Source organism: Protomyctophum parallelum (genome assembly GCF_964188405.1).
Source record: "Protomyctophum parallelum genome assembly, chromosome: 20".
Taxonomy (NCBI): domain Eukaryota; kingdom Metazoa; phylum Chordata; class Actinopteri; order Myctophiformes; family Myctophidae; genus Protomyctophum; species Protomyctophum parallelum.
This window is the reverse complement of record NC_139718.1, coordinates 20,544,153-20,684,683: the sequence shown is the minus strand read 5'-3', so window position 1 is coordinate 20,684,683 and position 140,531 is coordinate 20,544,153. Positions and strand designations below refer to the sequence as shown.

At 44.4% G+C, this 140,531-nt stretch overlaps 2 protein-coding genes across 2 annotated transcripts in view; both read left to right on the top strand.

Moving 5' to 3' along the window:
- The window catches only part of pacrg (PARK2 co-regulated), a 191,487-nt gene extending 187,136 nt beyond the window's left edge, over positions 1 to 4,351 (top strand). The window contains exon 5 of the mRNA XM_083791936.1: positions 3,719 to 4,351. Within this exon, the coding sequence (XP_083648062.1) occupies positions 3,719 to 3,879 (161 nt within the window). The 3' untranslated portion in view covers positions 3,880 to 4,351. The remainder of the gene's footprint in view (positions 1 to 3,718) is intronic.
- A 14,599-nt stretch (positions 4,352 to 18,950) lies between these two features.
- On the top strand, positions 18,951 to 102,433 carry qkia (QKI, KH domain containing, RNA binding a; the record flags this gene model as incomplete). Its single annotated transcript, XM_083792636.1, is given in 8 exon segments — positions 18,951 to 19,364; positions 46,222 to 46,364; positions 62,911 to 63,027; positions 72,950 to 73,093; positions 94,974 to 95,061; positions 98,799 to 99,233; positions 102,322 to 102,416; positions 102,419 to 102,433. Coding segments are annotated over 8 exon segments (1,182 nt in total). The 5' UTR covers positions 18,951 to 19,219.
- Between the last annotated feature and the right edge of the window lie 38,098 nt (positions 102,434 to 140,531).

Here is a 140,531-nt window from a genome sequence, read left to right as displayed (position 1 = left end):
ACACACACACACACACACACACACACACACACACACACGCATGCATGCAAACATGCTTGTGCACCAGGGGGGCAGTCAGCCAGATATTTCGTGACTTTGAAATCGGGACTTCCTGAAAGTTCATATAATGGCCTGTTGTGGCGCTGGACTGGACCCAAAAAGCCCCATAGCTCCATAGAGGCCCATGTATTTGGGCCCAACTTCACCTAGACTGTATTACCTTAATAAACATGGTCATGAATACTTTCTGCTTCCAGTCACTAGTTTAAAGTCTCATTTCTAATGTCATAATATTCTTTTTGGAAAATTATGGTCCCATTTATAAAAGAAATGACCATAAAGTTGCGTATGTTCTGAGGGGCGTGGCTACCGTTACAGTCTATGATCGGGATCCCCCACCCACTCGAGTCAAAATAAAAACCAACAGAGAAGAAGGGGGGAAGTCCCGCCTCGTTGTCTGGGCCAGCCAATGGCCAGCTGGACCAGAACGGATCAAGAAAGATGGCGACTTACAGTGCATTAGACTAGAGTGCAAGGAATTTCAGGCTTCATTTTACGTTCATGTTAGACCCGGGGAACGCTTTGTCCATATTTTTTACAGTCTATGTTGTGCACACACAGCCCTTTTTCCACAATCCACCCTAATTTGCACAGTATAAGAAGGTCTAAATATTTTATTTTCTCAGGCAATGAAAAAGGTTTGGAATTGGACAGGACATATAACACACTGTGAAAGACAACATTCTGGGTGGCAAACTCCCTGAGTAGACATGATTTATCAGCGTTAAACTGTCACATTTCAGAGCAGTGCTCCTTCAGCACAGGAATGCTGGATTTGTACTTAGTTGCACGCTAGTGTCACACACCAAAAGTAGCACAACTACAAGCTCATAATGTGTCACAGCATTAATACTGCATGTAATTTTGCATACTGTGCTATTTGGTGGTAAGAAGAATAACTATGAGTTGCCTAGGCTGTTTTCTATTTTTGAGGGGCACTAGCCCCTCCTATGTCCAGTTTTGAGGGTTTGTGCAAACACAACATTGACAATGAATGGCCAGCTTTGAGTTATTTTGTAAACATAAACATTGAAGTCGAAGGTGAGGACGCAAATTGTGTTTGGCCGGAATGATATGATGTATGATGATAAGAGCGCCCCTCACTGGTGTGATTTTTATTTCACATATAGTGATATTTAGTTTTGGATTAGTATTGTCCACATTACACCTGTCTTGCTGGGCAGCATTCCTTTTCGGGTTTATGATCTGGTTGGGAGCGGATGATATCGCTACGTCATGATTTTTCTCAATAAAAGCAGCTAAGAGACCTTTTATTGTTATTCTTCCGGTTTGAGGGAAATGGAAGTTCCGGATGAATCTTCTCGCCTGATGACTACAAAACAATATTACAACATGACGTAACGATATCATCCACTCCAGACCGGTTCACACAGCAATTTTGTAACACAGACCAGGCTTTCCTCCGATGCCTGGTGATGCGAGGTTAGTCTTGCGCAGATAGGTTGGATAGGTTTTAAAGGTTTTCACCTACAATCACATGCCCTAAACAGTATGTAAATAGTATAGTCGTGCCTATTCAGTCCTCTGTAGATCTGCATAATTTTGATTCAGAAATACAAACACCACAGAAAATGAAGCAATCAGAGCTGAGGCTCATGCTGATTCTCTCCCCCGCTGTTCTCTTCTCATATAGAGAGCAGGAAAAATGAGTCCATGGCAATGAGCAGTGAGGCGGACTGGGAACTTATAGACGTGTTACCGCCTAACAGCATGCTTTATGGGACTGGCTCCCTTTGTGTTTTAATGAGGCGACTGTGGAGGGCTGCTAGGAAGAGAGAGAAGGATGGAGATTGAAGAAGAAAGGAGAGATTGTGAAAGGTAGAGAGAAAAGAGTAAAGTGAAAGAGTGAAAGCAGCGGGCCAGAGGAGGCTTTGTGTCCCCTCTCTCCAGGTCTAATTAGGAGTGCTCTCCTCTGCTCTCCTCTCCTCTCCTCTCCTCTCCTCTCCTCTCCTCTCCTCTCCTCTCCTCTCCTCTCCTCTCCTCTCCTCTCCTCTCCTCAGTGATATGAGTTTTGATCGTGTTCCACCCATAAAACAAATGTCTTGAGTCCAATGACCAGTGTTTTACTTTGCTTCAATTTATAGCTTCACCCTCATGAAATAAACCCTTGACTTCCCCCCAGCACAATTTCCTTGAACAGCATTTTGTGTAGTGTGTGTGTGTGTGTGTGTGTGTGTGTGTGTGTGTGTGTGTGTGTGTGTGCGCGTGTGCGTGTGCGTGCTTGCATGACATCTCTATGTGGGTACTAGGCATGTTTGTTATGTGCAGTGCACATGAGTATGTGTGTGAGTGTGTGCGTGTACATCTTGGCAGTGTGTGCATGCTAAGCATTCAGACCACATTCTGTTCTATATTTACCTCCCTCTGAAAAGTGTTCTGAGCCTTTAGAGCCATAGCGGGAGATTGGCAGTTGCTGTGTGCTGATAAAGTTGTGATCTGTGTGTGTGTGTGTGTGTGTGTGTGTGTGTGTGTGTGTGTGTGTGTGTGTGTGTGTGTGTGTGTGTGTGTGTGTGTGTGTGTGTGTGTGTGTGTGTGTGTGTGTGTGTGTGTGTGTGTGTGTGTGTGTGTGTGTGTGTGTGTGTGTGTGTGTGTGTGTGGGTACTTGAGGAATGCTTTCTCAATAACAAGTTCCTTTGTGGACGAGCTATGTGGTTGTGTGCTGTTCATTTCCATTTGCCATTCCACCTATTTTTGTGAACACGCACATATACTCACACATGCACGCACACACGCCAGTCCAGGCACAAATCAGCAGAGGGGCATACATTTTTCCAAAGGGGGCACTTTATCTTTTTCCAACACCCCTATATGTATAACAAATACTCACCAATAAACACAGTGATGCGTTGAAAAAGGCTACAAGCAGGCTACAATTATGCAGCAGCACCACCAACAATAAACAAATACAATCACGTTGAGCATTATAATGTCTTCTGCATATATTACCTTGTATTTCTATTAACTATTCAATACATTTGAAAATCTATATATTTTTAATAATCATAATTTAATTTCGCTCCTGTGCCCTACTAACAGTCATTAAGACATGCGAATCCTTTGACTCCTTCAAAACCTCTCTCAAGTCAAAGGGCACCTACGGACGGCTGCAATTCGAAACTGGCCCCCGTAAAATCTGAATCCACCACCCACCCCTCTTTCCCCTCACTGTATATGTTTTTTTCCTTTTTTACCTCCTTTATGATGATTTCCTGATTTTGGCTATATAGAAGTGTATATTTGTACGTCTCTAAATGTTCTGATGAATTGAAAATGGTGGACCCTATTGTAAACAAGCCTCATTAAACTTTACCTTGAGCAGTTAAATGCTGCACTGTAAATCCCCCAGTGTTCATTCAACTCATATAGTTAACCTTGTTTTAGTGCCATTTGGTCACAACTGGCCAAGATGAACAAATTAGATTTGGTGTCGCTGTCGGGTTTGTAAATCAGCTGGAAACATGAATGTATATTTTACGGCTGCATAGAGTGGTCACATATGTTGCTGATCGCTGATCATGTTGCACTGATTAGGATTCCCCACAAATTTGGTGTAATGCAAAATAGAATATGTATTATGAACAGTTGCAAATGATGTGCTTTATTTGCCTCTCTCTCTCTCTCTCTCTCTCTCTCCCAGTCAACTCTGGAGACGGCATTGACTACAGTCAGCAGAAAAGAGAGAACATCGGCGACCTCATCCAGGAGACTCTGGAGGTATTTGAGCGATATGGGGGAGAGGACGCTTTCATCAACATCAAATACATGGTGCCCACCTACGAGTCCTGCCTGCTCAACTGAGGGTGCCCATATGCTGCGTTCACACGGGCGGATACAAAGATACAGTCTACCATTCTTTGTCAATGGAAGCCAGCGACATGAAGATACAAAGATACAGTCTACGTTTGTAGCTGCTACAACAGCTACAAAGCTATACAAAAAAGTTGGGCTAGTTTCAAGTTCAGCTACAAAAATACACAGCTATATATATGCTGTATGTGTCTTTGAATCTTTTGCATCTGCCAGGGTGAACGTAATAGACTCAACCCTGGACCCTCTCTGATAGCTCTTTCACCTGCGCCCTCCAAGCCCACTTACCCTTTACATCACTACCCTGCCCCCTTCAGACCAACCCTTCTGCTCTGATATTTGCTAGCCTATCCAGCTGATCCCCTCCGTTACCCCCTCCTGTGCGACCTTTATGGCACCTATTAAATTCATAACAGCAAGTTATTAATTATTGTGCGTCTGGCTGTGTTCTGAGGAACGCCACTGTGTATATAACGAGTATGCTCCCTTTAATGTACTGTAAATGCAGGTTTCCCGGAACAAGCTCCTTACTTATTAAAGTATGCATGTTGCTGTTCACGTAACCCATTTCCATTTTCTTTTTAGAAATGCAAATGTCACTCACTGACTGACTGACTGACTGATATGGAAATTACACCATTCGTAGAGGGATGTAGTTTACGCTATAATAAATCACGCCATTGTGTGATCATTGAAAACAATGAAGACAGCAGGTAACCACCCACTGTGTTTAAGTATCTATACCGCAAGATCCCCACCTGTGTCGTCTCACCCTTGTGCACCAGTGCTGCACTTATAGTACCACGCGAGAGCATCTGTGACCTTGTACATTATTAGTCACCTATAAGAGACAGAGTGTAAAAACTACTAAAAAGTCATTTATTGCCGACATGACTCACATTTATTAGTTTCCTGATGCATCTTTGACCGTCACTGACAATTTGCATAGCTGGTGCAGAGGAGTCAGCCTGAAAATGGACGATGCCAGTGCTCAAGAATTGTACTTGGTTACTCTCCACCACAGACCATGAACCGACTTCCCAAAGTTCACCTTAAAAATATGAACGATATTAGGGAAAGTTATAAGTAACTCATCTGTCCTAACAGCCTTAATACCAGTAAGACGCCCTGAGGGCGAGAAGCACGCATCCGCCTGGGTGACAGCAGACTGCTTTGGCATGGGGGGTCAGATCAACATATGGAATGTGAGAACAGGTCAGCTCCATATATGGAGAAGTGTGGCAGCGGGGGCAATGTCTTGAGTGTACAGGCGTGTCACGAGGTGTGAGGGACTGACAGACAGAACGACGGACGGACTGACAGGTTTTGCAGGTTTTAATAGTAATCTGCGACCTACAGTCGCAAAAACATGACAAGGTGGTGAGAAACGTAACAACAGTATTTAGCATGCACTGTCTCAACACTAGGAAGGAAATAAAACATGCACTGTCTCAACACTAGGAAGGAAATAAAACATGCACTGTCTCAACACTAGGAAGGAAATAAAACATGCACTGTCTCAACACTAGGAAGGAAATAAAACAGAAATTGCAACTGGGATTGTAAATAAGAAATAAGAATAAGAAAGAAACTCACTGGATGAGTTGTGATATTTGAACCACACATCATGATAGACTGTTCCATGCTGACTGCAAGGGACCAAAGGAACAGAACTTAAAGGTCACACACCTGCATATCCCAGATAATTACCACAGTAGGCTACTTGAGAGCAATTTACTTTAATGCAGTAAGTAAGTGTAACTTGCAATTACTCAGCAAGAGCAAGAATGTTTGTTCCTGTTTAATGTTGATGTGGAGGGGTGGACGCTCAACTGAGTCCTATAATGTTGATGTGGAGGGGTGGACGCTCAACTGAGTCCTAATGTTGATGTGGATGGGTGGACACTCAACTGAGTCCTATAATGTTGATGTGGAGGGGTGGACACTCAACTGAGTCCTAATACTCAACTGAGTCCTAATGTTGATGTGGAGGGGTGGACGCTCAACTGAGTCCTAATGTTGATGTGGAGGGGTGGGACGCTCAACTGAGTCCTAATGTTGATGTGGAGGGGTGGGACACTCACTGAGTCCTAATGTTGATGTGGAGGTGACGCTCAACTGAGTCCTATAATGTTGATGTGAGGGTGGACACTGCACAGTCGATGTGAGGGTGGACACTCAACTGAGTCCTAATTGATGTGAGGGGTGACATCAACTGAGTCCTATATGTGATGTGGAGGTGGACACTCACTGAGTCCTAATGTTGATGTGGAGGGGTGGACACTCACTGAGTCCTAATGTTGATGAGGAGGGAGTGGACGCTCAACTGAGTCCTAATGTTGATGTGGAGGGGTGGACACTCAACTGAGTCCTATAATGTTGATGTGGAGGGGTGGACACTCAACTGAGTCCTAATGTTGAAGTGGAGGGGTGGTCGCTCAACTGAGTCCTAATGTTGATGTGGAGGAGTGGACACTCAACTGAGTCCTAATGTTGATGTGGAGGGAGTGGACGCTCAACTGAGTCCTAATGTTGATGTGGAGGGGTGGACACTCAACTGAGTCCTAATGTTGATTGGGGCAAGCGGTGGCCGAACGGTTTGCGGAGCGGTCTTGATACCGGAAGGTCACCAGTTCACATCCCCGGACCGGCACTGTTAAAATTACCACTGCTGAAATGCCCTTGAGCAAGGCATTGAACCCCTACCATGAAATGTTCTATGAGCAGGGTTGTGGCTGTAAACAAGTCCTTGGCTTAGTCCACTTCCCTGGGTAAACAAAGAACTTTGCTTTGCTTTATGTAGAGGTGTGGACGCTCAACTGAGTCCTCGTGAAGTTTTAGAAGGGATCTTAAAAAGCCATTTGCGTATCTATAATGCTGAGTGAAGGTACATCAAATCGTGACATTGAGCTGACCCAATGGCTGAAAATCTTTGCTGCGATTTTAGGCATCAAAGGCAACACAGATCTTAGCTTGCTTTGGAAAGATGTCTGTCTCTGAGTGCACAACGGGTCCAAATGCTGCAACAGCTGCTCCATGTGGTGCAAATGATTGGTCCACATCTGGCTCCCAATGAGTAAAATCTACAAACTTTTTATGTAGTTTTTGTATTAGTTTACTAATATATTTACTAAATAGTTACACTTTTTTTTTTTTACAGTGTTGCTCTTTAATAAAGTCTTCTCTTCACAGTGTTGTAATTAAACCACTTCAAATAAAATGTCATAAAAAGATTATAAACGTGCAATCAACTGTTCATGACTGTTTTTTTTATGAAATATTTTTGGCAAAATATAAAAAAATGTGTTTTACAAAAGTCGGCCTCCTGGTGGCGCTATAACACGCCGTTCTGGAAAATGTGGGGCAGAGGTTCATTGTTGGCATCTAGGGAGTGTGTGTGCAAAGTTTGGCATCGACCGGGTTAACGTTGCCGGAGATTAGCTGGTAACGGACGGATGCACACACGGACAGAGTGCAAAACATACTCTCATCTCTCCCCATGCCTTCGGCCTGGTGGAGACAAAAAGAAACTGCTAACAAGCAAATAGTAAACCTGTACACAGGAACTTCGAACTCTTCAAACACCAATGTTCGTATACAAACTTGACATCAGTGGCGTTTCCAGGAATTACATTTTGGGCAGGCAAGATGTGTTAATTGTCGTCTCACCATGCACAATCGTAGCACTAAAGGTTTTCAAAGAGATATACCTGCCAGACGAGTAGGATACAAAGGCTGAAAGGCATGCATTTACATTCCAATGGGTGGTTGAGGGTGATCGTTTTAGTAATAAAACACCTACAATGTATTTGCTGTAACACTCTAAACACTCTACTACAGTGGTTCTCAACCTGTGGGTCGGGACCATGTTATTTTGAGGGGGTCTCCAGTGACATTTCTTTTTTTTACAAATCTCTTCATTGATTTCTGCACAGACAATAAAAACATAATACCTAAAAGAAATATCATTACTGCAATCAAAAGTAATCAACAGACTGGTCAAACATTGGCCAAATTGTCAAATGATTTAAGAAAGAGGAACATGTGTTTGAAAATAGCCAATCTACAACCTCACAACGCCTCGAAATGCAAGGAGTTTGTAGATCTGCTATTTTCACAATATTTATCTGTGGATCAGAGTCAAACAAAATGTACTGCCTCAACTCAACTACTACAATTCCCAAGTGCTTAGCAGCTAGGGTCGGGGGGTGGGGGGGGTGGGCGGGCGGGGTCACGGCTTGTGAGAACCACTGCTCTACTACTGTGCACCGTACCACCACACCCATTCTGTTTCCAGCTGGAGATAGGCCCTGTTGGAACATGTTGTGAAAGACCCAGAGAAATGTGGATGGTTAACATTCCTCACCGAAGACACACACCTACAGTACATAATATGCACCCCCCCCCAACAAACACACACGCACAGGACATGCTATGCAAATGTACATCCATGCATTGCTGTGCACACACAGTATACTTTGTTTCTGTACAAACTGAGTAACTTGATGAGTCATCTCTATCCACTGTTCTCGGTTTGCTGTGTGGAAGAGTTGCCTCTGTGTTCTCTGTCTGCATTACAGTGGCTGACATAACAGTTAATTACAGTCTTACACAGAGCTTAAAGTCATAATGAAAACATCGACGACGCAACATAATGGCAATATTAACCAGTCTGACACGCACGCTTACGCACGCACGCGCACACACACACACACACACACACACACACACACACACACACACACACACACACACACACACACACACACACACACACACACATACACACACACACACACAAAGCCTCCGACACACTGGCGGAATGCAGTGTAATTGATTTCTGACACTCACAAGGACACTCACACTCTCTCTTATTGTAAGTCATGTCTCCAGCCAAAGCAACTTTACAAGCCTGCAGAGGAATCTATTCTCGCCCAGAAGACAGGTTCATAATGCTCATATTTCAACCTCAGCACATCTTGAAAAGAGCGCGACTGAATGGGTATTCCACACTGCTGAACCCAGCCGAGTCTTCTCTGCCTGCCCGGGTTGGCATCCTACGGTTACTGCTTGAACTATGCTGGGAAAATTGGGCATACAAGTGGCACGGAAGACGGAACACATATCTTACACAAAGACCCACTCATTTCATCTCAATAAAATTAACCTATTTAGACCTGAGGACGCATTTGTGTCACCTTAGCTTTTAACCACTTTGACCATTATTTTGAACTTTAGCTGTTGAAAAATAGCAGATCTCGATGCCGCGCTATACAAGGTTGTAGATCTGCTATTTTGAAAAATCGTGAAAATGTGTGCAAAATGCAAATCTTTGAATATATATTCTTTCACAGTGAATGTTTTAAACTAAAATATTTTCTTCTAGGGGGTCCCTGGAACAACATATTTCAAGATGGGGGCCCACCGCCAAATACAGATGGGTGTATGTGAGTCCTTGGCATGAAATAGTTTGAGCACCACTGAGTCATAGAAAGGTTTTTTTTAGAAAACTGTCATGATTTAGATTAGAAGATATTTGTAGAATCAGGTCCTCATGCCTTATGGGTTAAAGCCTGCCGCAGGAATAAGACTGGGCTGCACCAGCGTTCATTATATTGCATCTAGTTCAGTGGTGTTGCCACTCAGTGACTGGATCAAACTCTGCATAGCCCGCAGTGCTGCTGGAGTGTATCAGTGACGCCCTACTGTCCTGCTTCACCCGTCCAATTTTGTCGAGCTACAGGCTATCTCACCTTGGCAGAATCAGGAGAGGCGGACGGGCAGTAAATTACATGAACAGCGTGGACACATTTTCTCGTTGTTCTTTTTAACCGGGCTTCGTTTTGGAGTCCGTTATTTAGCAATTGAACACATCAGAGGTTGTATCAGTGGACCCCCCCCCCCCCCCGCGTCTCCTCATCACAGCCCTCCAGATTACCCAGGCACCAGTATGCCGCTTAGGGCTGCAACTATCTAAGTTTTATTTTCATAGCGATTATTCTATCGATTACATTTCCTATTATTTGATAAAATTGCCATAATAATTGTTTTCGTTTTTATAATCATCAGAGGAAAAAAATGCTTTTGTTTCCCTTGCTCTTAAAGGGCCAAGCAGCTTTGTTACGTTGCTTTGGCTCATTTAGGTCACATCACAGGACGCTAATGGGCATTAAATGCTAAATGCCGTCTGCTTTGACCCATTCAGGAACCCTCCAATCCTCATTAAGAAAGGTGACAGTCTGTTAAGGAATGGTGGCAAATATGCTGTCCTGCAGTGACATCGCAGCCATGCACACATGCACGCACACATGCGCACACACAAGCACACGCACACACACACACACACACACACACACACACACACACACACACACACACACACACAATCATTTCCATGCCTACATTGAAGTTCTCAGTGGTCATTTATACATTTGTAACTGAGACTTACGGGCCCATTTGGTTACATTTGTACACTCAGAGTTAATGCACATCTAACAATGATGCGAGTAACAGCTGCTGCTCATGCACGTAATGGAGTGAACTGTGAAATGAACAGGAAGGTAGATCGTCAGTGAGGTTATCAGAGGCATGAACGCATGACTGGACCAGACCTACTGGAAAAGTACGCTCAGCCAGACATAAGTTGAACCTCCCTCCCCCTTGTTCTCTCTCTCTCTCTCTCTCTCTCTCTCTCTCTCTCTCTCTCTCTCTCTCTCTCTCTCTTTTCTCTCTCTGTCCCTGGATATGAAAATAAAAGGGCTGGAAAAACAATGTATTCTGAGCAGAAACTGTACGGATGGTAATATTCTGACCCCTTTTCTTCGGGTGTAATGAGCAATTGATCATTTTGTCACAGTGGGCGCCCCTACAAACGCAAAGAAAAAAATAGCCTCATGTTCACTTTGTTTCCCCCAGCCATAGAGCACAGGTTATACCATCATGCTCTACTTCCCTGCAGAAGATAGCATCTGCCGCAGATGAAGCCATGTTATTATTTTATTTTTCAGTTGGTTTTTGATTCTCTTTCCCATTGTGAAAGATCTCCTTGCCGGTGTGTGCCGAAGTTGATATTGATCTGACATGTTAGTTGGCCGTTTTGCAGTGCCTCCATGGTTGTCCAGTCACTCTGTGCGGGTTCTTTCGTCTCAGCCTACAAATGTGTGCTGAGAAGATTACAGAGATTCCGGGCTTTTGCTCAAATAGCCTCGGCTCCAAATCCAAGGTAAGGAACTTGCTGAGCTGTTTGTGCTATGTCTCACTGTCGGTTTTCCTTTCTTCCGATAGATCTGTGATGGAGTGCAGGGGAATTATATCTGTGTGTACAGGCAGCAGGCATGTACTCTAATCTGCGAGGGTATTATACACACACACAATCCAAGCGGAGTGGAGAGGAAAAACTACTTCTGGAACACAAGCGAAAATTATCCCAATGCCTTTCATAGTAGCCCCTTCAGAATATGCTACTACTGGTACAACCATTATCCAGTGAGTGTCGCACATTCCTAGACACTACTGTTGTCCACCACCAGTGCAATGGCCGTACTACTAGAAGGGGTGAATTAGCTTTCCCTTATCCTTGGCCTAATCCTTACCCTCCCTTGCAATTTGACTCTTGGGGGTGACCCCTGCAGGGGACCATGGTCACTGAGTTTGTGTGTGGGGGGGTTATTATTAGCCCAGCTATAGCTCAACCTCCACGACAGCTGTGACTGCCCTGCAAGAGTGTAATAAAACCCTGGTGACAAACACATCAATGCAATTTTGCCCGACATGCACCAAAATGTACATTTGCTCTAAATTGTGCACGCAACACCATCACAATAGCAAAATGCAGTTCTATAAATGCATTCTTGGCCACATGTGTGCCCGGGTCTGGCGCCACACCGGCTGCTGGAGCAGCATGAGCTCTCAACTGAGAACGGAAGAGGACTTTTAAGCTGGCTCTATGGAGCTCAAGTTTGTCCTTGTGGGTTTCCGTCTCGCCACGGTGCAGTGGTGGCAGGCCAACAAAGGCTTTTGTCAGTTTTGTGCGGCAGTGAGCTGAGCAACAAAGGCTATAAACAAAAACGGTGGCATTCTGTCGACGGTGACGAAAAAGGAGATTGAGAAAAGTAGAGGAAGACTAAAACAGATGAAGATTATGAGGTAGAAGTAGAAGGAAGAAACTCAAATGGCAAATGCTTCCGTGGGGGGAATGAGAATGTATGTCCTGGCATGAAAGAGGCCGCACGCTGCCGCAGGCAAACTCACAGACAGACTGACGTTCCAGGATGAATCCTAGAAGGAGGGAGAAACATAACAGATGGAAAGGGTGAGCGAGCGTGCGGCTGCATTTGGATGGATGGATGGAGGGATGGATTTGATGGATGGATGGATGGATGGAGGGAGGGAGGGAGGGAGGGAGGGATGGAGGGAGGGAGGGAGGGAGGGAGGGAGGGAGCTGTTGTGTTACCTGGTGGAGCTGTCTGTTGCTGGCCAGCCAGGAGATTTAGGAGCCGTCAGCTGCAGAGAGCGGTGAAACAGGAAACAGTGAAACAGGAAAAAGAAGAACTGCAGGGAACCAAAGACCCTGCCGTCACATCCTTGGCACTTTACTGACATCACCGCACTGTTTTATCAGAACAAACAAGCTGCGAGCGTCCCAGATTGTTTGTGCCATCACCCTACTTGGAAAATCACATCACTCGTATGTGGGTCACGCTTAATATAATAAAAATTGTATGGGGTGAGGCACGTAGTAATACAGTCCTGTGTAGGAGTCGTTAAGTATTCAGGAAGTCTCTTCTGTGCTCTGGGCACCATGCGCTTTCTCTCTTCAACTCCCTCCTCTCATTTCTTCTTCACCTCACCTCTCTCCCTCCCTTCTTCTCTTCCAATCCAGTAGTCTCAAAAGGCAGATTGTTAGAAGCAGCAATGAGACAGGGGATTGTGCTGTGCAACCGAAATAAATGTCCCCCTGGGAACGATTTGTCTTGTTCAAGTCTGCCTGGCAGAGGCCACACTCAACCCGGGTACCACTGAGCATGTGCGAGACAGGACAGCACAATGGAGATTTATCTGTGTCCCTCTCCAGGTGTCTGTTTTGCAGGCTTAATTCAAGTGCAGGGGTGGAAATAATGTAAACACTTTCAAAGGAGAGCTCATATTCTGTTTTCCTTGCACAGTGCCTCTGTAAAGCACCTCTTAAATATTAATAAAGGCAGATGCCGCGACAGTCGCTGCACAGTGAAATCCTTAGTGTTAATTTAACTCTGACGATTGGTTTTCCATGCACCTTAATGTTTAGATTCTGTGGGGCTTTCTCTTATCTGCGATCGGCAGCGTGTCTTGAGTCAGTGTGTGTGTGTGTGTGTGTGTCCCCGTGTGTGTGTGTGTGTGTGTGTGTGTGTGTGAGTTTAGATCTCAGAGGAGACCACAACACAAGATCAATCCTCCCCTGAAAGGATGTGATCAATGCAGATCTCTCTCTAACTCTCTCTCGCTTTCTCTCCTCACTGTGCTCCTCTTCCTCATCTTCCTCTCCCGCAGGTCTTATCACTCACTCACACACGCACACACCTACACACACACACACACACACACACACACACACATGCACACACACACACACACACACACACACACACACACACACACACACACACACACACACACATGCACACACACACACACACACACACACACACACACACACACACACACACACACACACACACACACACACATTCAAGTGAGTAAACAAACACGTGTATCTGCACAACAAGCAGAAATGGATCCATGCTGTAGGACAGATGTATCATTGGCTGGTCTGCTCTAAGCTGTATTGACACTGGAGTGCTCTCCACAAGGGATGGTGGGAGGGGCCGCAGATGAAAGTTATTCTCACTGTTTGTCCTCAGCCTGTAACCCCATTTGTAGTCTGTTACAGGCAGAATTGTGCACGCTCGTGTATGTGTGTGTAGTGTAAACGCACAAGCATGCTTGTCTTGTGTATATATGTGTATGACTACATGCACGTCTATGTGTTCCTAGTGTGTGTGTGATTTCCTCCTGTTGATTGATGATTGGCAGGTTAGGGTTGGGGGTGGGCGGTGTTGTCCTATCAGTGCTTTTTTCTCAAGGGCTGGCTGCAGCTGTCCTCATCCCTCCATCCTTCTACAACCCCCCCTACCGTGTAACAACTAACAAACAACAGACAGACAGGTGGAGTGGCAGGATGCAGAAATTCCCTCACTAGATCACCAGACTGCTGGAGTGAAGTGTGGCGTCCAAGGTGACCTTGAACAGTGAATAGCTGTGCGGGTTCACCACTTCTACCAAAAATGGCTGATATACAAGCTCACAATGTTGCACACCTTTGTGAGCTTGTATAGATTGGCAATTGTTTTACAAAGAGATTTGTTGTAGACGGACACAATCTGTTCAAGTGCAGAGACATCTCACATCCAGTTTACTGTCTAGTCTTTGGTTAAAGCAGAGTGGATTATGGGACATCCCCGCTGACGTATAATGCTTCCACATCCACATCCAATTGAATTGTGAAATATTCACATGCCTCCCGGCACACCTGAATATTCCACCTAACCAGTAACACTCCTGCACTCATTGTATGTTTAACCATGGTTATTATTAGTTACACATACAATGAGTGCAGGCAAGCTCAGAGTGCATGCAGCATGTCTCATACACAGACTTTATTTGTTGTGCATGGCCCGGCATCGCTATCAGACAGACCCAGCACAAACGGATTCCCTGAACTGATAAAAATAGTACATTCAAAAGTGCTGTTTGCTTTGCATTGCGCATTTCTTTATGCCCCTCAGCAGGTTTTATATCCCCACGCGCTCGCACTCCAGCGGCACAACCAGCACAATGAATAACTTGCAAAACTTTGCAGGAGGCAACGGTGTTCCTGTTCTCTGCCACACCTCAGCGGTGTGAAGTCTGTCTGCGGCTGTTGCCCCGGCTTTGATTAAAGTTGGGGGGGTGACAGGGGTGACGGGAGCAGGGGCTCCAATGCTCCATCCATCATGTGATATCTGTCGCCTTCCTGCTGACTGGATTACAGGTCTAATCCACAACACCACCAAAGTAAACACACGAGGTGTGTGTGTGTGTGTGTGTGTGTGTGTGTGTGTGTGTGTGTGTGTGTGTGTGTGTGTGTTACTTTCTTCATGCAGCAATCTATCCCACGACTGAGTGATTGCATTGTTAACTGTGAATTTTCACATTAACTGGCATGTGACAAAATGTACATTATACTCTAAATCGCTGGCTACTACACATGGAATGCAGCATTCTAGTAACCATGCATATAGGGCACGCACACATGCACACAAACACATACTGTACATATACACATCCACAAACACGTTTAATCAGTCAGCACTTAAATACTACACTGACTGACAGGCTTTAGGAATGATCACTGATTAGTTTGAACAAAGTTTCTATTCCATGATCCTAGGCACACACACACGCACGCACGCATGCACACACACACACACACACACACACACACACACACACACACACACACACACACACACACACACACACACACACACACACACACACACACACACACGCACACACACACACACACACACACAAAACAAATTTATGTTGTACCTTTGATAGAAGCTGTACTGAAAAAAGATATATTATAGGTATTTCTCTGTATGTGCTAGATGTATGCTGTGGTCGCCAGAGGGACATTTATTTCTGTTGTGCTGTGCTCATACCTTCCTCAAAATGTAAATGACCCAGATTCTGCTAGCTCTTTTTCTTCCCGTATTCCCGGGCCAACACTAGTAACTCAAAAGGAAAAAAAGGAAAATCTGTTGTTGCGTTTGTTTGTAGCTATGTACAGGGTGTTTTTTATCAGAGCCTGTGGGGGATGATGGTGGGGGTGGGCTCAGTTCTCCTCTGACAGAACAACAGCTCTTATCACAGAAAGCCTAGCCTCACCACAGTCACCAGCTCAAACTTTGCTTGCTTGTAGCTGGCTACTGGCCCCTGGGGCAGTATACAGTGCTACAGGGGGCCCTACACTGAGGGCCCTATTGTTTCTGCCAGTTAACAGTGAGCTGAGAACCCTGGGTGCTCTCCAATCATACAGCTTCAGTGAGCTAACAGCCGCTCTTCAAAAGGGGCTAAACGCATGTTCATTAATTATCTGGATCCCTGTTAATTGGATTAATTGTTGAATAGAAACCCGTGTTATTAAAAATGACGAAAACACAAGGGCTGGGGGAGCAATGGAGGGATTAATATCTTTGCCGCTCACTCCCAGGCTGTCAGGAGACATACGCACAAGCTTTCTCGCGCGTGCGCACGCACGCACACACACACACACACACACACACACACACACACACACTACACACACACCAGCATGTGACCCGTCTTAGAAAAATCAGTGCTCGGCAAGGTGCAAATTGCATGCACGCTGATAGAGATAAGAAGCTAGGAATAAATGCCAGATTCTTTTTGATGCCAAAAGTCGGTGGCTTTTCCAGTCCCTTGTATTCAACGAAGGAAGATGGAAAAAAAATATATATATATATAAAGCAAACACCATGAACAATTTAGACTTGAGTTCTCAATTCCTCTGCTGATCTACCAACATAATTTATCAAAATTTAATCTTTCGTATCCTTGAGGGAACAAACTGATATTGGTGGTAGGTTTTTGTAACCACCTGTATTCAAACCTGGTGTCTTATGGGAAACCAAATATCTCCAAGGTGTGCCCCCTGGCCAAGGGAGCTTCTGGACTTCAGGCCGCACTACTCATTTATGCTGGTTTTTCACTTCATAATATGCTATTATATAGCTCTACTCTCTGTTCAGGCCTGATATCGCAAATAGTGTGCAATTGGTGATGGTGCTATTATTGACATGGAATTATATACAAAGACCTAGATTCCATATTATTCTCATTCAGGAACAAATAATCCTGACAAATAGGAACCAAAGGTTCATGGATATAAGCTGGTAGCAACATACAGGCTGGAGAGGTTACAAGTTTGAACAATTCAGTTAAGGAAATGCATATACAAGAAGGAGATAAAGGTTATTCACTATGATAATGTCAGAGCTGGATTTGACAAGTTTTGTTTAATGAACGAATTCCGGTTTCATGTAATAGTTTGATCTACTTAAATAGGTACCATACTGACTAAACATTAATTACAGGTGCTGTAAGTGATATGTTTTTTATTAAAACAAATACATTTTTAGTTAGCATTGCTTATAGAGTTTTTGGGGGCTATCCCCATTTCTCCAGCTCTAGTACATTTCAGGTGGGTCACCAATTTCATCCAATTAGGAGAGAACCCATTTATCATCTCAAAATGTAGTGTTCCAATTATACTTTACTATATTTACTATATTATATTATTATTTTTTGCTTTGATTTTTCAGCACTTCCAATTTCACTTGTTTATCCTATCATGTGTACCATGTTACTGAACAAACACACTATACCAGTGATTATTATGGGAATATAAAGCTATTTAACACTTATTTTAACAAACAATAATTTCCATTAACTAAAAATAAAATCTACATCAGCATAATAGTACTTTAATTTCCTCAAAACCAGGTGGTGCATGTTGAAGTTTAATAGCTCTTGTTTTGGAACCAAATATGCTCTGTCTACTCTTAATATTAACCACCACCTCCTCACTAAGCCAAGTGATGGTGCAGACAGCAACCCTGATTTCCATACTAATAGAGCCTATAGCCTTTGGCTGAAGGTTAGGGAAACAGCTTCCTGTCACTAGCCACAGTGCTGTGTGGGTTGTTAAGGCAACCATACCTCCATATCTGTAGTCTTGTTATATAGTCCCGAAGGCCTTGTCACCTACCGTGACCCTCCTAAATGCTGTTATCTGAACTCAAACTCAGTGCATGCACGTTTATGCCTGGGTTTAGGCTATATGCAGATTTCACTCTCTCTCTCTCTCTCTCTCTCTCTCTCTCTCTCTCTCTTTCTCGGTATGTGTGTGTAGCATATGGAGAAGCTGGATGAAAACTAGCCGGTTATCCAAGGACAGACACACTTTTATGACCGTAACGAAATAACACTGACTGACAATTGCTCAATTATTTTAAGAATATTCCAGGTTGGGTTTGTTTCATGTATTTAAATGGACCATGACACACTGGGCATATGAAATGTGTCTTAATGTTCTTTGGCCAGGCCAGGACTATAACATGGGGCCGAAGTGAAGCCAAAAGGTCAAGGTACAGCTGTTGGATATTCATGCAACAGACCAGGCGGAGACCACTTCTACAAAGACACCAGTGGACAAATTGAGGTCTGAGAAATGCGAATTAACCGGGCCCCTCTCAGCCAACAGCTGTTCAAATCAAAGCGATCCAGTCGTGGTGCACCCTAGGCTGGGTGTGTGGGACTGAAGGTGGTAATCAGTCGGTGTGAGTACGTTCCCATTGATCATGGTGTTAATCTTCAGAGGACATTAGGAAAGGTCTTCCCAAGGACAGTACAATGAGAGGGCTTCATTGATTAGGCCTATTTGCAACATTGATCAATTGGTCCAAAGACACATAAGATTTACCTTTTTAACAGGGACCTGTGTACCAATATGCATGTGATACTAAATAGACATGGTAATCAATTTCCATTTCAGCACCATCAATCAGCCTACTAGTCAGCCTATGGAAATTAACAAGAGATTGTTGAAGTCACTATAAGACCCAGGAATTTAATCTTGTTGACTGTTTGGATATTACAACTGGTTAATAAAATAATTTGTACACACGAGTGCGCGCTAGGGAATAACAATAATGTGTGGAATCCTATGTGTGATGATCTGTGATCACACCTCTATCAGTTTAGGAGGTCTACTCTACATGCATTTACGATGCATTCCTGTGCACAGCACACAATTGGCCCTAGTCTCTGTAGATCATTTAACCAGCGGTCCCTATTGGTGCTCTGTTCGATGCCTTGAAAGCCCTACTGGCCAATGGGCGTTGAGTAGGACGGAGCCGTTCAGCAGAATACTCTCTGGCGCTGGCAGTGGTAGAATCGACCGTCCCCGAGCGCACACCGTGTAGGAGAGTATACGACTCTGTGGAAGGAGATAACGGTTTCTTTTTCCCCCCTCTCCACTCTTAACTGCAAGAACAAATCAAACCATATTTTTCGGTTTAGAGGGTCGTCTAACAACAGCGATCGAAACGTGGGGGGGAACGAGGGATTTGAGCAGCAAGTTTTTTTCTTTTGCCTTTTTTTCCCCTTTTCATAAAGAGAGGATTCTGTCGGTGGTTGGCTTGTTCTCACACTCTTCGTCGCAAAGATGATGGTCGGGGAGATTGAAGTGAAGGAGCGACCGAGGCCGAGTCCCGACTATTTGATGCAATTGTTAAACGAAAAGAAGCTCATGACGAGTCTACCGAACCTCTGCGGCATCTTCACACACCTCGAGCGGCTTCTGGATGAAGGTAAACGGCCCCGTTGGAGCGTTTTGGTGGCGGTGGTTTGGGGGGAGACAGGCAGGGGAAGCGTGACCACAGCGCAGTCCGGCGCGGGTTCGATGGGCATGCCTGCTGCATTGGGGGGGACGCAGACACGCTCTAGCACGGGGCTAGATCTCTGTCTGGGCACGGCAGGCAATTGAGAACATAAGGATACCCTCAACTTAAATTAAAGCAATAACTTCGCTGCGAACGCGTGGGTTTGTATCACGAGAGAGAGACCATAACAAGGGGGCTGTGGTTTTTAACTTCTCTAGTCGAAGAGGCGTTCAGGAGGAGCCTGACTTGTTTTGTACTCTCTCTACTTTGTGGTAACGAAAAGGGTCAACTTTACACATCGCCCATTTTAACGACGATACATCCTAAACGACTAGACGCAACCGCCGCGTTCGTTTACAAACTGTATAACAAGTTTCTCGGTGAAAATAGTTGGGCAGAGTTTTCGAGTCGTGGCCTGATTGCACGGGCTTCAGTTCAGGCACACAAGCCAAGAGTTAACTTGTGTGCTAAAATACCCGATCTACAAGCTCACGAGGCGTCCCCACAGCGACGCGCTGTGAGCTTGTAGATCGGCTGTTTTTCGGGGCGCTACGTCGTCGTACGACGAAGCAAACAGGGGTCTTTTTTAGCTTTAGCTGCGTGGTAGCAGCGAGGCACGAGGAAGTAGTGGAGCCTCCGCGTTCCACCAAACCCTCATGGAACCAGACAACAATGTTATCAAACTTGTCCCCCAAATTCCTCCTGCCACCTCTCCTCTCCTCAGGATAACAGTTGATACATTGTAACCGGCACTGGCGATAGCCCTCGCTCTCCGTGTTTTTGTTTATTTAGCACAAAGATGTTCTTTTTTCACCCTCAATAGCCGTGCTGGATACCAGCAGCAGCACATCGGAATGTGGCGGCTTGTTTGGTCAGACAATGGCCAGTGAGTTGTAGTGTGTGGGGGCTGCACTGATTATTTAAACCGTCCAACTTTTGCCTGGTTTGTTTTATTTAGTTGCCTTTTTTGTGAGAACAAAACGTCCTCTTCGTGATTTGGGTAGCTACACGATTTCCCCGACCACTGTAGTATTTTCTCCCCCCTCATTTGCTGCAGTCGTGGTGTGGTGTATGTGTATTTTTGCCAGTATGCCCCACCAAACTGCATCGCCTTTGTCAGCTCCATCACAGACACAAATCACACAATTGTGTTGTCCTTGGAATATGTCTCTCCTCTCTATGTGGTTACGCATAACGGCTATGCTACCGCGACCTATTCGCCATTGACAGTATCGATAGCCTAAGCGGGTTTAGTGTACGGTTTGACTTGAGCTTTATGGAATTGAACTGGGGACACTAGAGAGCGCCACATCCCCCTGCCTGTCGTCCCCATAGCGCGTGTGTGTGTGTATTGGACGACCAGGCACCATGTCATTTTTTTATTCAAATGCAGCCATTCACGCTTTATTGTGGTATAAATGATTTCATATCGGATAGCCTTATAGGCAAAGGGCCACCATGAACTTGAGTTTCAGCTGAATATCTGAATGGGCATGCCATGTAGTAACTGTAGTTTGTACTTGCTAAACCGGTCTAGAAGGCTGTCTGCCTTCCTTGACATTTGGTAAACAAGCAACAAAAAAAAGACACCAAGCACAACGTCGATCTCGAAAACGCATCTTGTCACCTCAATGGATATACTTATTTTGGCAGTTTTTGTAGAATGAAGCACCGTTATGCACTGTTATGTAAACACATTTTTATTCTGTAATTCGAGCGCTAGTGACATTCTGTCACACATCCTTCCAACTGTAGATGAATAGCGAGGTCATTACAGCCCATATATGCAGGTGTAATAAAGAATTAAAGAGGGGAAAAAACAAGAGTTGCTTATACAATGAAAACAAAAGTAAGTCTCAGTGGAGATGGTAATTAAAAAACTAGTTAAACCTGTAAACACCCAGTGTTGAAATGCTTCATAATTAATTTGACTTTATTTCGGTGGGGGGGAATTTAGTGGGCCCCAAGTTTTTATTGAGGTGCCGTGGTAGACCGAATATTGCTCTATTGTTTTCCCTACACACAACCTTGAAACTCTTAACAATTCTCTAGTGGACTGGACAATGAGGAGGAAAGAAAATACCATGCACACTCTGTGTGCCTCTTCTCATTTATTCAAATAACTAAACCTGCATAGTCTTACAGTGTATGGCCCAACCCTGTGCGGTTCAGATATTTTGTCTGTCATTCCTAGCATTTTCGTGGATTGCCTTTGGAGTGCATGTTTCTCTGAAATGCACATACCTGTTTCTCTGAATCACACATACCTCTTGCAGACTTGTAGTTTTTCTGGACTATACATATTTTATTTGTGCCACAACCCAGGCTTCCTGTTATTCGGTTTTGTTTTTTGTTTTTCTGCAAGAAAGCATGGAACCAACTCCTACAATTCCCACAACTTCCCTCACCAGTCCCTCTGTTGTTCTCTCACCCTTTTCTCTCCCCCAACCCGAAGCCACACAACTCCTCGGTTTACTGAGGTTTCCACAGCAGCAGCCCAAACTTTACATATCCGCCAAATGTTTCATGTGTGTGCGATGTAAGTCATCCAAGCGAAGGCAGCATAGGCTTGTCTGACTGTCTGGTTCCCGTTAGCGGGTATGTTTGGTTTGCCTGCTCTCTGGATTGGGCCAGAGCTCTGGTGCGGTATTTAGTCCATCCTCCCAGTCCCCGTCCCACCCTAGTGTAAACTAACCCCACCCAGGTTAAAATGTTTAATATATATTATGGCAAAGTTTTGTTACTTGCATGACTTTAGCTTTTCAGACTCTGGAGTTGTTCTCATGTGTAGTGTTAACCGTTAACACTACATTTGTTAGTTATAACTTATAAACTTGTGTTTACTTTAAATCTTAATACAGCCTGCTGTCTTTAGATAATGGAAGTGACTCTATAAAGTACAGGGTTAAGCTACTACACATTTTATTTTGATTATTGCAGAACTTAAGTGCAGACACGGCAGTTCTCAATCAGTGTCTGTGAAGTAATCATTAATGCTATGTGGTTGAGATTTGCCAGGTAGGTTGTTGTGTAGTGTTCCAGTTAGGCAAATAGAGAGGCATGGGCATCAGGCCAACACAGTTACAACAAACATCGCATCTCTCTGTGACAGGAAGGATTTCAGACGGTGTTCTGTTTCCCCCCCCTCAAACCCATAGTATTGCAGTGTGAATCATGGCTTGTCTATGAAGTTGTTTGTTCTGTGTAGCTTTCTCTTCAGAACATAGTGTTGCTGTTGAGCAGAAACCTTGTATCTCCACAGTGACGCGTCAACTTTTTAATGTTTCTGTATTAATGCTAAAAGTAGTAGCAAATTGCAGATCTACAAGCTCAGATCAGATGTATTTGAAACAGTGAAAAGTGTTAGTCTTTCTGTGGGTTGTATAAATATTTAACAATAAAGTGTAACAAGAGCTTTTGACTAAAATAATTACTTAATTTTGATTAATTGGAAAACGGATAATTTTTTCCATTTTCTAAAAAGTAACCTTTTTGTACAAACAACAGTTTGTACTGCCTTGTTCTGCCTTCTAGTCCTGTCCTTCCACAAGTGTTAGTGTTGAAAGGGTGACAAGGAGAACAGGTGCTGCTTGGGGAAAAAAAATACAGTGGAGTAGAAATATTGTCACTTCTTGGGAGGGGGAAGATGTGATGCTGGAAAAAGAGACGGAGGGGAGGGGGGGTAACTGAAGGGCACTCCTTAGCTGTCAATGAGGTGTTGTTGCCGCGTCTCCTTGGGGAGAACATTTCAGCGTGCTGATGAAAATTGTGCGGGCGAACGCCTCTCACAAAACAGAAAAGCGTAAATGGCAGGTGCCTGTTGTCTCTCACTGTATTTTAAATGGCTAAAATATTCTTTGCTTTGTCAGACTAAAGAATATTGTGATAAAATTCAAAAATGTACATGGGTGGAAAATAAATTGTGCTTTTGCCTTGTCTTCCTTGAAAGGAACCCCCTCCCTGCACCACAATCCCCCTGACAGCTGCACAGTGCACCACCACACGTAGGTGACAAGCATTCCTCCCCACCCACCCTCAACTTTCTGCGTGCATGTTTGTGCTTATTTTTCCACTGCGAAGGAAAACTGACACCCCCTTGTGCCCCCGTGTGTAGTGGCCGCTCATAGACAACCCCGCTTCACACCGTGCGTGCACGTCTCTATATCAAGTGGAATATAGAGCCAGTCAAGGTCAGTCGGTCAGAGTTGACAGGCCCATCTCTGAAATCCCCTTATGTTGCAGTCTTCCAGAGGTGACACTCACCATGGTGTTTTTATTTTTTGTAATTTATTTTTATATATTTCACTTGCGATCCTCACTTCACATTCCAGACGACAAAAGCTGCTTCAAATTGCTATATTTTCTCTTGGCAGGAAGAGACAGCCCATATCACATCCAGTGACTCTGTAGTAGCAGAAGTACAGGCACTGTTGTAAGTTACTGGAGCAGATGAGAGTCACCTTTCTCTCTCTCTCTCCCCCACCCCACCCCCCTTTCTTTTTTTTTTTTACAGCATGTCCTCTGGCAAGTCTCTACTACACGGAACGCAATTGTCGGATTGATCGAGACCATTTGTTCCAATTCCCCCCTCCCCCATTTTCCTTACAGGCTCAATTTTAGCCTTGTTTGTGTAATGGATTTAATAGTCCATTGTTGCAGAGCGTGCTGTGTCAGTAACCAGGTTGTGTACAGTCTACGGCTCTGGTCCCTGGCCACAGCATCTCCTGGCATAGAGTTTCACATCTACCTGCTTGTTCCTGGGCTGTGATTTAATAGGATGCTCCCCTGTGAGTTGACAGTGCTCGGAGGACGGACGGACTGTCCACTATGAAGCTGCTTTTGTGTTTGTCTGTGGGGACTGGAGTACAACCGTGTTAGATTAGCGCACTGATAACTGGGAGACAAGGAGTGGTATAAGCTTACTTCCTTATCCGTTTGTCCATATCTCTGTGTTCCTGTCTTTCTTCAGGTTTCAGACTGTCTCCCTGCCCGTTTCCTCCCTGTCAGTCCTCTCTTCGTCCCACTTTTGTCCCCGGTACCCCCCACCTTCCTTAGCTGGACTTTTGATAGCCTCCGACATGCAATCAATGTGGTGGCTAACAAGATTGAATGGCAAGTAAGACAGCTCAGGGCTGTGAGGAGGGAGAGCTGATGACAGTGATCGGTAGAAGGGCTTAGTGGCCATGGTGGTTGTTGTTGTTCGTTAAGGGCTATGGTTGTTGTGCAAGCTAAAACCTGACCCCATCCTCTCAAGGCACTGCTTATAAGCTGGAATTTAATTAAATTAGCTAGTGTGTGTGTGTGTGTGTGTGTGTGTGTGTGCACGCTACTTCGCTGAGCCGCCACACCAGTCGCAGAGCTCGAGACGTGGGCTTTGTTTCTAACTCTCGTCTGTTTCTCCTTCTTTGTCTTGCTCACACTCTCTCGTCTCTGCTTCTCTTTTCACTCCTACTTACCTCTATGGTAATGAATTGGGAGGTGACGGGAGTCTGACAGGGTGAGGTGTAAGGGTTGTGGGAGGAAGAACCAGTTACAGCCTGCCTTCCCACCTACGTGGAAGGCTCTCTCTGATGTGTGTGTGAGCTCCAGTCACCCCCATCTGGTTCCCCTGGCTTAGCTCCATCCCCAGTCCCCCTTCGCCTCCTGCAGCCTGATAAAGTCATCTAACGACAGCCTCTGGCTCTTATCTCGGCCCTCAATCCCGCATGTGCTGGGGCCACCTTATCATTGCAGCCTCTGCCTTGCCCTGCTGTCGCACTCCCCTGCCTAGCTGACTATCTGGCTGGCTGACTGTCACCAAAACTAAGCGTTTTCCTCCTCCTCCCCCCCCCCCCCCCCCCTCCCGCTGCTGCTCAGTGTTCGACAGTGTAATATTTCTAGAGGCTATTTGAAAAAGTTTCCTGATATCTTTAAACGGGCCTGTACTATTTGATCAATAGTAAGCTGACCAGATGTGCAAGAGTCAAGAGGCAAGACCTACTGTGTGTTTCCTGTCAGGAAAGAGTCACAGTTCTGTTGTTAGTTAGTCTGTCTATGACACAGCTCGTGTGTGTGTGAGAGTGCATGTCTATGACACAGCTCGTGTGTGTGAGCGTGCATGCTTTTCCAGATGATGACCAGTAGCGTGACACAGAAAGGCGGGTAGAGCTTGTCGGGGGATGTTGTAACAATTATGTCTCCACTTCCCTTCTGTGCCGACTGTCAGTTTACGTATTCTTAGGGTTATTTATTTGATGTCCTGAAATTGCAAACACCACTCTTTGACGCTGGCTGAGTGGCTGCACAACCCCTCTTTTTCTGTGTGTGTGACGTGTGCGTGTGTGTGTGTGTGTGTGTGTGTGTGTGTGTGTGTGTGTGTGTGTGTGTGTGTGTCTCACACAAAAGTGCACACAGGAAGTAACACCTGCTTTCAGACAGGAATGGTCAGTGGAAGGACCCAGATAGTGGTTTTGTTTTCCATTCCAGACAGATGGGGGGAGGAGGAGGAGAAGAACATGAACAAGGGAGTGTCCAGAGAATGGAACGAGGCCTTCTCCTCACTCCCCCTGCCTCTTCTCGGCTGTTGTTTCCCACAGAGGTTGGTCTGTCTCCAGGCTTTTTTTCCTCTCCACTCATTTACATTTTGGTTGTGAACGGGCTGTCTGGCACTCTGGCTGTTTGATAATCTCTCCTCTCATTCCCCTTTACGTCATGCTCGCTGGCGTGCGTGGCGTGCAAACAAACCCACATATGTGCATTTGCTCGCGTGCTCTCATGCACGCACACACATGCACACACACAGAGGAACAAGTATTTCTCAGTTGAGACGAGTATGGGCCCCACCCTGTTGCATTCTTTGACTACTTGGAATAGCTCTACCACCCCCGTCTTTACGCACACTTCGCCCCCTTTTTCACTCACAATATGTCCTCTCTCCCTTTTGCTCTGACAATGTCTTTTTTGATGGCGTGCTTTTTTTTCTCCCCTTCTATTTACTGAGCTGCTGTTACAGATGTGGATTCTAACAATTATGCTCTGCATGAGGTGTTACACTGGCATTTGTCACCATTGCTCCCTGTTCCTTTCCCCATAGTTCAGTTTCTTCACAGAATAGGGAGGCGAAGAAAGAAAAAGCAGAGCTGAATGCTCACTCTGTCTCTCTCTCTCTCTCTCTCTCTCTCTCTCTCTCTCTCTCTCTCTCTCTCTCTCTCTCTCTCTCTCGTTGCCCGCCCTTCTTGCGTTCTCTTCTCTCGTTTCGGGAGGAATGGCAAGCAAGTTGACAGCCAGTTCAGGAATTTCACCGGGAGTGCAGTCGAAGCACTTAACCTCCAATCTGCTGTTTGTTTGTTTCCCCCCACAATCCCTCATTTTGTGTGTGTTTTAAATCAATTTGATCTGTGCTGCGTTCAGAAGCTGATGCAAGACACACCATCACCAGAAAAGATTAATGTTTAGTTGTATTGCAATTTTGACAGAGCTGTTATTATTTCACCGCCTGGCAATTTCAACTTATTTTTCACCCGGGTAAAAATATCAAGGGCAAGGTTTTAAAAATCTTATTTATTTTCTTCTGCAGTTTCGAATATCTCAGTGTTAAAGTCTGTTTTCCTTTGCAACATTTGTCAAAGGGGTTTTCATCTTAAAAAAAAAGAAACCCTCTTCTGAAATCGTGTGCACCCTCCCGACCTCTTCCCCCATTGATGCCTCAATAGATCGGTCTGCAACAACTCTCAGCGTAGGCTTCTTGCCATGGTTGTAGGGGCTGGCCGATAAATCGAGGATGAATAATTCACCTGTCCCGTAGCAGTGTACGTTGTTTCTGTTTGACTTGCCACACGAGCAGGCAGCCCCACCGTAACCTTCCCTAAGGGCCTGCAGAGGGCGAGGGGAACGAAATCCTTCCATGCATTTTTGCCATTAAATATGTAGTGAAGACTCTGACCTAAACCAGGTCAACCCATTTCCTCTTTGCCAACAAATGCTTGAACGTTATGCTCAGCCTCTTAAGTTCTACGTGACACAACAATTGCGTACCCCCCATCACCACTCATATCGGCTCTCTGCCTATCTTGGAAAACGTAGTATGTATGTAAACACAGACCTCCTGCGTGAGAGTGGTCAAAGAGAGAGGCAGCGGTTTGTTTCGTTTTTAAATGCTGGTTTACGTGGGCAGCTTAGAGTGACTGATGTCAGCTGTATTTTCTTTTTGGAGTGAGACAGAACAGGATTGAGCACATGTCAAGTGAATAACAGTGGTAAGGTTATAGAGGCAGGCAAGGCTGGAAGCAGCCATGCCCGGGGGGGGGGGGGGGGGGGGGGGTGGTGTGTGTCATTCTACACTGCAGTTGCATGAGTTCATGGCATTAGGCATTTTGAGCCCCCATCACCACCACCTAACCTCACCCCACCCCTGGTTGTTTTTCCAGTCTTGCAATTGGCCGCCCCTGTTTGTATCTGCGGATCATGTGATAGGAGCCACTTGGAGCCAAGGGGAGACGAGAGAGAGAGTACTGCTCAACTTGTTTTTCTTTTTCAGTCTGCGTGTGTGTGTGTGTGTGTGAGTTCTCTGCTCTACTTAAACTGTGATGAAACATTCACTACATTATAGCAGGGAATGTTGCAGCAAGGAGCCGTTGCATGCATGACGCCACTGCACACAGAGACTTTGTGCACCTAGTCAGTGTTGCCAGATTTTGTGAGAGGAACCAGGTATATGAAAACAAGTCTAAAATCTCACCCCCCCCCCCCGCCCAAATAAGTAACTACACTATAGAAACGACACACAAAAACCTGCAACTAACAATATTTACTATCAACCAAGGCCAAAGTTGCTTCTAATAAAGCAGACCTGGCAACACTTCACCTAGCCCTTCTGTCTGCGTGTTCTCAAATGTTCCAGTTTGCCGAACAGCCCCTTCCTCCCCCGATATCTCGGACACAGTGTGCACAGCCTAACTAGACGACTGTTGTGGCTGTCTAACCTCTTGTTATTATGTAAAACGGATTGTCTTCTCATGTGATTCATGCCCATGTGTTAGTACCCCAAAAGTGACATAACTGCTGCTTGGATGAAGCCAGAGAGAGCCATTGCGGCTGCAAAGTGTTTTATGTCATTGTTATTTGTTTTTTAGTGTTGTGCCGCTGACTGTTTACACTACAGCTTGAAAATCTGCACGTCCGTTCTTATCAGTGCACTGGACGTGACCAGATTACAGAGCAGAGACAATGGCTCAGATTGTATGATTAGGCTTTAATGACTGAGAAACAAAGGGGCCCTACAGCACCCATTTGGAGCACAGGATAGACAGACATGTATATAAAACACAGATAACTAGCAGGAAAGAATGTGGATGTATCGTGCTCTATATGAAAGGGGTTAGTGAGTGTGCTTTTGGGCCCACTCAATTGATTGGTTGTGTGCACTGAAAGGGGGGAGCGAGGGTGATAAAGAACAGGGGAAAAGAGTGGGAGAATTCCTATGTGCTGAGAATGAGGTCATCTGGTTGGCTAAGAGGAAGGTCACTGACCCCTCCCCTCCCTCCCTCCATGATTTCTGATACACAAAAGGCCTTTGTGTGGTAATGGGACAGACGTATGCACCCCGGGACATTTTTGAACCAGTTCACATTTCACAAGCTACACAGTGAAGTGCTGTGTTAATTTCTTACATTAATTTCAACATTATTAAAGTAATGTAACACAATATATATTATTTTTTTACTCTGGTCAATTTGGCATTTTCAGAGTTAAAATTATTGCTGAGGATTTTACTTTGTGTGTGTGCCTGCATGCACTTGAAATAGGATGTCCATTTTCGAGTTTGAAGTGTGGTTGCATTACGCATTCTTTGTGTCACCACTCACCAACCATGTTAACATTTTACTGCAGTTCCAGCTATGACATGGCTCAAGGCAATGCTTGTGATTCCACCCGAGGCGTTTAATTCCGTCACAAATGATCAAACGTGTTTGATAGTTATGAGTACGGTCCGATAGGCTGTGAGCAGATCGAGACGTTTAATGTTGGATCTTCAAACTCTTCACATAGATAATCTGGGCAGATAATTGGTACCGATCAGCCTCCCCGGTTGTTGACAGGGGCGCTCCATGCCCAAAATCTCTCCGATCATCCTCTCCTCTGAGCCCGGCTTTAGTTTCTCACAGCGGATGTACAGTACCAATCCTTATTTATCCATTTGTAACTCCCAAGAATGTACAGATGGAACCACATTGGTATAGTCGTTGAGTTAAATTAACACAGGCTTTTACAGTGTGGTTAAAAGCTACAGGATTTGACTGCGTGGTTAAAAGGCTATGCTTGAATTAGTGTGTGTCAGTTCAGGTAATGACCGTCGCTTAGGCAGCTGCTATGTCACTGAGGTGTCATGACAGTTGTCACCCTGATGCTTTGAAGTTCAGTCAAAGGAATTGAGCGTCCTCCACATGCCTCCATATGACCTAGTGAACAGACATGGCTCCCGTCTGCGGTGACCCTCAACGTCCTCCAGTCCAGTTGTCTCAGTAAGAGCAACTGGATGCAGTGGAATTCCAGCCCATAACACGTTCTACAAGGTGTTGTTTTTGTTGCACAGGATGAGATTACAGCTGCCTCCGTCTGTCACATATCATTTACTGTGATGTTGGAGCATGTCCAGTATGGATACACATGCTTGGCTTTCATTTCTGTTCTTTCAGGGGAATCTTCCAGTTGTAAATTTGCTTCCATATACAGTAAACGGTACTGAAGAACACAGACAGACAGTATTTTTATCCCCTTATTTTTTTATGGTGATGGAGAATTACATGTGTGACTGTGTATGTGTGTAATGCAGTGTCCTGTGGAGAAAGGCTAAAGGCTGCCAGGGGTGTGTGTGTGTGTGTGTGTGTGTGTACACACGCATGCATGAATACAGTGGGAAGGGAGACAGGGGAGACAGATGTGGGCATCAGCGAGGTGCCAAGGTGCCAGCTGTTGTGGCGCATCCAGGTGAGGAATAGTCAGTCTGGAGATGGAGTCGTCTCTGTCAAACCCTTTTTAATACGCCTCCCCTCCTTTCATTTCCTCCAGAGAATTTGTCTGACACGAGTTCAGGCTGTTTGTGACGGGAGATCTTCCTCCAGCCTTATTTTTATTGAACGTCTGACACTCTCGATGAACCAAACCCCCGGCTTTATCTCGGTTCCTCCTTTGACTCATCACCAACTACAAAATATCTCTCTCTCTCTCTCCCCCTTGTCTGTCCCTCTCTATGTCTTATGTTTTGCTCTGTCTCTTTCTTTTTCCCTCTCCCCTTCCCTCAAAACCTGACACATGTTCTCCTGGTGTGTTTGTGCTACACTGCCATCCATTTTGCAGACGAAGCAGTACAGTGCTCGTGTGAAAGATGTTCCGTCGTTGGCCCTTGTGTTTTCCAAAGGAGGAAATCGCTATCTGTTCTCCCATGGGAATGACTCATTTTTCCTGGCTTTTGTCTTTTTATTGTAATATTTATTTTGGCATCATGACTCTGCAACTCCTGCTGCCAGTGGCCACCATTCCCCCCCCACCCATGTGTATTTTAGTTCGTTCTCTCATCTCCAGCTTGCCTCAATCCATCTCTCTCTCTAGTCCTGGGGTGTCTCTTCATTTCCACCTGTGCTTTGTCTCCATCCATTTTCTCTCTATGGTTCTGTGTGTGTGTGTGTGTTGTACAGTGGCAGTAATCCAGCCTCGGGGCTACATCGCCTCTCTTTCATGTGAGGACCAGTAGTGTTGAACTTAAAGGCCTGTAACATAGCCTGTCGGTTTGCATCAGCCCAGTGACTGCGACTCTCTGCACACAGGACACTACCGAGACACTCCCTTCGCCTGTGACAGCGACCGCGCGCACACACATGTGCGTGCACACACACACACACACACACACACACACACACACACACACACACACACACACGGTAGCAGAGAGTGCATGCCTGCACATGCTGGCAGTGATTATACAGACACATACTGTAGACTCAGTAAGTCCTCACAACCCAAGTGCTTTGAGGTAGATCAGAGGTTACAGGATTAAGAAGGGTTGGGTGGCTGCCTGGTTAATCATGGTGCGAGTCGTGTGGAAACCGGACTGTCTGTCTATGCCCCCCCCTCCCCCCACCCCCAGTTTCATCACCTTTTACCACATAATAATAATAATAATAATAAACTTTATTTGTATAGCACCTTTCATACATAAATGCAGCTCAAAGTGCTTCACAGGGCAGGACACAAAAATATAATACAATAAAACACAAGTAGTTAAAATGATAGAACAATGGCAAAGAACAAAATTGAATATAAGAACATAAAATAAATAAAAACAAATAAAAACACCACATGCAGCAATCAGTCAGGGCAGGGTAGGAACGTGCATAGTAAAACTCAACTAAAAGCAAGAGTGAAGAGGTGAGTCTTGAGTTGAGATTAAAAAATGTCTACAGAGGGTGCGTGTCTGAGCTCGAATGGAAGTTTATTCCAGGCTGTTGGGCCGTAGAAGCAAAAAGCTGCCTCACCATATTTATTTGTGCACATTCTTTTAGGCACTTCAAGTAGGCCAGCATTGGAGGACCTGAGGGGGCGGTTAGGGACATATCCAGGTAGGCAGTCACGGAGGTACGGAGGTGCGAGACCATTGAGAGCTTTATAGACAAGTAAAATAATTTTAAAATCAATCCTAAAAACAACCGGAAGCCAGTGCAGTGATGCCAAAACTGGAGTATGTCGTGTCAGCCCCCCCACCCACCCCCCAAATGGTTGCTCATACCACTAGTGGATAAACAACGCTGTTCAACATGATCATGGAGACAGAGCAAAGGGTTTTACATGTCTGGAAAGCCCTGTTATGTTTTTACCATTCTCTCCTCTTTTCATTGCCTCTTTTCATTGTCTTTCCCACAAGGCGAGTAAACCATTTAGAAGTGTCTCAGGGATGCAGGGACCATTTCTGCATTGCCCTAACTGGCCAAGATTGTTTGTTTGCTTCTGTGCAGAGAGACTCAGACGTACAGTAGTTTTGACAGAAATCGTATAGATACACTTGTTCACATGCGACGCCTCTATGGATGGCTGGCCCAGAACAATACAGCTTTAAGTCCTCCTGACAGCGGCCTGCACCAAATCCATCCAGATACTTGACACCTGTTCCTTATTTAATTTGTCCATATAAGTAAGTAAGAGGTATTGTGCGTGTGTGTGTGTCTGTCTGTCTGTCTATAGACATTCCACTGGGAGATAAAATTCTGATCCCGAACAAGATCTCTGAAAGTCTGGCTGTGATGAAAAGGAGAGACGCCATAACAAGATATGAGTGCCACTGTTTGTCACGTATTCGGGGACAGAGCAATAAAAGGCTGTAACTTGTAGACAGCAGCTACAAGACCCAGCATGCCCTGTACCTCTACCTGAGAAGTAAGGACGGGAGATACCAGTTCTCTGATCTCTATCCACCGGCACGCAAAAACTCAGTGTTCATCTAGAGTTAGAAATTCTAATTTGATAAATGGACACTGAATATTTTCCTCATGCTGTGTAGACTAAGGAAATTGATTTCTAGGCTGGTAATCGGAGGCTCTAGCAGCTTGTCGGACCCTGTTTCTCTTCAGAGCCACAAACACATTAATTGCCATTAGCACGTAACTGTGGGCAATTGTCCTGTCGTACAGATTCTCTGGCCTTCGTTGGTATAAATGGCTCCTCGTTGCCATCGTGTGACCTCATTTCCTGCTAATGAGAGAGAAAGGAATGTGGTTGTTCCTCATTTTCTCTCTCTCTCCCACCCTGTGTACTCGAAACTCACACACATAAACATGCACAGGTTATAAAGAGAATACATATCCAGTAAACCTTTACTGCTTCCAGCTCTACTGCTCCAAAAACAAATCACTCACTTATATCATCGCTGTCAGCTGGAAAATGTCCAAGACAACCATTCTTTTATTATTTTAAAAATAATATATTTTAAAAATTGTGAAAATGGCTGCTATTTTAGTATTTTTGCTACTTTTGTTCAAAGTAGGACATTCATTTAACAAAAAAAATAAAATGTTGACTTGAAATATGGAGATGCAAGGTTTCTGCCCGACAGCGACGATATCATTGCTGATAACAGAGGCTGCTAACTGCTTGTCCTAATCTGTATGATAAAAACACAGCTGCTGTTTGCTAGCCGTCTTTATTTAGGTGTCTGTTTTGACAAAACTGCAATAGAAATGACAATCCCGCCATCTGCAGCCATTACAGTGGCTGCTTGTGAACGTCGTGCTTTAACATAAGGCTTCAAACAATTGTTGAAGCAATGGAAGTAGCAATTCAAAGGCGAGGGGGTAGATATTGGAGGGGGGGGGGGGGGGGAAATTACGATATCTTCTGCCTCCTATTGGCTGTGGGTGGGGTGGATGTCTCCATGGTTACATAGGTGGGACAGGAAGCCGAAGCGGTACTTATCTCTTCGTCACATTGACAGTCGGAGCCCTTCCTTCTTTCCGCCCTTGCTTCCTCTTCTGACAGCTGGACATTTCCTGCGATTGTTGTGTGACGGCGCAGAGGGAGAGTATGGAAGACAGCCTCTCTGTTTGTGTGCGTTTATGCCATGGATGTGAACCTCCAGGTTTTAATGTATGTGCCATATGTTTGTTTAACTTTATGCCATGGATGTGAACACCACACACACAGCAACATGTAAACACACAGTCGCACACAGAGACCAAAACAGTCCCACAAAAGTGTAGTCTGTCTCTGTCAGCCTCTGTGATAAACAACAAGGTCTATGAACACAAGAAGCGACCAAGCCCTTAAACATACATACATTGGCTGTTTGAAAATGGCAGAGCTATTTGGATGGGGGGTCGGCATTAAGAAACGAGCCCAAATAAGCAACTACACTTTAGAAATAAGCCCAAAAAAACGCAACCACCAATATTTACAAGGCCAAAGTCTCTTATAATATGCAGACATGGCAACACTGAAGTCTCAGTCACACCGTACTTACTTACTAGCGACAGGAAGTTAATTCTGCCCATGTCCCTGCTGGTGGTGCGCAGAGGAAAGGCTTCCCTTCTTTCCAATAGGTAAGAGGAGAAGGTTCCAGAACTGCAGTGTAAACTAAAATCGGAGGCCTCCCCAAACCATCTCTCTCACACACGCACATGCACAACCTTTCAGCTTGCATCCTGACTCTCCATCCTGTTATTCTCCTCCGTTCTTATCTCATATCCTCACATCTTGGTGTATTCACAACATGCATCCTGAGCTCCATTCTACATCGCATCCCCTACATTGTTTGGGCTTTGTGTGTGTGTGTGTGTGTGTGTGTGTGTGTGTGTGTGTGTGTGAGGGAGAGAGAGAGTGTGTGTGTGTGTGTGTGTGTGTGTGTGTGTGTGAGTAACTGTATGCCTGAAGCCATAGTGGGTAAAATGTTTCTTTGTGAGCGTCTCTACGGACACAGTGACTGTATAGTAAATGGGGTAAAGCAGAATAGCACAGCATAGCTCAGCACAGTATGGTTCAGGTCCCGCTTTTGTTTGGCTGCCTGATTCCAATGGCAGGTGAAGTCTGTGAAATGATTTCCCCCGAGATGGGAAGAAGAACCGACAATCTGTCTGCGCGCATGCATGTTTTCATGCTGCATGTGTGTCTGTGCACACCAAATAATCCACCAGTTTGGAGCAAGCCTGTCGGCAGCTCAGCATCCTTTTTCTTTCATTTTTTTTCTTTTTACTTTTTTTTTTACCCACACAGACACTAGCTTGAAATATGAGGTTCTCTCTCTCGCTCTCGCTCTCGCTCTCTCTATCTCTATCTCTATCTCTATCTCTATCTCTGTTAAATGACAATCGCTGTGCCTTCCAATTTAACGCTGCATATGCCTCTTTAGATGGCAGGAAAGCAGCAGTAAGATGGCCTATCGTTGCGTGGTGTTTTAGAGGGGTGTACTGTGGGCCTAAGTGTGCATTTGTGTGCCCACTTTATAACACACAATGGCTGTTTCAGCAGAGTGGGGCTATTATTGAGCGACTTCTAAAAGGTGAACTGAGGAAAGGGGAGCATTTTTCTTGAAGCTGTGTTTTTGGTTTTTAAATGGCTCTGTATTTGAATCTTGTTTGAATTTGTGCGAATAATAACTGTGAAAAACTGCTTCATCGAGCTGCTAAACTGCTTCTTTTAATGGATCCTATTAATAGATGTCTCAGATGTGCTGGTCTGTCCTTTTTTCTATTAGTGTCTGGATATATTTTTTTGCTCTGGCTTGCTTGTTTACCCCAGGGTGCCTCCGTGTAGCACGTGTGTGTGTGTGTGTGTGTGTGTGTGTGTGTGTGTGTTCACAAGGTTCACCCCGAGATCCTTCCTAAAGTCCCCGCACATGAAGAATAATGAACACTGACCCCCCGCGGCAACCATTAAGAGGAGGCCATTATGGCTCAGCATTGAGCCAGCACACCCTGCCAGTTTCACCTCACGCTATGGCAGACCCCACTGTGTGCGGGAAACTGGCACTCCCATGGCTCATTGAGCCGCTAGCGTGCCCCCCACTGGCGCACAGCCCCATAAAGCAGTTCCACATCATCAAATGTGATGATCCCGCTTTCTAATTTTAGGCTGAGGTCTTAATAGCTCTGCAGATACAATGTCGCAAACCCCTCACTGCTGCGCGTCGGGCAGGATCGTATAATGAGAGGAGGGGGTGTTACTGCAACTATGCAGAAACGGCAATTTATCATGTCTGTTTTTAGTTTTAGGGTACTTTGCTTTCTACTAGATGCAAATGTGGGTGATCCAATCTAGCCGTCGCTGCTGTTTTGATATTATCTATGAGAGGTGTTTCACTTTCTTAGCTTTGCTTTGGATTATGCCTAATCTAGGCATAATAATATAAATATCTAAACGGTTATTTGGTTTTCAGGGCCACTGTTGGTGCTGCAAGATTCTTGCAGCACGATTCTCACCGGGTTCTCATTTGTTCCATGGAAATAGTTGTCTTTAGTCTGTAGTTACTAGTTGCTGAACATTACTACATGTGGCTTTAAACGGACAACATCAAAGTGCATGACTTAAACCTCTCTTAATGTCTCTCTCTTGTAGCAAAAAAAATAAGAGTAACTAAAATGAATTGGACGGCCAACTAGTGCTGCACAATTCTTGTTCAAATTTAGAAATGAGATTGCATACGTGTCTGAATCTAGATCTCAATCCTTTTTCGATTATTGTGGAGCACTAGCTACTGTGGTGTTTTCGGACAGTATGAGTTCCGTGTGCGCAGTAAAATGTCCCAGGGCAATGGAACATGCCCTAACAGAGCCATCTTACGAGAGAACACAGTGCACGGCTTTGTTCCTCACCAGCCATCATTCGGCCACATTGCTCTCCCATTCCTGTTTTTTCTGTTGTTGCCTTCTCTCTCATCCCTTGCTGTTCCTTTGTTACCCTGTCCACTATTTTCGGTTTGTGTTGCCTAATCACCACACTATCATGCTATGGCAGAGAGCAGCAGCCCCATGAAGCCATGTCCAATTTAGCACGTGCACGCAGTCGCTCGATGTGACACAGAGCCTCAGAAAACGCTGCATTCTGCGCTGTTGATGAGCGGCTCATCTCGATGGCTGTCAATATCTGCACCTGCTTTGTAGTCGTGGCATTCACCTGCACAGCAGAGAGGTTGGCATGCACTGTTGATGTGCTTAATTGACTGCAGCCACTCATCATCTCCCTGCGAGTCAAAGAGGCAACACAAAAGTGGTGAAATGATTCAGAAAATGCGAAGACAGGAGATTGATGGTTTATTCAACATATTCGTACGTGGCTCCACACAGTTGATGGATGGATGGATGGGTGGATGCTGCTTTGATGCTCACTCAGGTAATCTTTGTATACCCTTTGTATACCCTATCAGCCTGTCATCAGGTCAAAATGGTTGTGTTTACGAATTACGTTCGAGCTGGTTGGGGACGGGGTGTCAATTCATTATAGATGGGAAGATGTATGGATTGATAGGCGTTCAGGTAGTCTTTGTTCGCTCCTATCAGCCTGTCATCGGTCTGAATGCAGAGGTGTTCTGAGAGGAGGAGGAGTAGTGCTATTTCCTGCTTGTTTCCTGACGTATGTTCAGTAGATTCTCTTTTTCTCTGAGGCGGTACTCTCTCCCTCCTCCCTCCTGGAGTGTTATTTCTGTGGGTTCTCTCAGGAGAGCCTCGCCTGTGAACACACACAGGCTCATTAGCTGTGTGTGTGTTTCTATGGTGTTTTTTTGTGTGTGTACAACTGTATGGACTTTTATTTGTGTCAGAGCAGAGGCCACACACATGTCAGTACAGTCTTTCAAGGTGATCTTTGCATATATTTATAGTGTGTGCGTGGGGGCAGTTTCATCGATCAGAGTGTGGAATGTGCTACACACGCACGTACACGTGGAACTCATATCCTCAGTCCCACATCAATTTGTGTGCTCTAGTGTTGGATCACTTCAAATGTGGTACTGTGTGTGTGTGTGTGTGTATATATGTATGTATATATATATACAGTGTGTATATATATATACACACACACACACACACACACACACACACACACACACACATTTCTTCTTCTTTTTTCATAGTGTGTTTGACGTGTGTGTACACCTTGTTACGGCAGTCGTTTATTGAGGCCTATCTTCTTAAAGACCTGAAGCTTTTTACCCAGACTACCTTGGGAGAATCCCACACACATGCAACGTAAATCTCTCCCCTCGGCTGGCAGTAAACTGCACCTTCATTTCTTTCTGCGACCGCTTCAGGACGCTCCGCCTGTATCGGGGCCAGCAATTAATATGCTAGGGTTGGTGAACTTGTGTGTGTGGCCTGTCACAATTTTTATTACATAATATCCTAATTATTTGCGTTTTTGAGAATGGAGTTTTTGAGTGCACACACACACACACACACACACACACTAATTTAATATGGCCTATTTTGGCCGTTCTACATTTTCTTTTTTTTATCATTGGTACCAGGCATTGTCAGTCATTTATTTGTATATTCTTATTAAACACAATTGAATCGTTAATCACAAGTATTTGTGTAATAATTAATTGTCAAGTAAAATTGTGTGTGGAATTATTAGGTTCTAAGATAAGTCGGCTGCTGAACTGACAGTAGGCCTATCGTACACTGCAGCCAGCAGGTTATTGATGATTCATTTTCTGGTGTAAAAATGTAATTTCATAATTATTTTCTTTAACGCTTATCTTTGGCCTATAATAATATGGACTGTAATGGCTTCTGTGATATTATTCTGGATTGATTGATGGGTTATATATTGTTTATATTAAATTGGGTGTAGTGATACAGTATATACATATATACAGCTTTCTTTGTTAAATAAAGCTATGTTAGGTTTATTGCTACATTGTGTTTGTTGAGTAACAGCGGTCTCCCAGCCCTTCAGTAAACAGAAAATGTAGTATTTACAGATCCAATCGGAGCGAACTCATACAGGATAAACGCGTAAAATTGGAAGTGATGAAACAGAAATCTAAATTGTGTACAAGTTCTGAAGCCACAACAGATAAAATATTTTTATTTAATATGATGGCATTTCGTTTTTTATATTTGATATATTAAAGCTATCTGCGAACAAACATTAAAGAGCAGGGTCATGTTTTTCTACAATGGCGAACAGTCCAATAAGCCTCGTCAGCTTTAGGGATGCTGGTTCAGTATGGGGAAAAGGAATTTCCCCTTAGAGACCATTGCAATATTGAAAAGGAATTCCAGTCCGGGTGTGCAACATTGACAGTAAGAGGAACGATCCCTTGTGTAGGGTGTGTTAAACAATTTTCAGAAATGAACAGTTTTGATTTTATTGCTGCTTGGTGTTTGCAGAACCAGAACATGTACCCCCATTCCGGGGAAGTCATTCGATGTGTCTGTGGATTGGAACTGCACAGCGCAGGGACATTTTAAGTCTAGTTTCTGGCACTGGATATCTGTAGTGGATGTTCAGTTGCCAAGCTTCACTTGTCCCCAAGGGTATAGAAATAACACATTTCAAGACGGAAGCACAGGCGATGTTCCTCCCCCCCCCCACCCCCATGTTCTTTTTATTTATTTTAAATAGTGCAGAAACATACAATATCATCTTTTGGAGTGCATGCTTTTTACAGCATGCTCATTAACAGCCATGTAAAATAAATGTGCATATGAACATCAAAGGACCCCGCATATAGGCGCTACTGTAGAAATCGACTGGGGTTGGTTGGGGTGGGGGAAAAAATAAGACGCAGACATAAGGAAGACAACTTTTATCCCCACCACCCCCTTGAAGAGCAAGAGAGACAGAAAAGAGGGATGGCTGTAAATTGTCGATAAGCCAGAGAAATGCATCCATTTTCATGGCTCACTCAACCCCAACGATACACACTGCACTTCCTGCCCCCTCCCTGCTTTTAAAGAAGTCTCTGCCTTTTCATATGCCTATGCTGCCAACTCCTCCCCACTGTTGAAGTGGAGTGTCGCTTTTGGATAAAGTCGTCTGTGGAATGAATAAAGGAGAGGCAGTGCATTAAAGCCCTAATCCTTTGCCCCCGCAATGGGTAGCTGGGCTTTGTGATAGCTAAAGTGCATGCCATCAAAGTGGAAAAGCTTGTACCTCGCTGGAATCTTGCCTTGCTTGCCACTGGCACATGGGGTGGGGGGTTGGGTAACGTATATGATGTGCTGCCTCCTCCCATCTGTTCCAAGTTCCAACCACACCCCTTATGTGTATATGTAGTTTTGATTGCAGACCATTGTAAATTGGACATGGCTCTTCTTTTTTGAACCATTGAACATCATGTTGGCTGGAGGTTTAATTGGTGGTGTGCTCAGTGGTAGGTATTATCGGCCTAATACCAGGCATCGCCAGGCATCTAAAGCTGCTTTGCTGTGGCAAGCTGATCACACCGCTTACTCACTGCTTACACGCACACACATGCACATTGCACAGGTCTGCATATTAAATGGCCTGGAGGACATTTTACATTGAGCTACAGGGTGAGGACAGAGCAGTTAAAGTGCCCCTATGGTGCAGGTCTATTTTAGTCTTCTAAATGGGCTACTTTCCATCCTCCTCTGGTGGGACGGGTCTAGTTGGCTGATCTCCGGTCCTAAACCTGATTACATTAGCTCCTTCCGGACCTTCATTTCACTCTCTCTTTCTCTCTGTGTCTCTCTCTCGCTGTATCTGTGTCTCTCTCTCCTCCTCTGTCATTGCGTTTCTCCTTTTTACCTTTCCTCCCCTGTCCTTGCCAAAAGTCCTAGTGCTGCAGTGTTTACAGTCATGCCCTCCAGTCCCTGCCTCCATCCATGTCCCCTGCCCTCCAGTCCCTGCCTCCATCTATGTCCCCTGCCCTCCAGTCCCTGCCTCCATCCATGTCCCCTGCCCTCCAGTCCCTGCCTCCATCCATGTCCCCTGCCCTCCAGTCCCTGCCTCCATCCATGTCCCCCGCCCTCCAGTCCCTGCCTCCATCCATGTCCCCTGCCCTCCAGTCCCTGCCTCCATCCATGTCCCCCGCCCTCCAGTCCCTGCCTCCATCCATGTCCCCCGCCCTCCAGTCCCTGCCTCCATCCATGTCCATCTATGTCCCCTGCCCTCCAGTCCTTGCTGCCTGCGGGTCCTATGCTCAGGTCTGGCTGTTCAGCCTGATCAAATCAGTGCAGGAGAAGAAGTGAACAGGGTTTGTCTGGGTATCATTAGATCATTCATTATAGTGGCATGCATATTTACTAGAGAATATATAAAACTGATTCATACGTAACTATTATCAATTTACCATATTTGCCCAGATATTTATCATAATGAGCCAATGTTCATATGTAACGACGTGCCTAAAATGGAGACGCCAGCGCAAATAAAAAGCTTTCCTATATCCCCCTGTGCTGTGTTCACACAGAGGTAGTCTGTCAAAGATCAGTCACATAAGAGTGGATACATGTATCACAATGTATTTATTTTTTCTTTCCTTATCCTCTCTCTCTCTCTCTTTTTCTTTTTTTTTTAATTATTTTTCTCTTTATTATCATTCCCTCCAGTCGAGGCCTAGTTTTCCTGCGGAGCACCCAGGGCCATTGGGGGAGGGGACAGGGGTCATGCGTATAGGTGAAAGTCTGATCTCACACCACTGGGCTGCTGCCAAGCGGGCCGGCTTGAAGCCACCGGCAGGGGGTAGGAGACACATTCATATGAGTGTGTGGGAGAGAGAGAGAGAGGAAGAGAGGGGGATTCGAGGTCAAGGGTGCACCGGGGTGAATGCTTTCATGGCTTCTACTTGTTCATGGTAAAAAGGCATTGTACAATGCCTTTATTTATTTATTTTTTGGCTGAAGGTCTGTGTTCTATTCTCGCCCTGAAAGAACATTGATATGTAAATGAAGCTGGATAGTTTCATAGTGTTTCCAGGAGTATTGCATAGAATAAGTGTGATACACTATTTGAAGTATATATGTACGGTAGTGGTTAATGATGAGGCTCGTACAGACTCGTACACGCATCCCAGGTTAACTCCTTTGGCTTCCAGCAATGTGCTCTGCTTCTTTCCATTCTTGCTGTGAAAGTGAAAGAAAGGCCTTCCACCCTCACTCAGTCGCATAGAGCGTTTACGTTTACTCATGCCGACAGCCGCCCCGCCCCGCTGTCTCTCCCATATTCTTCTCGCCTTAAACCACTCTTCTCTCCATCCTTATTCCCCTTGTTCCTCTCCCTCTCATCCCCTCCTCTTGCTGCGCACCCCGTAAACGTAGTTTCTTGCATTGAGGAGAAATCTCCCCTTTTATGGGAGCTTACACATGGCAAATGTGGGCTCCATGGACATGGACTGTGACATTTTTCTCTCCGCTGCAGATTGGAGAAGAAAAGGGCAAAGCTAGAGAGAAAGAAAATAGAAAGCGATGGTGTATGGGCATTGGAGAGGGAGGGCAATATGAAGCAAAAAGTGCTTGACACTTTTCTTTTTAAAGCACCTTTACTTTCTTGCGCTCTTTTAGTTTTTGTCCGTTTCTTTTCTATCCCTTCCATTCTGTCCTCTGGTCACTCCTCAAGGTCAAGGTTTGTTTCTCCCTGCTTGTTGTCTGGATAAAGAGAGCTGAATAGAGACACTATCGTGTGTGTGTGTGTGTGTGTGTGTGTGTGTGTGGGGGGGCGAACTTCAGTTTGCAGAGTCAGGTCCTTGGTGACACTTTAGCACTGAGCTGAGAGATGTCTGAGGGGGGAATGACAGGGGATCTGTTACAGCCCTCCCCACCCTCATATAACCTCATTACACACACACACACACACACACACACACACACACACACACAGCGAATGACAACGTTGTGCCATAATGTCCTATGTGCAGGCTAATGCCAGAGTTGAAGGACAGCTCTGCTTGCTTCAGTTCATTTCCTGCTCTTCTCTCCTCCACTCCTCTCTCCTCTGAGACGGCAGTCCTCACACTCCCTCCCTTTCATTTCAAATCACAGCATTCCTTCTTTTGTTTACTTTTTGTCCCCCCGTCTTCTTGTCGTTGCCAGGTCTAGACAAATGCCTTTGTCGGCTGCGCGAGGCAGAGGGTAATTTTCAGGTACGCTCGGGCGGTGCTTCAGAAAAGACCCGCGTGTGGAATTCCAAAATTAGAGGTTGTCAAATGTCGCACGTCTCCGCTGATGGCCCAGCACGGCCCCCTTATGTTAATGTGGCATTTCGGCAGGAGGAAATAGAATTCCAAAAGGTTGGGTTTGGGAGGGGGGGGGGGACGTGGTGCAGGGGGAAATGTTGTCGATGGTTTGCACACATGTTTCCCTTTTTCATTCTGTCGTCATGAGTGATGAATGCTCCTGGTGGAGGTGGTGGGCCGTCTCGTTAGCCAGGTACAGCCACTTGACTTTCACACCGCTGGCTGTTTAATTCCATTCTAGCCATCATCAACAATGGTCCCGTCCCCCACGCACACATGCAAGCACGGTCGCACACACACACAGTCACACACACACACACACACACACACACACACACACACACACTTCTACAGGCACGCAGTAGCTTGTTTAATAAGGCTCTCACCGTTGTTTATTGATGTAGGCTGGAAGAGGCCCCCTCTATCCAGTTAGTTGCTGAGATTAATCAACGTGGCTCACAGTTGATCACTTTTGTTAGCTTGTTTGATTTTCAGGGTTTTATGTTGCGAACACGACAAAGCCATTTAGCTTATTTAATTTTGTTCCCTTTTTTTTCTTTTCTTTTCTTGGTTGGTTCGTGTGTTGTCCAGATCAGTGGATCTACACGCTCGCAACACGGGGCAAAGCGACGTGTTGTGAGCTTGTAGATCGGCTATTTTCACTATTTAAACATTTGTTTTATCATTTATGAAATTACTTTCAATTTACAGAATTTTGTTTTTAATTCACGAAAGTTTTTCTTTTTTTGTGAATGTTTTTAGAAAATGTTTTGAAATGGTAATAATTCAAAATAAAATGTAGGAAACAACCCATAAAAAGTGGCCCGTGACCCAACCTTGGGTCCCGATCCAGTGTCTGGGAACCAGTGGTCCAGTTCACATTCCCGGCTCGTGTCTTTGCTGCTTCCCTCCTCAGACGTTGGTAAGCAGACGTGAGTAAGTGGAGGATGTGGTCTGTGTTGTCACGGTGGGGGGGTCCTCCCACTGACCTTGGGCCTCTCCCGTTTCAGGGTGGAGGAGGAGGAGGAGTGGATTGTGGTCTCTGTAGACGGAGCAGTGAGCTAATGCGTTGAGGGGTCAGAATGGGAGTTGGCTCGAGGTTGGATCTCTCCCACCTTGTTTGTACGGTCAGATGTGTCCCAAAGGTGCTGCCCCCGCCACTGACCCACACAGCTGTTAGCCAGATGTGTGTGTGTGTGTGTGTGTGTGTGTGTGCGCGCGTTTGTTCATCAGTGTCAGAGACCCCATCGATCACGCCCCTGTCAATCCCATTATCAGGGGATTGTGAGCAAACATTTCTTCACTTCCAACGGGAAATTCCCCTCGTTTTTCTAAGGCTGTGGCTTGCTTCGGTATGGCTATATATATTTTTTTTTAAAGGTAGCAACAATTAGTTTTCCTAATTGAACAATTGCCTATTTTATTTTTGGAATCCCTTTAAAACCGGGAAAGAAGGCATCTGTCATTTTAGATTTTAGCATTGGCTATTGCACATCTGCTATTTTTGAAATCCTTTGAACATTTTTGAAGGTGTGAGAAACACTGTTTAGAAGGCATTTGTAGAATCGGCCTCAGGTGGTCTTAATGGGTTTTTCAGTCTCCTCCGCCATCCACCATCTTCACTTATTTAGAGGGTCCGGGGGGGTCCAAGTCGGGTCATACTGTGAGGTCGGGCCCAATATTTCTTTGGAAGAGTATGGTTGGTTTAAAAATGGAGTCACAGGGTTTCTGCAAGGCCCTACTGGTTTACCCCACACAGCGTATTGTCCCTGCTCCAGGCGGGCCATAGTCGGTCAGTTATTTCACCGTCAACACGTCTAAATGATCCTTGCTTTACTCTGTGCATTCTTAAGGCCCTTTCAGACGGGGAGTGACGGACGCACCTGGTAATTCATTTTCAATGAGAGGCTGAGTGCGTTTATTTTGGACGCACAGAGAAGTTGAGGGGCAATCGCAAGCGTGAAATTGTCGCATGAGTGCTTGCCCCTCACGAGCATCCCTGGAGCAGACCTGTCGCTGATACCGTCATCTCGGTGACAACAGCCTGCGTCATTGGCTCCCCGTCTGAAATGAACTTTATTATTCTTCCCATTGTTTTCTTCCCTATTGCATGCCTCCTGTCTGCCGATATACAGTATCTCCTGCTCAGCTCTAGAGATATTGTGTGTGCGACTGTGCGATGTGTTGGGTTTGTTGAACGTGGGAAGTGAGTCGGTGTGACCAATGTGTGTGTCCTGTGTTTAAAGGGTGTCACGGCTGCAGCCGTCGACCCTCATCACACCGCTACACACTCACACTGTGCAGCATGAATGAGCGCTTTGTCTTGCCAACCCCGCTGGACCACATTCCTCAGCTGTGTGTGTGTGTGTGTGGGAAAGAGACGGAGTGAAAAAGAGGGTGAAATTTGGATGTGCACGACTCAGGAGGGTTTTTTTTATGACTCCAACGGAAGTCTCCATTTCCAGAGACTGTGTGTATGAGAGAGAACCAATCCCTTTAGGTCCATTAGTTTTATCTGACAGGGGGATCAGATCTGAAGGCATATACCTCAGCATGAGCGATTCTCCTGCTCCCTCTCCTGTCCTGTCCTGCCCTAGCCACTCAAACAGACTGCTATATTAGTGAAGTCACCGGGGAAAAGAGCCCAGGCGTCTGGAGGTGGCCATAACCCCATGCCATATACACTAGAGTCTACTGAGTAGACCATATACACTAGAGTCTACTGAGTAGACCATATACACTAGAGTCTACTGAGTAGGCAAACCATATACACTAGAGTCTACTGAGTAGACAAACGGCAAAAAAAGAAGAAGCTACAAGTCATGTTTATCCCACTCAGCACATTAAGCCCTTCCTGTTTTTCAAATAGTTTCAAATATCGCTCCAATAAGTCATCTTTATTGCAGTGAATAAATAAAAATTCTCAAGGAATTGCGAGGCAATTGTCAGCGTTTCCTCAATATCCACTTTTGCGAGTCGAACCCTGTTAGCTTTCGCACAAATGGCAAATTTCTGAGAGGAATTCAATTTACACGTGCGGTCATGGACATGCGCTGCGCTCGTCATTATATATGCTGTTAAGTGTTAACCTGTACTGACCTTTGGCCCTTGGGTTTTGTGTTCCAGAGATCAACAGAGTACGTAAGGACATGTACAGTGACTCAGTAAACGGCCTGCAGGACAGACACCCCCTGGAACTGCCTGATGCCCATGGACCCATCATCCACCTGCAGGAGAAACTCTTTGTGCCTGTCAAAGAATACCCCGACGTAAGCGCGCACACACACACTCACACACACACTCACACACACACACACACACACACACACACACACACACACACACACACACACACACACACACACACACACACACACACACACACACTCAAGCATGTTTGTATTACTATACTTTGGCTATGTTGTTACGCAAAACCACCGCACAACTATGTGTAAATGGGGCACGAATTCAATTCCAAGATATTGGCTCTGAAAAGTATAGTAGCACACACACGCGCCGAGTCGATGAGTCAGGTTTTGTTCTCCATAAAATCTGTATTGGAGAGGGCAATGAGTAAGGCACATTTCATAATCTGTCTGCATCGACAAATCAATAGCGATGCTCTTCAAGTATTGGGCCATGGAACCTGATCACTCCCGTAGGCTGCCGAGGCCCCCAGGCAGTGGATCATCAATGTAATGATGGCTGCTGATGGTTCAGCAAACGTGTCGGTACTGAGCTCAGACACACTCACACTTCTCCCGGGCTCCCTGTCTTTTGCGCACACTCTTCCCCTACCTACACCCTTTTACCTGCTGTGTAGACACTGTAGACTCACACTCTTCCCCTACACCCTTTTACCTGCTGTGTAGACAATGTAGACTCACACTCTTCCCCTACACCCTTTTACCTGCTGTGTAGACAATGTAGACTCACAGGTCTGTCTCAGAATGCTTTGCTCTAAACTATTACAGTCCAAAGTCTTCAGGGCGGTGCTTGTCCTTCATATTGAGTCGGTGACATTATTGGTTTCCAATGCAGCAGTTTTTTTGCGACTGTACTCCTCGATGGCATCAACCATTGCATTTAGAGAAATCCCCGGGGCCCAACAGTTAAACACTTTTTTAATCCCTATTCAAGTGGACCACATTTGGATTTTGGATAGTTCAAAACCAAAATATGAATTGGGATCACTTTGATATCCGATCTGTGATCATAGAACTATCTCAGCAAACATTGTCAATAAGATATTGACATTTTCGGGTGGAAACCTAGTATGTCCCAAACCGTGCCTTTTACATAAACATTTTTTTTTTAAATAACTGATCTACAAGTTCACTCACATTAATTGGCGTAAACGTTAAAATATGGAGATAAGAAGTTACTATTGCCGACGATGGCAACGATATACAAGTTTGATTAATCAAATCATATATCTTCCAAAATCCAAATCCGATTCACTCGGGTGGGGATTAAAAGTTTTGAACTCTTTCAAATTCAGATTCAGAGGAAAAAAGGATTTAAAAACCCCATCTCAGATACACTGGTACATGCTTTCTTTCACATTGTTCTTTACCTCAGCCTTGCTTTAAAATGACGCTCACGTTCTTTACCAGGGGAGCAGTTGATAGACGCCACCAGGGACTCATTGTTTAGAGTGTTTCCCATTTCATATGCAATCTTTCTGATGCACTCAACACAGTGCGACCTGCTGTGACTGAGCACTGAGGGCTTTAACATCATGCTCAAGGACACTCAGACATGTATTTGTGTGTTTAAAAGATGAGCTTCAGCTGTCCTTTCAGTTGCTGGGGAATCAACATTAAGTGGATATGCTCCACAGTAATTTGATAGACACTCCTAAAGCCTGGTGAACATCTCGTACAAGAACCCTTTGAAGTAGTGAAGCACGACATAACCAGACTTAAAGCCATGACCTTACAGTTATTTCTCTCTCTCTCTCTCTTTCTCTCTCTCTATCTCTCCCTCCTTGCCATAAATGTCCGCTATGTTGTTTTTCTATTGATAGACTGTTTACTCAGGCCAGTGGACTCGTAGGATGTGTACCTAGTCGATAATATACGACCGCCGCATGGCTGTATCAGCAGTCCGGTCTAAATCTGGCCTGGCCAGAGGAGAAAACCCATGACCAGCTCAGCTGTTCACCGAAGGAGAGCGGTGCAGTGAAAACTACCTCCTCAATAAATATGTTATTATAATATATATTCCTAGTGTCGAAAATAGAAAGCTGGTTGGTGGAATGGCAAAGTCTAGACTATAGAGGGACCAGACGGATGGCACTGATTAAACAGATACACACACACACACACACACACACACACACACACACACACACACACACACAGGGTTTAGAAAGCGTGGCCAGGGTAGAGCTGTCAGCCAGACTGTAGAGATGAAGAAGGATGCGACACGAGGAGATACGAGGTTGTGAGGCTTATCCGGAGGGTGATGGTGAGATGTGTGCGTGAGAGAAACGGGTACACCGTCTTTGCCTTTGGTGAGGTATTGTTTTGTGTGTCCGGCGCCTTCTCGATGTTCGCTGGTGTTTTTCGTCTGTGGTTTGTGTAAGGTTGTGCCCGGGGTCACTCGACCTCCTTCGGTCGTTCCTGTCCTCGCGCTAATCCTATAGGTGGTCAGACACACGCGCACGGTCGCTCGCGCACACTCATGCATCTGGATGTGTCACCTCTCTAGCAGCAACATTTCTCTTCCTAATCCCAGCAGCCAGCAGAGAGGAGGATAGAGGGACAGGGGGCAGGGCAGAGCCCAGCCAGGCGTGAATTGCATTTTCCCCCTGACAGGGCTGATAAAGGGCACCCAGGCCCGGCCCGGCCCCAGGCCCGGCCAGACCCCCCCCCCCCACAGACAGACACACACACACACACACACACACACACACACACACACACACACACACACACACACAGCCCACACCAATACTTGTTCTTATAACCTCCCAGCTACAACTCCGAGGCAGTAATTGCCTAGTCTACTTTAGGCTTGTATTTCTGTAAAGTTGCTTATTTCTTTGGCAAGATCTGGCAACACTGCTGCAAGGCTTCCCAGATTGTGAGACCAATATGCTATTGATGAGAGCTAGCTCATTGCAGTTTCTCTAAAGGCAGATGCCAGATTTATTCCAACTGGAGTTGCATTTTATTTATTTTTTTATTCTGTTATTTTGACATTTTAACCTTTTTAACATGGAAAAGGCCTACCTTTATCTGTCTCGAAATACAGTTTGGCTTTTCGAAGGACATTTATTCATTTTTTACAACATTGGCTGCTGACGGTATAATCTCATCTCCAGTCTGTTCAGTCCCTAACCTTAAGCAGATCCTCTGGTAAAATATGAGTTCACCATTCCTGGAAGCTCGTAAAAGAATCGGATCATATTATACTCTGTCACATGCACTGTGTAGGCTAGCTAGCATGTGTGTGTTTGTGGACCCATTAAAACCTGAGGTCGATTCTACAAATGCCGCTGTCTAAATCCTAACCGTTTTCTGACTTATGTTGCTATATCAGTGGGTCTCAAACTTCTTCATGTCAAGGACCCCCAAAATTCTATGTATTTGGCCACCGACCCCCATCTCAAAATATTTTGATCCAGGGATCCTGAGAAGCAAAGATTCGAGTTAAAATAATTATATTCAAAGATTTGCACACACAAAAAAAAGTACATTGAATGTTGCGCAACAGACGCTCCCAGCCTGTGGAGCGATGTGATTGGTTTTGATATCAAATCTCCGTCCTTTTATTAATCTCCGTGCTGAGTGCTGGGCGTTACTATATGATAGGACGGAGAACTATGTTCATGCCGCTCGGGGTGTGAAGTGTTGTGTCATCCTGGGCTGACCCCGTGCTGTTGTGCTGCTCTGTGCTGCACCGTTCTCCAACACTGTAATGTCTTTATGAGCTGCCGGGCAAGCCACTAAATTAATTAGGCTACCCCCTGGTGGCCAAGATGAGTCAGTGACGGTCTGAAAACACTCAATGCAGGCATTGCAAGCACACACCGTACACAATTTACACGCACACACCATTGTGCCAATGTACACTAATGGTATAAATCACATGGTTTCTCGCTCTATATTACGCACACAAACCGCACACACGCACGCAGAAGCACTCAGTGTGGTCATTAAGTCCGTAACAGGAAAAAAGGGAAAGGCCAAATAGCATGGTTATATTTAGCCTTGTTGATTGAAAGCAGGGGAAATCTGAAGCAGGTCTTCATGGAATTACTGTGAGATGGAGTGGCTGTGTTGGCCATTATGTCGCAGGACACAGTCATGCTTGTGTGTGTGTGTGTGTGTGTGTGTAACTCAGGGATTGTATTTGCACTGCATGCTGGTAGCATGCAGTGGGCACGTAGATCAGTGGTTTTCAACATGTTTCATATCATGGCCCATTATTTATTCGGCATTTGGGGTCCATTTGGTTACCAACTTTCCATTATTTAGCTGGGGACCACCTGGAACTCTGTCAAGGACCACTGGTTGAGAACCACTGACTGACGTAGATGATGTATTTGTATGTGGATGCTGGTAGCATGCACATACTGTTCTAGATGCCAGCTAATACATTATTTTGTCGAGTCTCGAATAAGTCGTCTCATCTCAGGATTTATCAGAAAGAGAGGAAGGGATGTATGAGATGATGAGAGAAAAGCGTCTGCATGTCCCCAACCATTAACGGCAGAGGAGACTGTAATGATCATTATTAGTGTCATGTGTCAAGTGAACATGCTGGTGGGCTGTTGTTGTGCATGCACAATGCACATGCATCATGGCTGCACGCTTATGGCTAAAGTGATCACCCACATATTTTGTCTTGGTACTGTAATCGCAGACATTAATTGTTGGTAATGTGTTTATTGGCATCCTATGCCTAAATAATGGCCTCTGTGATTTTTCTTGAAGCTGATGGATTGGCCAATGGGCATGTTCTGGTTATTAACCCCTTGTGTAACAGTTAAGAGACAAAGGCAAGGCGACCAAATTCAATCAAGATTGTCCACGATGTCTGGGAATCTGAAAGTCCCTCAGCGGTCCTAGTTTTGTGTTCTTGGCATTGTTGACGTTGCCAATGGAAATATGTCTATTCATTTTGTCCTCTCCTCACTTTGGAGCACCTGCCATTTTTGTTTTCACCTAGTAATGAATCTGTCTGTCTCTCTCTGTCTCGCTCTCTGTCTCTTCTCTCCCCCTCTCCCTCTCCCCCTCTTCTCTCCCCCTCTCCCTCTCCCCCTCTTCTCTCCCCCTCTCCCTCTCCCCCTCTTCTCTCCCCCTCTCCCTCTCAGATAATTAGATTGTCTTGGTGCCTGGCTGCAGTGCAGCATGTCAATTCCACCAAAATAACTTGTCTTGCCAGCACACTCCTGCTCTAATTCCCTTAACTGTGTCTGTACGTGTGTGCGTGTGTCTGTAAGTACGTACATACGTGTGTGTGTGTGTGGCTTCATCCTTTCCCCGTCTATGGCTGCATGCGTGTCTGAGACGAGTACTCATTCTGTGCATGGTGGGATGTGTGCAACTGTGCACGTGTCTGCATATGCACCTCTATAGTGTGTGTCTGTGCTGTGTACCCTTTTCTGCGTGCATAAACATGTGTGTGTTTGTGCATGTATGCGTGCATACAGCCATGTCACCAATGTGCAGAGCACCATGACGTGTCACCGTGGTGACTGCGTCCTGACTGACAGCAGAGTGGCGGGCCATCTGATAACTTCCATCTTCAATTAAACCCTATCTGTAGCTAGCGCTCTCTCTGTGTCACACACACACACACACACACACACACACACACACACACACACACACACACACAAATGCTCTGATAGGCTGCTAGTGTCATTGCCGTTTGACCTTCAGGTGTCGTCTGCTAAGGCATTTTGATATGTGTGTCGCCATCTATTTACAATTTAGCCATTTAGCAGATGCTCTTATCCAGAGTGAATTACAAAGTGCAAGATCAGAACAGCATGAATCCTAGTCAGCCAACAATGGGGAAAGCTGTCACGTAAATGGAGTGCAAAGAAAACAATTAAGTGTTACAAAGTAACAAGGACACCAGGTTAGCTATAGCATCTGTCTAAACGGCACACTATCTAAACAAACGTAACACATTTGGCATCGGAAGAGGAGGAAACGACACACGTCTGTATAAATAGAGTGCATAGCATATGGGTCAACAAGTTAACAACATAGGCCTCTGTCTAGCGTCTATGTAAATAAGCAACAAGTATAGGCCTACCGATGCAAGGCAATAAGGAATGCTAGGGGTTGAGCCTGTGACAGAAATGACTCGTGTATTTTGTTTGTTCTGTGCACAGTAAGGCTGGCTGATATAAATTCAAAACAATATCACGATCATTTCAAATCACCTCTTACAATGAATGAAAAATATGGTAAAAATTGCCGATCATGATTCTGTAATTCTGTGTTTTGAATGATGTTTGCATTATCATTAAATACATCTTAAAAAAAGAAAAAGCTGATCATTATGTCGTTGTTGGCTTGTAGAACAGTTATTTTTTTACTGTTTTTGTACGCCACCATTAAGTGCTTAATCTGTCAATTCATTGATCTATAATATATAAGAAGGAAAAAAAACATATAAAAAACATAAAACCTGGCCTGGGCCGTGGCTCAGCGGTCCAGGCACCTTGGCCGGTAGTCTGAGTCTGGCAGTGTGCCGCGGGTTCGACTCCCGATCCCGACGGCCTTTACTGCATGTCACTCCCCCATTTCCTGTCAGCCTACTGTCTGTCCCTCTATAAAAAATATAAAATAAAGACGAAAGCTGCAAAAAAAAGTAAAAAACCCAACATAAAACCTACTTCTCGATTATGCACAAGATTAAGTCTGTTATTGGTTTCAATATGTTTTCCAGTTAATCGCGCAGAACAAGCTCACACACCCCTTGCTGTGCTGCTGACTCTGTGAAATGGGACAGCGAGTTATAGACGTAAGGTGTTGAGCTACTGATAAACGGCTCTGACTGGCTTTGAAAGAGCCGTCGAGAAGACAAGGTCTTTTATTTTGGATACGTTTGCACAGGCCTCTCCGACGTCAGCCTCCGTTAGCATGGTTAGCAATGTCATGTTGGGCTTGCATTGTAACTTATAATAGACAGTACTTTAGCCTGTATTACCAGAAGCCAGGCAGTCTGTAGTGCTGTTGAACGTGGTAGTATTAAGTCTGCATCTCTCAATGCGTTGCAACGCGTTGTAGATCTGCTATTGTTTGCCGACCGTTTCTCCGAGAATAGGAATGCTAGGGCTCAAGTGGTTCAGTTGCCTGTTAAAACAATCTACCTCCCCCTCCTTGGTGCCCAAGCTGCTGGGTCGTCACAGGAACAGCTGTTTGATCCCAGTCAAGTCTTCATTTGCTGGTTATTAGCCTGCCCTTTGATGCCAAATGACTCCAATTGAGCATCACAAATGACTTCTCTGCACAGGGATTGGGGGGCACAGGGATTGATCACAAAAATGGCCTCATGCTCTCATTCGCTGGAGGCGGCATTTTGAAAGCTGCCGCCGCTGCTGTTGTTTATGATTCTTTAAGTGCGTGAAAACCAGTAAAAGGATGCCGGCCTGTCGGGCTTTGCTTAGTGCTTCATGTTCGTCTTTTCTCAGTCAGTCTCCATCAGCCATCATTCAGGTGACACTAATTCAAGGCAAATCGACCATTCAATGCAGTTGTTTTTCAATGGCAGCCACATAATGAGTGTTTAATATTTTTCTTTGCTGTTTGAATATCGGTGTGAGCCACTTTAATTTTCTCTCTCTCTCTCTCTCTCTCTCTCTCTCTCTCTCTGTCTCTGTCTGTCTCTCTCTCTGTGTGTCCCCATCTCTCACACATGCTGAGCAGTGTGACCTTGTAGAAGATACAAAATAGTCCTTAATTGGTTAAAAGTTCCTTGTCTGAATGTATGCACATCAATAAGAAGAGCAGTCTTTCAGCTGGCATAACAGAGGGCCATGATAGATGCCCTGACTGAGCCTGAGTGGAATAATGAAAAATAGACTAGCGGTGTCATTTCCAGTTAGCTGCGTGTGTGTTCTCGCGCGTGCACTGCACATGTGTGTGTGTGCTGGGGACAGTAATTAGGCTGGAGGCTGCTGCAGACACGCTTTTCCTGGCAGGTGGACAAGATGTGCATGCTGCAACACACACGTGTGTGTGTGTGTGTGCGCTGTGTCGACAGAGAATAATCGGGAACTAATTAAAGGGGAAAGCGAGCGAGTGGCTTGGGGAGGTAAAAAATATATAATAACAAATGTGCGACAGTGAAACGTGAGCAACTTCTTGCCGCTGCAGCGTCACTGCCATGGGAAGCGGTACAGATTTTTGGATATAAGACGTATATAAATGAAGGCCGTGGTGATGCACTGAGCAGACCCCGGTACGTTTTGCTGGTTTGCTCTTGCGTGAAAGTCATTAGGCTGGGTGTCATCACATCATCATCATCATGCCAGAGCTTGATCTCCTCCTTCACCCCCTTAACCCATTCTGACCTGAGATCTAAAAATGTCTTCTACATCCTGACAGTTTTCTGAAAACGTTTCTATGTATTATGTTTCTATGTCAGTCGTTCTTCAGACCTACAAGCTCGTAGCGTGCCACTCAGTGGCGCGCTATGAGCTTGTAGATCTGCTATTTTTCAATATCTAATTTATAACAATGTTTAAAACACAAAGGGGTTTTCGGAAAAACTCGATTGGTGGTTCTCGAACCTTTCCACGCCAACGACTACACACAGTCTCTGTCTCTTTTATCCATCCAAAGTAGCATTTCCAAACGTGCTCTCACACATACACGAGCAACATCGGTGGCTTCGAATGCTGTCATGCACTGAACGGGACATTATTTTGATTTGATTTGGCACAATATAAAAACGATACAAAATAATACGCAATATATGAAAGGGAAAGTGCCAGGAGGAGGCAAGAAGCCCAAATGTCTGATACGAGGCCTCTACCTATGTATAACACAATAAAAAATATTTAGATTTGCAAACGACAATCATTATCACGTTTAATCAGACTATTGATTGGTAGGCGAGATACTGACCTACCAGTAGGTGTTTTGTCATTTCTTCTGTGGGTTGAGGATGGCTACTGTTTTGACCAAGACGGAGGCGTGGCTTTCTGGCCAGTAGCAGTTGAAGCAAACCCTCTCGCCCAAAATACAAGTTACTATTCTGTGCCCATCGGGTCGCAACTCGGACAGCGCTGAGACTGCACGCCTCCGGTGTCGTGGTAAAAACAGTAGCCATCATCAACCCCCACAACGCCTACTGAGCTTGTCAGTATCTCACCTACTTGGACCATTCAATAGTCTGATTTAATGTGATGATGTCCCATTCAGTGCATCAGAATGGGGTGGCAACATGCACTCAGCATGCAAGTCGCATGGGTGTACACGCCAATACAATTAGTGTCACATTTAATTGTTTGCTCCGTTGTTGCAAAAATAGACTGCATGAAAAATATTCTGTATAGCTTTCCACGCAGAGCTGAGCCATCCATGCACTCATCACAGCCTCAGTATTCACTTGAGCTATTTAGTTCATCCAAGACTCATAGCCTGTGGATTTTTATATATTAACCAAAATAGGGGATCTGGCAAATCTTCTTTATGTCTGATCCATCTCTCTCCATCCCCTATCTTCCCTCTTTCTCTATCTCCCTCTCTTCTCCCTGTGGGATAAGGCTGCAGCTACGTAGTGTAGCGTGGCTAGCATAATTCTACGGTGCTCTCAGCCTTGTCAGAGGGCAGTCTCCTATTGACTTATGCTGATTAACTAACGCTCGGATGAACACTGAGGCAGAGGCTGGGTGCTATTTAACTTATCTCTCTCCCTTTTCTACGCTTGGCTTTTCTTTTTCGCATTTGCTTATTTAAGAGTTCGCGAACCTTGCTCTCCGCTCACCCCTTGCTGCCGTTTCATCCGGCATCAATCTCTGCTCTTCCATCATTTTCTCTCTCTCTCCTCGTCTCTCTCTCACTTCTGCCTTCAAGTCCATTTCCTTGCCGCCCGCAACCCCAAAATAAACCCAAACTGAATTATCAAAGGATTCTTGGATTATAGGCGCTAAATGCTGGATATGCTGAATGGAGTGCTTTGAAGTCTATAGGGCTTTGAGGCGAAAATGTCACCCGTCAGAATCAAAGTCTAAACGTCCACTCGTGCGCTCCTCAAAGGCCCTGGCATGGCATTGCCTCGCATCTCCTGGTTCGTCCGTCCTTCCCCGCAGGCCGTGGATGCAATCTTCCATAAATTAATCTCTGTTGAACCTCAACCCTCCGGCCCCTGTCCACCCCAGTCCTCTATCTCCTTGTGTCCTGCGCTGCCTCTCGATGACCTACCGGTATGTGGAAATGTATGTGCGTGTAGTGGGCGCTTGTGTGTGTGTGGGTCACACAGAGGAGGTGCACAAGATGGATTTAATTGAACGCATGAACATTTCAGCCAGCAGATGAATGAGCGATAAACGGGCAGGCAGCCAGCCCGCGGTTGGGGAGGTTGCGTGTAGTCGAGAGGGAAACATTGATTTATATATTCTGCAAGAGATCTGCGCAGTGAGGGAGGGAGGAAGGTTGGGGAGCTGACAGATATGCAAAAGAGGGATGACTGGATGCAGCGTACATCGACAGACACAGACAGGGAGAAGAAAAGGATGTGTGCTGAAGGAGCATCCTGAGACAGCCGTGAATGGCTGAGGATAGACGGCTTTTATTAGACACGTGGAGAGAGCAGGGGTTGGTGCAGACAACAAAACACCACTGTTCGTCTCTGTGCCCTTGCTCGGATCTCTCCCTTGTAATTTGGGGTGAAGTAAAAAACAAAATATTGGAGGAGGGAGAGTTATCTTTGACATGAAAAACAGTAGCGGCCTAGCGGGCCAGCCATTACTTTTGTATGAGTTGTTGCCCAATAAAACTGTTGAGGTCAGGACAGCAAAGGGGGAAGAGTGAGGGGAGTGAAGGGGGGGAGAAAAGCTAGAGGGAGAGAAAGAGAGAGATGGCGGCGCCCGATGTAGCAACAGTTTCTCGATGCATAGCACCGAATGAACTGCTGATCGTTTCCCTGAACCCTACGAGCATGTCGATTGGTATTCTCCTCGCACCTTGGCCCCTCGCTCTAAAGCCCCACACGCACGGATGCGTGATCTCATTTCCTGTCTCCTTCTCGCCATCACCACAAACCAACACCACTGTCACATGAAACGATTGTTCTGCTTCCCCCGAGCGCTGTTGCTGGAACCGCCATCGTCTCCACTCATTCACACACCAGCGGCACAAATCATAGTACACGGACACGCGCGTGCGCTCACGGCTCTTGTGTTGCGCGTGCACTCAAATGCCCCCACACACACAAACGCACACTTTCACGGCAGCCGAGTGTAGCCGAGGGTGTCTGCAAGAACTCTGTATAGTTCTGCAGTCGGCCACACAAACATGGAGATGCATACATATTTACACACACACGCGCGCGCACGCCATAACCCGCCTGTGGAGTAGCGATAACAGGGCGGGTAAACAAAGACCCTTTAATGTCAGGGTAAGCCCTCGTCCTGAAGGGGGGTGTGTGTGTGTGTGTGTGTTGCTCTGTGTGTGTTGCTCTCTTTCTCTCTGTGTGTGTGTGTGTCTGTTGCTCTGTGTGTGTTGCTCTCTCTCTCGCTCTGTGTGTTGGCTTTCAGAGCTTCGAGGAGGAATGAGATAAAAGAGAGATGGGGTGGAGAAGGGAGAGAGTCCATCCACCAAAGGTCCCAGTGTCTCTAATCTCCTAATGCTGTAAATGAGGGGAGGGAATAGGAGAAGAGAGGCTGCTGAGAGTTGCGGAGTTGGCAAAATAAATAGTTTATGCATGTATTCTGTTCACCAGATGGCGATGGCAAGGGTGCATTTGTAAATAGAACGTATACAATATTTTTTGCAGGGTTATTTATTTATGTATTTCCTCCCTCTTTTGTTATCGGGAGCTGATTTAGCCCAGAATGGCTAAATCAGAGTCTTTAATGACTAGTTGTGGGAATAGCGGCTAACGGTGAGAGTACAGCTTTTGGAATTGAATATATTCCATACATAAAGTTGTTTACTAGTAGGGATAAATGGGGCTTCATTTCCACTTCACTAGAGACTACTGCAAACATCCCCCTGAGTGGTGACCCCATCGTCTGGTTCCCCGCGGGGGTCCCTATAGGCTGCACTTTCCAGACCACAGTCGGGGAAGAAAGGGGAGTACCTGTGTGCCCACAGAGAACCATGCTCTCTTTGTAGTGGCTGCGTAGGTGGTGTTGTATTTCTGGTGAGTTGTGTAGAAGAGAAATTTAAGTGGTGTCTATGCGAGGAAAGGTGCTGTAGCCATCCTATACTTCCTGGCTAGGCTTTGTGGAGTGGAGTTACTGGTGGGTCGAAGCATCCCCTGATGACTCCAACACACGAGTTCTCCATTGTTTCCATATTCCAACAGCTTAAAATGGCAGTCGCCCTTTTCAAAGCGGCCTCTGCGAGAAGTGAGTCCAGACTTCAAACTGTAGAGCTGAAAGGCACTAAAGGCCAACCAAATATACCGTAGGTACCTGTAGAGGTCATAACAATTCTAACCTGCAGTCAATTTAGTTTGTATTTCGAGCAGACGTCTAGTTGGACCTGGGAGGTTTTAATTGGACCAGGCAGTGTGTTTTGTCTCTACCATACATGGGTGATGAACACAGACGTGCAGTAGAAATCCAGACATTTGATGTGACCGCATCTCTGAACTTTCATGCACTAAGACCAGGCAGTGGCACACGTGCACAGCATTTGTGGCTGCTTGCTTGCACGACATTTTGCCCAGACGTACTCCCTACTCGTTGCCGCACGCCTGTGTGCCCTCATCACCATTAGAAGCATGACTGAGTCCCCAACGTCAACAAGACACACACACACACACACAGACATGCGCGCACACGCGCCTATCCTATGCATACACTTGCTTGAGCACCAAGGAAAGAACACATGACAAGTTAATTATTCCAGTGTGGAAAAACCATCACGTTTTGGTTTTTTCCCCTCCCATTTTTCTTTTTATGGGTGATGACGGGACACAAGAGTCTTTCTTTGCCTCTAACCTTCCACCAGAGACTAGTGGTGGCTAACTGGTTTTGTTCATAATTACATTTCCAGTTGTTGCTGAAAGCATGAAATTCCCTCTTCTAGTGTGTGTCTCTCTCTCTCTCTCTCTCTCTCTCTCTCTCTCTCTCTCTCTCTCTCTCTCTCTCTCTTCCCTCCCCCCCCCCGCCCTGCTCCATCCCTACCCACTTCCTTCCATCAGTCCGCTGCTCACTGCCATGTCCAATCATCATCAACATATTCATGTCCAGGGAGAGACTGAGAAAGCTGGTAGAAAGAAAGGTGGTATAAGCAACATGGAGAAGGCGGATTTCTAACTAGTGAAACTTTGACTTTTTGGATCAGCACCGGCATGGATTTATTTTAATTTGTACGCCCGCAGGCCAAGCTGTCTGTAACAGGGGTTATCTCATCTGTATGGACTATGTATGTATCCCCACAGAAGTCCACCAATCACAGCTCATGCTGCTTTGTACGTGACTAAAAGGAAGAATCTGCAGTCACTCAATGTTAACAGTATTTGTAGATTACGGTAGCACAATTTGAGATTTGCACCCTATCGCCAGAAAAACAAGAAATGCACTCTTTCTAGCTGCCAACTTGCGCCTTGCACATGCTTTACTTGATTGCTGAATTCCTATAATGACCATAATGCTTTGGTGCACTTGTGGTTGGGAGACACCCCATGTGAGCTGCCATGCTGCCATTCTACCTGGCTGTCTTGTTTAAATGGCTTTTTTGTTTTGTTTTTCCCCACTCGGGAATTCCGCCATCTTCAGCTAGATCCGTTGTTACTGTGGTTTAAACTGCCAATAGATACCATGGCCGTCCCTTCGGTTGGCTGGTTGCTCCTGCCAACAGTAGCCGCAGTCATCCAGCGTGTTTATCTTGTGTATTTTTTCTTTTTTTAAATCTCTTCTGCTCTGCAATTCTTAGAATGATACCTTTTCAGTATAGTATACATTTTGCACATCAGAGTGTGTGCAAAAACTCACATTCAGCATCAACAAATATATTGTTTTAAATGTAGAGAACAAACTGAGGGCAGAGGGCGGGTAGCTAGTTGAACCACCAGGCACCCTGCCAAAGAATAACGAATCTTGCAGTTTGCTTTTTTAATTTGTGCTTTTCGGGAATCTGATAAAGACGATGACAGAATGGGAGGATGGAGACTCATTAAATGTTGATCCGTAAAGCTTGTGATATCACTTTGAATGTCCTACCGCCAAGCTCTACTCTGTGTGTGTGTGTGTGTGTGTGTGTGTGTGTGTGTGTCACAGTGCTTAGAGCTCTGTGTTGCCCCTCATCTGCAGCTGGTACTGTAATGCAGAAAGACAGCTCTCTCCTTCATTCCTTGAGGTTGTGTCTGTTTGTGTTTTTGTGTGAGTTTGTGTGTGCACACGGCCGCATGCAAGCATGTATTAAAAGGCTGCCATTGTCCATAGCTGGTCCGTGATTTCAGAGAGCGGATAGGCGACGTACCACCAAAGAATTACACAAAACGTGCATTTATTTTGGATTTGTGATGATTTAATCAAAGTGATAATCAAATTGATGCCCCTGCAAGACAGACACACACACACACACACACACACACACACACACACACACACACACCCTTGGATAGCATTTCCGTAGACTTGGATAGCATTTGATACAGACTTATCGCATGTTATGTAGACAGCACTATAATTGCATTGTATATAGTCATATCACGCCATAGTACATATCTATAGCATAGTAGTATATATGTATAGTTTTTATGTTTAGTTTCATTATATAGATATTCCACTGTTACTTTCTTAGTTTACGCATGTTTCATGTTTCAATGCTTTTATGTGATATATTCCAATGCTTTTTGTTCTTGCTTAATGTGAGTCGCTCTGGATTAAGAGCGTCTGCTAAATGCCTAAATTGTAAATTGTACACACACACACACACACACACACACACACACACACACACACACACACACACACACACACACACACACACACACACACCACCCCACTTCGGAACACTGTTGTCATCCACAGGAATTCTTGTCTTTCCATCCACAATGTGTGTGTTAGTAATACTAGCCCCAGACAGATCAGATTCAGACAGGGACCTCTGTGACAGTCGGTGACACGAGTTTTAACTCAGGTCCTCCTGTTTGTTTTATAGGAACCACGTTAGATTTGTAATGCATCTGAAATTACACGCATTTGTTCTCCAATGGCCCTTTTTTCCCCTCTCTTTTGGATTTGTTAATATATTTTATTTATTTGCAGAGGCATTGAAGTGTGTAAGCAGATGTGACTGCAGTTAAGAAGTTAGCGCTGCGGTGTCACTGTTCATTGTTATGACCAGAGAAACGGGAACGGTTGCGCCTGGGATCGCCATAGCAAAAGCCTTCCACTGTGACATTACGCTTGTGGTTACTTCAGCTTTTGGAAAATATGTGCATGACAGTATAAATATCCCATTTTCAATAACGGTAGATTTATTTTCCCCATCACGCTGTCTCTCTCTCTGAATGCCAGCGACTACACTCGTGCCACGTATAAACGTGACCGCTTTGTTTCGTCTGTCACCCCCCCCCCCCCCCTCCTCCTGAGCCCCCACCTCCCTTCTGCTCTCTCCTCCTTACCTTCTGTTTTTATTTTGGCTGAAAATGTGTTGGATTATTTCAACACAATTCCCCTTTATCCTGGCAGAAGCCTGCTTCAAGTGCTGAGGATTACGTCGGTAAATACATTTCCTTTTGGTACAAAGCCGCAAAGCCACTCACCAGTGAAGGGGGGAGGGGGAGGGGGACCTCGATAAGAAAATTGCGCCAAGCGGGGTGCCTCACCTCACTGCAACCCCCCCGCGCCTCCCTCCTAACACCCTCTCTCCGCCTTTTCTACACCTCCACCCCCCTGTTCCTTGCGCGCCTCTAATTCCCCGTAGTTTCATTTTCCATTTCCCTCGACCCTCAAGAAAGATTTCATTTTCCTGTGGCCTGGCAGGCTGCTCCCAGCGTGATGCGGTAATAAAGGATGTCTGGCTCAGCCAGGTAGGGGGTTCAGTACCACAAAGTAGAGTTGTGGCCTGTCGCTGCCTGGGCTTTGTTATTAACCAAGTTCAACCTGCCAACCATATGTTGGCCATGTCATTTATAATTTTTTTAATGTAAATGTATTTTTATTTTTATTTTTCTAGTTTGTTGTATGACAGTTGTATGACACGTATACTAGTGTATAGCCACAAAAAATCTCTAAAAACAATCAGAGTTGGACTGGCAATGAGCTGACATGCAGCCGAGCGGTCTTTAATCCTTAAATTTGAATTGTTTTATCCCAGACATAACTTCATTCACAGGCAGAGTTAATTGAAGATGATTGCGTGAACCATGAGTAACAGTTGGGTGGGGTTTGAAGTGAACCATGAGTAACAGTTGGGTGGGGGTTGATGTGAACCATGAGTGTGGTCCGATTCCAATCACTGAGGAGGACCCTGTGTGAAATAACTCTGTGCTGTACTTTGGCATAAACGTTTTAATCTTTCAATACTCTATATATTCAGTGGTACTCTGTAGACTTGACTAATCTCTTGCCTTCTTTCTCATTCTCTCTCTCTCTCTGTCTCTGTCTCTGTCTCTGTCTCTCTCTCTCTCTGTCTCTCTCTCTCTCTCGTCCTGCAGTATAACTTTGTGGGGAGGATTCTTGGTCCTCGCGGACTCACAGCCAAGCAGCTGGAAGCAGAGACTGCATGCAAAATCATGGTGAGGGGCAAGAGCTCCATGAGGGACAAAAAGAAGGTAAGCAGCACCATTAAACCATCCAAATAAAAGAAAAAAAGCTTTTAACCCCCCCCCCCCCACCCCCCCCCAGATATGCTCAATAATAGCAAATATAAGAATAGAATAGCAGAATAAGCTTCTTGTGAGCTTGTATATCTGCAATTTTTTTAACTTTAAACTTTTCAAGACGACTAGTGTGGTTTTCAATACATTTACGTTAATAATGTTAAACCAGCAACGCTTCATAGACCAGCAGACTAGCTGTGCACATCCCAGTTGACACACCCGTGGCTACAATAGCTATACTGTAGTATACCGAGTAGTACACACACACACACACACACACACACACACACACACACACACACACACACACACACACACACACAGAGAGAGAGAGTTGACGCCTGTCTGATGTCTGCATCCAGATATCTGATAGCACTGGCTGTCAAAGGCTGTACAGTGGTGTGTGTGCAGAAGGCAGACACCACCAGACAGTGCAGGCCAGGAGCTGACTCTATTCCTGGACGTTTAAGAGCTGAGCAGCTGAGGCCTTTTATGCCTGTTGGGTGCCAGAGTTTAGATAAAGGGTCTGATGGGTTTAGACCAAAGCTCAAATGGTTTGGTTACAATGGAATTTAGTTCGTCTTTTTAGGGTTATTCTTTTTACGAGGCAAATGCAGGAGAGGAACGGTTGCATTAATTGTTTTTGCACCTAATTCTAAACCTTATTTCACGTGCAGTAGCAGCTTCTCAGCAACACTTGTTTACTTACCTTTGGCACTTTAACTTTGGATTTGTGCGTTTTCCTCAGCAGTTATTGCGCTCTCCCTTTAATTTGCCAGGCACTAGTGCTGCTTTACAATTCATTTGCATAAGTCAGGAGAGAAGTGTATTTTATCTTGCACACATGGGAATCCCCCCCCCCCCCTACACACACACACACACACACACACACACACAGTTTATGGGCTGCATCAATGGTACAAAGATTCCCAGCGGAACGCTACACTCCTAGAATCTCTGTTTGCTGCTCTAGGGCCTCTTCGTATTTTCTCCTTTGTTTTGATTTTCTATTCTTGGCTTAATTCCGTTCCCACCTCTTCTACCTCAGTACCTCTTTAGTGCTTTTCATTACCATGCCTCAAGATGAAGATGTTCATTTAAGGGTCTTTTTGGAATTGGATTTTAGCAAGTGTTAGTGGTGTGTGAGTGAACACACACACACAGACACACGTGTTAGTGGTGTGTGAGTGAACACACACACACAGACACACGTGTTAGTGGTGTGTGGGTGAACACACAGACACACGTGCACGCTCATTCCACGAGAGCTCACTTTTCTCACACCTCATTTGAAAGTTGCTCTCAGCCCGTTACATTAATCTATGATTATCTCCTATAATCTTAAAGCTTAATGACCTAACGTCCAGCTAGTTTTTCGTCTGTGTGTGTGTGTCTGCGGGACCTGTCCAAAGCCCTTCACAATGACCTGACCAACATTAAAGGCTCTGCTTTCACATTAAGACGTTAATGAGAGACAGACTAGCAATGCGTCGGCCAATGTTTTGACATAATGGAGTCAAGGATTTCAAATGTTTCAAGTGTTCCATATGTGTGTCACTTCCATGGATATTCAGGTGTGAAAAGAAAAGATTTTTTTTTCTTCTAAAGGTAGCGGAGGCATAGCGTGTGTCCTTTCACACATCCCCCTCACCCCTCCTCCCCCTGCTTAGCCTCCGCGTTGAGTCTCTCATCCCTGTGGCATACTGAGCAGCAGCAGTAGCAGCTAAGCTAAGCTAAGCCTGTGTGTTTATTCAGGATCCATTAGCGGCAGCGTTTTTATGCTCTCAATAATTCAGATGGCTGCTCTCTCTTGGGCGGCGCTGCCTGACGGGTAGCTGGCCCACTGGAGCTAGAGAGGGGGAGACGGAGAGAAGAAGAAGAAGAAGAGAGATCCTGCGGTAGCTGCAGGGTGAGAGAGACTGAGAGGGGGGTGGGGGGGGGGAGGAACAATGGCAGAGTGGAGACAAACGAGGGGGGATAAAAGATGACAGGAGGGAGAGCAGCAAGCCGAGTAGATGGCAGTTCAGAGGCAGGTAGAGGGAGAAATATTTGAATGTGGCTAGTATTAATATTAATGTTTTCCCTGAGGCGCAATGGGCCAGAATGGAGGAGGGGGGCTTCTCACCTCGCGGCATGGAAGGAGCTAACATGCAGGAGCTTTTAGACGGTGAAGATTTAAGTTGAGCAGGAATTGCTATCCAGGGAGCAACTTTGGAGGAGTTGCATCCCTGCAAGTTGCTGACCCCAACAACATAATACAGTGTGTGTGTGTGTGTGTGTGTGTGTGTGTGTGTGTGTGCGTGTGCGTGTGCGTGCCTCGGGCATGAGCTTTGGGAAATTATCGGAGCAGTAGACTGAAGAGACAAAGCAGGATAATAGTCCTCTCCCTAGCCTGCACTTCATCCTCTGATCAAACGAGGTGTGTGTGTGTGCACAAATGGACTACATCAGAGAGTTTTCCTTTCCTTTATACATATTGTGTCCATACTCGGCCGATCACACAAGGATTCCATAGGGACAGTCTTTGAAAGTGCCTGTGACAACAGACACTGTGACAACACACACCGCGGCACCATGCTCCGTCTCCTTGTCTAGTTTGTTGTTCCTTCCCTCAGCCTTCAGATGCAGCCCACAGGGATGTTGTTGGTCCTTTTTGATGACTATTGTCTGCTCAACAAGAAGGAAGGAAGCTCCCCTCGGAGCCTAATTTCCTTTCAAAGTTTCATCTAACATGGCAGCTTCAGCCAGTCTGCTTTTCGCGCCTGTGCAATAACGCTAAATGGAGAACAACAGCAGGAACATGGCCAATTAAATTACGCGTGTACGAGGTATCGATCACCTCTGCGGCGAAACGGGGGGTGGGGGGTTTCCTTCCCCTCTCAAGAGCAATTCCATAATCCTGCTTTGGCGAGCACACAAATGTGATAATACAGTGAGCAGCAATGGTGGCAGTTTAAGTTTGAGCCACGGTAAGCATCCTTTACGCTTTGCACTTTTTACTGGAATTGCTTCATGCTAAACGAATTAGCTTTGATTTGTAGGTTTATGTGTTTTCGCTGATTGTCCCGTCGTATAAAACCCGAAGTTGTGGGATCAGCACTGTCGCTGGCAGAACACATTAGGCCTCCAGCTCGGGCCTGCACCTCTGCCAGCTGGTTGAGAACAGGCATGGCACAGCTTCTCTGTTTGACCACTCAAGGAGTAATGCATGGCATCGACAATCAATAGGTTGAAGTTGATTGGTCTATTGGCGCGGCCGGCCGCAAACCTACTTGTTTTGCTGTTTAGGGAGGTTTAGCTGACTTGTTTTCTCTCGCTCTGCCTCAGGGTGCTGATTGCTTGGCCGGGTGCGGTCCAGAGCTTGTTTCTGCCTTTATTAAGTGTTTACAGGGGCCTATTATGTTGATGAGAAAAGCAGAAGGATTGTCCAGCTATTTTCCTTGCAGCCAAAAATTGGCTTCCAGCGGGAGAGACGTTGATGGCTCTGGGCACGTGGAATAGATTGTAGGGGTAGAAGTTGACGTTGATGGCTCTGGACACATGGAATAGATTGTTGGGGTAGAAGGCTCTGGACACGTGGAATAGATTGTAGGGGTAGAAGGTGACAGTTAGTCGGCACTATAATTTATATCTTTCCTTCTGACGTGGCACTAAAGAGAGGCTCTTAATAGTATTGGTCTTTATAGCCACGGAGGGCAGCTGTGAGTGCATTTGTGACATTGCAATGACCTGTTCCTCAAAGGCCTCTATATATATATATATATATATTATATATATACACACACACACTTGATTTTGCAGGACAAAATTGCAACCCAAGTACTTCAAATGGCAACCCAAGTACTTCAAATGGTTGTAATTACTATCATTTGATATCTTAATTCAGTGAGTCCCTTTTCAGGCCTTGTCTGTCCTTCAGTGCCCCAATGCCTGTCTGTCAACCCCCCTGGCTTTGACCTCCTGGCATTTCAGAACCCCTCATACACACACAGACCCCTCCCTCTTTGGGAGCGGCCTTTAAAAGCCAGGTTAAAGGCAGGGTGAGGATAACGGAGGTGAGAGAGAGACTGCTGGGTTTAAATAGTAGTGTGATGGCCCTCAGACACCCCCAACGTCAGATCAAATGAGACTGCAGCTGCCTGGCTGTAGTGCCTGTGGAACCTTCCCCGGTTTGACACAGCTTTTCCAATACAACTGAGTGGGGGGTGGAGACGGAATGAAAATGACACATGTCACCGTCTATTTCTGTAACGCTGTCTTCATGTGGAGCGTACCCCCACTCTCTCCTGTGTTAGGAGCGTTGCCTTGACTCCAGGATTTATTGGGCTCCAATGGAGGGTTTGGAAGGCCTTTGGCTTGAAACAGGTGTGTCGTGTGTGTGTGTGTGCGCGCGCGCGATAATGGACAGTGGTAAAAGTCCTGTATTCAACATTTCAACAAAAGTACTCATTATGCAGAATGTTCCATTTCACAAGTTTTCAAAATTTAGAAGATACATCTACATGAGCCTATAATATTAACAATAATAATAGAAAATGGGGCTTAATGTTTTGTAATTTCAACTAGTGGAGTAAGAGTACAATATCTGCCTCTGAGATGTTGTGGAGTAAAAGTATAAAGACATTAAGTATCGAAGAAGGCAAATGCACTCAAGTCAAGTAAAAGTATCTCAAAGTCCAATACTTGAGTAAATGTACTTAATTACTTTTCCACCACTGGCAGGGGAGGGACAGCATCTCAGTGTTTTTTTTATTCATGTGGGGGATTTCCTCAGAACCTGGCAGAGGTGGGGACTTGGACTCGGGACTCGACTTGGACTCGAGTCTCGATTTTGATGACTTTAGACTTGCTTGATCAAATCAAAAATAGACTTGGACTTGCTTGGGACTTGAATGCCAAAGACTTGAGACTTGACTTGACTTGAACGCCAAGGACTTGAGACTTGACTTGACTTGAGCCCTCTTGACTTGAACATTTTCAAGTCACTTAATACCTTACAGCAGTGGTCCTCAACAGGCGGACCGCGGTCCACGACCGGACCGCGGCACACCTCTCTGCGGACCCTGGAGAAAAGGCCTGGGCCGTGGCTCAGCGGTCCAGGCACCTTGGCTGGTAATCCAGTCTGGCAGTGTGCCGCGGGTTCGACTCCCGATCCCGACAGTATAGTAGCCTATACTGTCTATCCCTCCATAAAGAATATAAAATAAAGGCGAAAGCCACAACAAAGCGAGTTGAATTCTCCGTTGTATTCGATCAATGCCGAGAAAAGCAATTAACACTCTGAATGTGTGTATTATGGGCCGGCAATGCCCGGCATGTCATGATGACAATGTTGCGCTGACTGGCTCACATTCACACATTCAGTTGAATGAAACAAATTTGGATTTGTGTGAATAATGAATATTTTGTCAAAGTGAAAGAGCTATACAAACCCGGTTTGTATATGGTAATTGGTTGTTTCTAGGTGAGGGCGCAGCAATTTCATTTGCGTGCGAGACTCGGACCATGGTTCAAAAAATATTTGTGGACCTTCAGCATTTCTAGTTGCCTTACAGCAAGCCCAAATAATATTAAAATGATTAAAAAGTGTAACGTTCTGGAGATTTTTTTAAATTGTTTTTGTCTTGTTTCTTTTTTGGCCGGTTTGCTTATTTCTCTCACGATACATGGCAACGCTGACAAACTCACAGTCCCATAGAGCACCGAAGTCCTGACGTAACTCGCTCATCCCGACGATTCCCCTGGTTCGCGGAAGTGATTTCTCTATGGAGAATAACATGGGGTGATCTTAATATCGTCTACTATAAGCGTTGTGGTCCAAAAATAAACAAGCTGTCTCGGCGTTATTGTCAGGGAGGTGTCTCTGTATCGTTTGCAACAGTCAGTCACTCATATATGATACAGTCTGCTTCTAGCGAAAATCTAACTAATTCAGTAGCAGTAACATTAGCGTTTTCTCTCAGTCAGTTGATTCTTCATATCCATATGAGTGAAGCGGCCGGGGTGACATGTTCATTTTTCAAACACAGTTGTTATATGAGGCGATCTCAAATCGCCTCAATGGGGATTTCAATGCAACTAAACAAATACATGAACCTGGGGACAGACGCCCTCTACTGAAAGTGATGTCAGACTTCGGTGCTCTATAGACGGTAACACAACAACAACGAGACAGGAGGACAGCACATAAATCGCCTTGTAATTCGTATTGGTTCCCCAACATTAAAGTATAAGTTCAATACAGGACTCATTAATTTCTGTTAATCTAAACTGGTAACCTTAATCATGTAGTAGCGTGTACTAGCGTCGCCTGTGTTCCACGTGTTGCACATAAACAAACACATACCGGCTTCACTCCATCGCTGCTGTTTTGGAACAGTGAATTAGAGCATCAGTTTAATGTTTGATTGTATTAGAGTCTTCCTTATTTTTGTGCACAGTTTAAGTTTCTTATTATTTAAGTTTATCCGATTATCTTTTGTATGTAAAATGGTTTGGTATTGGTATATAATGTAACATTCCTCTTCTACCCTGGATTTGAACACGGTTTCAGTGCAAGTAATGACATTTTACCATTGTAATAATAATAGCCTGCTTGCTCAGGGGAAACATTGAATTTGTGTCAGATCCTGTGTCTCGGTGAGACATGACCTTTGACATGATCTAAATGGCTCAATAGAAGAGCAGAGAGACAAACTACAACCACCCCATTGTACAGAGTGGTGCTTTAAACCCTGTCCTCACGGAGGAAATTGAAAATTTTGTTGGTGGACTCCAGAACCCTTAATAAATAAATGCAAATTGTGGAAAATGCTCATGATTTATGTAAATCTTTACATATCATTAATTAGTATTATGTCTTGGTGGGACTTGTTTGGGACTCGAAACAAAATGAAAGGACTTGGACTTGACTTGGGACTTGCCTGTGTTGACTTGGACTTGACTCGGGACTTGAGACTCGACTTGGACTTGCGACATAGGGACTTTGTCCCACCTCTGCTACCTGGTATCTGGTCATGGCATTGGATGTCAGGGCGTGCTCTTCAAAGAGGGTGCCAGCAGTCCCTTTATCTCGCGCTCTCGCTCTCTTTCTTCCCCCCCCACTTTCCATTCCCCCTCCCTCCTTGGTGTTTGTCATGCTGTCACATTCTCTCAGGGGGCACGCGGTGACCTTGTTCACAGGCAGTCAGCCTGATGTGAGTGCTGTATTTGCGTGCACACGGGCGTGCATGCGTTTATGCTGTACGTGCGTGTTTGCGTGCACACGGGCGTGCATGTGTTTATGCATTTTCTTCTTTCTCTCCCTGCTCCCAGTCGCATACCTTCACCACAGCCCCCGGTCCCCGGACTAATCACACACACACACACACACACACACACACACACACACACACTGGACAAGTGCTGCAGCCCTGGGTGGTGGGCTGTATGATGAAGGGTCTGTGTCTATATGTAATGTTGATTTCTGACCCATGCACCATACTTCTAGATGCAGCCCTTGTTTGAATGTGTGTCCGCGTCCCTTCCAGTTTGTGCTGAGTCACCTTCCAATCCCCATGTCCCTTAATAGGCCATAAGCAAACAGTCATGGTGAAATAATGGCCTGGCTGCTGAAACTAGCTCCCCCCAAACACGCACGCACGCATACACACACACACACACACACACACACACACACACACACACACACACACACACACACACACACGCATATACACACACACACACACACACATGTGGAAAAGGGGAAAACAAGAGGAGAATATTGAACCGTGTGTGTGTGTTGCAAAGAGCAGTGCCATGGCAACTGCTCTCTGCAGAGTAGAATGCTGGTGGGTGGCACTCTGTGTGTGTGTGTGTGTGTGTGTGTGTGTGTGTGCTTGCTTTCACGCCATTTGTTTTGACCTATTGAAAAGCGTGTCAGGTAGGGCTCCTGCCGAGCACCACAATGCACTGTGGGCAATTAAGCCACGTCTCTCTCTCTCTCTCTCTCTCTCTCTCTCTCTCCAGAGGGGGGGGGGGCATGATAGTCTGTTCTTTATTTATTATTTTTTAACTACAAATGTACCTGTCATAAATCAAATATCCGCGGCGCCCGCTGGCCAAGTGGTCCAGGTGCATGCCACATATAGAGTCCCGTTCATGACGTCCTTTGCTGCATGTCTCTCCCTCTTTCCTGTTGGTCTTCACTTGTATCTATCAATAAAGGCAGAAAAGCCAAACACAAATCTTAACTAGAACTGCACTCTGTCCAGTGCCTACTTGACCTACTAGTACTGTCAACCGCTACGAACGTTCAAATCTCTGGCTCGCAATGGTGACGTAATAAAGATGGGTTTCAGATTACATACATGTAATTGTATATGTAAGTTGTATATGTAATTTGTAAGTTGATTAGCAGTATACTGTGGTTACTTGGGTCGCTTGATGCGTATATCAGTAGCTGCGTATGTCAGTAGCTGCGTATGACGTAATGAAGATATGTACCAATGCCGGCGTATAACTGGCTCTCAATGGTGACGTGATATGTTTCAGTGTATCATGTATGTAATCTGAAACCAATACCATATCAAGCACAAATTAATCATTACGTCATACGCAGCCACGGACCTACGCATCGAAACACCAGACATTTCTTTATTTGCGCGCTCTGCTTGCGCAAGTAAAAACAAATCAAATATCCCACCTGCTTGTTGACAGTGCAATGGTCATCTCATCTGAATAAAACGTTCTAGTTGCAAGATCGAGACTGTGTGCGGGATCCACTTTTCTTTTTTCTAATCAGTGCAGGTTTCGCAGTAGAATCTGAGTACAGGCCACCTTTGCCATTAAGGTGTCCTCAACTCCTTACCTCAGGTGGGGGTTTGAGGTGGGGGTTAGCTTTCCTAACCACTCGCTTTCATAGCGCAGAGTGACACGCGATACAACCTCAAAAGCTTTTTAGAGCTCTCTCACTGTCTGCTATACGCATTTACCGTCAGCGAGGCAGCCAGGACAGACGGACAGAGGCCATCACACCCGCCGCGCTAAATGGAAGAGCATACTGTTTAAAAATAGTACTGTATATATAAAAGCGAGTGCTTTCTATATGCCTCGGTGTGTCCTCTACACTTCTCTCAAAAGAGCCAGGTGCAATAGGGCTTTTTGCCACAGCTCCTTGAGAAAGCAATAAAACTCAAAATGACTTTCTTCTCTCATCCTCCGAATTCAAATCGGGATGGATTGAAAAGGCTCTCCATTTTATGTGGTTGAAAGGCTGTCAGGGAGTGATGGTTTCATTCTTTTCTGCCTTTCAAGGGGTGCAAGTGCTACACTATAGCTCCTTCTTCCAGCTTTGGCTCTTCCCCGTTTTTCACCAAGGCAAAGGGAGAAAAAAAATATCCTATTGCCTCTTGTGTGCTATTGTCCTCACACAAACATGATGGCAGGCACTTGCCAGGTGCTCACGCGTGCAAGAAACGCACACGGACAGCACAGTGGTGCCCACCCTGAACACTATTCTTAGTAGAGGAGTTAGTAAAGGCGAACCACCCCTCCACCATCACTCTCTGATCCCGTCATCCATCCATCTTGCCTTGTGATGTTAATTGCCGTAGGGCTAGCTGTCGTCTGCATCTCTCTGAAGCAGGGGATCTATTAATGCAGCGTGTCCTTTCAAAGTTGAAGCTAAATAGCTGACTAAAGGGCCACGCCTGTCGTGTGTGTGTGTGTATGTGTGTGTGTCTGTCTGTCTGTGTCTGTGTCTGTGTCTGTGTCTGTGTCTGTGTCTGTGTCTGTGTCTGTGATATGCCATGCTACTACACTGACTCTCCAACAAACCCACACTGTCACATCCACTCACTGTGTGTCTCTCTGTCTCTCCCTCGCTCTCTAGGAGGAGCAGAACCGAGGAAAGCCAAACTGGGAACACCTAAACGAAGACCTTCATGTCCTAATCACAGTGGAAGACACACAGGGCAGAGCCGAGATCAAAATGAGGAGAGCGGTGGAGGAAGTCAAGAAACTCCTAGTGCCCGCAGTGAGTACACACACACACACACACACACACACACAGAGGCCTGATGGAGGTCATGCATTCTACGTACGTCGTTGTGGTTTCAGGGGGGCAGAGAACACAAACGACAGTCGCCAAGTTGTGATTTGGATTTGTCAGCGGTCTCTGTCGGTGTCACTGCTCCAAGCCTTCATAATGTGTGCTCAGCCAAATACCTCAGTGATGTTACTGCTTCCCCACTACGCCACAGATGGCACCGCCCTCCAACCCTACTGTTACTTTCCTGTTTACCGCCGTATATAGACCAGGTTGGGTAGTCACCCCCCACCTGCACAATGGAAACACGCAGGCCGCCTCTTCCCCCTCCATGCTGCCGGAGATGAGTGCCGGTGGCTCGAAGGCCACGCTCTGCGTCTTTCCGGTTGCCTGTGGCGACCAGGCAGGCCAAACAGCTGCAGCCTCCAGATCTGCCGTCAGGTGGCGAGGCCCGGGGATCTGCTGACCCGCGGAAATGAGGGCAGCGTGTGCCAAGAAGCGCCGGGCCGGGCCAGACCAGATCGGCTAGCAATCTGCTCCCACCGCCTGCAGTCATGTTCATTTCACCGGTAGTGAAGTCTCTGAGAACGTTATATTTTCCAACAGGGTAGTTCTGTTGAGTTACTTGGGTATGATCTAAAAACGTCAGCCGAAATGATTTCTCGCATTGCATTCAACCTGGAACAGTGTTGTTCATATTTCTTTTATTTTTTCCTCATTTTTCAACTCTGAACGCATCCCAGGTTTAGGCTTCATTGAGAAATGGGTGCATGAGAGAAGAGAAATGCCTATGCCTCTATCACTTGCATTATTGGCTCCAGCCTGGCAAGGCTTCAGTCTAGTCTCAACAGGAGACGGTGGTTCAATCCATTTCTTCTTGTTTTATGATTAGTTGTCTCTTGTTATCGCTCTCGCTCTATTTGTGTGTGTGTGTGTGTGTGTGTGTGTGTGTGTGTGTGTGACTGAATGGCTGGGGACTGGGGAAACGGTAACGCCGATCTCCAGTCTCCATGCGCACAGTGAAGACATCCGCACTTGTGTTTGAATGCATTGCATGTGCTAAACTTGAGGATGATATGCCATGTCTGAAAGCGACGGCACGTTGATGAGCGAGTCGGAGTGAGTCGGTCGCAGAAACACAAGTTGTCTCTCATCTGCATGCGTGCACACACTACCACACACAGTGAAACCTGTCAATGCAGCCCTCAGTCGGCAGTATGAGCTGAGAGCCACGGAAGTAGCTTTGCGGGTGTTTTGCGGGTTCTGGTGACTCGCTAAGCTGTGACCTCATTTCCGACCACGAGGCACAAGTTCTGCGTGTCCCCTGGCTTTAAGCTTGGTCAGCTCGCTCCATCAATTTGGGGCATTGACTCCTAAATAATGTGCTATATATCTCTCAAGGAGAAACTCTGCCTCTTTCATTTTTCAAACACGTAGTGGCCATTAACTCCTTTTTAGTTGCTAATGAAATCTTGAAGTTAAGCAGGTTCACTCCCTTAATTCAAATAAGACTTTTATGGAGTGAATTAATGACCCATTGCAGCACTTGAGAAGCCATTTTTCTTCCATGCATCTTTGTTCATTTAAACATAATGAAAATGTCTTTTCATTAAATTCCCATAGTTTTAAAGAATTTAGTAAAAAATGTATATAGAATTTGGCATATACTTACTGGCTTCTCCTGTGTATTGTATGCAAACAACACCCATCATTTTGCTATAAAATGTATGTCTGTCAGAAAAGGCCCCTTTCACTCTGGTAAAGAAAGAGAAGAGACATAAAAACTCTTGTGTTGGAATTCTGTTTTCCGTTTGTGTTAAGGACTGTCCCTTTAATGCACGTTATTAGAATTACATAGACATTGGCCTAGTTTTTGGCCTATATTATTGTAAGTGCATGCCAAGTAATTTGTCAGTGACTGGGCGGTTAATTCTGCTGAAGTCTTAACTCCACCAGTCCTCTGTTTAAGAAAGTTGTGGTACCGTTTTTCCGAATGAGCACCAAGGGCATTGTGTTCTCTTCTAGTGGTGTCTTCACCATTAAATGTGTGTTTATGTAAGCATGTGTGTGTGAGCACGTGCCTGTGTGTGTGTGTGTGTGTGTGTGTGTGTGTGTGTGTGTGTGTGTGTGTGTGTGGGTGGGCATCGGGGCTGGCTGGCAGTAATGCCCTTTATCATGCTAAAATAAATTGGATTAAGCTATGAACGTGAGCCACGGCAATCTCCAGTCTTGGAATATGCCGTACTAATGAAGGGCATCTTCTCCACGTTTGGCAGCATGAAATTGCCTTTATTGAATCGCATAGGAAACAAAATGGGGTCACGCTTTTTTTCTTTCTTCTCCAAATTATTTTTCAAGAAACCGGCTTAACTTGTCACTGAAGCGGGAACGGATACCCTGCCATAAACAATGAGTGATGATAATGCAGAGATGCTTTCTGATATTCTTATATTGCTCTGCCATTTAAAACTGCTAGTAAAAAAAATATGATTATCTTTTTAAATTAAGAAATTAATGAAATATTAATAAAATGTGTGATGTCGGAATGTGATTTTAAATGCTTTTGGTCCCTTGTGTAACTGTCATCCACTCTATTTATGAGTGTATGTACCGCACCGTATGTTGGCGCGATGAACATTGACTCGGGTGTCTTGGCCTCTTATTGGCAGCTCCCCAACCCCTATGTGGGCCTGAGATTGATTGGCAGGCTGGGAGAGGGTGCTGATGGGATGTGGCGAGGGTTCAGCAGTTCCCCTTCACCCCTGGTAGCACTCGCTTGCTCCCCAGTCCCGTGAACTCTTAAACCCTCTGTAAACCAGGAGCAGGGGAACAATCTGCGAGATGAGAGCGAGAGAGGGATGGGAGAGAGAGAGAGAGAGAGAGATGGGTGGGAGGGAGAGCTTGATTGAGCTGCTCTTTCAAGTGTGGATTTATTCCACTGATCCAGCACTTGCACACACAGTTGGCACATTCCCATCCACGCCACAACGTGTGCGCATGCATGAATGCCACGTGCACACACACAGACTGTGACCCTTCGCCCATCCCTCCCGTTGTCTCCATGGTTAATAAGACAGAGCCTGCAGCGCAAGCCCACTGCACTCCATGTGACCTCTAACCGGAATCCTGCAGAGATGTGCCCAAACACGTATGCCTGACTCTGATAGGCTGCCCAAACCCCTAGTGCACTCTGATAGGCCTGCTTCACTTCCCTTCCCTGTCCTTAGAAGGCCTGGACAAGAATAGCAATTGGCCTGAAGTTTCATCTCGGTTGACTCAGCTGTGACGTGTACTGCATGTCCGTACCGTACATCAGAATGAAGTTGAAATTATAAACGCGATCAGGCTCTCAATGGACTTTGTGTGATAATTAGATGAGGGCTTAAATCAGAATCCATCTGAATTATGTTGCGGGGCTTGTTAATAATCCTTATTCTCCATAGAATTATCTCTCCCCTCGTCAAACAAAGCTTGGCCAGGGAACAGCGAGAGATTCTGTTGCGTTTTTATGGAGATGTGGCCCAGCCAAACGACAACATTACGCACACCCGGGCGCCATGCAACCACACAGCCTCAGATCAGCACGGCCTCTCCCTGGCTTTGGATTGCACATGTGAGACACATTGAAATGCCAAACCAGAGTGTAGGATTATGGTGGCGGCACACGACACTGACAACACGTGTGAATGAACGACGACACATGGTTCACCACAGCCCGGGGAGATGCATCTGAATGCTGTCGCTAATTGAAGTGTGTTTGTGTGTGTGTGTGGAGAGAGAGGAGTTGGGGTGTGTGTCGAGAGAGAGGAGTTGGGGTGTGTGTGTCGAGAGAGGAGTTGGGGTGTGTGTGTCGAGAGAGAAGTTGGGGTGTGTGTGTCGAGAGAGGAGTTGGGGTGTGTGTGTGTGTGTGTCGAGAGAGAGGAGTTGGTGTGTGTGTCGAGAGAGAGGAGTTGGGGTGTGTGTGTCGAGAGAGGAGTTGGGGTGCGTGTGCGCACGGTGAGAGATGGGTAGGGTGGAGTTGGGGTCAGGATTTAATCCAGCTCATTAATTGGCTTTTAACATTTCTAAAAAGAAAAAAACAACAACTGACAAATAGCTTATCCTATTTAACGGGTAAATCTAACGAGCCCTTATGAGTCCATTTGGTTACATTTGTGCTCTCGTCGCAGTTGAATTTACACTAAGTATTTGAATGTGTTGCCGACAGAGGATGGCTCTTTTGGTCTGCATTAAATGGTAGCTCGGGTGTGACGGGTAGGTGACGCATAGTGGTGTGATGGCTCGGTGGGACAGCTTATTTAGATCTGTGACTGATCCTCTCTCTCTGCAGGGAAGGCTTTGGCAGATGTGACAGCACGACCCAAGGTGACACCATGCGCATGCTTGTCAGCACGTGCAAAATGTGCATCTGTGTGTAAGCACACATGTGGGTGTGGATGGATTTGTGTGTATGCACACACATCACTGTGTGTGTGTGTGTGTGTGTGTGTGTGTGTGTGTGTGTGTGTGTGTGTGTGTGTGTGTGTGTGTGTGTGTGTGTGTGTGTGTGTGTGTGTGTGTGTGTGTGTGTGTGTGTGTGTGTGTGTGTGTGTGTGTGTGTGTGTGTGTTTGTGTGTGTGTGTTTGATTGGCAGGTGTGTGTGTGTGTGTGTGTGTGTGCTCACGCTGGACGTTGTTATGGATATAATAAATCCTCATTTGTCCCCTCAGGTCACTGCTGTGCTATTTAATTGGCTTCCAGGAAAATGGCAGGAGATACAGTCGGACACAGAGACCTGCTATAGACATAAATCCTGTCCTCGAGCAACATGTAGTGTCAACTTCTTTTCTCCGTTGCAGATTAGAACACACCTTAAATGTACCTTTCATTTGAAGCCCTTTGTGTTTTAAACCATTTACTTTCTTGGCTATTGAACAAAGAGCACCTGCTGCGCTGGCTGCTGAAGGCTGGTGTGTAATAAGCAAACTGGTTGATGAGGACTTAGTTGGAAGTGACAGAATGTATGCAGGCACGGAGTTAGAGGAGCAGTAGCCTGAAAGAGACCTGTCCTTTTTTTGGCATAGGCATCTCCTGACCAGAGCCGCTGGGAGAAACTAGACGCAGCTGCAGCAGATGAGCCTAATTATTAGAGAGACAGAGAGGTGTGTGTGTGTGTGTGTGTGTTGAATAAAGCTGCTGACCATCAGTAATTGGCCAGGCGTTTCCTTTTCTTTTGAAAGGAAAATGCATGTGGTCTCCGAGGCTAGAGGAGCAGTGATGACAAAAGATTGTCTGGCGGTTTTTAATATTTCTGCCCTCATGTGCTGTACAATTCTTCTGCTTAACATTTTGCTTACAGAGACCTCATTGAAGTCGCATGCGACTTTTTATCGTAATGTTTTGTCTTAACGGTGCTGGCGCTCACTTTGAGCTACCAGCACAATAGTTACCGTAGTCTGCTGGCCTAGACATGCTGCTGCTCTGTTGCCTTCTCTCTCTGTCTTCGGTCTGTCTCTATCCAAAAACCCTGAAAACCCATCATGAGAAGGACATCAGCTCTCAGAGAAAAAGACAGGAGATTTAGAAAAGGAGCACTCTGGCCCCGCAGAACTGGGAGCATGTCTCCCTGAATTTGGCCTGTCCTTGCCAGGAACAAAGTGAGCTGAGGTAGCAGCTTGAACAGACCATCAGCCTCCAGCACTACTCTCCATGTACTGCATGGCATGGATCTTGTTCTCTCTCTCTTTTTTATCTGTTACTCGTTCTGTCTAAAGCAAGTTGGATTTTGTTTTGTTGTTGCGATTATTATATTAATTTTACATTGTTTACATGTGATGAGAATAGAAGGGCTTCGTAGTTCTATTTCAGTCATTTCATATTGGGTAGGATGTTAGCAATTTTCCTGCATCGGCATGCCAGTAGAGGTGGGTGATTATGTATTACACACCCACAGCCAGTCTGCATGGGCTACTCTGTCGGTTGCCATGTTCTGTTCAATCCCCACCTCCATCCTTGTTTTTAAGGCCAGTTCCCATTTCTCTCTCCCTCGCTCCCCCTCCTGCTGCTGCTGACCGCTGTGGTGGTAGGGCATAGATGGCGTTCATTCGGCAGACAGATGGGCCATAATGGTTGCCAGGTTTGATGATCTGTGGGGTGTTGTGTCGGCCCACGCCAGCTCACACCCAGTTTGGCAGAGTAGCAGTGCAGTCAAAAACATGCACAAACAGGAAGGAACAGACTCACAGGGACACTTATATATATTTATATACACACATGCACACACAGAGGATGCAGAACAAGGAGAACTAGGTTTAGTGTGTTTTGGTATACTCTGCAATCAATAAACACCTCGCACGCACACACACACACACACACACACACACACGCGCACCTCTCTCTCCCCATTCCTCTTTTCTCTTCCCTCCCTGTCAGCAGTGTATGACAAATGAGTACAAAACGCCATCTGGCCGCATCCATCCATGTGTGCTTCTCCAATTAATGATGTTTACTCTCTGTTAGTCCTACCTAGCGCTACCATTCTCCTCTTATTTACTCTTGATCCACTCCCTCCTCTCATCCTCCGCCAGTGCTTGGGATTCAGCCAATTCTGTAAGGACAGGAACTGGCTTTTCTTATAGAAGTCTGATTGATTCTATTAAAGTTTAATGGATATTTGTAATACTACGACTGCAGGTGTTGCCCATATGCAAGGCAGTTGGAGAACGGCACTATAGTCGAGGAGCAAGCACTGCTCTTTGGTAGAGCATAAACTCTGTGGTAGTGTGCTGCTGCCGTGTTCGCTACAGTGCAGGCATTTCACAAATGACCACTTAAATGATCAACTTTCCCAATTTAACCACTCCCAGCTTCCAGTTTAACGGGCTAAATGTTATTGTTTCCTGCAGCAGTGCTGCTGCCTTGAAGCCGATTTGATGTCAGTGGAATGCATTCGTGTGTCTTAGATGAAATCCAACAAATTGGAAATTGCGGAAGCATTCAACTAGTATCATCACCAGGTAACTCAGCCATGCAACTCGGAGGCTTCTCAGGCATTGGGTAGATGTTTGTAGTCCACCTGGTGGTCTCTGCCTGCCACGTCCCTGTCTCTCCCCCCTCTGGGCTGTTACCTTCATCAGGCTAATGAAGCGGCAGTATTGGATCATATTAACCTGCTGATCTCCCACCTCCCTGGACGCCCTAGTTAGAACGGTCCAGATCGCACTGCAGTACTCGCTCACTGTGTGTGTGTGTGTGTGTGTCTGTGTCTGCCTTACAAGCCCATCCCACCTTCACGTAGACACCCCGTCTCCCGCATGAATGTTAATCATCTTTTTAATTGGGTTCCTTGACTTTGTGACCTAAGCTTGAGTCGCCACGGCTGCATCTCTCCGCACTCCACCCCTCCCGCTCTCTATGGTGTGTTTGGGCGTGCGCGCATGTGCGAGCGTGGTCTCGTCGGCAAGAGGCTGTTCTGGTGGCGGGGGGGGGGGGGGGCTGGGGGGAGACTAACCTTTGACCCCGTCTCTCCCTTCCACTCTCCTTCATGTTCTCTACTCATGTCTTCATCGTATCACTCTCTCTCCACTTATTGGTCCAGCCCGTCTGCTCCATTACGTGCCACACCCATGTGCCCCAGACACATACTCTGCAGTTCTCTGACACAACAGTCCCGTGAGAGGAGAACCCCACCCCCTCTGATTAATGAATGAAGTGATACGAAGAATTGAAATTGACCCGTTTCCATTTTCACCTGCAGGAAACGGACGTCGCGTTTCCGACGCGTCTGCCAATAGCGATCACGGACACGCATCAGGGTGACTGGTTACACATGGAAAACCGACACACACACATTCTCCATTAAATTGGCCTGTTCCCCTCTCGGGCAGATGTGCGTGCACGCACGCACACAATCACTGTTATCCATTGTCTCCATTTTATCATTTATCTTAACCGCTGATAATTGTAGCATCTCAGCCCCCCCCGCCAATTGCATCGATGGTCATTCTAAATGGAGTGAAAGTATAGCACAAACCAAAATAACAATAATGGAGCCCCTTTCTCCTCAGACTCAGCCATCATCTGTAGCACAGTGGCAGTAGAATGCTGGGGGAAAAAACTAAACGGGCACACTGGCGTGCGCACACACACACACACACACACACACACACACACACACACACACACACACACACACACACACACACACACACACACACACACACACACACACTTCCTTTATTTGAGTCCACATTTATAAAATACATTATCAACGGCACAAATATTTTTCAGTTGCTTTTAATATCCCACACACAACATCATGTTCAGTGCTGACACACACACACACACACAAACACACACACACACACACACACACACACATACAGTGATTGACAAGGTATTGACGGCGTCCTACCGGAAAATAACATTGAGTGTTGCGCAACAGAAGCTCCCAGCCTGTGGAGCAATGCGATCGGTTTTGATATCAATAATCTCAGAACTCCGTCTTGTGCGCTCAAGGTGTTTTTTTTGTTTTTTTTTAAGATATTTTTTTGCGGCTTACGCCTTTATTGATTTTTTTTTAAGGGATAGAAAGTAGGCTGACAGGAAACGGGAGAGAGATGGGGGGATGACATGCGGTAAAGGCCGTGTCGGGTCCGGGAGTCGAACCCGCGGCACACCGCGACTGGATCACCAGTCCGGTGCCCAGACCGTTACGCTACGGCCTGGGCCGCTCAAGGTGTTTTCTGCTAGAGGGAGAGGGTGATTATTGCTTCAGTGATGATCACTTCTGTGATGTACGTTAGGACACCAGGTTGTCTTATGTTTTTATGCATGCATTGTTTACTTCCTCCTTTCTCTTCTCGCCCACCCATAAATCCCATTCTTTCTTTCTCACTCCTTAATTAGGGCTACTCTCTCAGACTGTGAATCATAAAGACAGAGGAGAAAGAAACATATATTTTCCGATGCTATGCTGCCATTTGTCATGTTCACTGTGGTGCCAGTATAAGGTTTCTACAACGCAGATGCATAATTTATAACAACAGAAGTCCCTTTGTTGTTTGTGTTTGCCGTGGCTCATTTTAATGGTATTTATCTCACTAGGCGAACGGGAACATTCGCGCCTTCCACTGGCGTTTGTTCCCTCGCGGTCTGTCAAACGTCCCATTTCTTTGCCTGATTTCTTTCTCTCGCTCTCCTTCTTCTTGTGTTTTCTCTCTCTGCTTCACTCCTGGTTTGCCTCGTTATTCTTGTGGTTGTGGGTTGTTTTCTGGCTCTCTCCTCCATTCAAATGTATACGCGGTGGACTTTGAAGGCCTTCAGCTCCTGTGGATTAGAAAACCCATCACTTGAGCTGTCTGCCGTGACCGTGGCAGTCATGCAAGACGAAAGTGTTCGTGGTGACGCTACTGACGTCTTTGTGAAAAAAATAAACCATGTCTTCATAAATCATGTTGACATGCAAAAAATAGCATTCTGTCTCTTCTTCTAAGAAAGTTTTAATGCAGCACCCTTAACATTTTTATGTTTTTAGTTGCGGAACACATAATGGCAGTACATATCTTACCATGAGCCAGGCCTCTGAGCTTTTGGTTTCGATGTCGGTTCCATTTGGTCCGAGCGTCCTTCCCCTGCCGTCACCCTCCTCCCAGTCTCCATCTGTCCATCCCTCTTTTTATCTTCCGGCTCCCGTGCTCTCCCAGGGGGCAGACAGGTGGCTCTGACCTCAAGAGGAGGTACTCCCGGTGGGAAGCAGTCTGCCCAAGGCCTGCCCTCCCTGGTCTCCCCCCTCTCGCTCCTCCTCTCACTTTCTCTCTCTCTCTCTCTCTCTCTCCATCACACACACACACACACACACACTAATCCCTTGGCCCTACCGCTGACAGCGAGGCACGCTTCCACACACTGTGTTCAAGAGAGTTCTTTGGAAAGACATTTCTGGACCCAGAGGCACCATCAAACCCCTCCTGAGGTACACATGCCAGGAGAAAACCTGGAGATGCTCTTCCCTGATGGGCATGTGGGAAAAAACAAACACATGTAAGGTCACGATCTCACCGTCTCAGCTCTCCCACCTGCTGTCTTGTGTGCCGTTTTTAAAGAAAGTGGTAGTGGTCGTGCCAACACATAATTGGCATAGTGATTTAACCTAACCCCTTGACTAACCAGGGTCCACTAGGGCTCTATACTAGGTCCGCTCCGTTTGTTCCCCCCTACACATGGTCCCGTGACATTGTGAACCCCCCGATCAACTCTCATGATGTCATTTAACCAAACCTCTGCTTTTTAATCAGCCGTGCATTTGGTTCCCTCCTCTCTATTTATAGCTAGTACGGTTGCTAATCCATCTTATTCTAACCCTTGTGCCAAGGGGCCTCGGTTCTGTTTCTTGTCCTTCCTCCCCTCATTTAGGTTTTAAACTTGGTACCCACTACCCAAGTGACATGGCCTTTTTTCTGCAATGTGTCCCGGTGTCGCCCCTCCAACCGCTTAGAAAATACCCCCACTAGTGCTGTCCTGTTAATTTAGGTGTGTGTGTGTGTGTGTGTTTTGTGTGTGTGTGTGTGTGTGTGTGTACTCTACCTGGGTCTCTACTCACCCAGGCCCCTCCACCCATTATAAAATAACCTCTATCCTAATCCACCTGGTTGTGTTGGGTTTCTCCAGGGGGGGGGGTCTCTGGGCATCCTGGCCCAGTCTGGGGTAGGCAGAGGCAGCTTTAATCTGCCCTGGTGGGGGAGGGGCCCTGCAGGCTCCTAGCCAATCTCTCTGCCTCTTTGAAGGTCCCCTTAATCCCTTTATAGTGGGGGCAAGGAAATGTAGTATTGTGTGTACTGTGCTGTGTGCATGCATGCGTGTGTGTGGGTGAAGTGGGGAGTGCACTTAGGGCGCTGCCCCACCTCCAAGTCTACTGCAAATATAGTCTTATGCACATTTTGTCTCTCTCACACACACACACACACACACACACACACACACACACACACACACACACACACACACACCCCAACGCACAAGCATCCATACGGTGCACATTATCCATCGTCCACCCACAGAAGGTTCTGGGCATCCCCAAGGGTCCAACTTTGGCCAGGGTCTGACATCTGGGAAGTGCCCTTGGGATATACACACACACACACACACACACACACACACACACACACACACACAGCTTTCATCTCTGCCACTGTGTGTCGCAGCTCTCTGGGAGGAAAATAGGATTGCGAGGAGCTCTGCATTCAGAGAGCCCAAAGGCAGCCCGTCACATTCATCTGCTGCAGGCTGTGCTGGTGATGCTTCACTCTGCCAAGTATGACTTCAGTCACTTCAAAAAGCAACTCCAACTAGTCCACTCTGCCCACTTCCTTTCTTCAGTTATTTCTTTCTTTCTTCTTTTCCTCCTCCTACGGTCTTTACACAGTGAAATCCTCAGTGTTTACTTACAAGCCAAGTTGACCCTTCCGGGTCCATTTGGTTACATTTGTACAGAGTTTGGTCTTTGTTTCGTCTTCTTTCACTCACTTGTCTTTTACACACACTCCCTATTGCAATTATCTCTCTCGCACATTGTCGATAGTTGTAAGTACAACGCAGCTCACCAGCAAAAAAAACGAAACTATTCATTTTATCAAAGGCATTCAGCTATTCTACTTTCTCTGAAGTGTTGTTATAATACCAAAAAGGCCACTTTAGCAACATTAACACCTCCCTCAACAAGCTGCCAGTATGGGCTTCTTTTTTATTTTGTCTTCAGAATGGCCTTTTCTTATCTTTTTTACTCCTGTTCACAACTTCCTAACTTTTCTCAGCCCAGTCCATGACTAATGACCGTCTGTGTATGAGTCCATCGTGGTGTCTGTGGTGGTGTCCTGACCCTAATAGACTAAGCACCGGTTTGCCAGCAGGATCACGATGAAAGCAGCGATCTGTCTCTGCCCTGTGAAGAACCGCACACAGATTGTTCCATATATAGTCTTCTGTGATCACATTTGAGCCATGAGCACAGAGAGAGTTGTAGTCGAGGCCTCCCTGACAGAATTGCAAGCCTGGCTCTTACCATAGCAGAGAGTTCAACAGCGCTTTGTGGCTGGAAGATGGGGTTGCACCCTACATCGTACAGCTTTTCACCAATATCTCATCTAAACGGCTCCCCAGACCTGGGTTAGCTGGGCTGTCAGGGCTCAGGTCTGGGGTTACATCCCAGTGGGCTCTAGGTATGAATTACAGGTCCTGGCTCGTCCGAGTTGTAGATCCACGGGTTTAAGAGAAGGCCTCCGACCATCGGCTCAGAGTTGGGATCTCTGAATCTGATGCAAATCCCACGGCAGTATTTAAAGCTCCCAAATCATCCGCGGCCAAATCCCCTCAAGATATTACCCCGCTCGATTGGATGGCATTAAAGGATCACAGCGACAGAACAATACCTCGTCTGGCGGGCCTGTTGGAGGAAGGACTAAAGGGGAGGAGGGAGAGGAAGAGGAGAGGGATGAAGAGGAGATTGATGTGGGGGCAGGGAGTGTTGTGCGGTTGAGGCAGGCGACTGTTTCATATGGGAGTTGGGGAATGAGGTTAGGATGACAGAGATAAAAGTCAGACAGCTGTCTGTCAGAGCTTACCGTGTTTGGGGCTGTTGTACACAACATCCCGTTCATCTCTCAACATCTCGTGTTCAGGTTTCAAGTTCTGTCTCCCCTGCTGTTGGTCCATAATATCATCTGTTTGTCAAAAACCAACACAGGCCAACCAGCTTTCATTATGTATCCATCTGAATCATGTCGCTAAATCTGTATATATTTTCTAGGTTATTTATACAAAGTTTAATCCCCTCCTAAAGCTGTTGCGTTAACATGGAATCCAATCCGGTTTCAGAGGATGAACAAGAATCGCTCAGAATCCCCCTGTCCTATTGTTCTAAATGTTTTTGAGTGGTGCAGCCACTCCACGGAACAGCAATGTGTCCCCATATCTGTTTAGGGTACCAACAGGTGACAAAGTGGTGCTGTTGACCTTCCCACTGTGCATAGGTGCATGATGGGAAGCTGAGTACAGTGCTGTATAGTACAGACGGGTGACAAAGTGGCGCTACACTACAACAATCAGCCTTTTACTTTGAAAGGAACAATGGGATTTCCGGGTTGATATCAGTTATATTTTATATAGAAGCCACAAAATGCAATTAACCAAACAGAATGGTAAACCAACACATCTTTTGATCATGGTTCTAAATTTCTTTTTCGGAGGGTGAGCTAGAGGGGTGGAACAAAACCGGCAAATATAAACTTTTTTCCCTTGATGTTTTCCACCCTTTGCCGCATCTTGGTGGGACATTGCCTTTGTCCATATTGTGTGTCAGTTGATATTGATGGGGCTGCCACCGAGCACCAAGGCTCCTGTCTGGCCCAATAAACGGCTGTAATAAGCCCCATAGATCCAGTGGCTGCAGTGCCAATGCCAACCATCAGTGACTTTTACAGGCTCTGACTACAGACTCCACTAGTTATGGGGTGTAACTTTGCAGAACTTTATTTAAACACATGTAGCCACATTATGGATGTCCTCGTGTCTCCCATCTGCTGCTGTAGCAGCATGACAGCATGACTCTCATGAGCTTAGCTGTGATGTAACAAGTGAAGAAGATGAAAGAGGGGAGTAGTATTGCATGGCTCTGGTATGAGCTGTGATTGACAGTAATGGGGCGGAGCAGCCGTGCTGTGTTTGTAATAATCTGACTGGAGCCAGGTTCACTTCTATGCTAATGAGCTAGCATGTCGACGGTTTAGCATGACTAATAGTGCCTGCCGCTAACTTGACACTGTCTGGGAGTGAGAAGGAGAGAGAGAGCGAGGGAGAGAGAGAGTTGAGTAAAGGGGGAAATAAAGAGGCTTTGTGGGAGTGTTGTGAAGGTTTGAGACATTCAGAGAGGAGAGTTGCAGGAGATTGCATTGTTAGTCTTCAGGGAAAAGGAAAAATACAGTTGAGGCCCGATTCTCTGGTAGATGCACTTGCAAGAGCCAAGTGAAGACGGGGTTGGCAAGGAAATAGCCTTTTGAAAGAGCAAGGGCAGATTTGAGAAGGAACAAACATCACACTTAGTCCTGCTCTTTCTCAAACACTGCTGTTTATCAGACCGAAAATCTTAAACTTTTTCATCTTGCGTCTTGCCTTGTGGTATAGCCAATTGATTCACAACCTTGCCTGTGAGAACATGGGAGTTGTTTGTTTTCAAATCGTTTGCGATTCAGTTGAGACTTCTTTTTTCTCATTTTGTTTTCTCTCAATCCTCTTTACAGGTTTGCTGTGGTGGACTTAAAATCGCTTAAACTTTCAGTTTGTCAGTTAGTCATTTAGTTGGGAGGTGTTTTATGGCTCGCTACAACTATTCATTCCTGCCTCCATCACTGCCTCCCCTCCTTCCTCCCCTCTCTTTTCTGGAAGAGTGTGGAATTGTTGATAAGTCGTCTTGGCAGAGCGGACAGAGTAATCATTTTCCTCCAGATGTTAGAGTTTGGGAGGGAACCAAAGGAGTGAGAGGGAGACGGTGGTGGGGGACTGCGGCAGCGAGAAAAGCCAGCTGCCGTACATGCCAGTCGCCTCCCCCTCGACATGAAGTCATCCACTCCTCCGCGCCTTCTCTCTGCTCTCCCTCACGTACCGCCTCTCCTCAATGCTCAAGTTCCTCCTTTCCTTTTAATCCAGTGGTTCTGTATTTGGCCATCGATCCTCTTCTGAAAATGTTTTACATTACATTTCAACCAAAAAATAAAAATATCACACCCGTGTGAAGTGAGGGGCACTGATTTGCTCAGACACATGATGTAAATTCTCCTTTCATTGTCAATGGCATTTAATGTTTTGGCACAAAAGTTAGGACAAAAAGCTGTATATAGGAGCCCCTCAAAAATTAAAAATACATAATAATCCCAATTTTTAGAAAATAGCAGATCTACAAGCCCACATTCTGCAGGGGACCCCCTGAAACTCCATCAAGGACCCCTGGGGGTCCCCAGAACACACTTTTAGAACAACTACGTACCTTATTCAGACCACTGCACTTTGCCCCCCTCCCCCTACTCTCTCCCTTTCTCCTCTTTCTCTCTCTCATTCCCCAGTTCTTTACATTTCTTGCGTCTCTGGAGACATGCAGGGCTAGAGGTGTTTACTGCTGAGGTAATTGGAGTAGTTTGGAGAGTACCTGACCCTGCCCCGACGTGTGTGTGTGTGTGTGTGTGTGTGTGTGTGTGTGTGTGTGTGTGTGTGTGTGTGTGTGTGTGTGTGTGTGTGTGTGTGTGTGTGTGTGTGTGTGTGTGTGTGTGTGTGTGTGTGTGTGTGTGTGTGTGTGTGTGTGTGTGTGTGTGTGTGTGTGTGTGTGTGTGTCATCACTGTCGGGCAGAAACCTTGTATCTCCATATTTATACTATAGCAATGTGTTGCATCGTGACAATAGCGTAAAGAAATGTTGATTACGCTATTTTCTGATGAACATGCTCAAAATATGGATAAAGTGGCAAAAAATATAACCAATGAAGTACTACCAAGAGTTGGTGACTAAATCACTACATAATCAATTGGAACACGGTTTCTTGTTTCCATTAGTAAAGTTTTGGACATATGTTTTCCATCTGACTGTGTGTGTGTGTGTGTGTGTGTGTGTGTGTGTGTGTGTGCGTGCGTGCGTGTGTGTGTGTGTGATGACTGGCAGAGAGGCTTGTGAAGAAAGTAGCCCTCCAGCCACAGTGTCAGCCCACTTGGGAACGTACAAATTGGTTTTCACCACTCTCTCTGTCTTGTATTTTCTTTCTTCTTTTCATATTTCCTCACAATTCCGCTCATCTTCCCATCTCTCTCTCGCGCGCGCCATCTCGACCAACTCAAAAGAAAATCGCAAGTGATCTATTGAACATACGCACTCTCTCCCTCCTACTCTCTTTAATTCAGCCTTTTCCCTCCCTCTGTCTGTCTCTCTCATCGTCATTCTATCTCTGCAAGCCTCAGCCTCAAAGGCGCTCTGTCTCTTCTTGCCAGATATGAACGAAGGCTCCATGACTCGTGTTGCAGACGTGAGCAAAGCGTCTCCGCCCTAATCCAGGCGCCTGTTTGTTTATCTGTGGGTGATGTAGGGGTTTTTCGGGGGTTTAGGGGGATTTAAGGGTCAGAGCGAGGGTGTGTATCTATAAACGCTGTCAGACAGCCTAACATCTGTTTTTCATCGTATGGGACACAATTGCGCTAGATTTTTTGTTTTTTCCTTCATAGCTGTTTAAGTTGTATTGATTCCATTACAGATGTTGGTGGTGGGGGGGGGGGGGGGGTGCGTGCGTTTGCGTGCACCTACGCCTGCCTGCGAAGCTATGAAACAGTTTAGTTATATCCGTACAGTGTCTGAACGAGGAGAGAGAGCAAGAAGCATGACTGCGATTTAGCATCCACAGAGTTGTCAGGTAGGCAGTGGAACACAGCTCCCTCCTCCCTCCCTCCCTGATAGCTTTTACCGCTCTGCTGATTTCACAAATAGGCCTCATTGATTGAATCTGATTCCTGTGGATAGAGCAGCATTATTGAGTGGCTTTTCACTGATAGACAGGAGAGTGTGTGTGTGTGTGTGTGTGTGTGTGTGGGGGGACAGTAAAGGAAAACTTCCTTTTCTCATCCCTGTATCTGTAACCCGGTAAGCATTTCTCCACCGGGAATCCTAGCAACTCATTGCCTCACCCTGCCTACACACAACACCCATTATTTATCCTCTGGATTCACGCATGGGCACACACGCGCACTAAGTGTACTGGCTGTGGAGGAGTAGGTTAATTGTGATGACATCTTGAGTAAAGCCATGTTAAAGTATCCAACTGCTCGTCCTTCCTCCTCTTCATAAAACATTCATAGTGTGTGCGCTACCTAGTACCTCTCTTTACTTGGTTAACCAGTCCTCGCCGGCTACGACACTTGCATGCCCCTGATTTACCACTTTAATTGATGTGACGTCAGTCGTTGCACCGTCCGCCTTGTGTTCTGTGTGACGTCACAGTCGTTGCACCGTCCGCCTTGTGTTCTGTGTGACGTCACAGTCGTTGCACCGTCCGCCTTGTGTTCTGTGTGTCTCAGCAGGTGAAGCTTGATGATGGTCTGCCTGTTCAGGACTTCCGTTTCCACTGGAGGTTGAGTTGGGTCCATTTGGGTTCCTATCCATCATTTAGCTGGGGACCCCTGCCCTGATCACACTGTCCACTGCACATTGTCTGTCCGTGTTCCACATTGTAACCAATAACACTATAGCATTTGTTGTAGCACATTAGCAGGCATATTAGCATGGTCTGTAGTATTGACAAACATTGCTCAACTAACTTTGTCAACCAAAACTGTTGGGGAGATTATTTTTTAAGAAGATGAGCATTTCGACATGCTCAGCTGTCAGCCTGTCCTTGGAGAACTTTGCTGCTGTTGCTGCCTGCCAGGGTGGGGATTGGGGAATCAAGCACTTTATTTTGGCAAGTTTTGCACTCGGCTGTTGGGTCTTTTTAATTTTATAACGTATAATACTCCCATACGGCTGACATTGCTGCTTGCTCTGCTCTGCGCTCGAGCTTGTACTGCCACTCAAGCGAGCTGCGTGCCACTGCTGCCTGCCTGCTGGCTGGCTAGCTAGCTAGCTGTCTGCTAGCATAGCCTGCTAGTAGCACTAGCAGTAACACTGATCATTGCATGTTACTGCTACATGCTGGATGGAATGAAGTACTGAAGCGGAGTCGCTGTAGTCGGATCAGATCCCGATGACGTTTTTTGGCTGATATCGTCCCCATAACCAATCGGATCGCGGCATCTCTAGTGTGTGTGTGTGTGTGTGTGTGTGTGTGTGTGTGTGCCTCTTCAATATGCCAACATATGGAGGAGACTGATGTCACACTACAAACCAGTCATAGACTGGCCTCTGAGTTCAGACAATGAGCACTGCACTAGATGACTGCACTAGACTAGTTTCAGAAATGACACATTTACTACAGTACACATTTTTGTTTACTGGTGAACGGCCAAAGAATGTTGGGATAGTCATCGTCATTCAGCACAACCCGAACACTTCCTATCCACCAAATGAAGGGACTAACGCAGGTACATGCAGCAATGGTGGAATCTGTAACTTACTGGACGGAGAAATGGTTGCACACATTCTGGTTGTAAAAGAGCAATGATCTCCCTGGCTGTGTGGGATCTGCCTAACAAACTGCGTGTACTGATGGGATGGCGCTGTATCAGCGGGAACGGAGAGAGAACACGCGCGCTGTCGCACGCACACACACATGCACGCACACACACAAGTACACGGCTCATCCTAGCTGCAGCAGCATCTGTGCTCTTCCCCTCTCGCTGCCCTCTATTTTGCCTCGTTCTGGTCTCAACAGGCGCTCTGCCACCTATGCAGAGGTGGATGGATGATGGCACGCTCTTCCCCAGCGCCCATTTAACCCCCCCACCCCTCTAGATCCATCATCATACATCACACACGTGCACACACTCTCACACACGGAAACATACACAAGAACACAGTGACACCAGGCAGCTCTCATACTCACACTCTCATCCCAGCATAATACTGCTTCTGAACAATGGACAGCTAGACCCCCCCCCACACACACCACACACACACACAGCATGGGCTTGTCAAGGACATCCCCCTCTCCTCTTCCTCCCCCACAAATCGCTTACTTCCACAACTTGAATACACTGTTCTCTATGTATTTTTAAAAGCTCTGCGTCCACATGTCGCTACTTGGCAAACCTAGTGGCAGTTATTCAGTTTCAGTCCAACATAGCCCAGCTTCTATGGACACTGTCCAGTTTGCAATTTTGCATTGACTACCTACTCCTACAGTGTCTATTCTATACTATGAAAAGCTTGATTTATATGAAAATAGCCAATCTACAGGCTCAACACATCCCAACTCATTGTGAGAACTGCTGTATTTTCTATTACTATTATCTTAATAGTGGATGCCGGGTTAGAATTTCATTAAGAATACATTGCAAGGTTATTTCACTTTCAAAACATGTTTGACAGTGAAATATCCCTTTACGTAATTGAAGGGGTTTGTGTGCACTGTGCACTTAAAAAAAGAGGAATCGATTAGCACTAAATTGGAACCTGGTACGGACATTACTATTGGCAAGCGTTAGGTATCCCACTGGAGTTCTGGACAGAGCTGCTAGATATTATGATCCATGTTAAACCACCCAATGGGTATAATAACTGCTATGGTTTCTATAGCTCTGCATACAGGATAGAAGGGCATCATTTGACATGTTGTCAGCCACCTCCCCACGATGTATAGCTAGTGGATTCATGTTTATTTTGTGAATTTTCTCCTCCCTTCAGTCATTTCTCAGATTTGGCTGACTTCCAAAGAACCACTGACACAGTTTTTGGAGAGTGCGAGACCGAGGGAGGGATGGTAGAGGGAGGGGTAGAAGAGCGATGCACTGTAGACAGACGGGAGCAGGAATAGAAACAAAATCTGTCTCTGCCCTTGATGTCAAGTCATTCATCTGCTGTATTTGTTTGTTTGTCTGTTTAGTCTTTTTGTTTTCTTTAGCATTATGTAGCTCTGTAGACCTGTGCATGGTTGTGGGTTTGATTTAACTCTGCAATGCCAACAAACATGCAATAGAGGCTTGTAACGGGTACGTTGTGGTTTTGTGTTCTAAATTATTTATACAGTATATATATATATATATATTTTGTGTGTGTCAGTGTGCACTGTGAAGTTTTTTTTTTACCTCTCCTTTGGGCTTGGGCTTACCTCTCCTTTGGGCTTGCTAGCCTTGTAGCCTTGTTAGCCAGGGACTCAGGTCATGTTTAATTAGCCTTGTGTGCTCGTCACAGCTCAGCAGGGCAAGTGGTGCTTATTGTCTCCACCAGGCCGAAGGCATGGGGAGAGAGTATGTTTGCACGTCCGTGTGTGAGTGTGTGCGTCCGTTCACATTGGCCTATTATAGCGCCACCAGGAGGCCACAACCTGCCCTGGTGGAGACCTGTGTGTGTGTGTGTGAGAGAGAGATCACTTTTGGGTTGATATTTGGAAAACCACAATGAGTAATAAATCCACTGACTGGTGCATTGACTAATAGCAGGGGCAAATGCTGTGACTTTGGACATACTGTATATGTTATATGTATATATACTGTATATGTTTGCCACTTCAATGCTTTAACACTGTCCTTAGTAGAAGAAAGGGAAGAGCGAGAGAGATTCCTCACCTTAAGTGGGAGCTGTGAAGTGCACTAACCTGACACATCTACACACATGTACGCACTTATACACACACCGGTCTACTGTGGAGCTCTAGCCTTACTCTTTATCTGACTCACTTTTCTAGTGCTCAACGGACCCCTCTCTCTTGCTGTCTCTGTCTCTCTCTCACACTCTCTCTCACACACACACACACACACGCACACACACCACAGACGGTCTATACCTTGAAGAGGAATCTCAGGGGAGGGCTTAACTCTGAACATCTTTCTTGCGTTGCCTCCTGAATAGGAAGGCACTGCTGCTGAACTGTGAATTTCTCCAACACACACACACATCAAAGTGTGCGTGCCCAACCTGTGCTGGTGGGATATTGCAATTAATTTACAAAACACTTAACATTTTATCGAGCGTTAAATGATACCGATAAACAATGACTACGTAAGTCTGAGAGGCTTATTGTCGGTATCAGCCGTTACAATGCACTAGACCTCTGAGAGATGGATTGCGGAGGTGGAGCGCAACACCTACCATCAGCTCCCAGTACTTACCCCACGACATCAAAATAGTAACTACTGTACAGTAATGTTACTTTCATTGATCCAAGGTGCAACACAAACACAATCGATTAATTGGTCATTAAAATACACATGCTCTGAAAAATGCATGTGGCCCAACCGAAGTGGTCAGAGTGGTGGACCCCTAGTGGGCCATGATACAGAAAAAGATGGGAACCACTGCTTTAGTGTACATAATGTGCATGCATGTAACTCTGCGTATGAACAAGTCTCCTAAACATTGTCTCACCTTGTAGCAAACCAAAGCCCCTGCCAAGCTCACTGTAATAACTTAGCATTTAAGTAAAAAGGCTGTGTCTGTCTGTCTGTCTGTCCATCTTTTTGTCTCTGCCCTTCAGATTGCATAGTGGCTAACACACAAGGACCTGCTTAAATTATGATGTATTACCTGGAAAATCACTGGGGCTTTAGCGTTGTCATGGTTATTGAGTGCTCGCCAGCTTCAGGGGAAATGGAGCGGGTGGGGAGAGGAAGTGAGGGGGGGGGGGGGGGGGGGGTTGTGTAGATGGATGGATGAATGGGATGTGAGTGGGAGGAGGGGTACTATCTTAATTGCTTTCTGTGAATAATTTCTGTCCCCTAATTTGGTGATAATGATGGTGGCTGCTGCTTTTGTATTTATTTATCCAAACATTAATTGACGGGACTTTCATTAGCCGGGGTGGTTATTGCACATTTGATTGCGCGCAAGGGAACAAAGGAAAATTACAGCAATTATCGTCTTGATATGGATTATGAATATGCATTCTCGCTTCTTAACGTCTGTCAGCGGTTTAGCGACAACGGAAAGCACTCTGCCATGGAGGCACTGCTTCTGCTTATCGCCATCTCTTGTTTTCGCCAGAGGCCCCAACCAACGCAACATCTCACCCCTGTGCAACTGGTGTTTGTAGAGAACAGACCAAAGGGTTTAGCCGCATCTCTGTCCCCTTTTCCACAACGCTCAACACTGATTGTCTCCAATGGGCTGTGAAGGGGGGGGGGGGTTGACTTCTTAACTGGTATGTAATTAGCATGTGGTTTGTTAATGCACATGTATCTTTACAGTTTTCTTCTTTTTTTTTTTGTCTTCCAGGCGGAGGGAGAGGATAATTTGAAGAAGATGCAGCTGATGGAGCTGGCGATTCTCAACGGGACATACAGAGACACCAACATCAAGACACGTAAGCACGCACACACTCATATTGCACACACGTATCTAAGCAGGAACGTACAAATGTAGATTACACACCACACGTCTAATCTGTTAACCTCACTGACCAAATTGAAGACGAAATGCCAAATAAGAGACATTCGATCACTAACTGTGCTAGCACAAGCTTTACTGATATTACTGCATACACACAACATCATGAAGCTATTCTCGGAAACGATACATACACACAACATCATGAAGCTATTCTCGGAAACGATACATACACACAACATCATAAAGATATTCTCGGAAACGATACATACACACAACATCATAAAGCTATTCTCGGAAACGATACATACACACAACATCATGAAGCTATTCTCGGAAACGATACATACACACAACATCATGAAGCTATTCTCGGAAACGATACATACACACAACATCATGAAGCTATTCTCGGAAACGATACATACACACAACATCATGAAGCTATTCTCGGAAACGATACATACACACAACATCATAAAGCTATTCTCGGAAACGATACATACACACAACATCATGAAGCTATTCTCGGAAACGATACATACACACAACATCATAAAGCTATTCTCGGAAACGATACATACACACAACATCATGAAGCTATTCTCGGAAACGATACATACACACAACATCATAAAGCTATTCTCGGAAACGATACATACACACAACATCATGAAGCTATTCTCGGAAACGATACATACACACAACATCATAAAGCTATTCTCGGAAACGATACATACACACAACATCATGAAGCTATTCTCGGAAACGATACATACACACAACATCATGAAGCTATTCTCGGAAACGATACATACACACAACATCATAAAGCTATTCTCGGAAACGATACATACACACAACATCATGAAGCTATTCTCGGAAACGATACATACACACAACATCATAAAGCTATTCTCGGAAACGATACATACACACAACATCATAAAGCTATTCTCGGAAACGATACATACACACAACATCATGAAGCTATTCTCGGAAACGATACATACACACAACATCATAAAGCTATTCTCGGAAACGATACATACACACAACATCATGAAGCTATTCTCGGAAACGATACATACACACAACATCATAAAGCTATTCTCGGAAACGATACATACACACAACATCATGAAGCTATTCTCGGAAACGATACATACACACAACATCATAAAGCTATTCTCGGAAACGATACATACACACAACATCATGAAGCTATTCTCGGAAACGATACATACACACAACATCATGAAGCTATTCTCGGAAACGATACATACACACAACATCATAAAGCTATTCTCGGAAACGATACATACACACAACATCATGAAGCTATTCTCGGAAACGATACATACACACAACATCATGAAGCTATTCTCGGAAACGATACATACACACAACATCATGAAGCTATTCTCGGAAACGATACATACACACAACATCATGAAGCTATTCTCGGAAACGATACATACACACAACATCATGAAGCTATTCTCGGAAACGATACATACACACAACATCATAAAGCTATTCTCTGAAACGATACATACACACAACATCATAAAGCTATTCTCGGAAACGATACATACACACAACATCATGAAGCTATTCTCGGAAACGATACATACACACAACATCATAAAGCTATTCTCGGAAACGATACATACACACAACATCATGAAGCTATTCTCTGAAACGATACATACACACAACATCATGAAGCTATTCTCGGAAACGATACATACACACAACATCATAAAGCTATTCTCGGAAACGATACATACACACAACATCATAAAGCTATTCTCGGAAACGATACATACACACAACATCATGAAGCTATTCTCGGAAACGATACATACACAACATCATGAAGCTATTCTCTGAAACGATACATACACACAACATCATGAAGCTATTCTCGGAAACGATACAAACGCTTCCTGTGTCCACTCACCCAAACAAAGAAGAACACACGCAGCACAGCCTCAATCTCGCCCTTTGCTATCTCTCTATCTCTCTCTCTTCATACGTCCCTCCATCCATCCATCCCCTTCCCCTGCCATCCAAATGCAATTGCTCTGCGTCACTCCTAAGATGGGTATACCCTCTATGCATTCAGTGCACTGCAGAATGATGAATCCCACTCGCTTGTCTCTGCATGACCGTAGCTGTACACTGTAGCTCACGCATCCACACTGCTCTGGTCTCTGGACCACGCACATATGTTGTTTCCTTGTATTGGTCCCTCTGTGTAAATGCATAGCCCATGGGACATAGCAGTGGCTGCCATTTTCTGGTTCCATCAATCCAGACCCCATTCACTTTGTGTCTGCCTTGGTCATGATTCACTAGGATCATGGATGGCTTTATTGATTCTAAGCTTAAAATAATTGCTATAAATATTTTTGGAAATCTATGGGGAAAGATGAATGGGGTCTGGAAGGACAGAACCAGAAAATGGCTGCCACTGCTATGCCCAATGCTAGGCCCATAGCCTCCGTCTTTGGTGGCTGCTTGGTGGTGTTAATGGGACCTTTGCTCTGTGTTGTTTACTTGTTTTTAATGATAATGCATTTAATTTTAGTTTTTTTAGAGATGCCATGGTTCAAGTTTATAAATATGAAATGAAGCTGCGAAACTCAATTGGCTGTCTAATTGTATAAGTATAGACCTGAGCAATTTAGGATGAATTATTTAGCCCATTACTTGACCATTGTAATTACATTGTATTATCTACTGTGTGAACCATTCGTTCTGGCAACCTTTTGGGTATGCGCATGTGTCGTAAATCATTCCTGTTGGGCAAAATAACCTTGTATGTCCACAACTATAAATTGTTATGGAAATAATAGAATTATCCTGTGTTGCAATAGATCCAATGTACAAGTATTTAGTAATATTTTTCATTGCTTAAAATGTATAAATCCCAAATACAGACGTAACCACTTTGAACCTGGTGCCTGTATTTATGGCATGTAAATTGGGAATTAATTTATGGAAGACAAATAAATGTTGAAATATGGAGATCCAAGGTTTCTGCCTGACAGCGACGAAATGCAACACCATTTGGAAATGCATTTTATTTGTGTTTCCCGAACAGAAATGGACTGCTGGCCATCGAGAGGAGTAACGTTTACTGAAATGGCTAACAACTTAAGAATGACACATCCGCATTATGACCACATATCAAATTCCAATACCCTGATGTGTGATCCCAGCTCTCCTCTTTATGGTGAATTGATCCATTTCTGTTTGTCCTCCTCCCATGTGTTGTGAAACCTGTTTGATCACATACTGCTATTACTGCAATACATTTATGTGTAGTCTTAGTTGCCATGGTGATTGGTATGCTTGAATTTTAGCCTTGCACTGGGATGATTGCAGTTGCTGCATTGTATGCTTTTTTGTGTTTTTGGGTGTAAGGGCTTTTATGTTTTTTTGTTATGTCATTTTGCAGCAGATTGTGGCTTCTGTGGGTCAACACTGTGATCATTTGCATGGATTAATTTCCCTTTTTGCTCCTCTTCCCCTGTTCTCCCTGCCACTCCTCCTCCTTCCTGCTTTTGTATTTTCCCTCTCGCTATTTTCCTCCTCACCTGTAATTATAATCAACTGCACCACCACCACACTTTGTCTTTTGTCTCTCGCTCTCTCTCTCGCCCTCTCCCTCTCCGCTGTCCTTCACTCTCTGGCTTATGGCAGCCCCCCTTGCGTTTTCTCTTGCAGCAGCGGCAGCGGCCGCCCAGGGCCAGCGCCTCATAGCGGGCCCCCCGGGCCAAGTCTTGCCTCCACAGGCACACATGCGGCCCCCGACGCCCGGCGGCGGCCCCATCATGAACATCATCCGGCCCGCGCAGATGGCAGCAATGATGCCCAATGGCACGCCCGCCCTGATGCCTCCCGGCCCCGAGGGCGGGCTCATCTACACCTCCCCCTACGACTACCCCTACGCCCTGGCACCCACCTCTCTGCTGGAGTACCCCATCGAGCACAGTGGGGTTCTAGGTAAGAGGCCCTGGGGCAGCATGGGTGCAGCAGCCGCAGGCTTTTCCCAGCCAGGACAGGAAGGCTTGTTTTACGCCGGGGCTGGGATGCTGGACGCGGCTTCCATGAGCCACAGTCAGGACTTTATGAAAGGTAAATATGTCGTGTCCACCTGAAGAGTGAAAAACACACAACAAAACAAAAAAACAGACAAACTCACAAGGGTGGAGGTGATGGTGGTGGTTGGTGGTCACGGACAAAGGCAAAGGGAGGGGGCGAAGGATATTATAATTTTTTGTTCATTCAAGGTCTTAAAACTAGGCTGTTTGTAAGCGTTTCACTTCCCCAGTTAACAGTCAACACTCTCAGGATGGTTCTGCTCTGCAAGGTTCACATCGAGAGGAAGCGCCTCAATCCGCAGCGGGCACACTGATAGGAGACACGCTCACACGCACGCATGTGTGCACGCGCACACCACTGCCTGCACTCTAACCCTTTCATGCACTGGCCTGGAGGCATATCCAGTCTGCTGCTAGATCCCCTCGGATTTCTGAAGCTTTTGAAATCATTCCTTTGTGCTGTCCTCTGCAGCCAGGCCTTGATGCCTGCAGAAAGTCCTCTCTCTCTCTCTCTCTCTCTCTCTCTTCCCCCCCCCCTCTCCTGTTGGGGATGTTCATTAAATTCCTTTTTTTTCCCCCTGCCAGCCTCTATGCCTCACTGTCTTAGTTTCACCCCTATTGAACTCTAGCCCCAGCGCTAATACCTGACATTCCCCCTTAGTTTGTATGTCAAGCGTACGCTTAATGTCAAACGAATGCTCCACAGTGCTTTAAACTTAACACATACCAAAGAGAGATATATAGCTGACCACATATACAGTATATATTTGTGTGTGTACTGTGTGTGTGTGTGTGTGTGTGTGTGTGTGTGTGTGTGTATATATAGATATATACAATATATTGATATAGACAGATCAACAATGGTCATGTCTGCATGATAATCCTGTTAAATTGTACCAGATGTACAGTACATGCAACGCAAACAAGATGCCTTTATCGGCGGGTGTTCCCCTCCCTTTAACGGTGTGTTGCGCCTCAGGTGCGGACTGTACCATCGGACACACAAAGTGCTATTCCCCTATTGTGTGTGTGTGTGTGTGTGTGTGTTGGAACAGAGAAGAGCAGCTGACTGGCTTTTCTCTCTTTAACTCGCAGGGTTACACCAGCTTAGTGCATTTTATTTACTCACGCCATCGATTGGTGCCTTGAGCAACAGAAGGCCCCAGTGGAACACACACACACACATGTGCGTGCATGCGTGCTTGCATGCTTACACAACTGGCTCCCTTGCCTTTGCCAGTGTTGCCAGATATTTCGAGAGAAATAAGCAACCATGTCTATGAAAACAAGCCCAAATTAAGTGACTAGGCTACATGAGTACTTAAAAAATTTGGAAGGAAGCCTTTAATAAGCAACTACACTACACTCGCCTCCAAAAGCGCAACCCAATATTTTCTGATATGTATTTGCTACTGTACCTAGGCTGGGCTGCAGCAAGTCCAACGAAACGTCATGCCATCTCCTGCTTCAGAGTAGCATGGAGGTGGCTCTGTAGTCAAGTCAGTCAAAGCTTGTACACTTGGTTTTCCCCTCACAACTCCAGAATAAAACCTTTTCAAACTAACTCACTCTTTCAACTTCTTTCAAAAGGGGCTCACCTTTTTATTTATCTTTTATTTTCCCCTTTCCCGTACTGCGTCAGGCACAGAGTGTAGTTTTTGCTCTGCTGCATCGGGGCGTCGTCACAGTGACCCGTGTTACGGGTCCAATGGCCCTGCCCACCATTTAGCCAATGAAGGCTCCGCACACAAATCTCTCTAAAGGCTTTCACTGTAATGAAGAGAGGAGAAATATGGCAGTAGCCACATCTCTCTTCAATCCTTGGCCCCGTACCAGAGCCGACAAGGGCCATCCTTCCTGGCAGCAAAACCAAATCTAAAATATTGACGCTGTTGCATAAAAGCTGGAGGGATATGACCTACAGAGTGCTAGAACGGCAACCTGCTGTGCAGACTCCAGAGTTCCTTTGATAGCTTTTTGCAACACTTAGTTTTTGTTTTTTCATAGTGAGCCATCGCATTAGAGCTTTGCCTTCTCCATATTTCATATCTCTGCTATCTCAGCCTTTAAGATACCGGTATACATTTTATGCGATGGCAGGCACACTTGCCTCCCTCCACCCATTACAGGAACCTATAGCCTACAGAAGTGTTGACACATTATAGTTTTGTTTTGCCACAGAAAGATGCCACACAAAAGTAATTTGTAACAAATTGCATTTGCTAACTGACTTCCTCGGCCATCAGCAAGCAAACGATCATCATAGGAATTTAAGAACTGGTGAAATGGCAGATTAGGATTTGACAGGGAGTGGTAGATGGTGCTAAAGAGGCAGGCAGGTAGAGTCTGGCTCTGTTTAGCCACTTATAGGCTTAGTAAATTAGACCCGAGTTGGCTCTGTACTTTTTTCCCTCTACACCAATTCTCTTCGGCAAAGATACTTTTGGCTTTTACATATTGGAGTACGTATCCAAGTGTCCAGCATCCACATTGCCACCAGAATATGGCTGCTGGGGTTCAAGTGTTTTTTATTAGTTAAAATAAGTGGACTTCACCTAAATGTTCCTCAGCCCCCCCTCTGGATCCACACAACGGGAAGCATCACTCTGAGAGCCTTTTACCTGCCCCACCCACTCACCCGCCCGCCCAAAGCATCACTCTCTGAGAGCCTTTTACCTGCCCCACCCACTCACCCTCTGAACAACCCTGAGCACTGTGGAATTGTTACCTTAAGTTATACATTTCTAAATACCAAGTTAAAAAAAGTGTATTATATTTCTTTTCTACCACATTTTTAGCCGTAAAAAAAGATGTCTGTATCGTGTCTATGTATTATATTCTGTATAATGTTATTGTTATTGTCCTGTGTATTATTGTATAAGCCGAGCAGTATAAATGACGTGGTTAAAAAAAAATGTGAATGTGATTACTGTAAAAGATGACTGTTTTGCTGATTTTATATGACGTCGTATATCGGTGTCACGTGCTGAAAATGGCAGATCTACAAGCTTGCAAAATTGCAAATTTCAGCATGTGACACTGCCGTGCGATGAAGTATAAGTCAGGCTTTTCTCTCCCTCAAAGTGAATGGTTTCTAACCTTGTGGACCTGTTACGATCTAGGTGCAATGGCTACTAAAGTGAGACGGCATGACACGCGGGTCCATCCTTACCAAAGGATTGTGACCGCTGACAGAGGTCAGTTTAGTCTCTTTAAGACACACTCTGCTATTGACTTGTATTGCAATGCTCTGTTTAATGCCTTGATGATGCCTTAGTCAGGAATTTATATTGTCGTGTTTTATTATTATTATTATTATTATTTCTTCCTACCACCACCTTTCCTACCCCATACATCACACCAGCTAAATGGTTGACTGTGGTATGCACATGTTGTTTACATTACAGTGTTTCGTCTAGATAGATTAGAAGTGTATACATTTTGAAGCTCAGCAAAAGTGATCTTAAAAAGCATTGGTTGTGCATGGTAGTGGGCCCAGGACAGGTAGCACCTACACAGGTAGTGTTTAAGCTATTTTATGACATTCCTCTGATGTGAGATTAGAGCCTAAAAGAGGGCAGACTCTGTTTCCATACATGATTTATCTCCTCCGCTCATAAGGAGCGCTGGAGTGAAGCAGCTGAACATTGTACAGCTTAGAGAGGAAAACCAGAGTAGGGCAAGAACACCAGTACACAGTGAAATCCTCAGTGTTCATTTAACTCTAAGAGGGCACAAATGTACCCACATCGACACGTAAGGGTCCATTTGGGGATCCAAGGAGATGCGTAAGGGTCCATTTGGCTACATTAGTACTACTCTCTGCAAGTACAGCTGGATAAATTAATACAGAGGATTTTACTAGCCTATCTGCTGCCTTGTGTTAATTTTTTTCTTGCCTCTGAGTTTGCATTTTCCATTTTATGGATTTTATTTTTGCTATGGAAGACAAACACACGCACAGACATAAGCTGAAGTAGCTTGCAATTCTCTCCAGTGTATTAAAAAATATTAAATAGGAATCCAGACAAAATATTTTTTATGCTTTTTCAGTTGTACATGAGGTACTGTCATTTTATATTTGAACATTTTATAGCAAATGTATTTATGCTCCTGTATATACATTATAAAATATATAAATATACTTATATATAAATAAAGAGAGAATCGAAAACAGCGATTAATCTATTCATTGCACATATTCATAACACCTAGTCACTGTTACCCATTGCATAACATTAGTTACCTCCAAGTCCTCCTTACCACTAATCACACTGTGCGTAACTTGCATTCCAACTCGAAAGAAACTAAAACACTAGATTTATGTACTATTTTATTTGTCTGTCCGTCCGTTTTGTGACACCTCTTTGCTTCTGTTTGTTGGTACTTGGGGGCAATAATGTAGCGCTTGAATGAAACCCACCTTAGCAAACTGATTGAGGGTGGGGGCTTAGTAGTTGTGGGGTCATGATAATAGCCTACGGCGTCATGATTAAAACCAGACGTAGGCGGGGTTTGTCTCTTTTAGGCGGGAGACAATAGCTAATAGAAGGGGGAGCCACATTAAGAGATTGCATTCATTTTATTGTTAAAATGATGTCATTCCAGTCTCTTCTTGCTGACACTAATATCCTTTCTATCTTTTTTTTCTGTTTGTTTTTGTTTTTTGTTTCTAACCACCTAGCCGCCACCGGCAACTAACACATGACCTTCTGACCTCTGACCTCTTCACCCAATGACGAGCTGCCCCAAGCCTGCCTGCTGATCAGTTAACTGGTAATTGCCTTTTGCTAGCCTCTCGGACGCAAGTGTGAAAGAAAGGGAGAAAGAGAGAGGCGCCTGCCCCGTACAGTTACCCTAACCTGTTTTGACGAAAAAACGACGACAAAAAAAAGAAATGAACACAGAACCTTCATAGAGACACAACGAAAAAACCTGACAAGTTGTGATCTTCATTTGTTTTATTTTTCTCTGTTTGTTGAGTTTAATTCCCATTCTTTCTCTTTCTTTTTCTTCATGAATCATATCCTGGGTGGATGTTTGTTTTTGACTCATGAATCTGCACTGAATTATATAGCAATAAAGACCCCCGCCCAAACCCACCCTCTAACCTCCCCCTCCTCTCAAAATCCCCTACTTCTAGAATGTTGTGATTTGGTGACCTCATCCATATAAATTAATGCTATAAATGGGAGCCGAACCCCAAAAACCATGCTGTCTCATAATGATGACATAACTCCCCTCTAATGTGTAACCCTGTCTCCTAAAAAACAAACAAGAAATAACAATTAAAAAAACTCCTCAGCGCCCCTCCCACCTTCCACTCTGGTCCAACACCTGCTTATTAAGAAAAAGAAATGGAAGGAAAGAGAACACTCACACCAACTTTGTTTAATATTTGTCTTGTCATTTTAATGTACAGTAGTGATGTTATTGAGCTCTGAAACATAATTATGAGCCGACACATTCTGGGTGTGCTGCTGAAAACAGCTGTCTGTTTTTTTTTTAAATGCATGGCTAAATTGATGCAAATGGAACTTTTTATGATTTCTGTGTTTGTTTCTCTCTCTCTTTTGAGTCATTTTTCTTCACTTTAATTTCAATGCCTCTGTTATTCAAATCTCACTAAGTAGCGTTGTTTTGAAGAATTAGCGAGAAGAAAAAAAAAACAGGTTATTAGATCTGAGAAAATTCAAGCTTATGTGAGAGAATTTCGTCAGGCCAGGTAGATGAAACTAGGAAGTGGCTAGGAAAGGCCAGGATGGGCAGGGAAAGATTTGGGATGAGGAGTACATATTTTTATTAATACTATTTCGAACGTAGGACGTGTTGCTGTTTTGGGGACATTGGAACAGTACATATAACCTGCTAGCTACTGACCATGACTATGCCCCCCACCCCACACTGCATCCATTATACAGTGCCTGATGTATTTAGTCAAAAATATCTCAATGCATTATGAGCTGTGATCTAAAAGACAAAAAAAAGTATTTAGTGTGCATATTTAGCCAAAGGGTTACCTATTGAATTATATCTATAACTTGCAGAGGGCTCTCTTGGTAATTTTAGAGTTTGGAAAGGGTGTGAAGTTGTGCCTGCATTGAGCTGGAAAAAGACAGCCGATCATTTTAGATGAAGATTGTTCTCTCGTCAGTGCTCTAGCTTTCCCAAGAAGTGACACACCGACAATTAACACTAACGCTTAATTTATGCTCCGTACAGTGGTGTCACAAAGCCAGAAATAGTCGATCTACAACGTGTTGCAGCCTTGATGCATGGTAAGCTTGCAGATCGGCAATTTTGGGCCGTACAACAGAATATATATTGGGCTTAACTCAAGATGCTATACAGTACATTACTGGCCCGTACAACAGAATCTATATTGGGCTTAACTCAAGATGCTATACAGTACATTACTGGGCAGGGAGGTTTTGCACATTCATGCTTTCCTCTCTTCATTTTCTGCCTTTTTGTTGTTTGGACTTTTTGTTTTGATTTTCTCTCTTTTGTTGTTTTTGCATCTCAGCATTTGGCCAATTGGTGTTTTGTGTGTTTGACTTAATTTTTAACCTTTTCACAATAATCAGGTTGGCATGATAACAAGTTGACCTGCAAATGAGAGAAATACATTTTAGTCACTTTTATTAATCAGTTAACTTTGTTTTTTGTCACACTTGACAAATCATTTCAAAGTAAAAGCGCATCCACAATGTGTCACTCCCTACGCGTGATGCTATTCCAGCTCCTGAGCCTGTGGGCTTTTATTTTTAAGTATTTTCTCAAGAAAAAAAAAATAGGATGTGAAAGCCATGCCTGCCTGTTCAAATTGCTTTATACATACCTGATATATATATATATATATATATATATATATATATATATATATATATATATATATATATATATATATGTATATAATGTAGATACCTGTCATTGCATATATAAATACAGAAGAGAACAAAATTAGACAATTTTACAGGGTGCTGGAGAAGACAAAAGAAAATATATTTTTGGCAATTTTAGCTTTTTATACTCAAACTTGCAGTTAAAAAAATATGAAAAAGAGAAAAAAAAAGTGGGGGGAGTTTAAAACAGTATTTTGGGGGAGGGAGGGTGTTAGGAAGAACGCTGTGTTACCATGGCTATTATTGGCTAGGAAAATGAAGACCAAAACAGTGATAACTCTATAGGGATGTTATAAGATTGAGGTTGTGCTGAGAGAGTTGGACAAACATCCAGAGAAGTTTTAAAAAAAAAGAGTCTAGAAATCAAAGTGCCTTATCGACGGTCGTTTATGTTTTCCAAGTTTCCAACCGGGATGGCGCAGTTAGGAATGGCTAAGTGGGTACGCACTCCTAAGATTTGAGCAGGGTAGCTCTTGCCATGTTGCAGGGCTACCATAGTTATTCTATGCAAAAAGAATAGCAGTCGTTTGACCAGCTAAACATGTGCCATGGTTTTGTCTTCCTGAAATTTATTTTGATTTTTGAAAAAGAAATAATTTCTTTCCTTATCTGCCCTTTACTCAGCCATTTGAGCAACCGTTGTTCACTTTTTATTTCCTGTGTTTTTGGTTTGTAACGATTTTATTATACTTTAGATTTTTTTCTGTGTGTGTGTGTGTGTGTGTGTGTGTGTGTGTGTGTGTGTGTGTGTGTGTGTGGTGTGTGACTGTGACTTACTCTTCCAAGAACAAATTGAACTGCCAATAGCAACGCAGTAGTCTGCCAGAACGTGCTTTGATCGTAAGCTGAAAGTAAAAAGAATCAGTTCAAGGAAATTGATTTTAATGGGGTGGGTTCGTCCAACTGGGGGAATGCCTCTTGTTTGTTTCAAAAGCTGGAAACTGAAAGCAATCCAATCAGTGCCAATGTTTCTCTATAATACCATTGACAATACAATTCCCAAATCTTTAACATAATCGTATGATTTTAATCATTGGCAACCAAGCTGCTGGCTATTGAATCAAGCCCGTAACCAGCTCCATCTCACAACCAAAGAGTTTTCAGTTGTTGAAACTACTGATTTCTTTTCCTCCTTAAAAGCGAACAACAAGAAAAAAAGAAAAAAGATCAATTGAAGGAATTCCTAGGTCCTGACAACCACCCCTGGCAGTCTGTTCTGTTAAGATTTCCTCCATCTTGCTGTTACACCAAGAGGTCAAATGAATTTGTTTTTTCAGTGTTATCTATTTTGAAAAAAAGAGAGAGAAATGCAATATTAAAAAGTGGAGCAAGAGATGACAATTCAGCATTTGACAGTATTAAGAAAATTCCCTCTGCAATGTTACAACGTGCTGTGTCATTGTAAAAGGCTGGATTAACGTCCCATCAGGTGAATGGTGAACTCTATACCTACCGTACTCTCTCTGGCCTGCCTACTACATGTATGATAATGTAATTAACAGCCATTGTTACAGGTTTATAATGTATTTTTCTAATCTCATTTTATATGTATATTATAAATCATTTTTCTGACTCCTTTATTCTTTAGTTTTTGATTAAATCCACTGCAACTTTAATTTTCCCTTTTTTCTAAATGCCCCCTCTCCTCTCTCCCCTACACTACCCCTCTCTCTTACATCTTCAAAACTGTCTCTCTTGTGGGGAGTGTTGCCTTTCCTAGTTATATTTTGTTTTTCTTGCCAAAAACCTAGCTTGTTTAACTCATTAGCGACTTTATTAGTTTCCTTGTCATAAGTATTTTTACATGCTTGCATTTAGTTTTCATGGTGTATGCTGTTATTTTTTTTTCTTTTTTTCTTTTTTTTTTCTTATTAACCTCTTGGCATTTATTTTAATAAAACATTCTTAGTAAGAAATTTTACTAACTTGCTGATATTTTTGTCTTGTGTTTTTAACCAGTTTCATGAATGTACTACTTTGGTCTGGTTCACGGACTAACACAATTAAAACTGGTGTCTGGCCGCCATCACTTACACTGACTGACAAGACACACACACACACACACACACACACACACACACACACACCAGTTCCATGTACACTTGCAAAAGCTCTCTTTCAACATACTGTTTTATGTATAGAACATGTGCAACACATTAAGGAACACTTTCGCAAAACAAACAATATAGACATATTCACTCACAGCACAAAGAATTCACTCACACAGCCTAACTGGAAACTGTGCACGAGCCGATATCCGTCCCTCACTCCTGCTCACACGCTCTCACCTTTGTTGCTGGAAATAAACAGAAATGTGCTGACACTCTCCCTTCAGTTCCAACACCACTACTCTCTCTCGTTTATCACTGTGGGGGACAGTTCTCGCTGGTTATCCCTGTCTGTCAATGTCAGTGAAACCTGATTTATGTGCCGTCGTATGATGGTGTCACTCGCCAAAAATAGCCGATCTGCAAGCTCACATCGTGTTGCCTTTGCGACCTTGTAAAAGGGCTATTTTCAGTGAGCCACCTTATATGACCGTGTGTAAATTAAGCATGTGTCTGGGAGACAGCTGTCCGTCTGTCCCCTCCTCCGCAACAGGGGAAGTGTTGCATTGGGAAACAAATGGGTTTTACTGCAACAGTGGCTTAAGCCAAATTTCTGCTTTGTCACAGGACTGCGTCGCTTGCCGAAAATGCAAGTACAAGCTCGCAGCGGGTCATGTACTGTATGTGACACATTTTGAGCTTGTAGGCCTGCAATCTTTTGCAATTGACACTGCCGTGCGATGATGTAAGAATCAGGCTTTCACGAGCGACTGCCATTCTCAGGGTCAGTCAGTTGTCTTCTACCAAACACTAAATAGATTTGTTTCATAATTTTCTCAAAGAAATGTTTTACCTCCATACATTGATATGTCAGACCATATGGATTTACTTACTAAAGTTAACCTCTGCTTAGCCCTTTATTTAGTTTGGTGTGCTATGCAAAATGCTGCCTGTTAATATACAGTGTTATGCACAATATGCCTAGTCATCTGAAAGGGCTTTATTGTACTTGTAGCTGTCTAGCCGATGTTCTTGACTGATCAACAGGTGGTTGAGGTTAGGAAGCTTTTCATGCTGATCCACATGTAGATTTGGAACAAATCTAAGATGAGTGGGCTGGTCTGAAGTGGGCAAGATTTCACTATTGTATATGTTTATGGCACTGCAAGTCCTATGGGTTGTTAAACCAAGAGCGTTTTATTGACATACTGGGTAATAACTGGCACACCAGACAGTGTTGGTAATAGTAGGACACAACGCATAGTGCTTCTGCTGTACATATCTATAACCGTCATCAAAGTCATCCCACATTGTGAAGGGTAGCCAATGTGAAACTTTGGGATCAATTTCTGACAGTTCTTTCCATGGGACATGATAATGTGGCATTTAGCTAGATAGTATTTATTGTGAGCTTTATTTAAACAAATTGCTTCCTTGTGGGATCTGTATCCCAGCCACTGTGTGTGTGTTATGCATTCTACTAATGTTTCAGTGTAGCCGTCCCGGGGTTCATTCAGCTCTTCACTGTTCTACTCTTTTGCTTCTCTCCCTCGTCCTTCACTAATTTGAGTTGTTGACACTGACACACAAGCAAAGAAATTAACTTCATTAATCCCCTTTATTACTTTAATAACGCACTGAGTGATGCCTCCAGTTTTTCTGTTTTTTAATTTACATTTTTGTTTGTTTTAGTATCACTGCACAACAAGAGCAAACCTTGACCTTAACCATTCTAATTCCCTTTCACGCCTCGGCAAGAAAACACCAATTAAAGTGTCTAACACCTGACTCATTCTTTCCTGTCTGAAATTAACATTTTATTTTGTTTTCTTTGATTTGAAAACGGGTGTTTTCACCCTACAGTAGCCTACAACAACCTTCTTGTACACCAGCAAGCCAGAGACAGATATTGAATGACCAGCTGCCAATCAAACCCATTTCCTTTCGTCTGAATTTAGAGGCATGTTTTATAAATGAGTTCTGAAAGCGTACGCTTTCTCCATCTATGCACAATTTAATTGGCTTCCCATGTTTTTTATTGGCTGTTCTGTATCGAATAACCGTGGCTAAGATCCATCCATTAGCAGTGGGTGTATTTATGCTGTCACCAGCACAAGTGTTGCTTTTTTATGTCGGTGAGGTTTTTAAAGGCTCGCTTCGTAGAATTGAGCTGATGAAAAGAACATCAAGTGGAACGTTTTTTTTTTTTTCCTGAGCACAATGCATTTCACTTGACTAACAAGTGCCTTTTGTGACAAAAAAAAAAAGAAGATATATATTTTTGTATCATTCAAGGGCCAATTTTCTGTCTCCCCTTTCTCACCCAAAAGCTTTCGGTTCATCATTCAACTAAAAGCCCATGTGCTTTCAGCACACTATACATAAGTTATTATATATATTACTATTGAACTGGAACAGATTTGACCAAAGTGAGAAATTTGGTCGTAATGGCTTTCTTCCATTAAGCTTTAGTTTAATGGTAAAGTTGGCTCTATATTTGATTAGCTGATTAACTTTGTTCCTTCGCTCTACCCTGACGTTTCCCGCCTTCTGAATGATTGGACCACACACTGTGCTGTCTGTGGCCCGGTCTCTGTGCCTTTCCAAGTCTGATGAATACTTAACCATATAACTTAAGTCGCGCACCAAAAACAGTTGATCTACAAGCTCTGTTGTTTTTGCCACGCTGCTCTTGTCGTATGACGTATACAGGGCATTCATTGTATTTATCTACTAACTATCTTTCCACCTGTTAATGTCAAGTCGTATCTCTTTTTCTTCTTTGAAGAAACATTCCTCAAACGATCCAAACGACAGCAGGTTTTACCCATCAGTATTGGTCTCTCGTGACCTAGCACTCAGGTGGTTAAAGGGTAAATGCTACCAAAATAAACTGACACATTTTTGGCCCCACTGGAATTATTATTTTTTTGTTTCATGTGTTGTGTGTTTTGTCTGTGAATTTATGCATTGGAAGCATAATTTAAAAAGAGTGAAATAAAAAGCTATTTTCTTTTCTCCTGAAGTTATGACATACTGTAAGTTCCTCATTCATAGTGGTGCACTAAAGTCTGTGAGATTTTTCTTTGTGGAGTTGTTTCTGTGTGAAGTAGTTTTTATTGTTTGTTTTACCTTGTTTATATAGAGGTGTAGACTAGAAATCTCGAATAGGGTGTCAAACATGTTATGACAGTTATTGTTGCTCACGCCAAAAAAGGAAAAAGCTAAATGTTTCATGTGTGCAATAAAGAACCATATTTACAAGCTTCTTTCTGACCGCTATACCTGGTCTGGTCCTTGCCTCTGCCCTATACCTTCTTTACCGATAATATAATTTCTCTGGAATCCAGTGACCTTCGGGCGTTTCAAGGTAGGTGCTCGCCGGCCTCCGCAGGAAATAAAATGTGAAAGTTCAGCGCTCGGGGAAATGACTGCATAAGCTCTCTAAGTGAGATCAAGCTCTTTTAATGTAGAGTCTGTAAAATGTTGGAAACGCTGCCCTTGTCTGTGGGTCGACACTAAAGCTTTCTCTCTAGAGATGGTATTTGGCGGTCAAATCCTTTTCCAACTGAGGTCAGTCTGTTGTTTAAGCTGACTTTTAACGAGGCTGTGCCAAGTAACAACTGGGGCAGACCTGTTACATCGCATTGGAAAACGGGAGAGAATGTCACAAGTTTCCTCCACACATCAACCCAGTTCAAGTTTTTGTGTTGCTAACCTTGGCATATAAAGGTCATGCGATGCTAACATCTTTGGTAGCTGGTTACACATTAACGTCTGACTGTTGTCATATTTACACTTTTTTTAAATTATAAAACAATTATAATTGTTTATTACAACAGATTTTTTTACTCAGGAGTTGAAAAAGGGGCTTGCTCCGTTCACTCCACGCATCGACCCGGCATTGCAGTGCCGCCGGGAACGGTGCACTCTCTTCCGCCTTGTTGAATGGAAAAATAACGGCCTGTTTGTAATAAATAGAGATGTGACTGACACATATTGTTTTAACCATGTTTCTGTGGTCAAAGAAATGTACTGTCATCTACTGTACATGAGCCGTACCGGCCACCTCTGCTGTTGCTTACGGCCATACCACCCTGAACACGCCCGATCTCGGAAGCTAAACGGTAGGGCCTGGTCATTAATTGGATGGGAGACTGCCTGGGAATACCAGGTGCCGTAAGCTTTTTCATGAAATACATTGGCCAAAGTCATCTGCTGTGTACATAAGCCATGCCGGCCACCTCTGCTGTAGCTTACCGTAAGCCATACCACCCTGAACACGCCCGATCTCGGAAGCTCTGCCTGGGAATACCAGTTGCTTTAAGCGTTTTCATGTCGGCAGACTGAATGACAAAACACTTGATCATGTGCAGCACTAACTTGTCCCCCCCCCCCCCCCCCCCAAAAGCGTATAGGCCGCACCCACATCATTAAACCGCACCCCCAATCCAACAGGCCACACAACATGCCCCCCCGAGCTGTTAGGCCACGCCCACAGCTTTGAACCATACCCCTGAGGTGATAGGCCACATCCAGAGCTTTAAACTACACCCCCCCAAGCGACAGACCACGCCCACATCTTAACCCCCTCCAGCCGATAGGCCAAGAGGTAACAAGACTACTCGCCCCGTTTCTGTTTTCCTCCCAGAATTTTCCCCAGTGAGGGGTGGGAGAGGCTGGACAGCAGACGGCTGGTCTTTGAATTTCTCTAACTATAAACTTTCGTGACAGCAGAACAGCCTACAAATATAATTTATGAAAAGCTACTACAGTGAAGTCTGTTTACAGAAGTTGTTGTAGGATATGGGGATTATCTGACGAGGTACCATTTGAGGGGGCAAAACCTTACATATACTAAATAATACTAAATTGTTTATAGGTTCAATATAAGTCAAATAATATAGCCTTTCCACAGGAGTATCTTTTTATATTTTTCCAAAAAGAATACAAACAGCCAATAGCATATTACAAAGTTATCCCCCTCACTGGGGAACATTCCGGGAGTAGTACAGTATTCGTCCAAGACCACAGCCTTAAACCACACCCCCCAAGGCGACAAACAACGGCCGTAGCTTTAAACCGCAGCCCTGAACCCTAACCCTAACAATTTTTTTAAGTAAAAACTTTTTACGTCGAGTTAGATTTTTGTTTAGGGGTGTGTGTGTGTGTGTGTGTGTGTGTGTGTGTGTGTGTGTGTGTGTGTGTGTGTGTGTCTGTCTGTGTGAGTGTGTGTGTGTGTGTGTGTGTGTGTGTGTGTGTGTGTGTGTGTGTGTGTGTGTGTGTGATGACATTGCTACATAGTTCACATCAATGAGGTTAACTAGTTGCTTAAAGAACACTGCCATGGGGATTAATATATTTGGATAAATGAGTGAAACTGCAGTGTTACACCAAAAAATGTAATGGATAACCGATGCTTATGCTTCTTTGCCAATATAATTACCGCACAAAATGGCAACATGAGTAGTGTGTGACACGTTTGATGGAAGGTTGGACAGGGCCACCCAGTTGTGACATTTCACACATTCTTCTCTGTTGCCAAATGATTCACATGGTTTGGGAAATTAATTAATCATCCGTAGCACTATAGTCCCAGTCACCCGCTCCTAATTACCCATTTCTTGTATACAGCAGTAGTAAAGACTGAATTATAAGTGGGCATTTCATTTGGGGTTGTAAGTCTTTTTTTTCTTTTAGGCTTTTTTTCTTTTTTTAAAGATTTAATTTCAGTGTAGAAAGACATGGAAACCAAGGGCAGAGATGGGGAGACAGACAGGAGCTGGCAGTAGCAACTCACAAAAAGCTTGTGTGTGGTCAATACACCAGAACTGGCTGAGGCATTCCCAGGGTGGTAAATATGAATGTACACTGACACTAGCTCCCCAAAACGTCGGTGGTGATTAAGACAAATCTCGTTCTGTACCATTCTCTCTGTTGCTGTTGGAAATTACTTTAACGTTATGCATGTGGTAGAAGAACAAGTGGAGGGCGGCTGGGGTGAGGCGGTGGCATCCAATGCATCAAAGGAACATTTGTTGCAGAGAGCAGCTGGGTTTCAAACATAAAAAGAGAGAAATTAAGCTGAATATGTGTGTAACTATGCACAAATTGTGTGTGTGTGTGTGTGTGTGTGTGTGTGTGTGTGTGTGTGTGTGTGTGTGTGTGTGTGTGTGTGTGTGTGTGTGTGTGTGTGTGTGTGTGTGTGTGTGTGTGTGTGTGTGTGTGTGTGTGTGTGTGTGCGTGTGCGTGTGCGTGCGTGGGAGGTGGTGTAGAGTGGAAGTGTTGCGTCAGTAGTGACAGATGAACCAGCTTCCTGTGGAGTGAATATGGGGCATTCATCAGTGTGCAGCTGTTTCTCCCCTTCTCTTGATTTCGCGCGTGTGTGCGCGCGCATATGATAGAGATAGAGGAGGAGTTGTTTTAGAGTACACAGTTGTTGCAGTTTTCAAGCCCAGTTTGATGAATGAAGCTCCATAGTTCTTAAGGCACCTGTGCCAAGTGACACAGTTTAGCAGCTGGATTTGGTGTGTGTGTGTGTGTGTGTGTGTGCAGAAATGGTGACAGTATAGCTCTTTCTTTTTAAATGAATTAGTATAAGTAATACCGTTCTCTTCTCTCTCTCCATCCAAATACAAAAATGGTCTCATTAACATAATGCTCTATAGTAAACCACCTGCCTGGCACTTCCTCTGTGGCCTTGTCCTGCGCCTTAACTGTTTTTTTTTACGTGCAATAAATAAATCTGTGTCATCATCCCACCAGGCCCCAGCTTAGATCCCTTGCTATAATTCCTAAATGGCATTTTTTTTAATGCATTTGTTTTATCAAACCCTGACCATTGCAAGGCTTAAAGGAACTACATTGCACTGCATTTTAAAGCTGATATACATATGTCCCTCAAACATATTTCTAATAGTTTGAGACTAAATCACCACTCTGATATAACCAGTCCATGTAATTTTTTCTGGCTTCTGAAGCAGTTTTAGCTGCAGTACCACAATGTCTTGCGGTGGTTGGGGCACTGATTATTTTATTATTGAGTCATTATAATACTAATGCTAGATAAACCCAGGCTCGTTTCCATTCCATGCCAGCTTGGAAAATCAACAATGGTGGCCGCGGACATTGTAAACGAAGTGGAAATGCTTATTTGGAACTGGAGACTGAAGAGTGGGGAGGAATTATACAAAGCAGGGTGATACAGATGACATCACGCGTACGACCAAATAAGTTGAGCTGTTCCTGAGAGCAATTTCCATAAAAGCCCCTATATGATGATAAGCCTGATTGTTCAAAATTGCGTATTTGTGGGGATAGAAAACACATAGGGGAGCGCAAAAAACACACACAAAATATTGAAAAGTTGAATTTCATATTGTAGGACGGTGGACCTTAAGGGTCTGGGATCTACAGCTGACAAGTCATGTCAGATGCGACATAACTTTTAGTTGGAACTCCCCCATTATGGTTTCAAGCAATCAGTGGGAGTCTGTTGGTATTTTGCTTAATTGTCTCTACTGGCACTCTATGCTGAGAGGAACGCACACCAGCTGTAACTGTTAGTAAATAAAGTCAATCATCTGATCTTAACAGCCATGATTAGGCAAACTGATTATTCCCTCGCGTCTGGACTTTGATGTAATATAGATCAGGGGTCCTCAACTAGAAATGCTGAAGGTCCACAAATACTTTTTGAATAAGACCATGGTCCAGTCTCATGCACACGCAAATACAATTGCGGGTTGCGAGCCACGTGGGCCCCACGGGGTGGGGCTGCCCCCCTCGCCCCCACCCGGTACAGTCAAAACAAGCTTATACAAACCGGGTCCCATCCCAACCAATCAATACTGGGGTGGCAGAGTTGACAAATATTCATTATTCCAATTTTGTTCATTCGAATGAATGTGTGAATGTGTCACAGCTAGTGAGCCAGTCAGCGCAACATTGTCTCCATGACATTACTCGGCATTGAGCGAATACAACGGATAATTCAACTTCTATTAGACACCCTAGCCCCCTTCCTCTTTGTCATAGTCCTGTCATAGTCTTCTCTTTATTTATTTTTTTCCCCCTTTTTTTTTTTTGGCTTTCGCCTTTTTATTTTATATGGAGGGACAGACAGTAGGCTGACAAGAAATGGGGAGAGAGATGGGGGAGTGACATGCAGTAAAGGCCATCATGATCGGGAGTCGAACCCGCGGCACACTGCCAGACTGGATTACCAGCCAAGGTGCCTGGACCGCTGATCCACGGCCCAGGCCTCTTCTCTTTATTCTATCATTTCTCCAGGGTCCACAGAGAGGTGTGCCGCGGTCCGGTCGTGGACCGCGGTCCGACCTGTTGAGGACCACTGTAATAGATGGTTTGGCCTGCTGAGGTTGTCTGTCTGTCTGTCTGTCTGTCCGTCCGTCCGTCCGTCTGTAAGTATTCCAAACCTGCAGTGTCTACTAATGCTGACAGAGCATGTCTAACGTGTGTGTGTGTGAGTGAGAGAGAGTGTTGTTGGTGTCCTGCCTTTCAGTCTACTGTATGTTGGTCAGTCTGTCCATGTCCCTGACAACTACAGTACAGTATGGTACAGTAGAACAGGCTCAAGAGAGAACCACACCTTTAAGAACTACTCCCTGTTCATGCTTTCTGCATAAACCCAACTCAAACCAACCAGGAATGTTTTCCACCCCTGCTCTTGCATTCCTCCTTGCATTCCCCCTTCCCTGTTCGCTCGTTTTGCTCTGCAGAGAGGAGCGTGCCAAGACTTCCCTCCTAGGACCATTCACAAATCACACATCCCTCATCCTTTTTCATATACAATTTATAGTCATACTGTGTAAACGTTTTTATCTCTGGCTTTGGCATAGGATCCTTTTCTATAGAAGAAACGCATATGTGAAGCTTCAACAGGTGTGTGTGTGTGTGTGTGTGTGTGTGTGTGTGTGTGTGTGTGTGTGTGTGTGTGTGTGTGTGTGTGTGTGTGTGTGTGTGTGTGTGTGTGTGTGTGTGAGAGAGAGAGAGAGAAAGAGAGAGTGAAGTGAGTGAATCAGTGTTTATGCATAGCATGTGGGTGGTTGCGTCATGTTCATTTCAGAATCGCGTGCGTGTGTGTGTGTGTGTGTGTGTGTGTGTGTGTGTGTGTGTGTGAGCTGCCTGGGAAATGAAAACCCTGACCCAATTTAATACACCTGTGTCTGCTGCACTCTGCCCCGGCACTCAATCACACGCACACATATCTGGAACCAACTCAATGGTCCCGTTTCACAATGTGACAGGCTAAATGCAGCTGAAGTATAGTAGACAGCTAATCTCCCTCTGGTAGGCATGCCCTAATAATAATAATACATCTGGTCAAACTGCACGTACGTATCTCTCTGTGAATGTACATGTGTCTGCGTCAATAGGTGCTCCATGTGGAACACAGAGCTGTAAAATGCATGCATGTACTGCAACAAGCATTAGTCCTCTGTTCCATTCATTTCAAATAGGACAACTAACTCATAGTCAGAGTCAGACATAGTGCTTCATGATCTGTGGACATTGTGTGGTGTTGGATATAGTACATCAGGAAGTGCCAGTTTAACACATTGTCGGATGACCAAATCAGGGAAAGTTGTTGTGTCGATGTGCTGGTACAGTGAAAATGGCGTTTTACATCTTTCCTCTAGAGTTCTCAACGGGCCCGGCTCTAACTGGGCCCTAAGTAGACCGGCCTGAGGTCCGGCCCAACTAATTAGCATACATTTTAGGCCCGACCCGGCCCTAAAATGTCAGGTTGGGTCGCGTAGCATTGGGTTTGGGCAGAATTTGAGAACTCTATCACAGAGTAAAAGTGAATCGCCAGTCAGCACCATCTTCATAATAATAATAAATTCTGTACTGGCCATTTATGGAGCATGTCTTGAGTGTACAGGGTTTGAGGAGGTCAGATCAACATATGGAATATCAGAACTGGTCAGCTCCATATATGGAGATCTAAGGGTGGCAGCAAGGGCAGTGTCTTGAGTATACAGGGTTTGATGAGGTCTGGACATATATGGAGCATGCAGGGTTTGATGAGGTCTGGACATATATGGAGCATGCAGGGTTTGATGAGGTCTGTCTGGACATATATGGAGCATGTCTTGAGTGTACAGGGTTTGATGAGGTCAGAACTGGTCGGCTCCATTATGTGGAGCGAATGAGGCGCGCTCTTGTTGTCGTACATCATGCAATAAAAAAATTAAAATACTTCATTAATTAATTTGTCAACTTATGTTATTATCTTTAAACCATGAGACAATGTTTAAAAAAAACTCGTCCACATATGACGTAAATTCTCCATTTATTGTCAATGGCATTTAATGTTTGCATTAGGACAAAATAGCCCATTTGCTTGTTTACATTATGACGTAAATTAAATGGCAAATAAATGTGACACGAGTTAAGGACAAAAAGCTGTATATAGGAGGGGCTAGGAGCCCGAGGCCAGCTAGACTTAGCCCTATACTAACAAGTAAGACGCGCAAACGCGGGAAGCGAACGCAGCTCGTGTGTGTGTGGTTGTGTGTGTGTGTGTGTGTGTGTGTGTGTGTGTGTGTGTGTGTGTGTGTGCTACAGCTGCGCCCTGTGTGTGTGTGTGTGCTACAGCTGCGCCCTCTGGTGGCGGGCGGGTGGTGTAACAGCGGGACAGACAGACACACACACAGACATTCAGCCCTTGCTGTCATAGTAAGTGGCTCACTGCGTTCGCAATTAGCATACACTTTTGGCTCGGCCAGGCCCTAAAACGTCGGGTCCGGCCGGGTCAGGTCAGGTTCGAGCAGAATTTGAGAAATACACCTGTAAGTTACTGGCCACTCATTGGAGAAAACTATCAATAAGTACATAAATACACATACAAGTTGTGTGATTGACTTCCTCACTCTAAGAAAACTACCCCCGGATCCTCCCACCTCTGACTGAGTAATGTCAAACTGTATGTGTCTCTGTTGCTATCCATGCAGTGTTGCCGTTTTTCAAGATAAATAAGTAAACACATCTATGAGAACACACCCGAAAGAAGCGACTAGGCCACATGAGCATGTTTAAACCTATAGATATCGACCATTGAAAATAGCCGATGACGCTGCGTTTTTCAAAATGGACAACTCCAAATCTGTCGGAGTAAAGAATTCACACACGTGTGAAGTGAGGGGCGCTAATATATTAGAGTCTAACTCATGTTGATTAGGTGATGTAATGGTGATGTAAAACAAACATTAAACTCCATTAACAATAAAACGACGTAAATTACACATTATGACATTCATTTTCCCTTCATTGTCATTCAATGCGTTTACAAAAAATCACACCTGTGTGAACTGAGTGGTGCAACTCCCCTCTCCCCCCCCCCTCCTCTCTCTCTCTCTCTCTCTCTCTCTCATTAGCAGGCAACAGTACAGCACTATCTCTCTCTGTTTCTGGCACAACAATAGTCATACTCATGCTCATTAACGTCACATACAGTACATAGGCGGACACATAGGCGGACACGGACATTGCTGTTCCTTGGAGTGGTTGCACCACTCAAAAAACATTGAACTAAATACAAACATTAAACCTGTGTATAGATGGGGCTGGCGCCCATCAAAAATTGTATAATTAGAAAATAAATAAATGTATGTATTTATAATGTATTGTTCATTTATTATAGTGCCACCAGGAGATTTCCCGCTGGTCGGTCCAATGGTGCCAGAGATTAGCTGCTCACAGACGGATGGACGGCAGAGGCAATACCTATAATTCCCAGTGTACAAGACAACTCAAATATAAAAAACAACAACATGCGTTTATTTAACCAACATAAATGTGAAATAATAGGTGACGTAAAAGTCAATTTTACATAATATAAATAATACAGCAGATGTGTAGATTTACCTCAGTCAAATGCACTGCACATTGTGTTTCTAACCATTAAGCTGCTCTGCCACACACAGACACACGAACTCATCCACACCCCTGGGGCACAAAGAGGTGCCACATTAGCATGGCACTCTTTTCGTGTGTATGTGTGTGTGTGTGTGTGTGTGTGTGTGTGTGTGTGTGTGTGAGCTGCCTGGGAAATGAAAACCCTGTGTGTGTGTGTGTGTGTGTGTGTGTGTGTGTGTGTGTGTGTGTGTGTGTGTGTGTGTGTGTGTGTGTGTGTGTGTGTGTGTGTGTAATTAATCTGTGTGCACGGTGGGTGTAAACATTAAGAAGGACGCAGTTTTGTGTCCGATTAATCTCCTCTGTCAGATCTGCATCCGCACTAAATCTCAACACTAGGCCCCGGCAGGGGACCCAATCATGGATGGCTGTACACTCGGCACACTCACACAGACGCACGCACGCAGGCACACACACACACACACACACACACACACACACACACACACACACACACACACACACAGACTTCAAATATGCGAAATGTTGTGCATGCTAAGGTGTATCTCTCGGTATCTGTCTGTGCGGTTACCTTCGGCACTCTATCAGTTCAGTGTAGCCCACAGAGCTACTCCAACTCTTTGCCAAACCCTAACAGTTAGGGCCTAACTCACCAGCCCAGTCAGAATCACAGCAACAACTGTTGCCTTCTAGACACTTTAGTACTCACTCACCCTCAACACTCCTCTACCACAGTAGTTCTCAAATCCTTTCATGTCAAGGACCCCCAAATGAATTATGCATTTGGACCGCATCTGACAATATTTTGTCTCAGGGATCCCCATACCCCATCCCCATCCCCATCCCCAAGATTTGTGTTAAAATGTTTCAAAAAGATCTCTTTTCAAGATTTTTTGGAGGATTAATTAAGATTGTAAATTGGCATGATTTTCCTTTGTACTTCGGCACGATTTGGTTACATTTGTAGTTTTTGTACACTTTCTTAGCTACAAATTGAAAGATTAACAATGAGGATTCTCCTGTGTGGATGCCTACTGTATATCGCATGCACCTGGAGCCCTGTCTCTCTCATCATTTTATTAGTTTATTATGTATAGTGTATGTATAGTTGTATGTATAGATTTTATTAGTTTATTATGTATAGTGTATGTATAGTTGAGTATGTATAGTCATATAGATATTCCGCTGTTACCTTCTTAGCTTACGCATGTTTCATGATAAATGCTTTTATGTGATGTATTCCCATGCTTTTGTTCTGCCTAAATGTAAGTCGCTCTGGATTAAGAGCGTCTGCTAAATGCCTAAATTGTAAATTGTAAATTGTAAATCATTACATTTCTAATTGAAGCTGACAGCCACATCCATTTTTCACTGACTGACTGAATTAATGTGATGCTGGCGTCACATACATTAGATGCAGGTGAATTGAGAAACCCAGCAAATACAACCGCTGTAAAATTACCCTGTTAATGATGAGAATGGCACATCTGGGGCCTTCGTACCCATCAATATGGCTATAATTGGCACAGGAGGCAGAAATAATTGTACAGCAATTAGTCAAATTAGGGAATTAGGAGCTGCTCACCTCTTGGTATTTGAGCGTGCGGAAGTGCTGCGCGTCACCAGAGCACACGTGTGAGCCAAGCGGAATTCATTTTGATGTCTCTGCATCAACTAATGATTTCGCAGTGTAGCCAATTATGCTACACGCCTGTGACATCAGGGGAAGATCGTTTGATTTAGACAGAAAAAGATAAAGCGAGCAGAGAGAGCAGCTGAGATTCAACGTATAGTAACTGTCATGCAGTACTGCGGTTCTTGGGAGACTTGCTGCAGGCACTGGAATGGAATAAACTGAGAGATGATGCACACCCACAGAGACGAAGCATGAGAGCTGGAGAAGAAAGGACTGCTGGGAAAAGAAAGAGAGACAGGCGGAATGGGAGACAGCGATGAGGAGGGGAACACAGTATTTATGGTATCAGGTTGATGGTAGGTATTCTGGTGTGAGAGGACATTGTACATGTCTGCTCTTATCACAAGTCTTATCACTTCCTCTCGTTTCCATGTTCTCATAACAGCCTGTCCATCTCTCCTTCTACCCGATACAGTACAGTGGAGAGAAGCCCCCGCACACCCCGCCCTGTCTCGATTCTTCCCCTATCTCTATTCTTATTTGGGTTTCTTTAATCCAACTCAGTTGTGTCTTTGCTGTCATCCTGACTAGCTGTCTTTATTGTTGGTGTTTATTTTGCTTTTCTAGGTTATTACTGTTTTTGAGGAGCTTTTAGTGTGTGTGCAACTGCAAACACAAACTTTGTCCTACACAAACCACATCTGGGGGTCTGTTGGAGTAATAGACCTTTCTTGATTGGACAAAAATCCTTTCCCTCCATCCACTCCCAGGCGAAAAAGAAATATATTTATTCCATACTTAAGTACACTTTTAGCACAGAAAGTATGTTAAATGTATACTTGTACTTGTCTCGATCATATTAATAGTACATTTTTGCTAATTATAATATAAGTGAACATAAATTAATTTGTGATTTAGCACATTTGTGATAAATAAGAAATATATTTCAAATAGTATGAAAATATGCTTTTCATGAGTGCATTCATTTTATGTTTACTTTTGTCTAACTTAAATACATATAATCACAAATACATTTGTGATGATTATATTTTAAGTACTTTATCAATATATTCACAACAAGTTCTCCTGAACATGCATTTATTGTAAGATGTACTTTAATTATAATAATTAAAAATATATTGGTGATTATTATATTTTAAGTCCATTAGCAATATATTCATAGCAAGTTCTCCTGAACATGCATTTATTGTAAGATGTACTTTAATATAATAATAAAAAATACATTTGTGATTATTATATTTTAAGTCCATTAGCAATATCTTCATAGCAAGTTAACCTGAACATGCATTTATTGTAAGATGTACTTTAATATAATAATTAAAAATATATTTGTAGATTGTATTTTTAATACATTATAAATACAATATAAACTTTCAGTATATTAAGTTTAAGTATATTAAGTACTAATGTGCTATAAATATTGGCACGTGAAATGGGAGTGGCTAGAGGAAGTCCATTTCCCAGCATACACTGGGGCGCCAAGGACCGTGTGTTATTGTTCTTATTTGTGTTATTATTTGAATATTAGAATGTATACTGGAGTTATGTTATGGGTCATTGTGTTTAGGGTTTTGTTGTGGAGTTATTTGGTGATTTATGTTGTTTTATGTGATTTGTTAATAAAACCATGAATCTAAATGTCTGTTGGTTCGGTCAGTCTCTCTCCCCTTTTCCCATTCATATGTATAGTAACATGGTTGCTCCAATTAAGAGTTATATATGCAAATATATGCAAATTTATACTTTTCCGAAGTATATATATAATATATATATATACATTGGAAAAGTATAAATTTGCATATATTTGCATATATATTATATATAATGCTTAAAATGTATTTGGAGTATAAAAGTCATTAATTTGAAGTATACTTGTATTAGTTTCAAGTATACTATCAAATCTATTTTAAGCACAATAGTTTGTAATGTTATTATATTAACACATTGGTAGTATATTTTAAAATTATTTATTTAATACTTGATATACACTCGATATATTCGAAAATACACTATAAATATAATCTAAGTATGCTTTTCAAAAGTATACTTGGGATACTGGAACTATATTATCAATTTAACACTATTTCTTTGGTCACAAAAGGGTTAAAAAGTATAGAAAAAATATATTTAAGATATGTTTTAGCACATCTTAAGTGCAACTTAAGTATAAAAAGTACAACTTAAGTAGTTTCAAAATAGCACAATTTAAATTCAAATAGTTTCAAGTACAAATAAGTACATTTAGTATACTTAAAAAAAGTATACTAAATATATTTATTTTTCGCCTGGGCTACCATTGAAATAACAGGTTTTCCTCCAGTCACTCAGGGGGGGTCACAGAAAGGGTAAAGAAAAAAAAGCAAGCGCTAGCCTGATGAATAAAAAAACGCACAGTCCCTAAAAGCTAAAGAAGCTCTTCTAAACAACAAACTCCTCTGCCCAGAACACCCACCCCTTCCAGCAGCACAACTCAACTCCCATTGCATGTCATAGCGATAGCTATTCCCTGAATAATCCTTTTCAGACAAATAAAAAAGTAGAAGCCTGTGTTGGGGGAAACAAAAGGTCTAGTTATAATTGCCGACATGCCCCACTGGAAAGTGGAATGCACGGAAACAAACAAATCAACCTATTGCAAAAATGTTCAAACCCACCCTTTGTTTTCGCCCAAATGATCGAAAATAGGGTCCAAAAATAAAAGTGAAAAAATTCCCCAGAAAGATGGAAATACTGTAGGTATTAGGGCATGCCTACTGGCAGACATTTGCACTCTACTGAGTGTACCTTTCTACTTGTCATTGTGTTGGTGCACGTGCAGGCTAGTGTGTTAAACTCCAACTGAATCTGTGCTCACTCCTCAGACAGTGCACACTGGAAATGTAAACCATAATGAAGAATATACAAAGATAAAACAGCCCACTAAGGATAAAAGGTAGTGCAACAGATAATGGACAACTTCAGATATTTACGTACTACGGATTAGAATATCTATTCACAAATATCGTATTTGACATCATATCCCCTGGGTCCTCGCACAAGCATGCACGCGCGCACACATACACAGATTTCACACATTTATAGAAGGATGAGAATGTCAATTTTTGGTACTGTTTTCACATTAGTTGAATATCCAGCGTTTCAAATAATCTGTTACCCTTGTCTTTAAGGTATAATCTGCCCCTTACACACATGAGCACACACACTGTACAGACAGAAATTGCAGCATGCTATTCCACAGCAGGGGGTCTTCCCCCATCTACCAAGTAAAAGTTAAACATGGGGTCGACCTGCTCTATATAATGTAGTTTTACTCATAGCTCTACAACACCACAGGGTGTGGTTTTGACTTTTCATTACGATTGGGGTATTACTCCAAACCCATTCAAACAGACTCTGCCTCTTCCAAATCCAATAATTTGTGCGCAACCCCCTCCCATGGCTGGTGTAATGTGTTCCCAACATCTAGCCCCGTACTAAAGGAGAAGATTCATTATCTCTTGTTTGGACAAGGATTATGCTGATCTGCGCGGCTTAAGGCGGAACATTTAAAGACTCTTAATAAAATTCTTCAGCCATTGCTGCAATGTCAATGTGTCATATAATTTAAGTTGCCTTTTCACCCCCACCCTACAGGCACACTTAACTCATTAAGGCAGGAGGCCAAGTCTATAATTGTCTTCTAAATTAGTAGTTTTCAAACTTTTTCGTGCCAAAGGACTAAAATGATTGCGACGCAGTTAACTATGGAATGATGCACTTTTTGTCCGTCAGTGTATCACTCAAAATCCCCATACATGGGAAAGCCCCCATATATTGTGCCCAGGTCTCGTGACATCACTATGACATCATCAGGGATGATAGTAAATCAGCGACAGGCGACCTGCTGTCGCAATTAAGCCCATATATGGAGATCCCTGATGTCATCAATATTAGTATATGTTGATCCTTCCCCATCTATCCATCCTCTTCGATGTCTCCCTTTTGACTGATACCTGCCCCAAAGTTATTTGTGCAGCCGCGCCCGGCAGCCGGCGAAAACCAGAGTTCTCAACAGGCCCGAAAATTAAGGTCCAGCCCTACCTCTGCCCTGTAAACTCAAGACACTGCCCCTGCTGTCCCGTTTTTTTGGGACCAATGACAGCGCCACAACAGGCCATTATATGAACTTTCAGGAAATCCCGATTTCCTTGTGGCTTCACAAAATATCTGTCTGACTGCCCCCATCATCAAACCCTGTACAAGACACGTTCCATATATGGCCAGTGCACGCGACCTCGCCTTAACCTCTTAAACCCCAGGGGGGTCCAGGAGGGAAAATAAAAAATATCGGAGTTGGAACCTGAGACCTTGACCAGCCCCATTTACCTGCTGAGAGCTGTTCATGAGGTGGACAGCCGCTGCCCCCGCCGGCGAGAAGCTAGATTCTTGCCCTCAGGCGTGTTACTGGTATATATTATATGTTTGTGTGTGATTTTGCTGGTGTTGTTCTCTGTTGACATGTAAGAGGCCCCAGCCTGCAGGGGTGTGCCTAGACGATGAGGCACACCTGAGTCCAATCTGTCTCAGGAGTATTTAAGCAAGCTGCTCAAGGCCATTCTCTCTCTATCCCCTACACAGGAAACATTGTTTGGTTTTGGGTCCTTTTGAGTTTGGTCCTTATTTACTGCACTTGTATATAACACTACGTTTTCACACATCGATCCATGCACTGCACTACTGATACAACTGACTACTGACGCTCTTGTAGTAAGGTATAATTTATGTTTTATTTAGTTTCAAATTAACACATTTTGGCATTTAATCCTGCGTCTCGTCTCCCGTATTTGTCATGATCAAGTCAGTTCATGACAACATTTGGCCACGTTTTGTGCCAGGGACCCCTGGAATAGCAGATGTACAAGCTTGCAGCCTGGCACGAAGTAATGTGCTGTGAACTTGTATATCTGAATTTATTGTGTGTATATATATATGTTCTGAATTGCTATGCTTTATACGTATAATATTATACCAGTAAGACGGCAGAAGAGACCTCTGAAACTACAGGTCTGGAAATGCCCATAGGCTATATGGACCTTTTTTATTTACATTTTCGGTCCGGGTAGGGCGAAAAATGTGTGCTAATTAGAAGATGTTCCAACTCCACCCCCCAATCGCAAAGAGTCTACCGAAGTAGAGGTGAGAATGCGACCTAAAACCAAGTATTTAGCATTCATATACAGCACCTGTATCTAGACGTTGATTTCCTCGCCACTCACATCAGAATTCAAGTATTCTTTTCTTTGCAGAGTTATGTGCATACCAGTGGTTTCGGGCATCCCCAGGGGGTTCCCAGCAAATTAATAATATACAGTAACATCAAAATAGGTTTAACACCAAAGTGTGTGTGTGTGTGTGTGTGTGTGTGTGTGTGTGTGTGTGTGTGTGTGTGTGTGTGTGTGTGTGTGTGTGTGTGTGTGTGTGTGTGTGTGTGTGTGTGTGTGTGTGTGTGTGTGTGTGTGTGTGTGTGTGTGTGTGTGTGAGAGAGATATAATTGACTTCCAAAGTTTGCACAAAATACCACAAATCATGAACACAGCGTTCAATTCCCATCAAACTTGCACACACATTCCTAGCCTGGTTAATAAACCAGACTATTAACCAGGCTAACACATTCCGACTAGGCCAAGGAAATAAAATCTCCAAAATGTTCAAATCGACCACATGCTAAAATGCTAAAACAGGGTAATCTGATATATAAGTCTGATTTATTTTTAAGTGTAAACCACTTCATTAAGGTGCTATGTGTGTCTGTCCCTGGCTGGGTCCCTGGGTCTCTGGCTGGGTCTGTCCGAGCACGAAAATAGCGTTTGGTACAGTACAGTACAGTGGAGGGACCACCTGGGGACCCCCACACGGTAACTCTGTCATTTCTCGACCCTGGGCGCGTTCCTGTGTGCCTGGAAGTTCCGGGGACCCCCGGGGACGGCCACATGGAGTTGCACCCACTTACTTCACACAGGTGATTTTTTTTAGGTATTCAGCCTTCCAAAGTTTGCAGGCCTGGGTAGGTAACCCAGCCAGAGACCTTTCTAGTTTCTTTCTTTTTTTGTTAAATGCCTTGGTGATGAGATAATGGGATATACATGCATGAGACGGAATGGGCTGGCGCAAAGATACTCTGGAGCGCCACACATGCACACTTATGCGCACACACTCCATCCACCTCCTCAATGGGTTAATGATCATAGCAGTCAGCCCATATGAGTCCTATGCAATTCCAACGCGTTTATTTCAGTTCATTTCCTGCAGCTGTTTGTGGCTGTGTTTTTTATGAAGGTATCCGTCATCTTCATACAGGCACAATTTGACTAGCATGAAGGAGGAATGGCAAAGAGGCAATTCATTGTCAGCTGAATTGGTTGGAGGAATGGCACCCCGTTAGCCATGGCGCTTAATAATATAAATATAAATAATATTTGAATATGTTTTCTTGGCTTTCCACACAGGCACCCAGAAAATTCACCCACCCTTTTGTGAACTCTTTGTTATTTACTGCCATTATGCTAAATATACTATTAGCACAGAGGCAGGTGGGTGCTATTGAGCCGACAAAAATGTGAAGCATCTATTCTTTCCTATTTCAGAATTAACTAAGGTGGAAAAGTGCAGATGTGAGTAAACAATGGCCATTATTTGGACAAGTGTGTTGGGTGGCGCTCAGGGAAATAAGTATGCATGGAGGAGAGTGGTGGTTGGATGGTCATTGTACAAACACACGCATGCACCACACACGCATGCACACATGCACACGCATGCATGCACGCACGCACGCACACACGCACACACACACACACACACACACACACAGACACACGCTGGTTACTATACTTGAGAGGACAGCAATTTTATGAAAGTCCTTTCAAACCCTTACCCTAAAGCTGAAAATGTTCTGTGTTGTGATGCATTTGTGAGATTGTGGATTGGCTATTTTTGGTGTGCGACACCTGCACACGTACTATACGAAGTATAAATTTAAGTATAAATCTACAATAATTATAAACCTGCGCGCGCGCGCGCACACACACACACACACACGATACATTTTAGCAGCGATACAATACGTATCACGATACATGGTTGACGATACGATCCATGGACGATACAATACGATTCAATGATTTGAAATCGATATAGTAACTATTTAGCAAATACATTAGATATGTGTGAAACTTGTGGATAGTGCATGTTTTTCAAGGGAAATATTTATTATTATGGATATAAATAAGCAAATAGACCCAGGACATTGTATTTGAACACATGTGGACAAACCCACGCCTGGACATGAACTCAGAGAATACACACATTTTACGATAGACCAATTGTAGCTATATGGAATGAAAAACGAATTAAACCCATCTTTTCCTTTTTTTATTCTTAAAATTGCTAAATACACTGCACAAGTACTTAGTATTGATTACATTTATGTATTTCCATTGCAAAATGATACGATGCAAAATCAAACGATACAATACTATATTTGCTGTTTACATATCGATATACTTAAAAAGATTAAATTAAAATGGATATTTCTATACAGTTACTACAGTCTATCATTACACCCCTACTCACAATGCATTGCTATGTGACGCGTGGTGAGCTAACCTATAATAGGATAGATTAGGGATGCCAGGTTGAAAGTGGTTAAGTCTGTGTTTTTGTTTCATGTGCCTGCATCACTATCTATAATCCTTTGAGCAATGATATACGTAGCATCATAGAGAAACACTGGCATGTTTTGTCAGCTGACCCTGAAGGTGCCAAAGTGTTCACTGACCCTCCTCTTTTCTCTCATTATAGATCTCAACGCATCAGAGACTATATGGTGAAAGCAGACTGCTACATACCCCCCAGCAACACACGGGGCGGTTGGATGGAGTCACCGGCTTCTACCCTTGTCTACATTGTGTGGCCTGTAAAAACTCCAAGAAAACGAACACATTTACAAGTGCACTTATTAACAAACAATACACTATCAGACAATTTGTGAATTGTAGTTCCTCTAATGTAGTCTACCTGATCACATGAAAATGTAATCTACAGTACGTAGGCAAAACATCTAGGGCAGTCCGCACACGCATCATAGAACACATGAGTGCCATCAGACGCAAGGACATCAAATCTCCTGTCGCCAGACATTTCATGGAAGCCGGTCACTCGTCACTCCATAGCAGATCTGTCTTACACAGTCATTGATCAAATTAAGAAATCTAGAAGAGGAGGTGATTTAGACACTAAACTCCTCCAAACTGAATCTAGATGGATTTTTTATTTAAAGTCTGTCAATCCAGGTGGCTTGAATGAAGATCTCTCCCTCCAGTGCTAAGGAAAAAGTTATATTCAAAAAGTGATTGTATAAGTCTGTCAACATGTGATGTATGCAATATTCTTGTTTCCTATAATAACTGTGATTTTGTATATCCTTTCTGTAATGTCCACGCCCACAATCTGGTGATGTCATCAATTAGTAATTCTCAGCACCTGAGCTGTATTGTTTTGGAGCTCTTTAAGAGTAACTTCATTGTCTGTGAAAATCATAGCACTGACGAAGGTCTGAGGACCGAAACACAAGTCTCAGTCTAAGGAGTTTTACTTATTTTTCTATACGGTGAGCGAGTCTTTTCCTGTCAAAGTTTCCCGTAAGTCTGTGTTTTATAAATATTAACGAATGGCAACTATTAAGTAGAGTTTGAGACTAAACCCTCTGGGCACAGGTCTCCACCAGGGCAGGTCAGGTTGTGGCCTCCTGGTGGCCCTATAATAGGCCAATGTGAAAAGGGTGGCATTTCTTTACGCCTTGGATGGCATTTTGATGATTTGAGGCCTGGTGGAGACAATAAGCACACAGCTAGGTTATTCTGTCCATTTCCAGTAATGGTTTTGGACATACACGGTTTCTGTGAGGATCCTGTGTATGGACATACAGTGAGTGCGCTTGCTTACACACGCCAAACTTATTAACATTAATCTGCAGATACAAGTTCAATAGGATGTTACTGTATAGTATACCATATGTTATGGTATAGTATTATACCACTCCTTCAGTCACCATTAACATTAAAGACTTGTCTTAAACCGTTTGTTGGCCGGGTCCATCAGAGCTATAGTATCTGCAACACATTGTGAGCTTGTCGATGTGCTATCTTCTGCAAAAGTTGAACCAAGAAAGAATGTGGATGCTGGGGTTTACACAAAACTAAAACACAAGCTTTCCCCTGCACTCTCGATCCTAGAAAGCGTCGGAGCACAATATCAAAATCTTTAAAACAAATACATAAAATATGACTTGTTGGAGAGGGAATCAATATTGCATGTTTGTCTGGAGGAAAGCTGCTGATGCATTTGCTGTGCTGACTTTTCCAATTTCTACATCTGAGATTACCATCGCCTTCGAGTGTGCCTCTCATTTTGAAAAACAGAATTTCATTCAGTCACTGGCTGTAGCGGTATGCCTCCAGGCCCTGTGAGAGAGGGGAAAGTGTATTAATGAAATGAGAGACAGAAAGTGTTATTTAAATCATCTCAACAGCATAACCTAAGGCCTGACACAGCTTTTTGTGGCATTCTGGTTGAGTGAGAGGGTGCTGGATATGATGCCATATGCTCCCTCATCAAACCAAAGCCCATGCATTTTTCCCATAGACGTTTCAAAAAGTATTTATTTCAAGATCTGTAAGCCTCGGACAAAGCCAACTCAGATCGTAACAAATCATGACAATATTTTGGCCCAAACAAATAATTACAAAGAAGAAAAACAACAAAAAAGTGTTGTACCGTGCCCTTTTTATCTTCTTTCTAATTATTTGTTCGGCCCAAAAACGTTGTTTTGTTTGTTGTCACAATTTGTCTAGATCCGAGTTGGCTTTGTCCGAGGCTTACAGATCTTGAAATAAATACTTTTTGAAACGTCTATGGGAAAATGCATGGGAAATTATTTTCCGGGCCTGTCATCGTCAATAAGATGTGATCAAAAGAACTCATTCAGAAAATGCAGACACGGCACATGTTGTATGGTGTTGTACTTATCCTTCTCTGTGTGCATATACACGTGTCTTTGTGCATACGGAGGCAGGATCGGCTTTAGGAACTACCTGTTTTCCCAGAACAATTAAGCCAAACCTCTTTACAGTATCTCCGCTCCAATTAATTTTAATATTTAAACAGCTACGCCGAGACTTCTGAGCCCACTAACGCAAGATTAGAATAAACCTAATAAAATATTGATGGCCATAAATAAACAGCCTAATTTGGAGAGCTGCCGTGGTGTGTACTATGTCAAGAAAAAAAAAGTATTTAGGCTGAAATGTTGTGCTTATTAGCTTTGCAAATGTTCAACTGAGAGGTCAGAAGAGGAGGTCAAAGTGAGGACAGTGGAACGGATGGACCAATTAGAAGGATGCAAGCAAGACGGAAGGTGAAACACATGGTAAAATGAGTTGGTCGGTGTAAGCTTGCCACCATTGGAATGTGAGGACGCTGGTGTCGACCACTTCACCTCCCAATGAATTAACTATTGTAAAGCGCTTTAAGCACTTGGAAAAGTTCTATAAAAATGGAATTCATTATGGTTTGTGCCTAATCACCACTCTAATATAGCCAGTCCAAGTCAAGTTTTTGGCCTCTAAAGCAGTTTTAGCTGCAGTACTGTACCTGTCCTGATGTGGTGAGGTGCTGATATGCAACTTATTTAATCTTTGAGTCATTATAATACTGATGCTGGATAAACCCAGGCTTGTTCCAACTTCCCATCCATGCCAGTTTGGAAAATCAACAATGGCAGACATTGTAAACAAAGCGCAAATTTGGAACTGAAGACTGAAGAGGGGGAAGAATTATACAGAGTCTGACCAAACTGACCAAATCAGTTGAGCTGTTTCTGAGAGCAATTTCCATAAAAGCCCCTATATGATGAGAAAGCCTGATTGTTCAAAATTGTGTATTTATGGGGATAGAACACACAAAGTGAAATATCCCTTTAATTTTACCACATGTAACCTTCCGTCCCTCTTCTGGTGTCACGGTCCGCTCCTCGGACCGTGAACTTTGACTGTCCTTATTTAGATTTTGGACTTTATTATGTATTTCTGTCATTTCGCTGATTTCAGTATGTTTTGTTTATGTATTTGCTCTTGTATTCCTGACTGTTTCTCTTTGGTTTTGGTTTTCTGTTACTCTGTTGTTGCCTTAGTTTTGTGTATCTTATTTTGTAGTATTGTTCTTAGTTCTTTCCTGTCTTCCAGTTACTGTTAGTTACCTTGTCTAACCTACCTTGTAATTTGTCAGTGTTTCCACCTGTGTCCTTTTAGTCCCCCAGCCTATCCTAGTGTTGATTGTATTTTGGTTCCACCTGTGCCCTGTTATCCTGTGTGTATTTAAGTCCTGTGTTTGCATTGTGTTCTTGTTGGTTCGTAGTTCCCTGTTGTGTGAGTTCTTGTATTCTATGTTTCCAGAGGTTTACATGCATTTTGCCCTTGTATGGAAGTTCCTGAGTTTTATTAATAAATATTCCTAAGTTTACCTGTTTGGGTACCTTTTGGGTCCTCATCCCTACTCATCGTAACATCTGGGATGAACCAGAACCAAAAATAGCAGATCTACAAGTTCACGCAATGCTCTTATAAACTTTTAGTTTGACTATTTTCGGTAAAGAGGTCTGGTTTACAGAGAAAAAAGGAGGGTGGGGGGCCGGGCTCCAGTCTAATAAGTATTCTTCTATAAACTCCGCAAATCTCATCCCTATAATTGGGTCCTCGCCGATGCACACACCGAGTGGAAGTCGGTCAGAAACATATAGGCATGTATGACCATGTATGGGCATAGCGGTCGGATCGTCGGTTTTGGACAACCGGATCTCTATAATATTATTGGGCGTATCAGGATCAGCGGTTCTGGACAAACAGCCCATTTGACCAACTCGACACCAAGCACTCCCTCAGGTTGTCGACGATGCGCGTGCAGATAAGGTCGCGTGCACGCATCCGCCTCAGACTGCTGGGCGAGCATGACGGGGGGGGGGGGGGGGGAAGGTCAGATCAAAATGGAATGGAATCAAATCAAATTTATATAGAACATTTAAAAACAACTCTCATTGTACCAAAGTGCTTCTGTATTGCTGGCCAATAGTGATGACATCAGGGATCTCCATATATGGGCTTAACTGCGACAGCAGGTCGCATTTACTATGACATCAGGGTCTCCACATCTCTGATGATGTCACATGATGTCATGAGACCTGGGCACCATATGGTGCCCGACACACTAACTGATGGGAAATGCTCGATTCCATAGTTAACTCAATAATTTAATATTCATTTTATTGTTATTATTTGCTCCACTCGTGTTATTCTGTGATTTTGGTACTGGTCATAACATTTCCTCCCAAATATATGGTTGTGAATCTATGTTATTTCTAGTGTGCCGTTTTGATTCAAATGTAGGCCTACATAGTTTGACCATTTAATTTGATATGCTACCATCTCATTTCATATGCTATCATCACACTTTAACAACACACATTACTGGGACCGCTAACAGGAAATTGCAGATGAACATTTCATATCCAGGAATTAACATTATAGTCACTAGCTAGGCTGACTATCCTTCTAAATTCCCACAATTTCACACATTGCCCATTTTGGCGTGTAGAAGATGTTGGTGAACTTCAAGACGGAAAACAAGTGGTTGACAGGCTGGTCACGTGCACAGTAAGGCCTGACTGACAGTGAATCTTTCATGGCGCATGGAAGGAATGATGAGAGCTTGATTAAAGGACAAGGAGACGGGGCCTCCCATGTTAAATCAGCCCAGACTGGAAGGCTGATGGGACAAGAACTTGCACATCCCAAACTTTAGAATAATGAATGAGTCTCACACCTCACAGAAGCAGTCATTTATTTATTTAATCCCTCTTTCACCAAAAACAGGCTTCTCTGACTCATAGCGATATGAATTGTATCAGTCAAAATGTATGATTATATGAATTAAACTGCATGAGCTCAATGCCTGTAAAATCATAATTCCTTGCAGACCACCTCCTGTAACCGTGATTGCACATTTAGAATAGTGATTACTTCTCCTGAAATATATCACTGCTGACATGTCCTTTTTTTCTTCTATTTTCTTGCATAAATGGCCTGTTTTAACCAACATAATGCGCGCACACACATATACACATACCATACCCGTGCATGCACACACACACACACACACACACACACACACACACACACTCTCTCTTGAATTCATAATGTATGCCAAGCAAAGCAGACAAACATGACAGCCTCATGACAGCTCCCATACATACAGTATACACACAGCCCGCTCCATATTGTAGCCGTCGCACAGCAACCTTGTATCTCCATCTGGTTTTTGCATAAATTAATGCCCTATTTTTAGACTTCATCATAGCAGCACTGTGTTACACAAATGCAACGCATTGTGAGCTTGTAGATCTGCTACAATCTTCTCTATTTGTGTGTTTGTACAGTACATATTTGCCCAATGAAAAGTAATAACAAGGGCTGAAAAGATAAAAAGGGGTCCAAGGCACTCTGTTCCAGTCAAGTGGAAAAAAAAGCCTTTATTTGAATTGCATGGCAAAGATCATTCAAAATGGACAAACACGTTTTGGCTACAAGCGTTTGTCAGGGTCCCATATTAACAAGAGCTTCTGCCTAATAACTACACTGGATCTATTGGAACACATGCTCTGTTTTCAGTTTCCTGAAAAGCAACAATTCTGGACATACATGTTTTTCGCCCGTGACAGCAACGATATGCATTTCAAAACGTATTCCGGGGGGTAGTTAGGTAGGTAGGTAGGTAGGTAGGTAGGTAGGTAGGTGGGGTGGGGAGGTTGTGTATGAGAGAAGAAACACCACATGAATAAATCGAAATCAAAACACTTGGATGTCGGTGCCTTTGGCACTTTGAGTGGAGATATGGGGAGAGGTGTCGGGGAGTACAGGTCCAGGTTCTGACAAGGGGGGCTGCGCTGTCAGACCGCCAGGTGGTGATGCGGAAACACAGTAAGAGGTGGGGGGGAGGGGACATGACGCCGTGGAATCCTCCGTTGGGCCACCCCCCCCCCCCCCCCCGGAGGGCTCTGGGTGCTGGGGCCCAGGCTGTGGTCCAGGCCATCGCCTTCACACACACAGACAGACAGACAGACACACACGCACACACACGCGCACACACACACACACACTCACACACACACACATATATTAAGCATGCAGATGGGCATGCATGCATACATGCACCGCCACAAACACGTGTGCACGTACAGTATTGTACATGTGCAAACCCACACGAAAGCAGACACACACAAAAGCAGACACACACACACACACACACACACACACACACACACACACACACACACACACACACACAGAGAGAGAGAGATAAGTACTGCCTGTGCAGTGAGCAGAAGGCATGATTGTATAGATGACTGTTCAGGCACCAGACTATAAACACAGCTGGTGCAGCTGAAAATTGTATGATTTCATTTTGACACCCATTGACCCTTTCCTACAGCTTAGACTAGACGGAGAGTTCATCATTCCATTTGAAGTTCCATTTTTATTTAGGTCACAGAAGGCCAGGTATTGAGGCAATTCTAATCTGATCCCAACTTGGCGACTTAGTTGAGATGATTGCTTATATATCCAAGAAATGTTATATACAACCATCTGGTCTTCTTGAAACAACAGTATACTCCACAGGCACAGCTGTGACTTCTTCGAACAATCTAATGATACCTCTTAAATACCTGAATATGAGCCTTTAAGTAGTATTGCAGTCCTATCTCTCCCTCTCCCTCTCCCTCTCCCTCTCTCCCTCTCCCTCTCCCTCTCCCTCTCCCTCTCCCTCTCCCTCTCCCTCTCCCTCTCCCTCTCCCTCTCCCTCTCCCTCTCCCTCCCTCTCTCTCTCTCTCTCTCTCTCTCTCTCTCTCTCTCTCTCCCCCTCTCTCTCTCTCCCTCTCTCTCTCTCTCTCTCTCTCTCTCTCTCCCCCTCTCTCTCTCTCTCTCTCTCTCTCTCTCTCTCTCTCTCCCTCTCTCTATCTTTACACCCCTCTTCCTTCTCTCTCTGTGTTTCTCACTCCTCTATGCCTCTCTCTGTGGGTTTCCTGAAGGAGAAGACAGACAGTGGGCAGAGTGTTTCTGGAGCCAGGAGGCAAAACAAGAGGCAAGAGGCAGAATGAAAGCCTCCATTCACAGCCTCATAATGCACTATTCACAGCATTTTTTCATTGAAAACATTCTCCCAGTACAGAGCACTCCATCCTGTCATTGTGTAGCCATCATCTGAGGAGCCATTTCCTCAGAAGCAAAAATAGCCCAATGAAATACTGATTATCAAAAATGGGCCCCAGGGGCCCCAGCTCCCCGTGGTGAATTGGGACCTCGGATTTCACTGGCTTCCGCATCCTACTGGTGCATTATGGGCACATTCCAGTAGCTCTACTTTGTCTCTTTTGAACTCTTGTTGATGTTGTGACAGAAGCTTTGGTTACCAGTTGTCAGAAAATGCAGAATATAATGCATCACATTGTCAGCTTGAAGAGATATAATTATGCTCAACTATCAAGTTTTCAAGGCCAAATGGAGGTAATGGCTCTTGTATGAAACAATAATCTTGTGATACATCAGTCTAATTGAAGAAGAAAAAAGAAAAGAAAAAAGAAAATCTGCTACATTCACTTTGTCACATTGCAAGAAATCTGCTTTGTTGACATGGCAAAAAACATGAAAGGATTCCAGTAATCGTGTGTGTGTGTGTGTGTGTGTGTGTGTGTGTGTGTGTACGTGCATGTGTGTGGCGTGGGTGTGGGTGTGTGTGTGTGTGTACACATGCGAGTGATCTGCCTGCAGAAATGGCAAATAACAAAAGGATTCCAGTAATCGTGCATGCGTGCGTGCATGCGTGCGTGCGTGCGTGTGTGCGTCCGTGCGTGCGTACGTACGTGCAAGTGTATGTGTAAGTGTAAGTGTGCATGCACGTAAGTGTAAGTGTAAGTGTGCATGCATGTGTGCATGCACACTTACATGCACGTCGCACACACGCACGCACGCACGCATGTGTGCAACTGTGCATGCATGTGTGCATTTGTGTGCATGGCTGGGTGCCATGCACACACTATATTGTGTGTGTAAGTGAGTTGGTGGGTGGATGGGAGAAACTAGTGTACATGCTGTCAGCTTATGTGTTTCATTCTTTTCCTGCGTCTCTATTGTTTGTAAACCCTGTCTTTTTGTCACGGGTATCAAATCACATAAAAGCAGGTTGAAATGAACATATGTTGATGTGGCGTGATTTAGTGTTTGAATGATTAAGTGCTAATATGAATTTTAACTGTGGCAGCTCTGGAGCCCACAGCCTCCACCGGAGCACAGGAGGATGAGCTAGGCTACAAACAAAAATCACACCCGTGTGAAGTGAGGGGAGCTTATTATCATAAATCATCATGCACCACCTATTCCGACCAATTCGAATTTGCGTCGTCGTCGCCTCAAAACTGGCCATTCATTATCAATGGCATGGTTTGTGTTAGGACAAAGTTTGTGTTTACACGCACCCTCAAAGCTGGACAAAAACAGAACAAAAGGGAGGAGCTGGGGCTTATAGAGAGACCCGGAAAATAATTCCCTGTTCATTTTCCTCATAGACTTTTCAAAAAGTATTTATTTAAAGACGTTTACGGTGCGGACAAAGCCAACTGGAGTTGTGACACATCATGACAATAAACACAATGTTTTGGGCCAAACAAAAAACACTGCAGGTTACAACACTTTTGTTGTTGTTTTTATTCTTTGTAATTATTTGTTTGGTCCAAAATATTGTGTTTGTTGTCATGATTTGTCACAACTCGGGTTGGCTTTGTACGACGCTTGTAAGGTCTATAAATAAATACTTTTTGAAATGTCTATGAGGAAAAATGCATTGTGAATTATTTCCTGCATGGGCCCAAGGAAGCTCTTAGAAGGAAGTGAAGTGGTCACGTGACGGGGCTGCGCCATGACACTTTCATGGACACTTTCATGGGAGCCAAACTCACACCGGTAGTGCAATGAATACATGGCAGTGAATGGAGCCGGCTGGACCAGCTCATAACAAACATTATACATGAACGATTGCGAGCTTTGTCATATAATTGGTTCAGGAATATGAAAGAAGACATAAGTGATATCACACGTTTTCTCCGAGTGGTTGTTTTTCGACTTAATAACTATTTATTTTTATTGAGGTATTTATAGAAGAGCACATAGTAAGTTTTCTGCCTGGGCTGCTCTCTGCTCTTTGAAAAAAAATCACATTAAGTAGTATGCACATAAAAAAATAAGACAGCCTAAAATAACGTGTTATATATATTATTTTATTTTCCAGAAGCGATCACTTTACAAAAGGTCTCAGTCATTCATAAATAATGTTTGTTCATGAGCTGGTCACTGAGCTCTCATTGGCTCCAGTGCATTCTGCCGAACTTCCGGGTGTAGTTTGGCTCCCGTGAAAGTGTCCATGAAAGTGTCATGGCGCAGCCCAGTCACGTGACCACTTCACTTCCTTCTAAGAGCTTCCTTGCATGGGCCTGGCGTCGTCATGAAAGGGGGGCGGGACTGCGACGCTCTAGGTACAGAGAGAGAGAGAGGCAGGCAGGCAGACAGACAGACAGACAGACAGACAGACAGACAGACAGACAGACAGACAGACAGACAGACAGACAGACAGACAGACAGACAGACAGACAGACAGACAGACAGACAGACAGAGAGGGGGGAGAGGGAGAGAGAGGGAGCGGGAGAGATACTTTATGTGTGATACGCAGAGAAATTTGGAAAAAGAATAGTGAAATCATTCAGTAATAGAGCCAATAGAGAGGTATTGAGTAGCCCATTGTGCTGGCAGTAACCAGATTCTGCAAGAGACAAAGAGAGAGAGGGGTAAATTAAGAGCTACCTGTCACGCGTATGTATACGATTGAGGCAAAGGTGCTAAATACTGGCAATCAGGGGCAGATTCATCAGAGCTCTCTCTCTCCCTGCCAGAGAAAGCAACACACTGTAATTACAGAGGCTTCAGCCTCAGTGACAGCCACCCGCGCTCGCTGCAATTTTGCCCAATTTACTTTGGAAGGCTTCAAAGGGCCTGTAATTTCAATCCTTTCAGCTATATGTTAATGCAGTGGCTTCGAGAGTGTGCCTGCGTGCTCACAGAAAACAGGCTTGTGTGGCAAGATGTGCAAACAACACAAGAAAAACACAGTCTCTTTCGCATTATGTGAAGCAACACTTAAATGTAAAGGCCCAAGAGGGCTTGGAGGCCACCACTGTTTTCAGCCAATCAAATGCAGTATTTAGCTGGGAGACCAAGACAAGTCATAGAAATACACACACACACACACACACACACACACACACACACACACACACACACTCACACACTGATGAGATAAAGTAGACTGTATAGTGTCAGAAAAATCACACCTGTGTGAAGTGAGGGGCACTAATATATTAAAGTCTAACTCATGTTGATATGGTGATGTAAAACAAACATTAAATGGCATTAACAATAAAGAGACAATATGACGTAAATTACACATTGACGTCAATTTTCAATGGCATTTACAAAACAAACATTGAACTAAAGACAAACATTAAACCTGTGTATAGGAGGGCATAGCGCCCCTCAAAAAGAAAAGAGACGTCAGAGCTCTCCGGGACAGCACTGGCCCTGCGCTTCAAGGGGCTGATATGGAGCGAATCTGATTTGCGATATAACAGGTC